The sequence below is a fragment of the Bipolaris victoriae genome (assembly GCF_000527765.1).
Source record: "Bipolaris victoriae FI3 unplaced genomic scaffold scaffold_17, whole genome shotgun sequence".
Classification (NCBI taxonomy): Eukaryota; Fungi; Ascomycota; class Dothideomycetes; order Pleosporales; family Pleosporaceae; genus Bipolaris; species Bipolaris victoriae.
Window position 1 is genome coordinate 192,942 of NW_014575375.1, and position 135,889 is coordinate 328,830.

The following is a 135,889-nucleotide window of genomic DNA, read 5'->3' on the forward strand; positions in this document are numbered from 1 at the left end:
TCTTTGAATGGGCAGATGGGAATCTTCAACAGTTTTGGGACAAATATTCATCCATTGAACCTACCCCTTCAAATGAGTTATGGGCAGCTCAGCAATGCCTTGGCCTAGCCCGAGCAGTCAGTCGTATTCACGGGCTTAGTTCGTGGCATGCGCGTAAGAGGAAAAGAAAGGGGTCAACCTCACTCGAATTTCAGAATGAAGACAAACATGAATGGGGAAGGCACGGAGACATAAAGCCCGAGAATATACTGTGGTTCGAAGAACACGGGGAACTCCGGAGACACCTCGTGATTTCCGACTTAGGGCTTGCGCGATATCATACCGAATTCTCAAAATCGCTGGTTCCTCGAGCACTGATTGACGGGATAACGTGGGGTTATCGGGCACCTGAGGTAGACTTCAGGGAACCGATATCCCAAAAATACGATATTTTCTCACTGGGTTGCGTATTCCTGGAGTTCTGCATTTGGTATTTGCGAGGGTTGCAGGATGTAGAAGACTTTGGTCTCGAGCGAGAGGATGAAGATGAGCCTGAGTTTGATGATGTAAGAAAAGATCAATTCTTTTGCGTGAAAGGCGACAGCAACACCGTCCAAGATGCATGTTTGAAGGAATGTGTACAAAAGGTATGATCTCTGTGCAAGACCAGATTCTTTCATCATACTGACAACGATGTAGCGATTGTCTCAACTGAAAAATGGAACAAATTTTACGAAGGCAATGGCTAGTGTGATTGAGGAAAGAATGCTCCGCTGCAATCCATTAGAACGATCGAAGATTGATCTCATTCGCGTCGATCTCCAACACCTTGTTGCAGCACTGAAAAGATCACCTATTGAGCAAAGTTCGCAGGACTGGCCGCAATTATCTCCCAGTCCAAATTTTTCTCCGCTGTCGGATACGAACAACACATTGCGGAGATACTCTTCGCATTTAACACTCGACAGCCGAGAAGAGACTTCATCAGTCGAAGGACGCGACACCAACGGGGCCCGATCATCCCGGTCCGAGCAAGCACAGCCCGAGAACTATGAGCATGACGATAGTCACAGCGACTACGATGATATATCGATTGAGCCTATAGCCACCGCTACAGAGCCAGCTATAAAAGGCAAGTTGCTACAGGCGGAGGCTCAGGAAGTATCGGTGACCCCATCATTACACTCCATTGCCGAACCGCAGGCCACACAAAAATATGCAGAAGCTCCGAATACACAAAAACAGTCGATGGATTTCGAAGGCAGCAAGACTGAACCAAACAGGCGATCAACCACGACGAGGTTCAGGCATGCTAGGACCAGGTCCAAGCAATGGGTCCGAGAAACTTGGAGCGATGTCAGGGGTGTTTGGAAGTGAAAGTGCTCTGGTTACTATTGCTTGGACTTGACCTGAACTATTACAAAGCATGCCTCTAGGCTTGAGTACGTCGCTTCCTGGATTGCGGCCTCAATTTTGATTCATGTCGTCGGGTTCTGAGAACAGAATCCTGGAGAGAAAAGCTCTCAATGGACATAGACTGAGTATGTAAATGATACGCTTCGGTTCGTTCGGTCAGCTGGCACGCTTATTTAGAAGCATGAAAGGCATCATTGCTGGGATGACGCAAACATATCTCAAGGCGAAGGCTTGAGTGGCGGACAGAGTACGAGGAAATCTATCCGTCGAGTGCGGTAATCGGATGCAACTTGGTTGGTTCATGATAACGCTATAGAACATGGTTCATCTATTTTGCAGAGCACAAAAGAACATTGATTCATCCTTGCTTACATCAACTTCAGTGCTCCTAAATGTACGATGCGTTCGGCTGTGTAAAGTTGTCCTTCTAGAAACTTTGTCCCTATTTTGATGCAACAGTCGATCAATTTTCGGTAGGACCAAAACTGAAAGGTCAAACATGGTGCGTTGGGACTTCAGCTTGGTTTGGTTCAAGCAAGTTCTTGTATACTAAGATGCATAACTTGGTCAGGAGCCCCATAAAGTTGAATATGTCCATCTTGGTGCCCTTTCGTGTCTTGACGTGATTTTGACTTCACCCATACCTCTGCAGATGTCATTATCATCGACTTTGACTGGAAGTCTCCCCGAGAGGACTAACTCATGCCAAAGCACCAGTACTGCGTTGAGGTATCTAAAAGCCGTTGCCTAGTCTGCATAGAACTTGAGGATAGCCTAAAACTGTTCGAGAAAGCTGCGTGCTCGGGATGACCAGGCATATCGCTCCAAGACTCCTGCACCCAATTCAGCTCCAACTTGGGAGATGAGCCGGAGACACCCAGCGGACTCGGTACCACTTTTGCTAGCGGGATCGTTATCACGCAAGTTTTCAAATACTGTTCCGGAAGGCGATTGCTCTTGAAGACGCAGACTTGTGCTCCAAATAGCCGCTGTACAAACTCCTAGATTTGTATGATCCCCTGCAGGCTCGTCCGCAATCGCTCGGTGGATCGTGTCGTGTTGATCATGATCGCCAGCACCGTTCAGGCGTTGGCGATATTCGTTCAGGTAATGAGCCACTGTGATACTTCTCGCTTCTTCCCGCTCGTGGCACACCAAATGTTGATCGTCATGTTGCGAGGCCATTCTCAGAGGCAACTCAAACGCGACCCGAAGATGAATTGCAGTTAACGTGGGCAGAGCATTCAAATCTCCATGAGCGCGACGATAAATCAGAACCGCTAGCACGCCAGTACATGCTGTTCGCCTTTCTGTAGGCTACAGAAGTTAAATATTTGCAGGTTATGCAGCCTAAGCTTCCAGTACGGAAGGAAGATTCTAGCCGCACAACTATGTAGAACGGATGTTCTATAGTATAACACTATTGTCTGGAATGAGATACAGCACGATATGGATCAATATCGATGGAGCGCAAACAGTAGTGTTCCCACCCGACAAATTAGTAGCAAGCTACTTTAGTGATTGTTCGCCATGTATGAATATAATTATCTCTAGAGTAACTGAGTGCAGCTAGCTAAACCTGGGTGGGATCGGATTGGTCCGAACTGAACCAGGTTTTGACAGCTGTCCTCAGTAGTACAGAAAAATAGTAGAGCGCTTGTCAAAGATGCAAAGAATGCGACACCAAAATTTTATTATGTATGAATGTAATTAGAATAGATATGCGTGAGCGAATGCAAAACAAGGTTCTCTCCAGCGGGGAACCCCAATTCCCCACGATTTTTCAATTGCTTAGCAAGCAGAGATACAGACCACTATATCCCTACGCCGTCCGCTACGAGATCCATCATTTTCTAAGTTATAGGCTGTATTAAACTGGAGCCAGAGTTCTGTTTTCGGTATATTAACCTTGTGATAGGAGCCAGTGTATCATTGTCCATATGTGTTGAGCCCCTTGGCATGTTGGTGGCGCCTAGCGCTTTAAAGCAGCATTGCAGCGTCTAACAATCAACGCTGATTAGCTTTGTGCTATAGCATTCCCACTTTCCGAGTTTATATGGACTGCACTGTCTTGATATGGACCAAGCGGTCCTAATAAAGGTTATTTGAAACAACCGGACGCGCAGATGCAATTCATCACCTTGCGTCCAAGTTTCGCGCCCATACCTGGCTGAGGGGTTGCACTCGTAGCCGGGAACTCCGAACCTGCTTTACTGAGTTTCACTGTAATGTGAAGTATTCCACCAGAAGAAGTGCGATCTCTTCGAAATGGACAGTACGATGGATGACTTTATAATCAGATACGATCCTGACTTCATGGTGGATGAAGTTGTAGCTCACAATGAACGCCATCTTCTTCTCTTCCAACCAGCAAGAGACATTGCAATCGCAAGAAAGCTAGATGATCAAGACGGACTATCGGTGTACAAATACCCTAAACTCCAATGTGCTCGGAATATTCGGCTACTGGGGTACTCAGCGATATTGAACTCCAACGAAGTAAGGTTTCACCTCAGCGAAACCTCGATCGAGGCTATACGTGGAAGATTCGTTGCCATATCGTACTGTTGGGGCGGTGAAATACCAACAGAGCACCTGCCAATTTCATCCAGAGCCTATCTCAAAGTTACCAGAACCGTCTATTCTATCCTACGCCATATCTCTGGAGTTGCAAGCGGCCTCCCAATCTGGCTAGACGCGATTTGCATCAACCAGGACGACTGCGAGGAGAAAGGCGTTCAAGTCAGTATGATGGGAGACATTTACGCAGCAGCTCGATGTGTCCTCGTTTGGCTAGGAAACGGGGATCTCACTCACGATGAAGAGTCAGTTCTTTGGTCATATTTAACGTCTCCTTACATTCACAACAATGCCACGCTTGACAACATCAGCAGGTTCGGAGGAGTCGGTGATCATCTATTTGGGCGGGTTTTGCAGTCTCCCTGGTTCGAGCGAGCTTGGATCGTTCAGGAATTATGCCTCGCGCGCAAGGTATTATTTCTCTCCGGAGCACTAGGAATGTCTCTGCCCTTCTTAAAAGATTATCTGGAGGTTAGGCGCAAGAACTACAACAGCCTTCCAGATTCATATTCGATTCCTTCCGACTGGGGCCGGACCAGTCTGCCAGTTTTCAAACAATTTCCGAAATTATGCGCTCACAGAGAATTGATCCAAAAGAATGACGGCAAGCCACGAGTTACGCTTACTGATGTTCTATTGGAATTCCAGTCCTTCAAGGCGACTGACCCACGGGATAAGGTTTTCGCTTTTCTCGGCCTCGCAGCCTATCATGGCCTGGAACCAGACTATACGGACGCTATCGGCAACGTGTTCACAAAAGCGATGGTGGCGTGTTCCCCTTCTCTTTATGATTATCGCATTCTGGGTTACGCCGGACTCGCTAATCCAAGAATCGATGGACCAACATTATTTGGCTCGGTCCCTACCTGGGTTCCGGACTTTTCATGCACCTTCTTCGCCCCGCCATTTACCCTACATAACGACTTCAAGGCTACTTCGCCAAGAGACATCCGAGAAGCAGCCTCGGAATCTAGAAAAAAGCAACAATTATTACACCGAGGGCCCCCAGGCGGTTTGAGCCTTCTTCTTGAGACGGCTTTCATAGATACCATTGAAGAGATGTCCAAGCCTGGACTCTGTTCTGTGGAGTCTACTTTTCTCGATGAGCAAGCAGTTGCAAAACGCCAATATGACATGATAAATGAAGGAATGGAGATGCTGAGACGGCAGAACCGTCACCCAGTCTTGAAAAAAGCCTCTGCGATATGCTTTGAAACCGTAATTGCGGGAGGTTTTAATAATTTCAATAACTTGTCTGATGAAATGAAAGCTGCTGCATTTGAGGCTTTCCAGGAATCGAAAGGCGCTTTACCTTTTTCTTCTCAAGAGGATAGCAATATCACGAGGTTCTATGCGCACATGCATAGGTCCGAAATTGGCCGTTCAAGAAGACTATTCACGACCCAAGAGGGCCGTCTTGGAATGGCAAACGGGAGCATCAGAAAAGGCGACCGAGTATGCCTCATCTCCGGGGCCCCAGTACCTTTCATTTTACGAGGTCCAATTGCTAATCACGGCCGGCACGCTATTTACCACCTCGTATGCGATGCATATGTGTACGGAGTTATGTATGGCGAGGCATCTGACGTCAACGACTATCCATTTGAGACCATCTTGCTGGAATAAGCGTTCCTTTCCACTGATACTAATCTCTATTTTGGAAATCGAGGCCCTGATCTATGCGCATGTGCGGGACTTAAGGATTGAACTGAAATTATCCCTTGTTGACTTTTGAACAGTGTACCCTAGAGGGCGGCTACTGAGCTTTTGTAGGCCATATTGCAAGCATCTTGCCACATCTTCAATCTGTACAAATAAGACGCTGATCCCAATTAGGGTGCATAGGTAGATATTACAATTAGTAGAAATTACAAGCTAGCTATGAGGATATGCGTAAATTGATGAGGATATCTAAGACGCCCACTTCTATTTCTGACTACATAGGTAGTAGAATATACAAACTAGGTGATATGGATACCATCTATGTGCAGACGAATGAGCAGTCGGTTCCTGAATGTAGGGCGAGCGCGGTTGGGGGTGGCGTACACGCGGCTCGGGGGCAAACGCCTATGTAGGTGGGGGTCAGCCACAAGCTGCCCTAGTGCTTAGGTAGCTCTGTATCATGACCAGTAGGGAGGAAACAGTTGAGTGTACGATCATAGATAAGGAAAGGTTCTGTCAAGGACTGGAGAAGCGGTCGAGCGAAAACAGTTAGTGTTCCGGATCTAGATCCGACAATATCAGTGCGTTGCTCTCGATTTAGGTATTTAAAGGAAGTTCAATTCAGGGACTTGTGAGTGCGCCCCGCCCAGTGTGGGAAATCCAAGCAATCATCTCCGGATCTACGATGCCGATAAAGCTCATCATAAGCACCTTTGCATGTAGTCACTTGCGATGATGTAGTCGCGATTGTTTAAATGGGAAACCTAAGGCGAACCTGAGCTGATCGACCTAAACACGCGACCGCTAGTCTTGATGGATGACGAGGGTGAATTTGTTTTCACTCCCCTCGTAGGTAAGCCGGGTTGCATCCTTCTGATGGCAAACAACGACTTGATACGCTCGATCTATGATCTGAGTAGTTCGAATGATCGCTCATTTGGCAGCATTATTATGGATTAGTGGTCACCCTGCAGGGTCTACGTACTTCTTCCGAACTGAGCTCTACTCCACTCAACGTTCGTTTTGCTACGCTGCACCACTTTGACTCAATTGTGCTCTTCAACAATATATTGTGATGCGTCGGAAATTACGCGCAGATCGAAGAGTGTATTGGAGTTGCTATTGTCGAGTTAAATGGTAGTATTCACGCAAATATACACGCAGTGGCTAAATACAATTATATGCCTTATGGGAGGTTCTTAGAATGTATGTTAAATAGAATTGTGAGGGGGGATTGGATAAGCTCGCGCGCCCAAAGAGCGTGCTACCACCTGAGAAGATAAACGTCTCTTTTAAGTCTCTGAGAAGTCTACTCCTATAGCACATAGCTCCTTTATTGCTTACGCTCGTAAAATCCAAGAACTCTACAAGACATGCCAGAGCGTTCGTGATAATGAGTTTGAAATGCCACCTCGTGATTCATCACCTTGCCAAGACTACTGCTACTACGCGTAAGAGACTTTAGTGCTAGGGCAACTAGCGAGTAACTATTTAGAATAGAATTATATTTATAGCTAGAGCTACGCGAGAGGGGTTACCCTAAAAAGCGGAAATTGCTGAGTAAGATGCTTTTGGCAAGGTTGTGAGGGAGATGAGACGGCACCTGACATGCCGCCCAGCAGCGAACACCTGCTACCGCACAGGCCTTAGTGCCAAGTTAAAAGGCACTAGTAACGCGTTTTGTGTACTGAGTGATGCCTCTTACCTAGTCGATATGACAAATATGCGATGTTTGGCGCGTTTGCGGGGTCAATCTACCATACGAATCGCATGAGTTGACGGAATCAACGTTGAGCTGAATAACGTCGAGCCTACTAGTAGTGAGTCTTGCTAGCTCAATAAAGCAACGAATGCTAAATTTGTAATCAATTATTTTTAGGTTATAGAGACGGGAGAGCAAGATGATATTACATGGAAAAGACGGCACTGTGTTAGAAGTCAAGCAGGCCAATCCTTGGTTGCATGATCCAAGAGACTGCGTGCATTGAGTGAGGTCATACTGCTGCCGCATCTCGCCTGGCTGCTTACAAGATCATCTAGCCAGAAATGTGCAGAGTCGGCCTATTTTTGTCACGATCCTGTTCATTTACCCCAGATTCTGACGAGGGAGCTGGGGTGTCTGCGACGCTAGTGGTACCGGCATTACCTTGACACATAAAACGACATATGTCTCGGCACGCTATCCCGCTCTTCGCAGTTTGCACGGCTACCAAAAGCGGGATAGCGTCGGAAAGTGTATTCTCTTGTGTGGAGGGGGCGCCGGTATATGACCGGTGGGGCTAGCGCACGCACTAAGTTAGTGACGATTGCCATTGCGAATCAGCCGACCTCATGTCCATAGCTCCTGCTCGGGTCGGTGGGGATAGCTGGCTCTATAGTGAACCGTGTATCAAATAAACTGTTTCATGTTTCCAATGAGGTTATAAACCGAATCTCTCTGCTATGCAGTAACCCGGCCTTATACGTCCGAATTCGCACTTGGCATAAAACGCCTAGAAAGTCGGGATTACACGCCTAGGAAACATGAATTAATCTGGAACCTTACATGTTTTGACGATTTCTTCGTATCGTCATGCCTTGGTTGTAGGTTCACTGGGCGAGATGTGATTTGTGTACAACCAGTAGGACATTCTTACACTTTAAATACTCCCACTTTTTCTTTCTTTTAACAGACACCAAACTGTTACCTTCATTGTCTCAGACAGGTTCTACTTTCGTTTTAACTTTCTTCTTCAAGAACACGAACCACTGTCATGTATTGCAAACCACACTTCCTTGCCTTGCTTTCAGCGCTTCGGCTCACCACAGCAAATCCTATCGCCTTGCCTCAAGGTGGAAGTGCTTCCTGCCCCTCGGAAGCATTGAACGAGGCGACATGGAAAAAACTAGATCTTGATGGTTTTCTCGCGGGTGCCGCTCCGAACCTTACTACAAACAATGTTCAGGGGTTCGCTTCATCGCTAGGAGCCCCCAACTTCTTTTGGTGAGTACTTGATATGTTTACTGCGATGCTAGGTAGAAGGAAAATGGACTAACAACTGTTCTTCTAGTGGGCTTGACCAGTTTTGCAACGCCGGCCAACCTTGTCTTCCGGTCTCTCTTCCTGCATGGTAAGCTTGCCCATGATCTATGTCAAAGATTTCACTATAATATAATTGTACTTTCGGACGTCCAGCTAAATAAGCAATGCAGGTATGCCTTGGTCGCAGTTCAAAACTATAACAGCTACATGAATTCGCTCAATACTGCCATCTCCTTTGCCGCTTCCATTATGTCCTTAGAGATACCTGCCGTTGTCGCCGACTTCTGGCCCGAACCTACAGACGATGTTACCCCTTTCAAAGACATGGTTTCTCTGGTCACCTCTGCCCTGAGCGCCGTTCCATTCACCGGCGCCCTGGCCACAGTGAACACTGTTTCTGGGGTGGTTGCCAACTTCCTTACCAACCAAATGAAGCCCCCGGAACAACCAAATCTCTTTATCAAATGGAGCGACATTGGCGTGAGCATCGCTACCGCAGTCAAAGACTACCAATCTACCGTTGCAAGTTCTCTCCGAACTACACTCGACGCTGAGATCAACAACCCAACGTCAGGTATCAATTCCATTTTGGCCGGCGGTAGCTTCTTGGGTGTCGCCCAAAACTTCACGGAAACAGATATGCAGAAAAAGGTTGCAGATAGTATGAAGCTTCGCTCTATTGCTCTCCTACTACAAGCACAAAAGGCCTATATCTACAGGGCCACCATCCCTGCCGACAGCTGCAAAAACGGAGATCAGCCTTCCAAGTTATGCACTTCGGCTACTGATCGCCCAAATTCCTTCGCACTACGAATAGGCGATGACAGTCCATTTGACATCCCGAATGTGATCATAACAAAGTATGGAATCTCCAAAGAAACATTCTTGCAAGGTCCCTCGGATTGCTTCGACGAACACGGTGTGCAGCTTTTCACCCCAGAGATCTTGCCGATTGACTCCACCGCCAAGTGCATCTTCAACCTTCCGGTGTGCACTTTTAATGCCGATACTTTCCCGGGACGCACTGTCCAGGAAAACTGCAGACTGCAAGGAATTGACGTATAAGTATATGTCTAGTTTTGGTGTTGGATTTCGTGTTGGTCTTGCACTGATGCATACTGTTGTTTACTGCTGTCCACTGTGGCGGATATCTTGTACTTAGCCCATATACCCACAGCTTCACTTCGATTATGAATATATTACGACTTTTTTGACCACCTATCTTTTCGACTACTATTTCAGCTTGGTTTTGGACTATAGCAGGCGCAATGGATTACTTAAACATCAAATCCGCGATCGAACTTGAGGCTATCCAACGAGGCACCATGGCTATTATCACAACACTCTTTATCGGAGATATGGCTAACACCATGATGGAGGCGCGAAACCGCCTGGACAAAATTCAGGCATATGTCTCCTTAGATCCTTCCATACAATGCTGTGAAGACACTCAATCCATACTGTAGCGGTTGTATCATCCGGCTAGTAGATGAGATGACAACAACAATTCCTTCGTGGCTGAGCCAAGAAAAGGTGGTTGGCATTGGCATAGCCTCCAATTGTAGCGTTGTGTGGTCATCTCTCTGGTTGGTCGCAGATATCATCGTGGCGTTTTATATTCCACAGATACAAAGGTGGGGGCGGATGTGTGGTGACAATTGCGGTAGCTGCCTTCCGAAGACTTTGTACGATTGGGCAATCCAGTCTCTATTCTTATCATGCATTCGGTGTATCTACTCCATTGGTAATCATTTATATCGTGTAATTTCCACAACGTATTCTTCTAGCATACAAAAAGCAGGTCACGTGTCACTGACACAACAGGCACGGAATTCTGTAGTAAAGCAAGTCATTCTTGAAATCGTGGAAGATGGCATGCTGCCCAAGAGCGAATTTTATAGTTTGTTTCATTGTCGAGCTCCAGAAAAAGAAAGTTGGAAAGGGGTCTCCGGAACCTATAATGAGTTCTCAAAAAATACTACAATGCCACAAGTTAAGTACAATCCCATTCTACCAGAATCCCTGTAACCATCTACCGCCAAGTCCAAACACGTGTACCACAACTCATTCACACATTTCCACCAAAGTTAACAACTGTCGGCATAAAACTCACCGTTCCTCGCCTTGCATAATGCTCCTATTGTCGAATTTGGACCTTTCTACAAATTCAAAAAGGCAAGCGACTGCACATTTACCATGCACGAACTGGATTTTGAAGCTGTATCACTTACAGACATTCTCAATAGCTATCGATGTATCTGCACGAAGGCCTCAAGCTACCTTGGATAACTGTGCCCTGGTCTTGTTTTAGTGGTGTGTACACTGTATTTGGGTGCTAAGTTTAATGGCAATGTACCGTCCAAACTGGTTCATCTGCGAGGGCGAGAGAGGTAAGAGAGGCAAGAGCGGTGAGAAATGCGAGCTTTATCTTTTGTTTTCTTCGTTTACTGGAAGGCTGGAATGAGTATTTTTTTTCTACGAATTAAGCGATAAGTTGATGCGGCTGATGGTAGCTTGAGGGTCATGTGAAAGCAGATGATGAAGAAGACAGCACGAGTTAAACATCCTTCAGAAAATATCTCATAATCTTGTTTTTGGTACGTAACTATTAACCTAAGAGTCATTCAATTCTGTCTTCGGAGCTTCTAGTGCGGTGGTGTTGCGAGTTTCATTTTGACTTTACGTATTAGGTAAAGTCTTAAAGGCTCCCATTGGTCGATGGCTCTGTGGACTACGTAACTGGTAATCTCACCAATTTGCCGTATTACAGCCTAGTTTCAAGCAGAGATCGGCAGGAATGACAAAACTTGGCTGTAGCTGTAGTGTACTATAGTTGCAAAGCATACGATCCATGATAGAACATGTGGTAGGTACAGTCCTAACTAGAGCTAACAACCATTTAGTAGTTCACCAATCTCCATCCCTAAGTTATGGGACGTGCCTTGCAACAAGCGATGCTCCACTTTACACTTCTGGGTTATTTCTTCCGCGATTTTGGAAATCTGTGGTTATTACGAACAAATCTATCAACTAAATTGCTTCATAGGGAGGTTCTCGGATGAAGACCTTCGTGATGTTGCTCATTTTTCGGACAATCTCTCTAAGACAATAATGTGCTATGTTGTTAAATTACCTTTGTCTATTCGCAAGATTGTATCTCTATCGGATATCCGGAAGTCCAGACGGGATGTGAAAGAATGAACATAGTCATCATGAAGGACATAACTGTACCAGAAGTTTTTGCCACGCTCCATTTGGTGGCTCCACATCGTTCCATGGGACGTACAACACGCGAATAACATTTTCTCATGAATATGACTGGTCAAGGGATGTGCCGCGACTGAGCGCCTTGATAGCAGTGTAAATTGACTAGCTAACGAATGCCCAGTTGAGAGATAGATCATCATATCACACAGCGATCAGACTTCAAAGTATCCTTTGCCTCATTTGGCGGGAAGTAAGCCACATTTAGGAAAAATTCAATCTCACCATAGTTTGTTGTTGGTACCAACTTTACCGTACTTCAGTGGCGATTTTAAGCACATTAGAAGTGAGCTGATCCATTTTTGTGTCTATTGCTGTAAACAGTAACTTTTGTCGCTCAATCTCATCAACCGCGGCCACGGAGAGACAGAGGCTCAATCAGAGCTTCGACCATCGTCACAATTTTTAGCAAAGAAAAATGACGACCCCAGAAACCGGATGCCGATAACGGTAATGACGACTGGGCGGTGTGGTGGATGACTTTGCGCAAGACCGAATAGCTAGCACTAGTCCGCAGAATGGTGAGAGTATCTCGGCCTTGGAAATAGTATTGGCATCGCCAAGATGCGGTAAAGATGATGTCTGAAGATCATTATCTAGCTCGTTTGGCGATGGCAGCGATACCCATAGCTAGAACGAGTAGTTACATTAATGTTGTCAACAGAATAAGAAATGATACTTTGCTTCTACATATCCTCGATTCATCAAGCAATCCTGCTGTTGCTGTATAGACGGAGGCAGCATCTTTGAGAATATACAGAGCTCATAGACACCGTCACCGTTTCTCGAGATCGACTGCAGCGTGCTGCGAAGGGCACATTATCTCGGGTAAGCTCACATTGAGAAAAGGAGGCTTAGTGATACAATCTATCTGATTCAATCGTATATCCTTCAAAAGGCGTATAGCACGTCCCAAAGTGAACCACGATTGCGCACAGCTCCGGCTGTTGATCTCAAAGTGGGTGAGGAGCAAAAGGGCACGAAGAAAATGCATGCACCAGCTGGGGTGGAAGCCTCCTTCGGCTTTACATTGGTCGAAATAGTACCTTTTAGGGATATAACAGGGTTGCTTGAGTGACGCTTGCACCTTTGGCATTTTTCTTGATACGCTCCTAGAGTTATGCTATGATGGCCGACTGAGTCACGCGTTGGTTGATGCGGTCACGATACGAGCATGCAAAGCCCAGACGTGTGTAACATCCACAAGTAGGAAAAACTCTGTTGCACTGGACTTTGCGATCTCGGCATGGGTCACATCTGTAAATTTCATCAACTTCTGTGGAAAGCAAAGCGAGAAATTTGGCGCAAGGGCAGAGGGTGACCGTACGTGAGTCGTGATTGATTGCTATTGCGGCCTTGGTTCGGAGGATTGCTTATTTGGGCAGACAGGTCGACAAAAGACCGATTTCATGCAAACAACACGCGCACTCATATGACACATCTGCTGGCGACGCTACGTGCTGAACCCAGTTCGTGTTCTACAGTGCCTATAGAAGCCTTCTGGACAAGAAGCCTTGAACCCGATCTTGGCTAGTGGATGTGTAATGTTTGGCGGGTGCTAGAACCGGCGTTAATGGCCCTTTGATGCCGGAAAAGGGTGTTTCCCCACTTCCACGACCCCTTGTTCATCCACGCGTGGGCATTTTCAGTTTTCTTTCACCCGCAACCACGACATCAACTTCGGCATTTCCTTCGTCATACTGCAATAAGATCGTTCGTTTGAACATTACTCTCTCATACAATCTCGTTTGCTACCATTTATTCAAATTTCGATACACACTTTTTTTCAGACCTCGTAATTCACGTATAGGTAAACAACCCCTCCACCTCGCCGCCTAGCTTTCTCCCTCGACCTTGTGTCTTACCATCCATACTACGAGCTCGATTGTTCCGAGCGTATGGATTTGCTCTCGACAAAATTGGGCCAACTATGGCTCGAACGCGTCCCGAGATTGTAATCCAAACGTGTTGCACCAGACCGGAACCAGTCGAGCCTCGCTGGTTGAGACCTTCATGGAATTTGATATCCGCGCAAGATGGTGTCTGGGGGTTTTGCCGCCCTACCTGCGATGATGTACGCGCAGTTTCTTTTGCCAAGATGGAGATGCTCGGAGTATCATACTGTACCGATTGATCTCTCGCAAAAGAATGTCCGCGTCTTGAACCATGGCAGCGGAACACTTCAAATCTGCTTTTCAATCAAGATCAAACAGAAGAGAAGATTTGCATTGCAGCTTATCTCATAGACCTTTTCAACTCCTAATAACGTTGCAGCTTTTGCATTCATCATAGACGCTACAATCATGACAAACATATCTGTCGTCTGATTCTACATGGGATGCCGCGGGCGTCGCCCAATGGGGACTAGACCTTCCACAGAGTGAGCCAATCAGCAAGCCCAGAGTCGCGGACATGTGCAGCCGACCAAAGTCCGCTGGATGTGAGCTCTCACCTCATCCTGCCTTAGCGTCTCTGTCAACCTCTTATGTTTGGATGCCCTTGTTCCTGGAGAGCGAGTGGTGGCACGCCTCAACCCCACTATTGGACAAGATAAAAAGCTGTCCATACCTGCATGCGCAGCCGTAAAAAGGCTACATTTACCCGCACTTCTGACACTCCCAGTGCCAAAGCCTGTCCTACTTTGCCGCATAATGGCAAAATCTATACATGTTGTGTCCAAGCTAGATAACGCCAAGCATGCCGTCTTTCACATTGATCAGGACCTTCCAAGCCTAGCGGCATCTTCAGTCCGTGTCCAGACATGGCTTGTTTCCCTCACTTACAACAACTTGACCTACGCCCGATCGGGAACCCTTCTGAAGTGGTGGGATACCTATCCCGTCCCTGAATCGAGTCCAACTCCCTTCAACAATCGGGAAGAATGGGGCATCGTGCCAGCCTGGGGCTATGGTCGCGTCCTCGAGAGCACAATTGATGCCATAGCGCCAGGGTCGCTACTGTGGGGCATGTGGCCTACTTCAGAGCACGCCGTCGACCTCCAACTCGAAGCAACCGAGCCATCGAGCCATTGGCCAGAGCGCAGCGCGCAGCGAAGTAAGCTCATGACTATGTACAACAGCTACGAGCAAGTTAGTGAAAGCGATGCGCAGACCATGCGCATGACCGCGCTCTGCAAACCCCTCTGGCAGGGCCCGCATCTGCTCAACACAAGCGTGTTTTCCACACGACGTATTCACCCTTTTGGCTTCGGTGCGCCATGGTCCCAGGAGGATGCCGACTTATCGTCGGCCATAGTCGTTAGTCTCTCCGCCTCAAGCAAGACTGGCCGAAGCTTTGGCTGGGAAATGGCCAGGAATCGAGATGTATCAAAACACGGTCCTCGTGCCTTGATACAAATGACATCAGTCCCCAACACATTACCCCGATACGAATCGCCCTTGCCAATGAAGGCAGCTACATACGACGACACAAGCACCATGGCCTGGGCGGAGCAATTCGACCCATCAAGAGTAGTGATTGTCGACTTCGGCGCATCCAACGCAGTCCTCGAGTCAGTCAGGGCCGCGGCATCAAAGCTTGCTCAAAAAGTCACCGTCGTTGCTGTGGGCTACGAAGCCAAAGTCTATACTCAAGAGGAGATTGCAGCCAGAATGGCGACTGCTAATACCAAGGTCCTGGTCAACACGAGCGGGCTGCGAGATCGTGTCATCGAATCTCAAGGCGCGTTGGAATTCTCCCAGCAGATAGACGGGACGTGGAATAGGTGTTTGAAAGGAGATGCTTTTGCCAGTCTACAGGTAAAGGTCTTGAATGCTGTTCGAGGGGAAGAAGGCATTGAGGGAGCTTGGAGTGCTTTGTGTGATCGCAAAGTTGCAGCAGATGTCGGTATGGTGGCTGAGTTTTCTAATATATAGACTTTGTAGACAATGTGATCTATACAGCTAAATCGATGTTTTTTTCTTTTTTTGTAGATGAAAGAACATCAATACAACGACAAATACTAGGTATCGATGCCTGCTGCACTTTTTAGTTGAATCTTTGCTCTCTGTATCTATGTCACTGTCTACTTTTTTGTCACTGTTTTGGCTAAACGAAGAGCGAATATTCAAGTGAGGGAGCGACCGAGTAGAACTTATTTTGATACGGCAGTGCCAAGCAAACGGAGCTCTGCGCTAGGTGGCACGGATGTTTTGAAGCAACTAAATAATAAGGTTGCTAGTTCCAGCTTCATTTAGGTGGTATTGAAGATCCGGGCTGGATAGAGGATGCCCTACGTGAGATCATTTGTACCAGGTGAGTTATTTGTTGTGTGTTTGAAGGGACGCGATGAGATTTCTTAAGCTCCAAGAAGATTTGATATTGTTTGTACGGGGTATGCTTTAACCTGGTGTATTCTTTTCAAGCTATTTTTGACAAGGTTCAGATTGCATAATATGTGACTGCATGTTTTTTCGGTTGGAATAGTAGGTAGCAAGGCTAGGATAATGGAGAAGGCAGTAGGTATGGTAAGGGGCACCTTGCAGTCACACTAGTTATGAGCTAATAGATACAACAGTGAGCAGTGGGTCGTCAAAACGGTAAATGGATACGGTGGCTAATTCCGAAGGCTATTATCAGTGACAGCACTAGGATGAAGGAGTAATGCGTAGCCAAGACTGCACCATTCATCGGCGCTGTTTATGATTCATTGACTTATCCTGTCCGATTCACCGAGTCAGTTACGGCAAAGCGCTAGAAACTTCTAGCTCCGTGACGCATTAATGCATCAGCATCTAGCGTTGTGTTAAGTATAGCCGTCAAAATACTAGACGAAAAACCAGACAAGCGGCTATTCGTATCAGTAAAATAGCTCGAAAAAAATGAGATTAGAAGTTGGAGCAGCAAATTTCCGAGACAAGAAATGATTGTCGAGTATATCGTATTGGCAATACCTACCAGATAAGTCAGAGGAATATACAAACCCAATACATTTGCCCATAAATACCCATTGTCCTCCATCACCGCTACGTTCTGAACCGCCTACTCTTCAACCTCCCTCATCTACCTTCTCTTTGGAAAAAAAAAATCGATACAGCCTATAACCGCAAAAATGCAGCCCAGCACCCTCTCTCTTACCCTCGTTTCCCTCCTCTCTCTGGCATGTCCCATCCAAGCCCAAGCCCGCACGAAAAACTGCCTAGACCAAACTTGGCCGAGCCTAGCTGCTTGCAGGAACTCCGGGGACTACGCGATCCGACAAGGTGGTGAGAACCCAGGCTACTGCTTCCAGAGTAGTCGGAATGTGTATCAAGTTTGCGTCAATGCTCAGGGGTGAAGTGTGGAAGATGTGTAAGTTTGGGTCTTTAATATTGGTTTGGAGGAGTGCTGACAGGTCAACATAGGAAATGGGATTGGCAATGTTGGATGTGGGAGGATGCGAAGGGTGGACGGGTGAAGAGGATAGAAAACGCGGATGGGCTTGATATATAGGGTAGCGAGGAATGGTATCATCTTGTCGTCGGAATACCGGATATGTGATTCTTCAAATTGGATTGAAACCTTCCTGATCGTAGCTGAAATGGTAATTCAGTTAATGCATGACTTAGCAATGCATACCGTGAACCTCATAGTTGATGTAAAAAATATGGAGTGGATTTTCTATCTACGGATGTAAGTGTTCAAAGTTCCTGAGCGATTATAGTTATACTACCGCGTTTCTATATCCCACGCTTCTGCTTTCGTATTATCGGGATGAGTATATACTATCAATGGTAAGATATATGATCGGATTTAGTTCAAACCCCTGCTTGAGCGTTATGATAGTCAGAGGCATCTTACACATCAGGGCCATATACAGTGAGCAGAGATGTGACCGGTATCTTAAATATGAGTCCACCGTGCTTTGATACGTATGAAGTGGCTTTTTGGCCTAGTGCAGGAATATTGGCTGCTAAAATAACATCTGGTTACCTGCGTATTTGAAGAAAAAACCGATAACGTTTGCCTCACGATGATTTATTCTTTGATTGCACAATACAGGGATATAGCATATAAACCTCCGGTAAAAGGTGAAGATAGCTTGTTAATGATGCCAAGTGCATGAGTGTTGGATGGGTGCACTAGAATATCGCCATTGAGAAGCGATCGTCAATGTACTACCTATGCAGGGTCTCATGTCGCTCCTGCGCAAGTAGCTGCACTTCCTGACTTGCAGGTCCAGAAACATCATCTCATATCGTCCATTGCGTTCATCTAGAAAACGAAGGTTGAGCGATGGAGAGTACTGAATCCTCTCCAGCGCTAGCGTAATCATGGCTATGCTTTCGCGACACTTGGCGTTCGAGGGATGCGCGCCGAGAACCGCCAATTACCAGGCAGTTTCACAGCCCCAACATCAACACCTCGGATCTGACACGGCAGATCTCCTTGCGATGGCTCTGCCTTACTTTTCCTGCTAACACATGAAAGCAGAAACCTCTTAGGAATGCTGGCATTGCCTTTTGTAACCACATACGCGTAAACAAACTGTCCTCAACGCATGGTTCTGTCTTACATCTCCCGCCAACCGCTCCCTATCGCGGATAAGCCCTCAAGATGGCTGTAAAACCAGACTCACCGAGAGAACCGTACGAGGAAGAGGAGGCCTTCCTACCGTCCATCGACGCCCCAGACGCGTTGCAGCCCACTACAGGAGACAAGCCATGGCTCCTCCTTGTAGGCCTCATCGTCGTCCTCGTCGCCTTCATCGACATAGGCGCATACCTTGCCGACCCGCCCATGACGCGTATCTTCGAAGCGAACCTGTGCTACAAATACTATCTGGAGCAAGACCCCTCGGTAATAGGAGAGGATGGAACGATACCGGAGGAGCTATGCAAGGTGGATATAGTGCAGCAGCGACTGGCTAGTATCTTTGGATGGCAAGAGATGTTCAACGCGCTCCCTGGACTTTTGTTGGCAGTTCCTTTTGGAACACTGGCTGATCGGATAGGCAGAAAATGGATCTTTGCCGCAAGTCTGGTCGGCATTGTGTTAAGTTATGCATGGACTCTGCTGATATGTAAGTGCACGCGTTAGAAAAGGAGGTCTGAACTTGTGTTGACGTGTGTGCAGGTTATCTCAAGACTCTGCCCCTGCAGCTAACGTGGTTCTCGAGCGCCTTCATGGTCATCGGTGGTGGTGCCTTTGTTGCCATGGCTATCGGGCTGACCATGATTTCCGATATCGCACCACCGGAAAAGCGTACAACGATTTTCTTATACTTGACCGCATGTATTCTGGTTGCAGAAATGGTGGCACCCATGATGGCCTCCCGGCTGATGGAATACGGAGACTGGCTGCCGCTTCTACTCGCTCTGGCGTTTCAGACTGTTGGCCTCATCGTGTCGCTCTTTATTCCAGAGACCCTGCATTTGCGCAACCTTGAGGAACCGAAAAATATCGAGACACAATCCATTGAGTTGCAGCCGATGTCGGGTCATTTCTCGGTTCGCTCGCAATTGCGTAACTTCCAGGCTACAGTCCAATTTCTACGCGGCGACTGGACTCTCGCTACGGTTGTCTTCACCTTTCTCGCAAACAGGCTGGGCAGACAGTCCATTGCCCTCTTGGTGCGCTATGCTTCTAAGCGCTATAGCTGGGAGATCAAAAAAGCAGCATATCTGCTATCATTCCGAGCAGCTGCTAACCTCGTTGCCATTAGCGTTGTCCTTCCACTCATCAACTTTGTGCTGTTGAAGAAACTGCATTTCCCAGTACCCCGCGCTGACATTTGGATCGCACGTGGATCCATTGCCCTTACCACGTTTTCCTTCTTCGCCATGGGCGTCTCTGCGTATCCTGCTCTATTGGTCTTTGGTCTTCTTGTATACAATATGGGCTCAGGCTACAATGCCGCTATGCGCTCTATCTCTATCCATGTTGTCGGCGGGCAGTCAAGCCCCGACATAGGTAAGCTGATGAGTACAATTGCCATGGCCGAGAGCTTTGGCTCCATGATTGGTGGGCCCTTGCTGAATGAACTGTTTCAGTTGGGCATAGGGTTCGGCGACGCATGGCTGGGACTGCCATTTCTGAGCTCTGCGATCATCTTCCTCTTGATGACATTTGTAACTTTCTCCATCAATGTAATGGACAAGAAGTCCGCTTATGTAGAGCTGATTGGCGAGGATGAAGACAGTTTCCATGATGAGGGGAGGGACTCCTTGTCAGTACGCCCGGGTGCAACTGAGCGCAGGGATTCTACGTGAGAGTTGCGTTTGGATTTACAATTGACTTCAAGCTCTGCTTTGTCTTGTACTTTTTATCGTGGTATTAGTAAAATGTTTTTAGAAGTGACCAACTTTGAAAGCGTAGGTGCGACCATGTCTCTGGAGAGAAGGATCTTTCTGTTTGCGCTACATGTTTGCTACTGTCTTAAACCCCACAAAATAGCAAGCACGGGGTAGTCACCACCAGACATGGGTTCAACGCACAATCATCTCACCGTGTCATTGACCTCAGCATTCCAAACCACGTACACCAACGGTGCTTCATTACCGCTCTTTACACTGCATGTTGACAACACGTCCTTATCACTGCTTCAATAGGTCGGATCACTCTCTTACCTCCTTCACTCAGCGATTGACAGATTTACTTCGTCATCACAATGCTTTCCTGTGCCAGCAGCGACATTGAAGCTCGTCTCCGCCGCTCCAAGTCCGCCTCAACCGTCCACAAGCGTCCCAACTCCATGGCTGAGCCCATAGATATGGAGGCTGTCAGGCAGCAAGCAGTGGCGGCTGCTACAGCGGCATATGTACGGGCACATACTCAAGATGCGACAGGACGTACCACCAGACCAAGCTCTGATCTAGCGAGGTCCAAGAGCAACGCCAGCCGCAAATCTTTCACGTCCCAAGGCAACCATTTCCCCCCTCGCGGATCCAGCTTTCGATCGATGCAAGCACCAAAAGTTGAACAGAGTAGAGGCAATCGGCTCCTGTCACAAGCGTTGATATCAACTACAGAGCAGACCAAGGAGCAGCCTTCAAGTTTGTATCCGGCGCCGATTATCGGTGGATCAACGTCGGTACCACGACAGTTGCCAGCGCAGACTCCAAGGACCTCTAGTGAGAAGGCCAGGCCTACCTCTCAGCAGAAAACGTTTCGGCCAAGCGCTGCGTCTTCGGTGACCTCGCAACAGATCAGAAAGGCACGCTCTATGTACTACGCAAGCATTGTCCAGACAGGATCGCCAATAGGAAGACCACCAGTGGAGTACTTGAACACACCAGTGCCGGTCAATGAAACTTCAGTGTCAGAGCCTCTATCTTTGCGTCCACAAGCTCGAACGCTTCGAAGTTCACCTTTGGGAGAGCCGCGCATACCGGTCACTGTCGCGCCTGGCGTGACACTTGACGAGGCGCGAGACGAATACCTACATGAATTTCAACAAAATTCAGTCAAACACAAGACATCTATACTCCTGGGACCATTCAAGAAGAGACAAGAGAAAGGCAACGACAGTGCGAAGAGTACATCAGAAACGCATCCTGCGTCACAGTCGGAGGAGCAGACGGCCGACAAACCAATGAATGACAACACCCTCAGTGGTTTCCTGCCATCGCAAGAGGCGAAAGAGAAACGTTCCTTTTCTGGCTCACTAAAACATAGAATCATGAAAGTTTTCCGACGGACTTCAGCTAAGCGGAATGACCTTCCTGTGCAACAGATCGAAGCCAGCCGCGACTACTTTGATGTCTCCCACTTCAGTCCTCCAAGCGCTGAGAATACAAATTCCATACCATGCCCAGATGAGGCAACACTACAGCGTGTGCGTGGTCGTACTTCCTCGCTTGACAGCGCTCGTCCTAATCAACTTCGGTCTGGGAATCGAAGCGACAGTACTGGCAGTGGGCGCAGTGCTCGTAGTCTTCACAGTGAAGTCAATGCTCCCCAGGTGCCATCATCCCGAGTGACGAGCTGGGGAACAACTTCAACTGGTGATACACCAGTGCAACGTACCATCAAACGCATGACGGTCATTCATGAGTCCAAGGATAGCGTTGGGAGTGAGGCAGAACGCGCCAATTCCTCGATGGAGTCAAGGAGGAAATCATTGCCTCTTCCACCGCTCTCGTCCTTTCGCGAGCCCATGCCTATGGAAACTCTTACCGAAGAGAAGACAACTCATATTGACCCAAAAAGGGTCTTTTCTGCTTTGATGAGAGAGATTGGTTCGACCAAGTTGTCTCATGAATCATCAATACCGATCAGGCAGATATCAGGTGCGGAGAGTGATGCACTCGAACTGAATACTGGGAAGAATCAATTCCAGATACGAAACCTGCATTCCTCTGGAAGCTGTAGTATCCGTCCAAGCACTGATGTCGATGGGCGACCGCAGTCCCGACGATCTACACTGGCTCACAGTGTCCGAAGCAAAACTAGCACGATCAGATCACTTGGAAGAGCAATGAGATCGACCATCCGTGCAGTGACACCTGTCGGAAACCATTCTTTACCCGGGGCTGAAGACATAAATCTTGAACAAAACGCGGAGGATGTCTACAAGAATAACGTCGCACTTCAATCGACCACTATTCCCGAATGCAAAGATAGCCAAGAGAGTGACAATGCCGCGGAATGGCCGCATGATATCAACACATTCATCCCATCTGCTTCACAAATCGAAAGGCGCGCGGAGAAAACTAGAGACCGCTGGAGAGCCCAGCTTGGAGAGGCTGGGAATTTTCAATTTCCACGTGAGACGGACAAGACGTACGATGTTGCAACGTCTGTTGCCCAACCTCAAAAGACCTCAAATACCAGCGCTGAGCAGACTGAGAAAGCTGAGGATTACAGCCACACAATCGTCAACCAAAGTCCTCGACAGCCACAAACAACACCAAAAGCCATCACCTCACCACAGCCGAAGCTAATAATGGCGCCAATGTCTCCTAGCATCTATTCTCGAAACACCGATGGTATTAGCATCAATCCGAACGACAGCATCATGTCTTTCGACGGCCCCGGCCAGCTGGGGCAGTCCCAAAACGCTGGCTCAGCTGTCATTTCTACGTCTCAGTCTGTGAGAAGCTACGTGGTAGGGACTCCATCACCACAACATCAAGCAGCAGCTCATACGAGTCGCGACTGGAGGGCTTGGCTGTCACATGAAATTTCGGGAATGGAGTTGGGCAGTCAGGAGGATCTCTCCATTACCGGACAATATAACAAATTATCGAAAGACGGATCTCCAGATCATACGCATACGCAAAACACCGATATGAACGACGCCGCATCTAATACAAACATGAATGATAGCGTGTCTCGTGAACTTGGATACCCGAACAAACCACTTCTAGACAGGGTGGGTGATGATACTGGCATGGACATTACAAATACTCAAGACTACAATGCTTTCGCAAAAACGTCGAATTTCGATGATTCTCGGAACATTTTTGACATGGGAATCACGATAAGCAGTCAAGTGGACCAAAAACCACTATCTCGACCAGCCTCTTTAGTAATCAAGTCGTACCCAGTTTCAACGTCTGAGAGTCATGCCTCATATCCTACAGAGTTTGACACGCCCAGGCAGTTTTCGAAAGATAGTCACCTAACTGTTATCAACACTTCTCGATGTTCCAATAGTGATAGCCTGGCCTCTCGACGCTCGAAGTCGCCGACTGACAGTATGACTGCACCCAATTCACCAAAGTCTCCAAAGTCTCCGCCTAGGCCCGCGTCTCGATCTACATTCCCTTCTCCATGTTCAGACGATACCCTTGAACCAATTTTGATAACACCACTCAAGATAAGACGCACACAACTAAGGGCAAAGGAAAACTTGACACCGCAGTCTGTTCGTAGCCAAAAAGAGCTCACCCCTCCACCTCGACCAAAAATGCAGCAACCACTAAGTTCAGCGATACTGTATCATAGCCTTTCAAGAGCTGACCAGCAAGACAAAATATCACCCGTATTCAGTCCCAATAAATCGCATCCGATTCCAACTTCACCACCACTACGTCCCCGCATCCGCGTCATCGCCCGACCCATCTCCCATGAGAAACTTGCTCGCCGGCCAAAAAGCGCATTTGACTTGCGATCAACAAACATCATCTCAAAGACTCCTGCTATACATATCACACCACCCCCCGCATCTCCCCCCAAACCCTCAACCCTCTTCGATGCCGAGTCCGCGAGAAGCGACACCCCAGGTCATCGCATGGCGGAAAACTTCCTTCGACAACGCAACAGCACAACCGCGCTTGGTGGCAGTGCCAGCACGCGTAGAGGAGGTATGGTGTTGGTACGGGAAGATACGCCCGCGTTCTTATGAAGAATATACATTCAACACTTTTTCTTTCATTATGGGAAATACATGATATGCGATGTTAGATGAGAAGGACACAGAGCATGTTTGTAAATCTGTATTGGATAGACGTAGTACACTTGGATGTTGGACAGGGCTGCTGGTCACGCCTGATGCTTGGGTATATTGGGAAGAGGTATAGCGTGTAGTGTAGCTTTGCAGGTTTAATGGAAAGATTGTATGGTTTCTTTGTTGCGATGCTTGAGGTGGTGAGTAGGGTTGTTGAGTTTGTCAAACTGAAATTTGGGGTTTCAATTTGATTGAGTGTAGAGTAAATTTCCAGTGTGAGTAGCGAATCTTGTATGAGTGTTTCGTGCATCCGAATATCACTTTTCATGTTTTGATTCATCTTGAGTGTTCTATTTTTTAATGCATCATTGATGTCATAGTGCACGATTTGCTGGATACACAATAGTTACCAAGTGCTGTTTCTTGTTGGTCGGGACTTTATTCAAAATTCAGGATTTTACTCTCTGGTTATGACAAATACTCTTTTTGAAATTTCATCTGAGCGGATAAAATTGCGGGTATCGACGAGGAAGAGGTGTGGGTATATTGAGCAAGCGCTGATCGAGTAATGAGAGTGACTTGTCATGCAGATGTTGAGAAGCTACTTGATTCGTCTTGCATATAGTATTGCAGAACCGTGCCCACTGTTGATGCGATGGAGATCACAATACGTGTTGTGTCCTCGCTTGATTTGACTTGCATAGAGAAAACCCCGAACCCACATCGAATGATCATTATGTCGTATCCGGACTCAAACCGGCAATCTATTAGTAACGCACGACTTTTCGATAGATGAAGCGATGATCAGTTTGAGTGGTATGATCGAAACAACAGTAAAGATAGGTAACGCATCCTAAGCGGGTCCTGTTTGCGAGATACGAATGGGTACAACCCGAATTTGTCGTTCAGCAGACGCCTCCATACACCAAACGTTTTGACACAGCGCCAGTAACCATGAAATTTCTACAGCCAAAGGTATTACCCGAAGCAGTGCGTCGTCATGTGTAACAAACGCTAGTCCTGTTCTGACCACATCCCCAATCCGTAGACCTCACCTCCGCGGCCCTGCACATCACCCGCTTGATTCGTACGCAATGTCATGTATCACGAAAATACACCAGCGTCGTGCAGCCCTTTCGCGTGACACAACAGGAGTCAATCGACACATCGTGCAGCAAGACCTGCAACACCAAAACAGCCTAGAACACGCAACACATTTCCTTGCTTCTGCTCTCGGGTACGTCGCGCCGAATTTAGCACCTGTCTCGTGCACACCTAACGACCAACATTCTTTTTTCCCCTTCCTCTACAATGATTCTGCACTTATCTTGCTTTTCTAGCTCGTGCGACATGGGATAAACGAAAGAAAGCGCGCAGCCCTGTGCAACCTGTCGCCGTGCGCCCACACACCACCACCTTCAACCTCACCGGTGCGTATCGCTCCAAACCCTCCACACCACCCTTTTTTTCCCAAAGAAAAAAAAAATAAACTCACTCAACCAAGCCGTGCAGAATCGAACCTAGCAGCCCAACCCTTTCCCACATTACTCGCAGAAGAAGATAGCAAAAGAAAAAGCAAAGCAAAAAAGTCAATGCCTAGGGCGAGTAATCATCCCTCATCACGTTCGGCAAACAAAAGCTAGTCAGCAAGTGTCTCCACCCTTATTCCCAACCCCTCAACCCACCCACCCACACTCCGACTCGCCCCCCTCCTCCACGGACCTCCGGTGTCCATAAAACAAACCCTTAAAAGTCGGTGGGGACATGAACACTTACTTCAAAAAAAGAAGAAGAAGAAGAGTCCCCCTTCTAACTAGCGTCATCACGTCGTCGCCTTTCGCTCCAAGCGAGGCCCACCCCAACCCACAACTTACTTTACACACGTGCGTTGCAAAACCCACCCACACATATCCCATGTTCCCTGCAACCTTTTACGCCCTGCGCCGCAGCCCTGCGCCCAACACCCGATTATAGAGCCAGGATACCCCTAGGTATCGCAAGTGTCGGGAACCTGGCTGCTGGGTTCGTTGGAGAAAGAAAAAAAACAAAGGAGGGTGCAAGCGAAAAGGATTGGCCTGTCCGGGTCGGGTGCGGCGCGGGCGTTTTGGGGGTTGTGGCTGCGGAGTTGGCGCTATGGGAGGAGTTGGTAGGGATGCAGGTTGCCTCTATGCGAATCACGTGATACTTTTTGTGTATGATGGGTGGTGGGAGTGTACTGTAGTTTTGTAAGCTTGGTGTGTATGAATTCTTTGTGTGTTTGATGAATAGATAGTGGATTTGTAAGTCAAGGTTGTGAATGGGTCACTTGACTGATTTGGGGTAATTGCATGGTATAGTCATGTTGGGTGGGATGGGAAAGTGATAAACTGGGTGGTTGAAGCCATGGGGAATGTTGTAAGGGTAAGTTTATATATTTTTGCAGTGAAAAAATAAGGAAAAATTTGTCGAATTGTTGAGATAAGCGGTAGGTATGCACACGGAGTGGGCACAATCTACTTTTTTGTTACCAGAAGCGACATTCTATTCATGTGGGTGTGTGTGTGTGTGGACTTGAAATCGTTGTCCAGGTGCAGCGTAGTTGGGAGTACCCATCTATGTTCAATCAAAAAATCTTCTAAGTGATTGCAAGTCTTGATTCGTGTAGCTCGTATGTTGTATAAATATTACCAATCGTTTGTGTCAAAATTGAATAATCGAGAGATATCCATCCGGGTTGATACCTGCCTACCCAGCCAGCCCACATGCGACTTGAAAGAGACAAATGAAAATATTTTTCCTCATAGCTATCATTACCTACATGCGACACACAGACTGACAAGATAAAGAAATCAAAAGAGTGTCCAATACATTACGTGTATTCGCCAATGTGAATGAAATAAGAAAACCGAAGAGATTACATATCAATCTTCCAAAATGCTCGTAAGCAATACCCATTTTTGAATTCCCTGCTATTTTTCCACGAGGGAGACAAAGGGAAAATGAAAAATATAGAAAAAAGGTCCTTATTTAGGACACTACACCAAGATCATCATCGGCATCCTCTCTCATACCCACCTCTTCATACAAGCTCTTAAACCAGCTACCCTGGCGCTCTAGTAGCTGATGTGGCCGTCCATACTCCACAAGCTGACCCTTGTTCATGACAACGACCTTGTCAAAGTCAAGTATGGTGTCAAGCTTGTGCGCCACGGAGATGAGAGTGTGATGAGGGAAAGTGGAGCGAAGGAGACGTTGAACATGAGCATCAGTCGTTGCATCAAGGCTGGAAAGTGGCTGTTAGTATCTGCTGAATGGGGAGGACGAAGAGGTGCAAAACTTACTTGCTAGTTGCTTCATCCATAATAACGACACTCGCCTTGTCTTTACGCAACATGGCTCGCGCCAAGCAGAAGAGCTGACGCTGGCCATGGGAGAAGTGGAGGTCGTCAACTTCGACGTCGAGTGGATGGGCGTACTTTTCCGCATCTCCCTTGGCCACAATGATATCCCAGAGCTGAACGTCCTTCATCGCAGCCATGATGGCTTTGTCGTTGGACTCACCCAAAGGATCAGCATTGAGGCGGATGGAGCCGGGGAGTAGGTAAGCGTCCTGTGGGAGACCGATGAGGCGACTACGGATAATTTGGCGCGGTATCTCCGTTATCGGAAGTGAGTCAATGGTAATGCTGCCGGAAGAAAGCTCAATCATGCGGAAAAGAGAAAGAACCAATGATGATTTACCGCTGCCAGTTCGGCCAACAATGGCAACCTTCTCACCAGGCTTGATTGTAAGAGAGAGGTCTGAGATTACAGGCTCGCCAGGACTGTGCTGGTTAGCTTAGATATGTGAAGTGCGACTGTGGAACTTACCGATGGCATGCTTCAATGTTCTTGAATTCGACTTGTCCAGAACTAGGCCAATGGGGTGGTGGAACACGGTCTTCGCCTTCCTTGTTTTCCGTAATGGGATCAGTAGTGAAGCTCTTGACTCTGGCCACACTGCCAATATGTGTTTCAAGTTGTGTCCAGAACGAGATCAACAACTTGATGTTTTGCGAGAAAAGCACGACATTGAGCAGGGCAACGCCTACATATCCGGCGCTGAGCTTTCCTCGCAGTGTTACCACTAGAATAATAAGAATCGTGGCTATTGCTGCCACCAACAGATCCAGCACAAGAGTTAACCAGCGTTGGATTGCGAAGAGTAGGTAGAAGGGCCGCTGACTACGATCAAGCAACGTCTTGGCCTTCTTCTCAACATACTCTTGCCAGCCAAATGCACGAATCGTTGGAAGTCCCTCTAGTATTTCGCTGAATTGGGTGTAGAGGGGAGATTTGGCTTCCAAGTCGAGGAAACGAAGCTGGCGTGACGTGCGGAGATAGAACTTCTGGATGAAGTAAACACTGAGGGCTACGATTGGGAAAGCAATGGCTGCGTAAGGAGCTGATACAGCGATGAGGGCCATCTGACCAACGCAAAGCACGAATGTAGCGAAAGTATTCAATGCAGCCAACGGCAGCTCCATGTCGATCAACATGAGATCTTGGCTGAAGCGGTTAAGAGTGACTCCAGAATCGGTTGTCGAGAAGAAGGACATGGGTGAGCTTTTCTTTGTTAGTCTGTGTGATTGAATCGACAGTGACTTTCTCCACTTACCCAAGCACTGTATCTAAGAGCTTCCTGTGAAATGCAACACCCGAGCGAGGAACCATAGTAATGATTAGCTGCCAACAACTCACAATCAGAAAGATCATTGCCAAGCCACCGAAAGTCGAGTAGATACCCAACCAATAACCGAGGCGCTCGTTTGGATGATCCTGATTATAATCTGCCCACATCTTCACCCAGACGGTAGGGAAAATAGTGCCGAAAATGAAGATCATGATTGAAAACATGAAGATCAAGGTGGGAATCCATCCTACTGAACCAATGTAATAAAGGTAGATGGCAGTGTCACCCATACGGCGGTTGGCTTCGGATTGACTCTCATCACCTATGAGCTTGCTGCTGTCCGTTTGACGCTCGGTGTACCTAGGGGGAGCCTCGTAAATATGTTTCTCTGGGCTGTAGTTCCAGTCGGGCTTTGGAAGATCGAATCCTGATACGTAGCCGCCCGACCTCTTCAACTTTTCAAAAGGCCCTTGTTCAGAAATCTTTCCATCTTGATTGAGAGAGACGATATGATCACAGTAAGGAACCCGCTTGGCTGCAGAGTGAAAGTTAGAAAGACTTGATGTTTAATAGAGAGAAATTGACACATACCGGATGATGAAGATATGAGAACAGTCGTCCTGCAACGCCTTAGTAATCCTCGCTTGCCAAATAGGCTGTGCCAGATTCGGTTCTCTGTCTGGCCGTCAAGACCGCTGAGACAATCGTCGAGGATTATTATGTCTTTTTGTGCGTAAACTGCTCTTGCAAGGGCCTGCAGGGTGTATACGTTAGTATTGGCTAAAGTGTAGAAGCGGGGAGGATAGGCGGGGTTGTCTCACAAGTCGTTGGCTTTGGCCCCCACTCAACGCAATACCATTGCTGCCGATCTCTGTTTGGTCACCTTGGGGCAGCTGTGCGAGGTCGTCATCCAAGGCGCAGGCTCGAACAACAGACGAATACCAACGTTGATCAAAATTCGATACGCCGATGATGCTTTCCTGGACAGTTCCGTTTGTGTGCCATGGGCTTTGGTCACAAAAGGCGATGCGCAGGGATGACATTTGCAGGGTACCACCCATGACCGGCAGTTCTCCTAGCACAGCCTTAAGCAGGGTTGATTTGCCACAACCTACTGGTCCCACGACCATGGTAATTTTGCCTCGTGGAACAATCATGTCGATCTGCTGCAGGGTGCCTTCCGGCTGCTTTTCTGGATCCCACCCAAAGTAGCCGTCTTCGATGACGATTGCTTGGGATGTGTTGGACTCTTTGACCTCGGTGGAAGAGCGGCTCTTTTGAGAAGCGACGGATCCCTTCTCAAATAGACTGCCTGCCTCTGAAAGCCATGTAGCACTGGATGTATGGGGAGGTGTGTATGCACGGCGGTCAGCGCGTGGGGCTTGTGAGATGAACTCCTGAATTCGCTGGAATGATCCAACACCACCCATGAGGGACGAAAGAGCCATGATGAGCGAACCGAGAGGCTCCGTGAGAAGGGTGAACAGAGACAGAGATGTGAAGACAGTGGCAGTATCAAGTGTGCTTTTGCCTCCACTATTCTGTGCGATCACTGAAAAGACTGCGAACGCAAGAATGGGAGATGCAATGGGGGAGATGTATGCTGCTCATGGTTAGTAGATGATGCATATGTCGAATCAGATGATGGCTTACTGAAACCCATGGTCCAGATAAGTAGCTTTCGAAATTTCTTGGAGATATTGAGCTCATCAATTCGCAGCTTGTGCAAATCTTCCCTAAGGACTTCGGTGAGACCGCCCATCTTTACTCCCTTCATGGAGCTGAGCATAGCACTTGTGGCAGCGATGCGCCTCTCGATGCCCTCAAGCCAAAGTGCCTGTCTCTGCATGACCATGCTAGTCGCAGCAATGGATCCGAGCAGTGACAAAACCGCGATGCCAATGGGTATAGCGCATGCTGCGCCCAGTTGTCGCTCCAGCAAGTACATGGCCAGTCCAATTTCCAATGTGTTGGACCAGATCTGCAAAGAGATTGAGAGTTAGTTTACTCGCTCGGTTCTGAGTGATGCATCATGTTTGCTTACCTCGTGTCCAGTTTCCATTCCAGTGACAATGCGTTCCACATCAGCGCTCATCAGTGTGATCGAAGAGGCCGTGTCAACATCGTTCAAAGCAACCTCGGTAGCTTTGCTGTACAACATTGAGACGAGGCCACCACGCATCTGTGTGATGAAGCGAAATGTCAAATGCATGTATTGTCCTGTGGAGACCTAGAGGTAATGTTCGCATTAGCATCTGAATTTCTAATCTGAGAAGAGCACATACAGCGATGCCGACGAAAACGATGATGTAAGCGCCAATGAGTCCATATCCAATGTTTCTTTGTTGAACGTTTGAGGTTTCCTGGGAGAACTTGACTGCTCTGTTGATGAGGAATGGCTGACAGAAGTTGAAGCCAATCAGACAGAGCCGAGGCGGGACAACTGCCAAGATCGACCACTTCAACCTTCCCACGGTTGTGGTAAATAGAGCATTTGCGCTGGCACTTTCCACTTCAAGGGAGAAGAAAAGATCAGTAAACTGCTTAGCGAGAGTAAATTTAGATATGTACTTACATCGCGCCCATGCTGAACCCAGTACATTGTGCATGTAGTCTGCACGTAGATATTTATCCAAGTGGAAGAGATCATCCACAGTCAAAGCATTGGAGTAACCCTTCTTGAATAACTCGTTTAGCCACCAGAACGAGGCACGTTTGTAAATACCACTTGTAGCCTCTGGGGGGCAGTTGGCATGTTCTGGAAGGAGGTGTCTTCGTTTATCTTTACACTCCGCTACAGCCAGAAATAGCTTCACTGCAAGCCGTGTAGCGAACACAGTAGCCACAAGACTTAATTCAGGCATCAATGCATAGCTGCGGGAACGCTCGATGTCGAACAAGAATGTGAAGAAAAGGTACAGGTTAAGCAGGAGTGACGGCCTGATAGAGCGCATATGTTCCACATATGAGAAGAGGCCTAGCAATAAGGCCCCAGCAAAGCTGACAGTAGCGGAGGCTAGCCCAACAGGCCTTACATGAGCTTTGCGACTTGCCCATATTACCAGAAGGGCCAGCTCGAAGCCGGCGAAGAGGGCCCATCCTATCTGTTACACATATGTTAGTCGCAGTCATTACATCGTGGAGTATATCTTACCAGCTTTGTGTGCAATAGCGTTGACTTTTTGACTTTTGTCTGCCTTCGCCACAGGTAGAAAGACCTGAACGGAACGACAGCTAAGAGTATAGATAGAGGTACAATTGAAAGAAAAACCTCAGAGAAGAGGAGGGTGAAATCGAACCCCCCTCGACAGTAAGGCCCGGCATAAGGACCGAAGGTGTTATCCACCAAGGTGCAGTTCACATTCGGAGTCGATGTCTTGGAGAGCATGACTGTGACTGGTGGGAGCTACTCAGGAATTAGAGAGAAACATTAAGGAAAGTAAGAAAGTATGGGATGTGGGCATTGATAATCCGACGTCTCCTTATGCTTCAAAGGAGTTTCTGCCGATACGAAGGCTGAGTGGGCCGGTGGCAGAATGCTGCTTTCCTTATTTACCTGCCTCATCGGCGTCCATGTGTCTGCACACCAGTACGAAAGGCTTGGACTCGGCGGTAGTGTGTGCATGTGGACCTACAGGCCCAATGCTCTGCAATGCCACAACATCGATGTTCCACTGGCGCACAGACACTCCTGTTCGCCATTATGAGACTGCCGATAAATTTTACGTGGCCCTAGTACGCTGAGTTTTTCTCTAAATTCCCGCGTAGATGGTGTAAGATCGGCATACCTCGCTGTGATCGACTTCGTAAAGCACAAATGTGGATATCATGCACGCCGACGCAGGCATCACACATAGTTGCTATGCTCTGCTTGGTAGTCGTAGGCGTTGAAGCATGTCCCGAAACCTGGTCCAGGGCCAGTGCATGCTTGCTCAATACGTTGGTAAGACATACAAGATGACAAGGGACGTGCATATTCATTTGGTTTAGTTGCATTCCTCATCCGAATTTGTAGCAAGGATCTACGCTACCCCATCGCCCCGTGTTCCAACACTAGTTGATGGCGGTCCGGGAAAGGAATCCTCAACCCTAATTGCACAACCACGCTGTCGCCTTGGCACGGCTCAGATGGGAGCTTACGATTTATGGCTGCCGGACTACTGCCGTCAGAATGACGATCGCGCTTAATTTGCCCTGACATCTGGAAAAGACGGCAGGCTTACCAATTTCCGTTGGCGTGTACATCTATCGCCATCGTTCACGGGAGGCTAGAGCCAAACGATCTATCCGTGGCTCCCGTCTGCCACCAGGACTAATTTGAGTAATTCTGCCGTAATGCGAAGAAAAAAACAATCAAAACAGTGTTTGCAACGTTTTCTGAACCTCGAGGCTTATAGGTATGTGTGAGGAACATGGTTTTGTCACATCAAACTGTAACTCGCCGACGAAAATAGGCCTCCAATTTTGGGTTGGATTGTTGGCGGAAGAGAGGAGCCGCCTCGCTTCACCTGGTCTCTGCATGCTGTTCCTGCTGTGCAGTGATGGCTGTTCTGAGTAATGTTGCGGCCTAGATCCTACAAATTTGGCCACCTGTGCTGTGACAGAGATTGCAAATTTCTCTTGGGTTCGTTGGATAGTCCATCGGGATCTGCAATCCCATGCATCCAAGAAGGGCTGAGCTTGTGGATCGACGGTCCCATGAGACGACAATAAAGGTTAGCGTACGTTTGATACCGGGATTAAGACGACTCCATTTAGCAAACAGGCTAATTCTGCCACAGCCGCTGGCTGTTGTCGGGTTCGTATGTAGATGGTTGGAGGGGGAACCTGAAACCTCACCACCGTCGGTATGCCAGTTCAAACAGTGGCTGGAGAAAAGCAATGGTTCTGTTCAAGTTTTCCTTCTAGAAGTTCATGTTGTTTGAGAATTGAAGAGATGTTTCGTGTGACCTGACAGATCGGCCACTCAGCAGACAATGATATGGGGCGCGGGCGATACGCGCTCGCATCAGTCCCCAGCAGAATGGCCATGGCTGTGAAAGGGGCATGTGGACCGGTGGGCACTGAGACCCGCAAAATGATGCTCAACGAGTCTCACGCAAGATTCCTAGTGCGAGGTAACGCAGTCGTAAAGATCGTTCACTGGCTTGCAATGTGACTTCATGTGTAACGGTGATTGATGCAGTGAAGATCTTGCCGCCTTGAATTGCCCGAGGCAGGCCTTAATGGCAATTTCGAAGAGATGCTCCACGATGACTCGAGCAATCCGGTGCTGTTTTCATACTAGGTGGAATGGATGTGGCTTGCGCAGAAAGTATGTAAGTTAATATCCAGAGACTGGGCCTTGTGTAGGCGAATGTTCGGATTCTTGGAAGGGCCGACTAATCCAAATCATGTTCAGATTCGGCGACCAGGTTTTTTCAAATTTGACCGCACTTGAGTCAAGACGCTTGGCTACCAGGGCGAAGGATGGGGGTCATGGACAGGGCGAGGCGATGGAATCCGGCATGGAACCTGAGGAGAAAGGTGTGATACGTCAGCGTTCCCAGGCATGACATGACATGGATGGTTTGGAGTGCACCGCATATGGATTTTGCTGGGCGCTGGTGTGACCTGTGCTGACCGTGGCAGGTAGACGAGCGGTTGGGCAATGGACGGGGTAGAGAGTGTAGGTAGACAGGCGACCGGATCTCTGGGATGCAGCGGCTGAAGCCGGCAGATGGCCAGTGATCAGCGAAGACAGGGGAACGATGCCCCAGACCGTGTCTCGGACCAGTGAGAAGCGGCAGCTGAGGGTGCGTTAGCCGTTATGTGGACACCACTACAGCGATAGTAGCGGCACACCCCGCCGGACGGGCAAGCCGGTCCCTGTACAAGCAACTAGACGGCGCCTGTCGCAGACGTTGGTAGAGGCGCCATCTGCAGCCATAAGTGCAAATGAACGAGGTGGCGTGCGAAGACGCAACGGAGAGGGCGTCTCCGACGGCGGAACCGGCGGCGGAAATGGCTGCGGGATGTCAAGCGGGGTATGTCAGTACGAGTGCGAGGATGGCGACACGGCTGGGTGACGGTGGAAGCTGGCGGCTGGCCCCCGGAGGGATTCAAGATGGCCCCCAAAGGAAGCCTCGTCTCGGCGTACTACAGACTTGGTATGCAGTGTCAAGTCCACAGTCGAGTGGCCAGAAGCAATACGACGCCGCTCCAGGCCCAACCAGACGCTGGGCAGCGGGGACGTCGATCTCCCCGGCATCCTGGCAAAGCCTCCGTCCTTCCGTCTATTGTGGGAACTGACTTACATAAGCGGGTCGTGGCTTTGCTTCTTGCAGCTGAGCGCTAGTCTCAATCCGACTAGCCGCCCACACTTCCAAACCTCACCTTTTCCCATCCGTGTTCTTCTTCCCCACCGCGAACACGAGCTGCTGCGTCCACCACGTTGCAATACATCAACGCCACAATATGGATGAACTCGGCCGTCGTAGGATTCCCGTCATATCACCGCTGCCGGCGTAGTGCCGACGTCACTCCTTTGCACCTGCCTACTCAACTGCCAGCGCCCGCCCCGGCCCCCCTTGGCTGTCGACTTGACAGCAGACTTTTTGCTTTTCCATGTTGGGAGATTTGCCCCCGGGCCGCTCTACATCCGGTGCACCATGTTTCCCCAGAAGAAACACACCTCCCTTCGAGTCTATCCAACGATGGCCACTTGGCTGCAAGTCACGTTGCCGATCGCTTCATCCCTACATGTCCATGACCACTCGACGGTCCTTGCATCTAGCGCTTCTCCCTGCTCGACGACCATGCGTGCCTTTCTGTCTGCAAGCACCGGCTGTTCGCCTTCGCATTGTGTGCTACTCAAGTGTGTGTGTGGCTTGCAATAGACCAAAATACCCAGTAGTCACTTCACCCCAGCCCTGCAGACTGGGATGGGGCGGTTCAGGAGTCGCAAGCCCCGCGGCTGTCGCACCACTCGTTTGACTCAATTCAGAGGCAATAGCAATTCCTAAAAGAACCGGCCGAACTGGGCGTTCTGCCTGAGGCTGCTGCATATTTTCCGTCATTGACCTTTCGACGTGAATGCTTTGAATATCCATTGATTGCTTCCAAGCCTGCCTTGCTCGCCATTTCTCGCCATACTTGCGCTTTACATACCCCTCCTCTGACCCCTCTCCCCATCTCCCATAGTAAGAAATTCTAATCCCAGTGTTTTGCTAACTCGCAGTGTTGTCGAATACAGTACCACAGGCCTTGGTAGGTTCATCCTCCTTCGCATTTATCCCTGTTGCTGTATCCTACCAAACGTGAAGCATACAAGGCATTACCTTGTTCGCTTCTGGCGTGATGTCAACTGCTTCCATGACCTGTCCAGTTTCTATGCACTGTACTCATTGTCTTTCAGGTATTCCATAATCACAACCAGCAATGGCGTCTCATGCGAACAATCAGATGGAGCAATGTCTCCAATCAATTTGGGCCCACGTCCTCAACATATCTAATGTCCCCCTCGACCAGTCCTTCCTATCCTTAGGCGGAGACTCTATTTCTGCAATGCAGGTCGTTGGTCAGTGCCGCAAGGACGGTTTGAGTCTTGGCGTCCAAGATGTTCTACGAAGTCGATCCATCACCCAGCTGGCGACTGCGGTCAAAGAGGTTGAAAGCTCTTCATACGACCACGAGGAGTACTTCGACGAAGACTTCGACCTTTCACCGATCCAGTCTCTCTACTTCCAACGGCCAAATACAGACGGCCACTTTAACCAATCATTCTATCTTCGGGTCGCACGAATAACCAGTGCAAATGAATTTCACGCTGCAGTTAGACAGCTTGTCACTCGTCATTCGATGCTACGCGCACGTTTCTCCCATTCAGCTGAACACGGATGGCAACAGCGTCTCACCAGTATGTCACCCCACGTGACCCTGCTTTGTTCCATCTCCTTGCTCAGTTCGAGCCTTCATACATATAATTGACTTGAATCTACTATTCCCGCAGCTAATGGTTACCTTAGATGACATTGAAGGGTCTTATCGCTTCCGCCATTCTACTGTTACCTCCCAAGCCACGATAGACGCCTCCATTGAGGATACGCAGCAATGCCTTGATCATGCCGCTGGGCCACTGTTCGCCGCCGAGTTCTTTGATTACGGAACTCAGCAATTTGCGTTTCTCACTGGCCATCATCTCGTTGTTGATCTAGTCACGTGGCGACTGCTGTTGGAAGAGCTCGAAGAAATTTTGAAAGGTGGGCAGCTCTTGGCGCCAGCACTTCCATTCCAGAAATGGGCGGAACTGCAACAGGAGCATGCAGAGTCTCTGGAGCTCAATGAAATTCTTCCCGAAGTCGATGTCCCACACATGGACTTCTCATATTGGGGCATCCAGCACCAGGATAACACCTACGGCAATGCAAGCCATGCCAGCTTTGAGCTTGACAACGAGCTCAGCTCGGCATTTCTCACGACTTGCCACAATGCCTATAAGACGGAGCCGGTTGAAGTCTTGCTTGCGTCTCTGATTCAATCTTGGTCTCTAGTTTTCACTGACCGACCAATTCCCGCGATATTCAATGAAGGCCATGGCCGCGAGCCATGGGACTCCAGTATCGATATCACTCGTACGGTGGGATGGTTCACTGCTTTGTCACCCATCCTCGTGACGCCATCCGAGAAACTCACAGATACAGTCCGTAAGATAAAAGATTTCAAACGCCGGATTCCTGGCAACGGTCGGCCATACTTTGCACGTCGATGCCTCACCGAGGATGGCCGCGAACACTTCAAGTCCCACTGGCCAATGGAGATCTTGTTCAATTATCTTGGCCAATATCAGGTATGTCGAAAGTCTCATTCATTGTCGCTATTCCACTAACATGGTTGTTAGCAACTTGAAAGAGCAGACGCTCTTCTTCAGCCAGTGGGCAAGATGGCTGGTGAGACTGGTAAAGCTGGCGGTACTTCTGACTTTGGCCATAGTACTTGCAGATGGGGACTTTTCGAAATCTCCGCCTTTGTCTTCAAAGGCCGTCTCAAGGTTGCATTTACTTTCAACCGGGATATGCTCCATCAGGCACATGTTCTGAGATGGGTTTCAGAGTGCGAAGCAACCATTTCAAACATGATCCGCGGACTCAATGTGTTGGAGCCAAAGCCAACGCTTAGCGATTTTCCGCTTTTGTCTCTGACCGAAGAAAGCTTCAACTCCATTCTTGATAGACTTTCGACCATGGGAATTCCTGACACCGAAGTAGAAGACATATATCCCTGCTCCAGCATGCAGGAAGGTCTATTACTATCACAGACTAAAGATGCTGGGTACTATGCTGCTGCTACACTTCATGAAGTTTTAGCGCCAGAGTCCCAGATGTCTTGGAAGACTGTTGCCGAGGCTTGGCAACAGGTTGTCAAGCGTCATCCAGCGTTGCGAACTGTTTTCGCCGAGAATGTGGGTGTTAAGGGTCTCTACAACCAGATTGTCCTCAAGAACATTGAGGCCAACATTGTCTGCCTTGAGGCTGCAGATGAACATGATGCTATCAGAATCATTGAGCAGCAGCGATCCATATCTTACAATGACGGTCAATGCCCAAACCATCGCCTAACAATATGTGAAACGGCCGACGGAAGGATATTTTGCTCCCTGGATATTAGCCATGCGATCATGGATGGGCATTCTATGAGCTTACTTATTAGTGAGTTGAGGACAGCATGTCAGGGACAACTTACACTGCACTGTACTCCGCTCAGCGCATACATTGCGTGGCTTACCCGGCAGCCAGCAGAAGCCAGCCTGGACTTCTGGAAGTCCTACTTACATGGTAGTGAGATCTCTTCATTTCCCGTTCTTGACGATGGACAAGGCCAGGTCCTGGAAAAGAAGCTCGTCACGATTCGTATGGATCTGTCTAGCATCAGCTTGCCCGACTTCCAATCCTTCTGCAACGCCAACGGTATCACGCTGTCAAATGTCTTTCACACTGCATGGGCGCTTACGCTTAGTTGCTATATTGGTAGCGATGATGTCACGTTTGGATACCTGACATCTGCAAGAGATTCGGAAGAAATTGAAAACGTGGAGAGCATCGTCGGTCCATTGATCAATACTCTGGTCTGTAGGGTAAACTTTTCCGATGGATCCCGATGTCTGCTCGATGTGTTACAAGACGTTCAAAGAGACTACATGGAGGCTCTCCCACATCGTCACACCGCACTTGCTGATGTTCAACATGCCCTCCAATTGTCAGGCGCGAACTTGTTCAACACCGCGCTGTCGTACCGTCGCTTGCATCAGGAACAGGCTGTCGATCTTTCCGGAGTCCGCTTACAGGAAGTTCGCCCAATCTATGACCCGACTGAGTAAGTTACAGATTGAAGATCTAAGTCTCAAACAAACAACTCCGCCATTCCTTTACTAACATTATGCCTAGGTATCCGGTCAGTATTAATATTGAAGTTGGTGAGGACAGCGCAGCAATCGATCTCGATTATTGGACGGATCACCTCACTGCGGTTCAAGCTACAAACGTCGCTGACACTTTTGTTCGAGCTTTGGAAAATATTGTTTTCCATGCGAAGCGACGCATTTCAACTCTGGAACATATCAGCCCAAAACATCTTCAGCGAATCCACGACTGGAACATCATGCCAGCAACCATCAATGAATGTGTACACGACAGATTTTCTCAATGGGCTACCCGCCAGCCCGACGCTCAGGCAATATGTGCACATGACGGAGAGTATACGTACGCTGAGTTGGACGTCGTTACCGATCGATTAGCACATCATCTCGTCCAGCTAGGCGTCGCGCCCGAGACATTTGTACCAACATGTTTTGATAAAAGCATGTTTGCTATCATCGCGATGCTATCCGTTATCAAGGCAGGTGGCGCTGCTATTCCTCTTGACGCTACGCATCCTGCGAACGCCTTGCAGACACGTCTTGAGGACGCTGACTCGAAGATTGTTCTGACGACAGCTGTCCGCGCCGAAAAATTTGAAGGACTCATAGACAAGGTGATTGTTGTAGATGACTCGCTATTACAAAGTCTTCCAGCAGTTCGAGGCCCAATCTACACCGGTGTACAGCCGCATCATCCAGTCTTCGTCATCTTCACCAGTGGTAGCACTGGAAGACCCAAGGGAGTGGTCCTCGAGCATTCTGCTATCGTCACCAGTGCTGAAGCACACGGAACAAAGATTGGTCTGGACCATAACTCGCGCATGCTGCAGTTCGCCTCTTACACATTCGATAACTCACTCGAAGAGATGTTTACTACCCTCCAGAGGGGAGGTTGCGTGTGTGTCCCTTCTGAGGCTGACCGGGTCAATGATCTCGCTGGAGTTGTAACCAGGCTTAATGTCAACATAATGGACCTCACGCCCACAGTGGCTTCTTTGCTTTCTCCAGAAGAGGTTCCAACGTTGAAGCGATTGTGTCTTGGAGCGGAGCCGTTGACCAAGGCATTGATCGAGCTTTGGAGCCAACATGTATCGGTTGTCGGCCAGTATGGACCCAGCGAAGCGTCAATCAACTCGGCATTCAAGGACTTTAGTGATGGTCGTGGTGAAGCAACTAATATCGGCAAAGCTATCGGCTGCGTCGCGTGGGTTGTCGATCCTGAAAACCGCAATCGCTTGATGCCAATAGGATGTAAAGGAGAGCTTCTTCTTGAAGGGCCTATTCTCAGCCGTGGCTATCTGAATGACGCTGAAAAAACGCAGGCTGCTTTCATCACCGATCCCGAGTGGGCTAGCGTTACAGGAACGACCGGGCGCCGCTTCTATTGCACCGGAGACCTTGTTCAGTATACTTCAGACGGTGAAATGATGTATCTGGGTAGGAAAGACTCGCAAGTCAAGCTTCACGGGCAGCGCATTGAGTTGGGTGAGATTGAGCACCACCTCAAGCTCAACCTAGCGACCGGCGCCAAATCGGCCGTCGAACTGGTCAAGTTCAACGACAGCAATTCTACTAAAGCTCTGGTAGCATTTTTGTGCTTTTCTGAAAGGGAAGAAACAGTGGGCATCAGCGAAATGACCGAATCGTTGCGAGCTGTGGCGAAACAGGCCGAAATGGCTCTTGCCAATGCGCTACCAGTTTATTATGTTCCTTCGGTTTTTATGCCAGTCACGCGCATGCCCATGACGACTTCAGGCAAGCTGGACCGAAAAGTGCTACGAGCCTTAGCAGCGGCAGTTTCAGATTCGCAACTCGCATCATACCGCCTAGCAGGAAAGAGTGGCCGCGCACCCGAGGGGCATACGGAAGTCTCTTTGGCGCACGTATGGGCTTCTGTGCTGAATCTCAGCGGTGGAGCAAGCGGAATTGGCGCAGAAGATTCCTTCTTTCGCCTCGGCGGTGATTCAATCAGTGCCATGAGACTGGTGACTGCGGCTAGGAAAGAGGGCATTCTTCTCAACGTGGCCAATGTCTTCTCACATCCAAAGTTAATTGACCTCGCCGCCACTGCCATTGTTTCGTCCGAAGAAATATCGCTTGTCACGGACGTGAAACCCTTTGAGATGCTCCCAGCAGTCAACCGCCATGCTGTTCTGGCGCTCGCAGCCTCAGAATGCGGGGTTTCCCCAGATTCGATTGAAGACATCTATCCATGCAGCAAGCTTCAGGAGGGCCTCATAATGCTGACCAACAAAGACCCGGGTACCTATGTAGTGCAGCCTGTCTACAAATTGCCTTCAGATATCAACATCCCACGCTTCAAAGCCGCTTGGAAAGCAGTAGTCGCTGCCGAACCCGTCCTTCGTACACGTATCGTTTACTCTGAAAGCTATGGCTTTCTTCAAGTTGTTCTGCAGGAGGAGCTTCCATGGCACTCCCTTTCCCAAATACAGCACATCGACGAAAGTACCAGAAGGCTTCCTGCCAAAAACGGGGCGCCTCTTACCACTCTTACTCTCGTGGGAGAGAGCACCACCACCCAAGTGTTCGTCTGGACAGTTCATCATGCGATTTACGACGGTTGGAGCTGGACAAACTTGTTTCGCAAAGTGGAAATGCACTACCGTAACGATATGCAAGACATGCCTGCTACGGTTCCTTACTCACGCTTTGTCAAGTATCTTTGCTCCTTGGATCAGAAGGAGTCCGATGCGTTCTGGGTGTCACACCTTGACAACGTGACAGCAACTCAATTTTGCCAATTGCCTTCTCCTGATTATCATGTTGAGACCAACGGCCAGCTGGTCCATCGTATCCAGCTGAAGCGAAATACGGAACTGGAAGTAACGGTACCCTCGATAATTCGAGCTGCATGGGGCCTTCTTCTTGCGACATATTCAGGTTCAGATGATGTGGTATGGATGGAAACGAACAGCGGCCGGGAGGCCGTCGTTCCTGGCATTGAGGCTATAATTGGCCCCACCATCACAACCGCACCTGCTCGGTTACAACTTGACCGTGGGTTGACAGTTCACGAATATCTGAAAGAAACACAGAAACAATCATCTTTGTCTCTGCCTTACCAGTTCGCCGGTCTACAACATATCCGCAGACTCAACTCAGAGACGGCAGCAGCCTGCGAGGCCCAGAGCTTCTTAGGTATCGAGGCAGCTGATGATATTGATTCCCACAGCTCGCTTTGGCGGATGGAGAGTAGTAACACCGTTGGTACCAACTTCCTGAACTACGCCTTTATCTTCAATTGCAAAGTGGACTCAACTGGCGTCCGCGTGGAAACATTGTTCGATGATCGTGTTGTCGAAAGGTGGCTCGTCGAGCGTATCACTCAGCAATTTGAGTTCCTGCTCTGTCAACTGAATGACAACATCAATATGGACAAGAAGCTGGACGATGTCGAATTGCTAAATCCCGCTGACCGAGACATGATAAGTGCATGGAACAGCCAGCCTGTACCGATCATCCCCAGATGCATTCACGACGTCATTCAGGAAGACCAGTCCGCGCGAAGGCCCGCAGCACCTGCTATCGACGCTTGGGACACTGGTGTCATGAGTTACCAGGAGCTTGATGAACGCGCTACAGCACTTGCATACCGTCTGACAGCCTTAGGCGTGAAGCCTAGACAATTCGTGCCGCTTTGTTTTGACAAGTCGGGCTGGACGATCGTTGCTATACTTGCTGTTCTCAAGACAGGTGCTGCTTTCGTCCCTCTGGACTTCGAGGCTCCTGTCCTCCGGCTTCGTGAGATAGTGGGTGATGTAGGAGCAGAGTTACTTCTTTGCGCGCCGCAATATGAAGAGCTGTGTGAATCGATTCCCTGCAGAGCCCAGGTGGTGGATCGAGAGTCAACCGTCTACAACAAGCCACATCTTCCATACCTTCCTTCGGTTGATTTCAATGACCCAGCGTATGCATTCTACACTTCTGGGTCGACTGGAAAACCAAAAGGGGCTGTGGTCAATCATGTGCATTGGGTCACTAGCTCCACGGCCTTCGCTCCAGGCTGGAAGATTTCCGAGACTTCCAGGATTCTCCAATTCGCTTCCTACACATTCGATGCCTGCTTGATTGAAATCTTCACTACTCTCATGAATGGCGGTACCGTATGCGTTCCAGACCAGGCCGCTCGGACGAACGATCTTGTGGGAGCTATCAACCAGTTCAATGTGAACTGGGCTGCCCTAACACCTTCAGTCGTCCGTACAATGACCCCATCGCAAGTTCCGCTTCTCAAAACATTGTTCTTGGTTGGAGAAGCCATGTCTCAGCAGGATCTCACGACATGGGCGGACAAGGTCACACTCGGCAACGGCTATGGTCCAACTGAATGCGCTTGTGTAGCTACTTGTAATATTATGACGCCCCGCACACGACCAAACAATCTGGGCGATGTTGTCACAGCCAGAGGTTGGATTGTTTCGCGTAACAATCCCCACATGCTTGCACCTGTCGGAGCTGTTGGCGAGTTGCTGCTAGAGGGTGGTGCAGTGGGTGCGGGATACCTCAACAACCCGGAAAAGACAGCAGAGGCATTCCTCACAGCTATACGATGGTCAACGGATTTGCTTGGCATGTACGACAGCAAACCCCTACGCATTTACAAGACTGGAGACTTGGTGAAGTACAATGAAGACGGTACAATGCTGTACCTTGGTCGCAAGGACTTTCAAGCTAAGGTTCGGGGCCAGCGATTGGAATTATCCGAAGTCGAACATAAGCTCCTTGACGACCATATGGTACAGAGCGCTCTCGCCTCTGTTCCTGCTAAGGGCCCCTGTGCCAAACGGCTAGTCGCAATACTTTCACTACAGAACATGCCGGCCACCGCATTGGGCACTGCAAGCCCACTGCAGATCATATCTCAAGAGATTGCTTCACCGAATATCGCCAATATCAGGGACAGCCTTTGTGAACGCTTACCAACTTACATGATCCCATCTTTGTGGGTTGCTATCAATCGCTTCCCTTTGATGCCATCTGGAAAGCTAGATCGAAGACGCGCGGCGCAATGGTTGGAGCAAATGGACCAAGCTACTTATCGATTGATTTCGACAATGGGTGCAGAAGTTCCTAATACGAACAGTGGATCTTCTATCGAACACAAGCTACAAGAGATATTCGCCAAAGCATTGAACCTTCCTGCTAGCGATATTCGGCTCAACCAGTCCTTCTTACATCTTGGCGGCGATTCGATTGCAGCTATGCAAGTTTCATCACAATGTCGCGCACAGGGCCTCCCAATCAGCGTAAAAGACATTATTCGTGCAAAGTCAATCACAGCTTTAGCTTCTACAGTCGACCTCTCTCAAAACTCCGAGCCTGCCCCTGAAGCCACAGAATACTCTCTGTCTTTTGGTCTTTCACCGATTCAAAGGGTGTTCTTCGAAACCGTTGGCGACTCATACAATCACTTCAACCAGGCTGAGACATTGCGTCTTTCTCGAAACATCGAGGAGAGTGAACTTCGAACTGCACTTGTGGCCCTGGTCAAAATTCATCCCATGCTCCGAGGACGCTTTACCAGGAATGAAGTGGGAATCTGGAAGCAGCGCGTCGAACAAGATATCGAAAATTCTTTCAGGCTACAGCGCCACCGCGTCCAGAAAACGAGCGATCCAAAACTACAGCGCGCGTTTGACAATAGCCAGACGAGCTTGAACATCACCAGTGGTCCAACTTTCGCCGTTGATCTATTCGAAATCGAGGATGACTTCTCCCAAGTGTTAACACTGGTTGCTCATCACCTTGTCATTGACATTGTTTCGTGGGGTGTTCTTCTCGAAGATCTCCAGGCGTTGTTAAATGGAGTGCAGCCTTCTCCTCAGAGTCTGCCCTATCATGCATGGCTACAACAACAGTTCCTACAAATCAAACAAGAGAATCCTGGGAACTGCTTCCCCACCGTGGAAGTTGCGCCTGCCAATTTTGATTACTGGGGTATGGAAGGACGACCTAATCTCAATGGTGATTTGATTAGTGAAGACGTAGGGTTGTCCACTCGTGACACAATGCTGCTTCTTGGCGCCCAAGATGCTTTAGCAACGGAGATTGTCGATATCCTGGTTGCCGGACTTCTCGAATCTTTCCGTAAAACATTTCCAGATCGGTCTCCCGTTGCGATACATAACGAAGGTCATGGCAGAGAGACATTCAATTCTCGTCAGGATCTATCTCGGACAATTGGTTGGTTTTCCACCGCGACTCCGATTTACCTCCCTATTTCTGCAGATGAGAAGACGGATATCATCAGCACCATCCAGTGGGTCAGGGATTTCAGGCTCAGAACTCCAGACAAAGGAAGACCGTATTTTGCCTACAGAAATCTGACTGAAGAAGGCCGGAAACGATTTGATAGTCACTGGCCAGCTGAGGTTTTGTTTAACTATGTTGGAAGGCTTCAACACCAAGATCGTAAAGATGGCATATTTACTGCTCTTACCGGCCTGAAATCTAAAGAGATTGGAGACGAGGTTCCTCGTCTTGCTCTTTTCGAAGTCACTGCTGCAATTTCCAAAGGAGCCATCAACATATCCTTTGATTGGAACCGCAACATGTAAGTCCGCTTGTAAAATTTAAATATCCTTTTCTTCTCATCAAGATTACTTGAGTTATTCATTTAAACGTACTGACAATGTTGGTTTCTACTAGGAATCGGCAGCAAGAGATCCGCGAATGGGTTGGACAATGCCGTCAGACGCTTGTTAATGCTATCGATGAACTGTTACAAGCTCAACAAGAGCAGAGCCTCAAGAACTTTCGAAGTTTGCCGCTGCTCTATAATGGCCTCGATAGGATCAAAAATGCCCTTCCTGCGGGCTTGAATCTTGACGACATTGAGGACATCTACCCTGCTTCTCCTATGCAACAAGGACTGCTCTTCACGCAATCTCGAAATCCTGACTTATACACATATCAGACAATATGCCAGGTCAAATCAACCGACAACAGTCCGGTCGACCCTCATCGAATTGCCGAAGCATGGCAGGTGGTGGTTCATCGCCACCAAGCCTTACGAACCATCTTCATCGATGGCCTTGCCAAAGACGGGTCCAAAGACCAAATTGTGGTCAAAAACAAGGCCGGAAGAGTCCAATTGTTTGCGGACTGCGACGACCGTCGCATCAAAGAAATGCTACGTGGCCTAGGTTCAATTGATTGTCGAGAATTCACCCCTCCGCACAGAATGACTATCGCAAAAACAAAGTCCAGCGAAGTGTGGATGAAGCTTGAGATCAGTCACGTGATCAACGACGGTACTTCTGTCTCAAACATGCTTATTGATCTCGCTCGTGCGTACGCGAGGAAGCTATCGCTAGCAGACATTGGACCTCTTTACTCCGATTACATTGAGCACGTTCTCTCGATGCCGAGAGATGGTGATCTGGCTTACTGGAAGACGTACCTTTCGGGAATTGAGCCTTGCTTCTTCCCGACTCTCAACGACGGGAAGCCGCTTGCGCGTGAGCCTGCTTCAGTCGTTATTGATATAAGCAACATCGATCCAATTCAAGCATTCTGCAAGCAAAATGGGGTCACTCTTTCTAACCTGCTTCAACTTACTTGGGCTTTGACTCTACACTGTGAGTACACTTACGGTCCAGTATCAACTTTCTGTTCTTCGCTAACTATTGTCTTCTTACAGACTATGTCGGCGCCTTTGATGTGTCCTTTGGCCTGGTAGCATCCGGTCGGGACATACCTGTCACCAATATTGAGTCTGCTGTAGGCTGCTTCATTACCATGCTTTGTGGTCGTCTAGTATTCTCAGACAACACAACGATTGCCGAACTTCTCGAATCTCTTCAAACGAGTTCCACAGATGCGCTGTCTCACCAAAATTGCTCGCTTGCCGATGTTCAGCATGAGATGCAATTACCCGCACTCTTCAATACAGCTTTCACATTCCAGCGCCGCAGTCTCTCACGCGACCCTGATCAGATAGCACTTGTTTACGAGGACATGGAGGCGGACGATTCCGGGGAGTATATCGTCACTGTCAATGCGGATGTCATGGACGACAGTATCACTATCGATTTTGGGTATTCACGAGACAAGATCATTCCTACCCAGGCTCAGAATATGGCGGATACATACGAGAAGATCTTGGATATCATTGTAGGTAACGTGGCCAGCGAACTCACGGTTGGGAGTGTGGATGCATCTACCGAAAGCAGCCTTCGCCAGATTCTGGGTTGGAATGCAGAACTCCCTCCACCCATCAACCGTTGTGTACACAAGGTCATCCATGATCAAGCTCTAACGAGGCCGCGCATGACGAAGGCTGTTGAGGGATGGGATGGTTCGTTCACCTACCAGGAGTTTGACAGGGTCACTGATCAGTTGGCGGCTCATCTTCAGTCTATTGGCATCAAGACCGAGACTTTTGTTCCCATATTGTTCGAGAAGTCATCATGGGCAATTGTCAGCATGATAGCTATCATGAAAGCAGGGGGCGCGTATGTTCCTCTTGATCCCAAACACCCGCAGACGCGTCTTCGCGAACTCATAGAGGACGTCGGGGCCGAGGTTGTCTTATGCTCCCGCAAGTATCAAGCAACCGCATCGGAGGTGGCCAAGAGACCCTTCATAGTTGACCAGCGCTCGATCCGGAAGCTAGCAACGCCTGCTTCTAGCGCACTTCTTGCAGCAGCAACTCCTGAGAACGCAGCGTACTGCCTGTTTACGTCTGGTACCACTGGAAAGCCGAAGGGGACAATCATCTCTCACAGAGCATTTTGCACAAGTGCAGCTGCCTTCACGCGTCGCATGAACATTAATGCTACGTCGCGCACTTTCCAGTTCGCATCGTACACATTTGACGCCAGCTGCATAGAAATCTTGTCCGCATTGACAGTGGGTGCGACAGTTTGTGTACCCTCGGAAGATGACAGGATGAACAACTTGGCTGGTGCGATCCGCAAGTTGAAGGCCAATTGGTCGCTGTTGACCCCTTCTGTTCTTGGTACTGTTGAGCCAGAGCGCGTTCCCTGCTTGAAGACTCTCGTTTCCGGAGGCGAAGCACTCCCTGGGCATATCCTGAAGAAATGGGGCACCAGCACATGCTTTATCAATGGTAAGTGTTCCAATTGTCTCCGTTGAGATTTATTAGCTAACAGAAAATGTAGCATATGGACCAACGGAATGTGCTGTTGTAGCAGCTACTGCATACAAGTCCACGCTCGATCACAAACTCATCGCATCCGAACCTGGTACCATTGGTACTGGAAGCGGATGTCGTTTGTGGATTGTTCACCCACGAAATCACGACAAGCTTATGCCGGTAGGCACCGTGGGTGAATTGGTCATTGAGGGACCGACTGTTGCTCGTGGGTACTTGAACGAGGAAGAAAAGACAAGAAACGCCTTCATCACTAATCCTTTGTGGGCTGCGACGATCGCTGCGCGAGATGGCGCATTCGAGACTGTTCGCATGTACAAGACTGGCGACTTAGCTCGCTACAATAGTGATGGTTCTGTGAGTTATGTCGGACGCAAAGACACGCAAATCAAGCTCAATGGACAGCGTGTTGAGCTGGGTGAAATTGAGTACCACGTGAGCCAGAACCTGCCAGAGAACGTGCAATCAGCCGTCGAACTGATTGCACCGTCGACCCGAAGCTCAGCAAAAGCTCTCGCAGTATTCTTCTCACTTGTACACCCTTGTCTTGTAGAAAAAGAACAAGATGTACAGCATGCGACGGCTGGTGATACAGGTTCTGATGAACTACTTCTTCCTCTGGACGACCAACTGCGAGACATCTGCAAGAATGCAGAAAACGGTCTCGCAGGCTCGCTACCGACATACATGATCCCTTCTATCTTCATACCGGTCAAGAAGATGCCATGGACATCGGCTGGAAAATTGGATCGAAACCGTCTACGAGTGTCTGTACAAGATCTTAGCCGTGAAGCGTTAGCCATGTACCGACTCAGCAGTATGGCAAACAAGAAGCAGCCTACCACAGATGCGGAGAAGAAGATTCACAGTGCTGTTTGCGCAGTGCTGAATCTACCTTCTTCCTCAGTCAGTATTGATGACAGCTTTATCCGTCTCGGTGGCGACTCAATCTCATCCATGCGCCTCATTGCGAAGGTGCAGACTGAACAACTGGAGCTATCCTTCATCGATATCTTCAAATCACCCAAGCTCGCTGATCTGGCCAAGATTGCCTCCCGCACTAGTAGTGCTAGCCAACATGAGAAATCGTTAAAGCCATTTGATCTTCTTCGAGAACCTCTCAAGACATCCGATGTCCTTGACCATGTTACGGAGCAATGCCGGATATTCAGCGCAGATGTTCAGGACATCTATCCAACTAGTCCACTTCAAGATGCACTTGTCACTCTCACCATCAAGCAGCCGGGAGCATATGTCGCGCAGCATGTTCTTGCGCTTCCACAATCTGTGGATATGGCCAAGTTTAGATCAGCCTGGGAAAAGGCTGTGGGGGAGATCGATATTCTACGCACTCGAATCATCCAACTTGCATCTGGTACATTTATGCAGGTTGTGCTTAAGGAGGACCGGATTGTGTGGAACGAAGCAAGCTCGCTTCGAGATGTTCAAGCAGAAGTGCTAAGAATCCCCTCAAACCTTGGTGGCGAACTTGCTGCTTACACGATTGTCACTACCAAGTCTAATCAGCGGTACTTTGTGTGGACATTACACCATGCTCTCTACGATGGCTGGAGTATCTACTTGATGCTGCAGCGCGTCCAGCAAATCTACATGAAAGGTGTATCGACCATGTTGCAGACCCCTTACGCTCGATTTATCCAATACTTATCCAACAGAGATGATAATATCTCGAAGGAATACTGGAAAACAAGTCTGAACGGAACTGACGCATATCAGTTTCCCAGATCTTCGCAGGTCAACGCCAAAGACAAGCCAAATGGCCAAACACTTCATCATCAGATGAAACTTGCGCCGCACAAGCATGTCGATGTTACGCCCGCAAATGTTATTCGAGCGGCTTGGGCTATAGTACTTGCGGCCTACACAAACAGTAATGACGTAGTCTTTGGAGAGACCCTCACTGGACGCGACATCTCCGTCAGTGGCATCATGGACGCATGTGGGCCTGTCCTGACGACTATTCCGACAAGAGTAAAGATCGACAGTGGAGCGACCATTCGTGAACTTCTTCAAGCAATAGCATCCACTGTTACCGAGCGCATACCACACCAGCACTATGGTATACCTGCGATTAAAGCGATCGGGAACGAGGCAGCAGCTGCCTGCGATTTCCAGAATCTTATGGTAGTTCAAACAGACAACGAGGCACTGAACAACTCCATGTGGTCAACCCACGACAACGGCAACCAAGGCAATTTCTTCACGTACCCCTTGGTCGTGGAATGTAACATTGCATCTTCCAGCACTAATGTCCTCATGCATTTTGATGCAGACGTCATCTCCCCGTGGCATGTTCAGCGTCTTGCTTATCAGTTTGAGTCTGTACTGAACCAAGTCCAAAGCGCGACTCGCATCAGCCAAGTTAGTGTCTTCAGTGACCAGGACAGGCAGCTCATCCGTACATGGAACACTCGAGAGCCCCTATTGGTTGAAGATACTATACCGGCTGTATTCCAAAAGAACGTGATTGCTCAACCCAACGCAGTCGCAGTTGCAGCGTTCGATGGTGAACTCACGTACGCTGAACTTTTCAAGTACGCGACAAACCTGGCACATGAACTCCTCAATCTCGGAGCTGGTCCTGAAACGCTCGTCCTAATATGCCTGGATAAATCTCTCTGGACGATTGTTGCGATGATGGGCATTATTCTGGCTGGTGCTGCCTACGTACCATTGTCGCCAGAACACCCTCCTTCCCGACATGAACAGATTATCGAGACATGCAAATCTTCCATCATTCTATGCTCACCGTCATACAAGTCTCGGTTCGAAGCACTGGTAAAACACGTTTGGATTGTTACAGGGGACTCTATACGGAAACTTCCCGCGCCCGAAGCGCCACTGCCCCAGAAGATCAGGAGCAATAATACTTGCTATGTCATCTTTACCTCTGGAAGTACTGGAGTCCCTAAAGGCGCCGTAATAGAGCATAGGAATGTCACGTCAAACGCCATCGCCATCGGTGAAGGATCCTATGTAACTCCTACTTCGCGAGTGATCCAGTTCAGTACCTTGGTTTTCGACGCTTCTGTACTCGAAATCTTCGTAACTCTTCTCCTTGGAGCCACTGTTTGTGTACCATCTGAAGAGCAACGTACTGCCGATCTGGCTTCGGCCATGACTTCCTTGAAGGCTGATTGGGCTTTCATGACCCCATCAGTCGCCAGTACGCTTGAAGGGCCCCAGTCTGTTCCTACCCTGAAAACACTCTGTGTCGGAGGCGAAACAATGACCACTGAGGTGATCAACAAGTGGGCATCTGGAGTCAGGTTACTGAATGTGTACGGACCGACAGAGTGCTGCATCTTCGCGCTCACAAATGATAAGGTTCGGGAGCAACGCTCTCTTTCCAATATCGGAAATGTGCTTAAAGCAGGGCGTGGTTGGCTCACCAATCCCAACGACCCCCATAAGCTTGCTCCTGTTGGATCGACGGCCGAGCTATGTTTGGAAGGATCAAATGTTGGACGAGAATACTTGAACGATCCTAAACGAAGCGCAGAGGCTTTTGTCGAAAACCCAGCTTTTCTCAAAGACTTCTCTAGTTCTGCTAGGAACCGCATCTATCGTACTGGAGATCTTGTCTCCTATGATCCTGATGGTTCAATCAAGTATATGGGACGAAAAGACAACCAGATCAAGCTTGCTGGGCAACGTATGGAGCTTGGTGAAGTCGAACATAACCTTCAAAGAGACAACAGCATTCGTCAACTAGTCGTGCAACTGCCCAAGACTGGTCCATGCGCCAAGAAACTTACTGTTGTTGTCAGCTTCTCTGCCGGTATGGAGGCACATGCGAATACTGAATGGAACACGCCTCTTTCCGATGCACAATCTCTATCGCTGTTGAATTGCTCGCGAGAGAGGCTGATGGAACGAGTTCCTCCATACATGGTCCCCATCGTCTGGATAGCAGTTCCTCGCATTCCGTCTCTTGTTTCTACTAAATTCGACAAAAAGCAGGTTGGTGCCTGGTTGGAGGGTCTCGATGATTCTACGTATCAGAAGATCATGCAGACTGACTCCACTGGGGATACGGGAGAGGAGATGAGCGATGCTGTTGCCATGCTTCGCGAAATATGGGCGAAGGCGCTGAACATTCCGACTGAGAGGGTCAAGCCTAGCCGATCCTGGCTTTGTAAGTACTCTGGACCTGAAGATCATATGCCATTCATCACTAACTGAGACTAGCACTGGGTGGTGATTCTATAGCCGCCATGAAAATGCTTGCCAGGTGCAGGAGTGAAGGCATCCATCTCACTCTGAACCAGGTGCTACGTGCTAAGTCGCTTGCCCATCTGGCCGATGGCGTGAAGTTTACAGCTACAGTGGCTCACGGCGAAGAGCGACTTGACGAGCCTTTCCAGCTGGGACCTATCCAGCGCTTTTATTTCCAAAGTGAAGGCACAGAACAGAACACGCACTTCAATCAGTCGTCGACATTGCGCATCACTTCGCGCGTGGAGCCCGCTGCTGTGAAACGCGCCCTTGATGCCATAGTTGCATGCCACGGCATGCTTCGAGCTCGTTACTCGAAGAACACAGCAGGAGAATGGCAACAGCTCATCAAGCCCGCAGCAAACTCTTACGTATTTGAGGCACATGCCATCTCAGCTGTGGCATCGGCTATCCCTATCGTAGCCAATACGCAGAAGAGTCTTGACATTCGACAAGGCCCTGTCTTCTCCGCGAATCTTTTCGACATCAAGGGTGAACAGATCATTTTCATGGCAGCGCATCACCTTGTTGTCGATCTTGTGAGTTGGGGCATGATCATACAAGACCTAGAAGATCTTTTGGGATCTGCTAGCTCAACCCCAACGCTACAAAAAGGTCTATCATTCCAGGCCTGGTGTGAGAAACAGAGCGTACACGCATTGGACACGCTCCAGCAATCATCAATCCAAAGGCAGCCTCTTGTCGTACAACCAGCGAATCTCTCCTTCTGGGGTATGGACGCAAGATCCAACCTTTACGGGGATGTCGAAAGAGACGATTTTACCATCACCAAGGAGATCACGGCTATGGCAACAGGCCATCATCATGTGTACAAAACAGACCTCGTCGATATATTCCTTGCAGCTGTTATACATTCCTTCTCACGCGTCTTCATCAATCGCAAGGCCCCAACGGTTTTCAACGAGTCCCATGGTCGCCAAGTGTGGGAATCAAGCAACATAGACCTTTCCCGGACCGTGGGATGGTTTACAACGATGTATCCAGTAACTGTTCCTATTGGTGATGATGAGGATGAAGTTCTTCATACTCTTCGACAAGTCAAGGATACGCGCGGAAAGATCCCGGATAGTGGAAGACCTTACTTCGCACATCGTTTCCTTACGGAGCATGGCAAGCAACAATTTGCAGGCCATGCGCCAATGGAAGTCCTTTTCAACTATCTTGGTTACCAAGGAAGTGCTGGCGCTGGGAAATCTTTGCTACAACCTACAAACATTGATAGCGATGATGGAGAAGAGACTGCCGACGTTGGCAAGAAAACCTCCCGCATGGCATTATTTGAAATATCTGCAATTGTGGCTGATGATCAGATCCAGTTCAACTTCATGTACAACCGCCATTCGAAGAATCAGAAGGGTATTCGCAGGTGGATCGCCGAATGCCAACGGACCCTGGAGGAGATTGCTTCTGAGCTAGCCAAGCTGAACAAGCCTCAACCTACAATGGCAGATCTTCCTCTTTTGCCCTTGGATTCTTACAGCCGCCTTGATCGGGTACTCAAGACACTACCCGATGTTGGCATATCGTCATTTGATCTTGTGGAGAACATATATCCTTGTTCACCAATCCAAGACGGAATGATTCTCAGTCAAATTAGAGCTCCTGAGTCATACTGGTCTTCAACAGTCTTTGAAGTCAAGGCGCGACGTGGACCAGTCGATACCAAGAAAATCGTTGACGGATGGAGACAAGTTGTCGCTCGCCATCCAGCTTTGCGCACTGTTTTCATCGATAGCGTTTGCAAGGGTGGGGTGTTCGATCAGATTGTACTCAAGAATCCAGACTCTGGAGTTGTCACTTGTACGTGCAGTGACGCAGAGTTGCCCGCGATGCTGCAGTCCATTAAACACAGTTCTCTCAACGGCAAGAAGAAACCGGTCCTCCCGCACCAAGCTGCTGTCATCCAGACCACATCAGGAAGAGTCGTTGTCAAACTCATCGTCAATCATTCGGTGATTGACGGAGGGTCTCTTGCAGTCATCGAAAACGACCTTCAGGAAGCGTACGAAGGGCGCCTGACCGGCGAAGGTCCACTCTACAGCGACTACATCAAGTACCTTCGTGAACTGTCTACAGATGATGCCATCGGATATTGGAAAGCAAAACTTCGTGGTGTTAGTCCCTGCTATTTCCCCACTGCAACTCGAGACACAAGTAAACCACGACAACTCAAATCGTTCGATATGCGTTTCAGCCGCTTTGGAGAACTCCATGGCCTTGCTGAGACTAGTAACGTCACGTTTGCCAATCTATTCTTGACAGCCTGGGCACTAGTCCTTCGTTCTTATACCAACTCCTCCGACGTTTGTTACGGCTACCTCACTTCTGGAAGGGATGTACCCGTTCCAAATGTAGAGAGCGCTGTCGGAGCATTCCTGAACATGTTGGTATCGCGCGTTGAAATCAACCAGTCTTCTCAATTTCTTCAAGTCACGCAAAAGGTGCAGTCAGATTTCATTGACTCGACTCCGCACCAGCATTGCTCCCTTGCGCAGTTTCAACACGATTTGGGGCTATCTGGAAAGGCTCTTTTCAACACTGCCATCTCGATCCAAAAGCGCAGTGGCCTAGATGAGGAAACGACAAATACAGGCATTGAGTTCGAGCAGCTAGACGGCCATGATCCTAGCGAATTTGCCATCACGGTGAACATCGACGCAACGCGACATGACGAAGGCGTACGCTTCACTTACTGGAACGATGCTGTTACGGATGCTGAGGTGAAGAATGTGTCCTCTCTAATGTCAACAATCTTGGTGCAAGCTCTACGTGACTCCAAGCAAACAATCGGAGAGCTGGACGCTGTGTTAAATGGAAAGCCGGCACATGCAAGCATAGCACATTTTGCATCACCATCGTTACATTCATCAATTTCCCGATCTGGGACGAACAATTCCAGCACGTCAGCGACCTCTCCACCACAAACACCTCAAATTGTCTTCCCAGATATCGCTGCAGCGGTTCCTGCAACAACAGGAACACCGGATTGGACGAATCTCATTCGGTCCATTGTCAGCGAGATGGTTCCTCAGATCGTCAATCAAATCGTGGCTCAAAACAAGTTGCCGGCAGAAACTACGTCGTCAACTATCGATCAAATGACCACTCAGATGACGGGCATGCTTAGTAGGAAAGCATCTGCATCACACCGTGTTCGCGCGAGCCTCGACGGTCCTATAGTTCCCACAGGTTCTACACGAGCCGAATCTGTCCGTTCGCGTCGTCTGAGTCTCGTCAGCAACGCTGAGAGCAGAATACAGACGGCCGCTGACATGGTGGCTACCCTGGGCGCCTATGCTACAGAGGCTTCGCCCAAGGTGGCCCCTGATTTTGTGGAGAAGAAGCTTCTCAACTTGTGGAGTGAGTTGTTAGAAATGGTTGAAGAGTCGATCGAACAAGACGCCAGCTTTTTCCAACTAGGAGGGGATAGCATCATTGCTATGCGTTTGGTTGGTGCCGCAAGAGAAGAGGGACTGTCAATGACTGTCGCAGATGTATTCAAGAACCCTACTTTTGCGGATATGGCCCGCGTGGTACGTGTTGCGGGTGAAGTCATTGACGAAGTCATGTCACGAGCGGGTGGAGAATCAGTGGTTGGTGATGGGGATGTTGGAGATCAATCCAAGCATCGACGTCACGGATCCCGTGGGCGGGCAGCGTCTATCTGGAGTGACATTAATTCCATCGCCTCCGAGCTCAGGAGTGACATGCAAGGATTAACCCTCAATGAGCAGGCAGTTCTTGATGAGCCGGAGGTTACGAAGAACGACACAATGTTCAACAGATGGCAAGGCTTCTCAGCCCCCACTCAAGAACGACCGTCTACGCCACGCAAAGTCACGTACAAGACGTCGCCAATACCACAAACCGTTCATGAAGGGGTAGAGAGCTCGAATATTAAATCTGTCTCTCTCCTTGGCGACCCGAACGTCGATAACGTCATCTCAAAGGTGCAGGTTTTCAAGGGTGGTATCTCGGACATATTTCCTGTGACAGATTTCCAAGCTCTTGCTATTACTGGATCAATCATGGAGTCCAAGTGGATGCTCAATTATTTCTATCTCGATGGACGAGGAACACTGGACCTCCGCAAGCTCAAACAAGCTGCATACCGCATGGTACAAGCCTTTGACATCTTACGCACCGTGTTCGTTCCTTACGGCGATCGCTTCCTCCAAGTCGTTCTTCGTAAACTTCAACCAGAATTTATGTATGAGCAGACGGACGATGATCTTGACACCTTCACCAGAGGCTTGCAGCAAAGGGATCGTGAGATGGGCCCCCGTGTAGGCGAAGCCTTTATTCAGTTTGTGGTTGCGAAGCAAAAGCAAACTGGATCTCACCGTATATTCATGCGGTTGTCGCATGCCCAGTACGATGGCGTATGCATGTCAAAAATCCTTCTTGCACTTCAGGATGGTTACAACGGCCTTCCTGTCTCATCTGCTCCAAGTTTCGGCAACTTTGTTCGAGAGACAGCAAAGACTGTGAGTGGAGCTCACGAACACTGGAGAGAAGTACTCCGTGGATCCAAGATGACTGAGATTGTCAACCGCTTCGGTCCCAATTACCAACGCGCGGCTGGTCGCTCAATCACTCTAGAAAGGAGGGTCGACTCACCCTCGCTCAAGCGTTTCGACATTACCAGTGCCACTATTGCCAAGGCAGCTTGGGCATCGACTCTTGCACGTATCGCCAGCAAGTCCGATATCGTGTTCGGGCACGTCATCTCTGGTCGCAATGGAAGCGTTCAAAACATCGAGAACATCATCGGGCCTTGCTTGAACATGGTTCCTGTTCGTGTCATATACCGACCTGACTGGACTGTCCTCGACCTACTTCAAAACATACAAGACCAGCAGATATCTAACATGCCTTACGAGGCACTTGGTTTCCGCGAGATCACTCGCAACTGCACGGAGTGGCCAGATTGGACCAACTTTTCAAGCATTCTGCAACACGACCAAGGTGCCCAGGTCACTCACCAAACCATGCAACTAGGAGGAGTAGAGTACACTGTCGGCGCCCTCGGATCCCAAGAAGACTTTGCAGATCTTTCTATACACACGATTTCGCGCGCTAACAATGAGATGGAAGTCCGCCTAACATACGCTCCCAACAGCACTATCACCGCGGATTTCGCACAACATGTATTTGAGATGCTTTGCGCCAACGTTATCGCATTCTCCCACAGCCCTCGCGATTTGCTACCATCGCCTTCAGAATTCAGCTCTCAGGGCCCAACAACCATCGATCCGGAGAAGATGCGCAAGAGGTCTGCAGAGAAGCAGCCCATCTCTCTTCCAGCAGACACTGGTCTCAACCTCCAAGAGACAAACAAGGTCGCCGAAATCCTGCGCGCTGCATGGGAACAAATCCTCCACGACGAGAACGGCCTACCCGCCCCCGTCGAGTTAAACTCTGACTTCTTCCAGCTCGGCGGCGACATCATGGGCCTAGCGCAAGTCGCATCTATCCTCGACCAAGACGGCCTCAAGGTGCGCGTCGAGGATCTGATCGACAATTCCGTCTTCTTCGATCAAGTAGGCATCGTTGCTGCAGAGCGTAAGAAGGAAATTGATCGTGATGCACAGAACCCTTGGGGAGACAAGGGTAGGTTGAGAGTTGAGGAGAGGCCTAAGGAACGCAGGGGTAGTGCGTTGGGGACGCTGGCTAAGAGGTTTGGATTCAGTAGGAAGGAGAGTCCTAAGGAACTTCCTAAGGCGCCGTGAGCGGGCTTGATGTGGAGTCGGTTATGTTTCTGTTGGTTTTCATGAGTTGTTCGTCTATTGTAGTTGGTTGGGTAATTAGTGTTGATCAGTTTCTGCTTTGATGTTTACATCGCTTTTCATTTTTTTCTCTTAGGGTTTGGATCGGACTAGCGTTTATCTGTTTTGGGTTGGGGTAAAGGATTGGAGTTCGGGCTGCTTTTTTCCTGTTTTTGTTATAGTATCAATGCAACTGTTCGAGACAAATTCGTGCCTCCGTCCGCTGAAAATACAGTCACGATCCAAAAGTTCGCGACTCCTCGGTGTTCCCTCCCCAAACCCACACATCCCACTTCAAACTTCAGGAAAGAAATGTTTTACAAAAGATTTCGCATTCTTACTTGAAACTATTATTTCCTTACTCTTCTCTCTCCACTATTTACTAATTACAGGGAACCCTTCATGAAAGCCCAACGTTGGGGTGTTAGATTCTAGCAGGCCTGCTAGGATATGATGTTTAGTCGACCTTAAGCTTTTGGGGCTTGCGCCTATCGGCCATGAGCTTCCGTGGCTCGCGCCTATTGGCCTTCAGTTTCTGAGGTTCACGCTTATCGACCTTAAGTTTTTGGGGCTCCGCATCACGGCCCATGATACCCTCAAGACCCTCAACTGGCGCGGGAGCATTGCGGGCTGTTTTCTTGTTTTAGAATGGGCTGATTTTTCTTCCAGGGTTCTCTGCTCAAAACTATGGCTTACCTGCTCTAACAGGGTAGGAGGCGGCTGAAGTGGCCATGAGGGCCGCGGTCACGACGTCGAAAAATCTCATTGTTGTGGTGGTCGATATTCGTGGCTCAGACTGATGTTTGTCGCTGAATGTAAGATTGGCTTTTGTTGCTGAATGCAAGGCCGCGAACCCAATGATGGTGATGATGATATCTTTCAAATGTCTGGGTGGTGATGCCTCATATACCTCGCTGGCACTTCCATGGCCGTCAAGATACCATGAGCCTGCTAAATGTGTTGATGGCACGACGTTGTCATGCAGGCAGCATACGGCGGAGTTGTGCGCCAGGCCGTGTGCGAAATGCGGAGGAGGAGGCTGCTGTTGTCGGAATGCGAACACGTTGGTACTAGAGTGGCCTCCGAAAGTTTGACCAGGCCAGGATGTCTCCTCCGATCTTGGCAATTTTGTTCGGTGCCGTAGTAGTAAACACCGGCCATGACCAACCCTGACTACCATTGTCGGCCATCTGCCGTCAGTATGAGCTTACCTTTGACGACGCAAGTAACGATGACAATGTTCTCACTTAAAAGACATATCGGACGAACTTAGCCATGGTAAAAAGAAACGACGACACAAGTTTGCGCCAATGCAAGGAAGCTTTCCTCGACAGTCCTTGTCCGTCGACATGACACAAGTAGACACGGAAATGCAGGCGGGCAGCTCAAGAAGCAGCACCACGTTCGGGTGCTCTGAAGACCGCATGCCATCCATCAGCATGCGGAGACTGCTTGCCCTGACACTGCCTAACTTTGGGTGAGCAAATACCCCCTTTTGTAAGCAACCGACACAGCTGACACAGATGGCCAGCATCCAAGTGCTATGGTTCATCATTATGTCATATGGTACACCATACATGACTGGCCTGGGCATACCCAATTCCATCACAACGCTCGTATGGGTCTCAGGGCCGCTCAGTGGTGCACTGATCCAGCCACTGTTCGCAGCCATGTCCGACAGCACTCAGAATCCATGGGGAAAGCGCAAACCATATATTGCTGGAGGTGCCAGCTTCGTTGCCCTCTCACTGTTGGGCTTAGCGTATGCTGAAGATATGTCGAACTGGCTTACGAGCACCTCGTCCTCACACAAGCACATGTCCGCCCCGGGCCCGCCAAAGGCTAGCGCTCTGACGAAGCTGATGGTGACCTTTTGGATATTTGCGTTGAACATGGCCATCCAGCCGCTACAAAACGGAGTGCACGCCCTCGCTGTTGACAACTGCCCCGCTCACCAGCAAGTCACTGCAGCAGCGTGGACTGCCCGTTTCAATGGTCTGGGCGCCGTGGCCATCTCAGCTTCTGCCTTTGCCGATGTCGAGGCGTGGGCGCCGATACTGGGTGAAACCAAATTAAAGGCGCTGTGCATGCTAGCAGTGCTGGCACTGGGCGCCGCCATTACACCAGCATGCGTTTTGATACGCGACGAACCCAGTAAGGACATTGGCATGCACCGCGGAGCAGTGAGCATATTCGCACGGCTTTGGACGCTGGCTGGAAATCTGCCACCAGTTACAAGGCAGGTCTGCAAGGTGCAGTTCTGCGCCTTCACAGCTTGGTTCTCGGTGCTTTACTACTCGACCACCTACGTGTACCAGGTCTTCGTCATCGACCAGCACGTCCACCTCGACCCTGAGATTTTCGGTAGTGCAGACTCCCGCCTTGTGGACATAGGAAAGCAAGCCGGAACTCGTGCCTCGTTTGTTTTTGCCAGCATCACCTTTGCCTCGTCCCTGCTTCTACCGCTCATCGCCCGCTACTCCGCACGCCAACCCGCTTCCGGCCGTTCCATACCGACGGTTACAATATTCTCCCTGTCGCTTGGCCATGTTTGGTATCTTGCACATTGCTTGTTCGCCACTCTGATGTTTCTGACTTGCTTCGTCTACACCGTGCCTGCTGCCACTACCGTTGTCGGTATGCTTGGCATTGCCTGGTCCGTCGCCTCATGGGCTCCATACGCCCTCATCAGCACCGAAATTGCCACTATCAAGGCCCAGAGTGAGGGATTACATATGTCAACCGAGAAGAACACGGGAGCCACAGGGGCATGGGCGGATGAGACTACAGCAGGTATCATAGCCATTCATAACATGGCCATTTCCCTACCTCAGATTGGCGCCGCCTTGGGCTGCACTTTACTCTTCAAACTCGTGGAGATGTCGAAAAGGGACGACTCGGCTGCGTTTGCTTTCAAGTTTGCTGGTATCATGGCGGTGGTAGCAGCTTGGATCGGCAGGACTTTGAGATAGCTCTTGAATCACCCCTGTATATAATTGCCAGATACGAACTACTCACCCATACTCTTGCCCACTTGACATCACATATAAATGAATTCTTTGAAATAGCTAATCTATCCTACAACTGTTGTTTAAACCCTTCTGAATAATAACGAGAAAAGCGTAGCTGCAGGGAAATGCGGAGTGGACAGAAACGATCTTCCAACGTAAGCTAGTGCCACATGGGTTCGATGACTTTCATCCTGCAGGTTTTGCTATAATATATTCTGGTTGCTTGTTTTCTTCAATACATAATTTTACAGTCTTCATCCCGCAAAATGCCTGCACACGCCACAAATTATTCACTTACTCTGACACTTGGCGTACCAGACCTATCAAACGGAGAACAGTCACATCTAAAACGCCTTCTTACTTCACGCGAAGGACCTCACTAAATTATCTGTCCGTCATAGAAACATGCGCGGAGTATCCAAAAGCATTTAACTAATAAACATACATGGGCGAGTGGTCACCTTACGCATTACACAACCCATGACATCAACACGCAGGATACAAAATCTCAACCCTCGTTATCACCTCATTCAACGGCACCGACGTATTCGCCAAAGTATCCAAGCAATGCTCCGTATGATGATACGTCACCAACGAACTCTCCATCTTCCATCCTCGCTCAATCGCACGATGCATCATCTTCCAACCGTAAATGCAATGGTAAATGTGGAAGCGGCGATCCGTTCACATGAATTCTGTAGTGTGACTAATGGCTTATAAAGAAGGAATCTGTACTCTTTCCTCCGAAGCGGCTCGAGTCGCGTCGAGTTGCTGAGATAGAAGTTCCAGGAGCCTTCTTCCATGGATTTGGTGGTGAGTCCGCCGTCGTAGCACTCGAGTGGCAGCCACGATACCGTCATCATATTGAAGACGCAGCCTGCGGCCGCGGCCTCGGCAAGAGATCTGCCGCAAAGCTGAGCGGTACCGGCTTTGTAGCCGGAGGGCGCTTGTAGGGCTTCTGAGTGCTCCGCAGATGATGGTGCTGATGATGCGTCGCATGAGAGGCGAAGGTTTGGGAGTATGCGAGGTAATATCAGGATGAGGAGTAAAGAGAGAGAAAGTAAGAGGACGAGGGTGATGCTAAAGGCAACTGGGCCCAGGGACGTGGCTCTGAAGGCATATCTGATTTTATCTATTATCCGAGATCTTGGTCGCTATTTGATGCCGTTATAGCTTTCGTTGCCGTGGAGTTGGGAGTACTTTGGTAAGCATGGAATGCTTGATATTGCATGGAAAAATGATTGACTTTGAGGAAAATAGCAGGAAAGTGTCCCTCGACGCGCATTCACGCATCGATTAAAGAAACATCACGCATATGGCATGTTTGATACTGGTTAGGAACTGGTGATGACCGGCTTTCTTCCAATTTTCGGAGGGACCGTCAGACGGACGTGAGGTGGCTTGATGTAGATCGAGACTTTACGCGAAGTCGGTGGCATTACCAATAAATCACGGAGACTTTTGTCGGCCCACTACTTCTGGTCATCGGGATTTTGACGGAGTCTAGCTTACTTGGTGCGTACTCAGCAGATCAACGCCGGTACTTGTACTACTAGTATGCCCCGTGCCCCTCATTGCCCGGGTTCGTCTTACTGAGGCCCCGCCGAACACCAACGCCCGTCTCAACACTGCAACTTTGGCGATCCAATTGGAGCTTTACACAAACTAGCCATAAAGTCCCTGGATCTCAATCCTGTTGTTGATTCAACCATAGCTGGAACCGATCGATTATAACACCATAAGCCAAAACTACGGCGCTACATTCACGTGAATTAATTTCGTCTCTGGTTCCGAACCAGGGCTCCGCTCCGGAAAAGTGCTGGTAGTCATACGCCACGCCTAAACTCGGAATCACCCTGTTAACAAACGCGGTTATCTCCGGCGACGACATGAAGTCGTTCTCAGGCGCGAGGATCTGAACTGGCGCACCCACTTGCTCTACTTCCGTCTCTTCCAACAATGACGGGTGTGCGGTTGAGATGCAGTTCACGAAGCCGTTGTTGCTCCTTGCGCCGAGGTTGAACACTGCCCATCCGCCCCAGCAGAACCTTATGGCGCCGACGCTGTTGTACTGGGATCGTAGTTGTGTTGCAAACCTGACAAGCTCAGGTTCTCGGGTTTCTTTTGAGTTGCGGCTGATGCACGTGGGCATGTCGATTTTGTACAGTTGCGACATATCCATTAGGATTTCCGTCGGAAGCACCTCGCCACCATTAATGCAACGCGTTGGCACGATTCGCGCTGTAGTCGATTTCAGAAAAGTATCGTGAAATGAATTTACAAGTCTGGTATGTACACTGTAGCATTTGCTTCTTTCGCATACTGGTCAGCGAGAAGCCTGGCGTTCCGAAAACTCCGGCCGAATGCGTCATGTACTATTAAAATGAGAAGTTTAACTAATCGTATTTAGAAGCTCAAAAAGGGTGCTTGATTGCGACCTTCTCAAAGCCGATCCTCCCCTCGCCTGAAGCCTTAATCGCTTCGATTCCCTCCTTGAACCCTTCGATCACTCTCAGATTTGGAATTTGAAAGCGTTCACCGTAGTTTTCAGCTGCCCAAGAGACGACTTCAACCAAGCGTGACTCCCATTCCTGGTTTGCGGTGATGGGGCCTATGGGTGGAGGCAGGTTCATGTCCCAGGCTCGAGCGGCCAAACACCACATCCACTTATTTCTGTCACTGCGTACCGGCAAAGTCCCGGTGAAAATAGCATCCGGCGCAGTGTTTATTGTATCGAACCTTGACGTCGAGGATGCTAGTCCCTTTGTACATACTGAGTCGAAGATGAACTTTAACGGTTGACCGGATTGATCAATAGCACTCTGGATCTTTGCGACCACATCATCATCCCGGTAATCGAAGCAGTGTGTTGCACCCAATCCCTTCAGTGCTTGATGGCGAGAAGAAGATGCTGTAATGATGATAGGGCTGACACCTGCAGCTTTGGCAAGCTGTATTGCTGCCCAGCCTACTGCACTACCGCCTCCCCAAATCAGAATGCCGCTCTTAGTTGGCATTCCTGATGCCTTGATCTCGGCAAAAGGTATTCCTAAGACATTAAACAAGGCATCGGCGGCAGTCCTCACCACGATTGACATCACCGCCGCAGCCTGTTTTGGAAGTGTGGATGGCCGTTTAGCAATCAACGAATTTCCCTCAGCAAGCAGCCAATCTTGATGCGCTCCGAATTTCGAACCTAAGTCTATCTTCTTTGAGCCAAAGATCTCATCTCCGACTACGTAAGGAAATCCGGTTCCAGCCTTGACAACTTTTCCACTGAACTCGTAACCACAAACGTGGTCATTCATCTTGAAGTCGATCCCATGCTTCAGATCAGCAGGATTGATGCCAGAATAATGCACCTGGATCAGGCCTTGGTTATCAGCAGGCTCATAGAGATCGTCGTATTCCGTAGAAAATAACTCGTTTTTTGGTCCAATGTATATCGCTTTGTTGGGGGAGGTCATTGTTAAAATGGTTTTGATGCAAACAAGAAACAGAAAAAAGGTATTGAGCCTGGTTTTCACGAACAAAGGGCGATATATAAGCTATTATGGCCACCGGTAGCGCTGATCTTGAGCAAGAAACCGGGTAGCTGGGTACATGTGATTACATTTTGGATGATTATGTAATCCTCCGCCGGCAACAAGATGCTGGCCCCGAGCGGGGGGTCCCGGCGGGGGTGACTATGGTCCTAATCCATGAAGCCGACCGTGCATTGAAATATTGCATCATGCAATTAGCTTCAATCATCCCAGATACACAGTATTGTGAATTGGGTTTTCGACTTAATCTTCAGCATTGACGCATCCCCCATCATTGTCTGAAAAAGATTACATTGACTACACGAAAAAAGATATGCCGTTACAATCTACCACCGAAGGCGTCAAGTCTGGAGATATAGGTGCAGAGTGCAACGTTATCATTGCGGGAGCAGGTCCTGTTGGCTTACTGCTCGCTCTCCTCCTTGCTCGAAAAGGCATACGTTCCAAGGTGTTTGAGAAGAGTGCGGAGCTGGATACCTCTCCTCGAGCGGCTCTATACTACCCGCTTGTTCTCGAAGTCTTCAAGGACGCCGGAATCTACGATATTGTTCTCCAACTTGGTAGTTATTCAGGTGGCCCTATGTGGCGTAAACGCGTCATCGACGATGGTAACGGCGGGAAAGCCTTGGGACCGGCGATAGCAGAACTGGAGATGTCCAAACGGGGAGATGACGGATGTTTCGAAGAGGGAAAATTCGCCGTTATCCTTGTGCAAGGGCTCTTGGTCCAGGTGCTGTTGGAAGAAGCCACCAAAACAAATCTTGTCGAAGTTCACTTTAATACGCCTATCGAGGGATTTGAGCAAGATCAATGTGGCGTCACCGTCAAAGTTGAAGCTTTTGGAGAGCCTCAAACATTCAGGTCGCAGTATCTGGTAGGCTGCGATGGCGCCAGATCGACGATCCGCAAATTACTGGGGGTTGGCTTCAGTGGGCATTCGTGGCCTGAGAGACTCATTGCTACAGATGTGCGGCGCACTATACCCAAGCTCGAAAGACTTCCAGCTCACTTCGTGGTCGACAAAGTCCATTGGGGGGTAGTCCTACCACTTGAAGAGATCGTGCCCGGGAAACCTGGGCTGTGGCGCTACGCGATGGCCGTTCCTGACGAAACATTGACCAATGAGGAGATAGAGGATCCTAAATACGTACATAAACTTCTCCTCAAGTATCTGGATGGTCCACAGCCTGCCGAGTATACCTTAGTCCGCTATCGTGCTTATCGACTGCACCAGCTCCTGGCAAGTACCATGCATCGAAACAGAGTCCTTCTTGCTGGCGATGCTGCGCATGTTAACAATCCTGTTGGTGGACTTGGGTTATGCACCGGTTTGCTGGATGTTGACCTTCTCTATCAGGCATTTGATCTGATAATCAACCACAATTATCATGATCCTCAAGACTTGCTGGCAGAGTACTCGGCAGCTCGACGGTGTGTATTCCAGACGCTTGTGAGCCCAATAAGCAGTGCGAACAAACTCCGACTGCACGAAAGTGATCCAGACGATGCCGCCCGTGAGGATTGGTTTCTTCGGATCTTACGGAGAGGCATCCCACAGGAGATAGGCAAGGCGCACTCGCCGCTCCAGCAGGCCTGGAGGACTGACATTCGTTCAATCACCAAGGAGCCAGTTACCACTCAAGCTTGATTTGTCAATAGTGGCGGACTACTGGTTAGGAGATTGCAGGCCCTCTTGTAACACATATGGAGAAGCCAAAAGTGAATGGTTTTGAGATGCGCAGGGGGTACAGGGCATACTTGAGATATAACTGCTTCTTTACTACATGTATATCGTTGTACATGTGTATATAGGAACAAGGAGCATTTTCCACTCTCTAAAACCCAGCGAGCAACATTCGGTAAATAAAACTGCCAGACTTCACTATGTAGGGGCCGTGAGATTGAAGAGCACTGTGAAATCATAGCGGAGCCCACCGGTCCACGCCTTGCAAGGGCATTGTAGGGTCTCGGACTGCTGAAGCCGGATTTGGGCATAGTTGTGATTTGGATACACCCGAGTGGGGGATAATACAGCTAGCTAACACTAACGACAAGTGGCCATGCTATACGCATTCCGAGACCGCTGCCGGATGACGCGGATGGGGGGGGGGGACTTGGGACCCGCCGCCTCGCAGAATGAGGCGAATAGATAGCTCCGTAGATGTCACTCGAGAGAAAATCTTGCTTCGCACTGGAGTGGGCGGTTGGGACTAGATGCTCCCGGCGAGGGAGGACTGTCGGCACCCCCACATGAACTCGGGATTTCCACATAATGATATATTGCAGTGAAGTGGCATTTAATAGAGAATATATATACGAACAATCCATTGGCTCCTATACCTTTTTTTCTACTATACATCAAATACACAAGCGGTGATGCTACCAACGACTGCGGGCGAGCCTACCATCCGGCAGCTCTTCGAGCATGCCCAGATTCTGACACTGCGTAATGCCTTGATCATCGCACCAATCCTCTACGCAGCGTTCTATCTAATACACACCCTATTCATCTCCCACCAGCGCAAGATCCCCGGACCATTCCTCGCACGAATAACAGGATTATGGGAGCTAAAAAAGGTGGTAGATGGAGATCTCCACAAAACAATGGTCAAGCTGCACGAGCAATACGGTAAAATCCCTTACCCACAACCCTAGGACATGGTGCACCGTTTAGAAAGCCCCCCGTTCAGCGAAAATTAATGGTATTGAGCATGCTAGGTCCCATCGTACGCGTTGCGCCGAATCGCTACGACTTCAACACGCTAGAAGCAACAAGAACCATATACCGGATTGGCAACGCGTTTCCAAAGTCAAAATACTATGTCCCGTTCGGCTCGCAAGATGGCCCGAATCTGCTGAATGAGCTCGAAAATGGGCCGCATGGTGCGATGAAGAGACAGCTCGCGTCGCTGTATTCCATGTCGACGTTGCTATCTTATGAAGCCACCGTGGACAACCAGACGGCCATCATGAGGCAGAAGCTGGAGAATTTTGCTGCGACGGGCGAGTTGGTGGATATACCCCAATTCTTTCAGTACTACGCTTTCGATGTGATTGGCATGATTACTGTGAGTTGCGCGACACCCCCTCTTTTGTTACACAAGGTTGTTACTATTGGGTAATCATCGCACTGACGCTAATCCGTATTTCTGTCTATCTAGCTTGGAAGTTCCATGGGCATGATGGAGGCGAATACAGATGTCAACGGCATCTGTGCCGCGCTTGATGCCGCCTTTCACTACACATCTGTGACGGGGCTCTTTCCAAGCCTCCATCCATGGCTGATTTCTCTGACGCGAGTGCTTTGCTTGCCGATTCCTACGTCTCGAGTAGACGATTTCGTTACGGAGAAGATGGCGCTGCACTTGGACGAGGCTGCGCAAGTCGATGGGTCCAAGAAGGGGGCAACATTCCTGTCAAAGATGCTTGCGTTGCGGAATCAAGGCAAAGTTACCGACAGAGATGTTCACGTCTGTATAAGCATGAACATTGCAGCAGGCTCTGACACAACAGCCATTAGTTTGAGCTCCATCGTATACTACTTATATACTAATCCCAAGGTACTGGAGAGCCTTCGATATGAGCTGGATGCTCAATCGAAAGCCGGAAGACTGTCGGATATGGCGACTTACCAAGAAGCTCAGGAAATACCGTATCTTCTAGCTGTTATCAAGGAGGCTCTGCGGCTTCACTCCGCTGTTGGCACACAACTGACACGCGTGGTACCCAAGGGCGGTTGCATCATAGAAGGACATCATTTTCCTGAGGGGGTAAGTAGCATGATGATACTCAAAAGCTCTGCATCTGCACGTCATATTAGAATCGCTCGCTGATTTTGCTCTGAGTTTTTAGGCCGAGGTTGGAGTTAATAGTTGGGCACTTCATTACAACAAAGAGATGTTTGGCGAGGACGTCTATGCATTCAGGCCTGAACGTTGGCTTGAAGGCGATAAGACGAACATTGGGTTACCGGAATCCTTTGCAGTAAGTCAAGGCTCGCTATCTTATGATTCCTACGACCTTTTCTCTGTACTGATTTACTTCATAGTTCGGTCAAGGTTCCCGTTCCTGCATCGGCAAAAACATCAGCATCCTGGAAATGTCTAAAGCTATCCCACAGGTAGTGCAGAACTTCGATATCGATATTTCCACTACGAGCACCCAAGCTTGGTCAACCAAATGTCGTTGGTTCGTGAAGCCAGAGTATAAAGCCCTGCTGAGACGTCGAGCAAAATGAGGGGAAATGATTTGAACTTTGAGAAGGTATGAACTTTGGGGGTAGAAAGTCTACGTTTACTCCTCAAAAGCACAATGCAGCCAATTGTTTGCTGCGCAACCCATATAAATGCTCTCTTTTTCCTCACCCATGATTTAAAGTAATATTCCTTGGACTCCATGCTCTAAAATTGCCGACGTTGCACCAACTCTGTAGCTTGGCCGAGCTTCCCAATAAGACGCATCAGGTTGCCGACTAAGTTGGGACAATCTTGATAATCAGTCCAATACTTCTCAGATAATAAATCCTGGAAAATAGCCATAATCTCAGGCTGACGTATGACTTCAATAGTCGTATTCTCCACGCCGTTCGTTCCTTGACGACCATGCGTAATGCAGGGCTTTCCAAACCCCGACACTAAAAATTGTTGCACAACTGGAGTATGATCGCCGTCTAATACTACCTCTGTCTCCTTAGACAATGCCTCTTGGGATCTATGCTTCAGCTGTGAACTGCAATCTGTAGGGTTATCCGATAGTTGTGCCTTAGAAATTATTGAGTATGACCACAAAATCAGGCTAGCGTGATAGATTGCAAGAACTGTGGACACTCTTAAGGTGGGATCGCCATTGCGACGTGCTTCTCGCAAGATCTGACCAGCATGCCACATGGCTTGTCGGCAAGATCGACTTTCAGCCCACTCTTTGAGTCGTGGGAAGACACGGCGTGCTTCGCGCTCACCATCCTTTCCGCCAAGCAATTGCAGATCTTCGAGAAAGACATGAAGGTACATAAGCTGCCGCTCGTGTAGAACGACAAGGGAAGGGTCCATCGGACCAAGCCACTGCATGTGTATGGTCGCAAAGGACTCTAAGGATTCTTTCGCTTCTTGATAGAGTGCTTGGGTGCTGAATGTATGCTTGTTTTGCGTGGCACCTGGTGTTATGCCACGGGCCTTCAGGCGCTCCTTGTACTGCCATGTATTCGACCACAGACCACAGAGTACCACTAGAGCTGTGTATCTAGTGTCCACAGAGTTTCCAAGGGAAGACAGATTGTTGAGGTCTTCGATACAAGTGCGAATTGACAACTGTGGTGGGGGACCAAGGCTGAGCCAGGCTGCCCGCCACGCCTCAGCTGAGGGCGCATTCCAAATTGCTTGCGCTACTGGCAAGCCAGTGTGCATCTCAGTGTTTGTTAGTGGGGGTGGTGCCAGGAATGTCATGGAGTACTGGGTGCTGAGTATGAGCAGATGTAAAACAAGTCTATGTCGAATTTTAACGTCCGTAGGTGGTTAAGGCAAAGCTGATAGCGCTCAAAGATGGAAGATTGGGCTAAGTTTCTTTGCTTACCTTTTTTTAGATTCATAGTCAACCCAGGCATGCCATTTCTCTTTCAGATCAAGATCGTTGTCGTACGACTGTGGCGATATGCCTTCGGGATACGGAAATCGTAGATAATCCCCCCTCCTTAACATCTGTATTACTATGTTATCAACAGAATTCCCTAGGTCTGCCTGAAATCTTACAATAAATGGCATATTGAAGAGGCTCTCACTGATTTCGATTCGCCGACTATCCCCACTCCACAGCCCGGCTTGAATCAAAAGCACATAGGACTGGAAAGGGTCAAGCAATCGAGCATTGCGGACATCACCACGAAACTGTCGCGAAATAAGGTTAATGTTCGTTAACATTATGGCTAGATAAATTGTTTTCAGAGGTTACGTACCAAACGAGCGATCAGCTCTCGATGAAGCTCGTGTAAAGCAAGAGCAAATTTCAGAAACACAACGTTGACGGACCGGAAAGCACCGGCAACGATAAGGCCAATGACTAATTCCGTGGATGCAGTGTTCGGGTCAAAGCTTGGAACATGAAGCCATGAGTCTGCTTCCTGGCTGTGTTCCGCAAGTTCCATGGACAGCAGGTGTTCCAGGACTCTGATAGATGGAAAAGATGAAAGAAGGCGGTGGTGATTTGCAGAGTCTGCAAGAGGCAACATTGAGCTGAGGATGCGATATCGCGTAGACTGCTCGAGGTGCACAAGAATATGCTGTTGAAAATCATTAGACACACAAGCGGACATCATTTCGTCTAAAGCGGGAAAGAGATCTGCGGTTTTAGTGAACCAATCTTCGCCTTCTTTCGGCGTCCAGAGCAGGAACGATTGCATGTATGCGCTCTCGCCCATGGAAAGATTGTGGTCAGCTTCTGAAATGTCGTCTCTCTCTAGTGGCGCTACGGATGAAGCCTGGGTTTCCAAGGCGCCAAAATCGAGGATATCCAGATGGAACGCATCCCACGACCATCCTAGCTCATTCGCAGGAATGTCTGGCAAGCTTGAACAGCCAATTTGGGAGGAGAAACCAGTGGAGGAAGGTTGCTGAAGTTCAATATTGTTTGGGCCGAGTATGCTGTTTTCTTGTCCGATTGTGAAACCTGTGCCGCTGGTCAGTATATCTACCGGTGAATCGAAAGTGACACAGTCAAGTGTCAACCAATGACGGAAATCCGACGGCAGGGAAAAAGAAAAGCGAAATTAGCAAGCTAACGGTCAAATCAATGAGATGGGATGAAGATGCTGCCTTGCCTTTGCCAAAAGATATTGGAGTGATGGCTCGGTTTGCTGGGCTATCCTGTAGTTCTTGGAACATCTGTCCAGAAACTACTTGCATTTCGGTAGGATTTACAGTGTCGACCAGACCCGAAATTGAGTGATTATCATTATCCATACAATTTACAGGCGGGGTGGACGTTGACTGAAGTTCGCGATTGGTTGAACCTGAAAACACAACTATTTCAGAGGGTGGTGTGGTAGGCTGCGACTTGTCGATTGAACATGGTGACTTCTGACGCGTGCTCTGTTCTGGGCGGGATTTTTGAGGGAAACGGCAGGGCAAACCTCGTTCGACACATCGCCTGCACGGTTTTCCTCCTTCACAACGTAGTTTCGATTCAGCACACGAAAAGCAGGCTTTCGCAGCCCGCTGGCGGTGACTTCCTGGCACTGTACCACCGGCAGGTGAGCCAACAAATTTATGGATATTCATGTGTCGTTTGAGAGTATCACTAAGTCACCTCATGAGTCAAATGGCACAGTTACTGGGAGCCCTAACATAGGGGCACAAGTGGAAGTGAGCAAGGTACCAACTCACGGTCTTGAAAACGATTTAGGGCATAGCGGACAGCTGATCGATCTTTGCTCGGTATCTACGATTTAGAAATAGTGTTAGCGTTTGTAAAGTAGCCAATACTAGGGTGGTTTCGTACGTCTCCGGAAATGGCGAGCTAGATGATCGATTCGAGAATAGCGGCTCTTGCAGATATCGCAGACAAAGGGATTCGATTTGGCTGTGCTGGGCACTGCTTGTTGCGCAGAACCGGCCACATGTTCCTCTGATGCTTGATAACTTGCGTCAACGGTATTACCAGAGGCCGCTGAATCGGCTGAGCCGGTGCTCATAGTAAATGTGGTCTTTTCGATATGTTGCGCAGGAGATTGTTGGTGCCCAGTCGTCCAAATGTTTCTTGGTAGCAGGATGTATAAGAAGAAACTTCATGCCGAAGACGTGTTTGTAGTAGCCACTATGAGAGTATTGGACGGGGAAGGGATCCGCGGGAAGCGTTAAATGCGGGGTACATAGCATCTTGTGCGTGGGGCTACAGCTTGGCGCCGAATCGAGATTGGATAAAAAGTTCCGTCTCCTCTCTGGGGCAAGCAGATGGAGTACGCATACGTATGCGTAGCAGCAAAATAGAGTCCGGCTCATCAGAGTAGGTATTGAGTCCGTACGAGTAAGTCTCTCTCCAGAGAACCAATGAAACCTTCCAAGCCGGTGTCCAAGACCGCTATGAAGCTTGTCATTTCAGAATGGGGAACAAAGGACCTATTTTGTGACATGACCAGTCTATACTGTGGCAGTCGGTAAGCTCGGACGACCAAGCTAACAAGATGCGGGCCTCGTTTGCTTTAATTCTCTGTGATCAGGCAGGACCGGCCCGCCTAAAGCTTTGTGATTATGATAGCAGGTATTAGGCATGATTCAGCTACTATGACGTCTCGCACAGAGTCTGCTATCAAGTCAAAAGTCAAAAGGGAAGGTAGTTTCGAAGTCATCCAGATGTTGCGCGACATACTTACCGGAGGCCGAATCTTCCAATGGTCCGGACAGTGCCGCCCGAGCATCGGCCTGATGAGGCTGCCTTGCACGTGCCGGCGCCCCCGTCGGGCCATTCATTCTGCCCGTGATTTCATTCATTTTCCGGGTCGCGATTTGGCTAGTTTCGCTAGTCTAGCCAATCTGGCTGCCCTGGTAGAGGTTCTGCCGTGGTTCTGCCGTCCGTTACGGCAGAGCTGTTTTCTTTGTTTCTTGATTCATCTGCAAGATTGATTTCTTTTAACCTCAGGAAACCGACCACGTACCTGATGCCTCTCGCAACTCTTGCATAGGGCTAACTTTTAATTTCCTCTTATAGTCAGCTCTGTAGCCAGTTCTATTGCTGGTCAGGTTAATAGAGATTTTAAGGTTTGCTACGTGACAAGGCGCTTTCCCGATATAGCAATCCCGAAAATATTGGCACTGCTAATGCCTATAGACATCCTCCGAGCCAATTAGATTGCATTTTCTTTCTGCTCGAACCCCCGGGGACGGATTGTGATATGCAGCTATACAGCTGCGATAAGCAGTAGACGAAGCCTGTTTTAGTACTCAAACTCTATTTATTGGTAACGCTGTTTTGCGGCCCCAAGACCTACGTTTTTCCAAACATGACGCTGCTTCTGTTATCATTATCTACACGAGCCTATATTGTTAATACATCAGATGTAGCAGTCATACAACGGATTTCTACCGAATGAGCTCTTATTCCGAGCTGACTGTAAAACATATCTATCATACCTGGTTGACATCCATGTATGATCTTTTAGGGTGACAGGCTGTAGCATGTTTCACCTACAGCAGGATCAACCGCGGGAGCGATTGCGGCAATTCGGCCCAATCGCACAGCTTCTCAAGTCTAACAAGTCAATCCTGCCATTTCTAACGGTTCCGTCGATTGCATGGGTTCTTAAGCTGAGCTTCGGTGAATTACCTGCATTTTCCAGGGCAGCTCCTTGTGTCACGCAATCAGATCAAACAATGACAGCGATATAATCCCGTTAGTGAGTTCTACTCTGTTCTCACCGCCTACACAACCGCTGTATCTATATCATTTGTATGCAAGCTGCCGCTTATCGTTTCCTCTCCCTTCTAGAATATTTAAGAACACTCTAAAAAGTATTTTCGATACGCAAAAGCACGATAAAGTTCATTTCTTTTTTGCAAACGTTCTTTTTCCTGTCGATGCAATGCAGATAGGAAAGACTGGTCGCAGCAGGATGAATTCGAAAGCATGTGATCAATGCTATAGATGTAAGGTTAAGTGCACGATGGAGCTCAGCGGCTGCGGGCGCTGTCGACTGACGGGTGGCGCATGTACGTACAGCCTGGGCAAATGGATGGGCCGGCCAAAGAAGTCGAGCCAGCAAATCTCGAAAGCCCAAGCAAGAGGGACGAGAGATGCCGGAAATGCCTCTCTAGAGCACAATAGAAACCTTTCGGGTAAGTCTCGTCTATCATCATACAAAATAGAAATATCTGTTAATTCTATCAGATCATATCATACACATGCCAGATACACAACAAGGGTGGGAGATGCTCTCATCCGCTATGGACGAGTCTGACATGAGCATTTTGAATCATGAAACAATATCACTATTCTCGATGGGCGATAACACCCCGGCCAAAGTCGAAGACTGCTACACCAGCCCCGATGAATGCCAGAGTATCAATACTTCAGATAAGAAGACGAGTCCAAGTTCCTTTTCTCCCACTTGGACTAAAGCCAGAGAGACGCCAACAAGTGGCATGGAGACCAGTAGCACCCCATCGGTATGTTTTAGTCGCGTACTTAAAACGAAAAGTAAAATTATAGACCTAACCAGCGCTGTAGCCACAGGAGTGCCAACAAGGCAATTATCATAAGCATCGAGCCAGCGCATACTCATATCTGCCAACTCCACAGAGCCCCGGTTGTCCTCACGACTTCAACTTTGGAATAACGGGCACGGATTTTACAGCTTCGCCATCAGCTTCCTTGGGAGGCAACATCGAAACGTAAGCTATATGAACACTTCATCATCTCTCAAGAAGACCGTACACTAAAACAAGTCACAGAAATTCTGCTAGACATACCGAAGACATGGACTACGGACAAACACGTGCAGTAATGCAAGAGAGACCTACTTCTCCTAACGAGCAAGCGTGCAACTGCAAATGCTCTCAAGTCGCGCTAGCCTGCCTAGACAAAATCTCCGTCGTGCCTTCTGAAGCCCGTTACATGGACCGTCTCCACATCATCCAGTCCGCTCTCATGACCGCAGAGCGGCTAGTTCTCTGCACAGACTGCCCACCAAACATGACCATTGCAAGATGTTGCTTCATCTTGGGAAACACGCATGAGCTGGTGAGTGATGTGAGTGCCCACGCAGGAGACGCATCCAGCCCTCCCACCACCATGCTCTCCCGCCAATCGATAGAATACATGAGGCGCATCAAGCGCCGCGCTAGCATGCTTCTTGCGGGGTTGAAAGCGTTGCAAGAATTTGGGTCCGGGGATCGGCGTCTTTCAAATATGCAGTCTGAGTTTCTATCAGTGCTTGCAAGTTCTTGGCTTGTGCTACTACCAGATTATCGAGATTGAAAAACAATATTACAAATTTAAAATCTCAAACCACTGGAATTCAAATAAATATGTTACATTATGATTTTTTTTCTCTTCTCATGGAATGGGTTTGGGCTGCCGAATAAGGATGGTGGTTGTGTAAGGCTTTGACCATCCATATTGCGGGCGCTCCTGTTGCACCAATTTGACCACTTGGAAGCCGTGGTCTTGGTAAAGCTTGACACCTGGGGTTTTGGCAACAACAATCGTCTTAAGACTGTTTCTGTCCGCGTATGCCAGGCCTTCAGCGAGCAACATGGAGCCGATGCCACGTCTCTGGTGCTCCGGATGTGTAGCCAGATAATCCAATGCTTCGAGGTAATTAGTCCAAGTAAAATGTCCAAGATTATGTTGGAAAGTTCACCGAGAAACTCATCCCCAGTGGACAGCGCTTCGGCTTCTGCTTTCTCTATTGCCTCGCTCAGCTCGTCCACCATCTGATGGTCAATGCCACGGATTGTCCCGTCTTCAGTTACGTTCTGGAACGATTGTTCATATGCTTGACGTTTTTCCAAATCATCCTCGAGCACTATGCCATTGGCCCACGTATCAGCATGTCCATCGGGGATAATCCAACGCGCATAACCAACAGCATTCCCGGTAGCTTCGTCTACAACCTTGCGGTGACGCTTAGTGGATGTTACTTTGACAAGGTTCCATGGCAAACGCCTTGCGCAATCATAGATGATGTTTTCCAGCATTATTCTCTTCCATAGAGACGCCCAATGTGCATCTTGGTAAAATGCGCGCATCATGGTGTCAGCCAGACCTGTTGAGTCGGTGGGCTTCACTGGATGGATCGTGTAGATCTGGAGGCAAAAGATTAGCAAGAGATGACAGCAGAGACTAGTACTTGCAACCTGCCATTTTTGTAAAGATGTGCAGATTATGTTCGCCGATGAGTAAAACTTTGCTGAGTGGAACAACTGGGTGGGCGTCACAGGTCAGGGGTGTAGGAAAGGTCTAGCAGGTGGTGTCGTTGAGCGCCAAACTTTCTCGCTTTCCAAATCCATATGTACTTAACAGTCCTCCTGCATGCTACTCTTCATCCTTCAAGTGTTCCTGCATAATTCTTTGCATAACCACCCCTCGTTTGGGTCGTTGGCTAAACTATCATTCAGGAGGATGACTCCTGCTTTTCATTCAAGGTTTTTGCGGTTACTTGAGTTGCATCGCGTGGATTTTCCGGCCCGAACCATGCATGGGCCGATCTTCACGCCGGAGGGGGAATGTCAAACAACAACTTCGGAGCCGAAAATGAACCTCCGAAAACTTCAAGGCTCCGCAACAACTATGGAGCGGCGTGTGTTCGCTTCCAGAGAGCACGCGCTCAGCGCCACACAATCGCGTTACTCAGTGATTTAGAATATGATGATAGTGATCTTGCATTGTATATAACATGTGACACAGCCACTACTACTAAAGAAAGAGTATCATCCAAACCGCTATATGCGCCCACTCACATCTAACCAACCTTATTCCTCGCTCAAACATTGACGAATTAAGTAACCGACATGTTACCCACAATCATAAGCAAGATATCTCGCTGTAAGTTTTGAAAGCCGCCCTTCTTCCCCCCCTGCACCCCCAAAACCCAATTTCCAACTTGAGAAGCAGTAAGCTTACCCTCCTCAAAGACACAAATTTATCCAATCCAGAACATCAAAACCCGCCATACAGCGCTAGCAACGAAGACAAGCCTTTCCTCCCAACCGCACATGAGAGAGAAGATTATACCTCTCCAGCCGCCAGCCGGCCCCGCTCACGCCTCTGCTCCGCCAAGCACTCGGCTGCACCTGGGACCTCATGAGCTACGGCTGGGTGCACCCGCGCTGCGTCAAGCCCGACGAGTCGCAAATGTGGATCCAGAAGCACGGGCCCTGGAAGTGGTACTACGACGGGAATGCTACGCAGGAGATTCCTCTAGAGGACCTGCCGATGACAGTGCGCGCCCATACCGAGTAAGGTTACCATGTTATACATTGTTTGTATACGCTCAAACTGATGCATTTGGCGGGTATGAGTGGCCATCTTGTTACCGATGAGGCGATTGCCCTGGCGCATACGCAGCATTGTGTGGGTGTGATTGCGTCATCCGAGAATACGGATTCTAAGCAGATTAATACGGCTGTGGATATGCTGTTTGCGCGGTGTGTGACGCTTAATTAGATTGACGGTTTCACTCGTGTTTGAACTGGAGGGGAAAAAAAGAACATGAGATTCTGTCAGTAGTAGTGAAGTTGCAGTTACCAAGGTCGAACTTTTATCTTGGAATTATATGAGCGCATCAATATCGAGTTGATAATCACACCATCCTTAGGTGTGAACTTGATCAACATTGAGTATGTATTGATAATTAAACAGAAACAGTGAGAATCGTATCTAAACCTCACTTCCACCATCTTGCTGCTCCTCATCACCCGGCTTATGGCCATGCCCTTCAATGTCCTCCATATCCTCATCCATACCGGGCCAGAGCACTCTCTTCTGCAGCACACCCTTCACATTAAGCACTGCCACCCAAAACCATAGTATAACAAGTACAATAGTCATAGCACTACATACCCCCTTGATTCCGGGGCTGTCCAGGGCTTTCGCAATCCAAATAAGCGCAATCGTCATTCCGGCGTTGGGGAAAATGAAACCCCAATGGTTGAGTGTAAAGTGCGAATCTTTGGCGCTAATGATGATGCTGACAGTAGCAATTGCACTGAACCAGAAGGAAATGAGCCAGAAGAAGATGCCTACTATGACGCCGAATGCTTTAATTGCGTCGCCAACAGGGAAGGATGTGATGGCGAGGAAGTTGGGGGGTAGATGTCTTGGAGCCTCAATGCCGAGCGCGACGCATGCATTGGCAGTGTAAGCTGCTGGACCGACAGCAACGTACATGCCAGGTCGCTTCGGGACCTCGGGAAGATTGCTGTTGACGAGGCGAGTGAAGTAGAGGGTGAGCATCAGAAATGCAATCGTCCAGCCAAGCCCCTGAAACGCGATGCTGCCAATGAATATCTTATAACCTGCATCAGGAGGCTGGCTCTTCAACAAAGTACTGCCCAGAACACCCAAGATAAGGAAGGGGTAAATTGGTAAGATCCACGAGGGCATGGCGTCGGCGACGGGAAGTTCTCTTCGGTCAAAGATGACGTGGTACTGAAAGACGGCGACAAGGATGACAATGGCAGCGTAGAGCCAGTAGAGTATCTCCAGTGCCTTGACTAGCCATGGCCCGCTCGAGGGAACACCATAAAGCTCCATACAGTAGATGATCAACGCAATACTGACAAAGTATGCGCCGAAGAAGAAGCTTTCGTAAGGGTGATGTAAGCTGAGTTTCAGCGATCCACGGTTGTGTATGAAGCGGTAGGAGATGCACGCGGTGAATATGAGGAATAAGACGATATCTAGTATGTAAAATATCTTCCCTATTGTCTTCAAGCCAGAGAAGCTGTACGGTTGTTGGCCAAGTAGCGTGGCAAGCGCACCGGTTGACATTGTGCATTCGAACCAAGACCAGCTAAAGTGATCAAGACGCTTTTTCCATGGTAGATGTGTGGGGTTGTAGTCTTCTCGTTGTGCTGGCCGGGTACGCCGTTTGATAGGGCGAGGAAGTGAGTGTGAAGGCATGCTGGTGGTCGTGTCACTAAGGGCACTGTTGACAGTGAGGTTGTAACAACAATCCAGTCGCAGACTGGCAAAGCAATTGATCCAAACTCAACAAAGTGCAGCGACGAGACAGACTTGTGTTATGTTAATTGCCAAGGATTCCGCTACTGCTGGGCGAAGCAAATGCCATGATTTCTTGACGTCAAATTGGCATTCCATCGTTCGAAGCCAAGAAAATGTTTAAGATAAAGGCGTCATAATCTTAGGGAGGTCGACCTGGAACCCTGAAGAAGTATGGCTTTCGTAGATCGCGGTGAAGGTCGAGCGAATTAAGCAGTGTCACCCCTGCATCATCGAGCCTCATAGATCTTCGTGCAACGTGATGACAACCTCCTGCGTATTTCTTGAAATCCATGTCCTAGGGGTTATTCACAGGCTGGGCTGCGATAGGCTCAGCTGCGACGATCGTAGTTATAGTGCTGCCGCGGCAGGTGATGTGTCAATGACGTAACGCTCGCGACAGCGAAACACCATCCTTCATCGTCTTCTTGTGAGGTTTCCTTGAAGGAATTAATATGGGGAGATTGCTTATTTTCTCTGCGTGTGGGTACTTCCGATGATGCTTAATTTGCTTGCCCGCCACAACATCCTCCAGCCGTGAGAATGCGCAATGTCTGCATGAATGATGTTGTCATGTGACATTCTTTAGAGTACGCCTATTGCTATAGAAATTGGTAATGGATACCTTAGATTTCCTTGAGAAGTTTGATAGTATCCAGAAAGCCATCGTAATCTGATACATGGGCGATAATATCGTCTTTGGCTGGACTAAGGCCATTTGAACCATTAGACTTTTACAGCAACCCTACGAGAACGCTCAACCGACACTGAGAGTTTCCATTCATTCTTTTGGAATATTCATTTTTTTTGGAATGGTACTCAGTTCAAAATTATCGATGGAAATAGCTACAAACCTGATCGCGAAAGTTTGACTGAATGTTGAGATCACGGTCCGCCTTGGCGAATGGCAGTGAGTTAGTAGAAGGAGAAAATCCCGTTGTCGTTGTACAAAATTGTGAGAAGAAAGTCTGAACTTTTCTGGAAGATAATGGTACTTTCCAACGTTGCGACAGTCTCATGTGGGTAAGTTAATGTTATCAGCTCCGCGCCAGTTACCGGCCTACTCGACATCTAACAAGAATGGGAAAGGCGTATCATTCTAGAGGCAGATACAAAGTCACCTTATGCAATGAGTCATATTCGCTACATCTGTGTGGGTTTTGGGAAGTCTATCTTTTCACATACTCAGTATGGAATCTTGTTACTAGAACGGTTGATAACGCCTACGCGCAAAGCCGCTGCTAATCTTCTTGAATGCGTGGATGGTGATTGATATAGCGCTGCATTCATTTCCTTTATGAAATTCGCATTTCACAAATCCCAAGACTCGAGGTTGTTACGCAAGTTCCTGGACGATCCCACATTAGTGTTAGTAAGACCAAAATTCCCTGGGCATCTTAGTTGTTCTACTAGACCCCCAGGGCCGAGGAGCAAAACTAGGATTCCGCGGAATTTTCCTTGTTGGTGACGCGATGCCCATGGCATGAACCACAAAGTGTGTTTTAAGATGTTTTTGCACGTCATCCCGACTATCCTCGGAAGCAATAGGGTTTCTCGTTACCATGATGTTTGCGATACATTCCGCAGCTGAGAAACTCTCTCGTATGCGCCACCCAGGCTTCAAAGCTAACCTTGATGTATTGGCAAAGGAAGATTGGACTCCATGTGACCAAGGTAGCACTGCAATGTGTTGAGCACGGCCATGTAACATATAACTCGGTCCCTTAAGAACATCGTGACATGTCAAGTTACACAAACAAAGTGCCTGACAGCAAACCTCGTATGCGCGACCGTTTGACCCAAAAAGCCCATGAGACAGCATATACGATTTGACTATGAGTCCAAGAACCCGGTCCCGGGATTCATCAATTTCTATAAATAATCTAAAATCGATGCGTTGGCAAACCAACCACCCAATAGCTTTTTCATCGTAAAATTTATCATTTATCTGGGCAATTTTCCCGTACATATGCACCACTGACACCCCAAATCGCGTCTAAGCTAGCCACATCATTTATCAGCCAACGCAAGCCCCTCAGAAACAATGGAACTTTTGATCTGGCGAATCACAACCGCAACTCAAGCGAGCTGCGATACGAAAAGAATCGCGTGCCAGTTCATTATCCCCAAGCCCGAAGAAAAGCGGAATCAGACGACACAGGACCTTCGTATTATGTATGGTACATATCGTTTCTTCCAGGGCCACCCACACACTTTAATATCGATGATAACCGCATTCGCTGTTAACGCCCAGGGGTGTGTGTGTGGCTGGAAAGTACCGTTTATGCAGGGTAATATATAGTTATACGCATGTAACCCTCACATATCAGGCTGTTTTTCATTCTTATTTGCTTGATTGCGCAGGCGCAACGGTTCGTGCGTGGTGCAACGTCTGATGGGCCCATACTCACGGCGATAGCGATAGCGAGTTGGGTAGCCAAGTCAAGGCGAGAGAGAGACACTGTAGGTATATCAGAGAGCAAATATAAGAGATAAAAATAAAAATAAGCTTTCGACAACTCGTTAAATTTCGATAGTAACAATAAATGTCTTTCGCAACAAGTGGCTTGCGTCTCTTTTTTTCAGCTTTGCACTTGACCCCGCGTTTTGGGCCCGTGTGTTGGCTCCCCTTCCCCGCGCCACTGTTCTTTTCCTTGCATTGAGAGCCCCGTCCAGCGAGAAAATAAACTCTTGTGTGAATACCCAGAGCCAAAGTATCGTTGTCTTAGGAACTAGCTAGGTACCAAGATACCAAATCACAGCCCCCTCCAATGTGGAAAAAAGAGGATGACATTCAGCGGTACCGAAACGCGGGATGCGCGACTAGGTGCCCGGCACACGCACGCGATACTACCAGCTAACACGTATTAGCTGGAGTGCCTTAAAAAAAAACTCATAAGCTAACAAGTTAATACGCTAGCCGGGGCCGGCCGTGTGCGACCTTACCCCTTTGCGATCCGGTCTTTGTTCTCCCCCCTTCTTCCATAGGATGAGAATGGAAATGGAGTGCGGTTGGTTATGGGGGAGGAGTCGTGGCGCGGAAAAGTGGTTTGTGAGCGTGGTGTTAGTGGAGGGGCTTGTGTGGCTTGTATAGAATGTTTGTATGACGGGGGCATTTGTGTGGTGTGATGCGGTTTTTGGGACACGAGCGAAAGGGGATGGATGGGCTGAGTGGCATGGGTTGTTTTTTGGTTATATAAGAAGGGGACGGAAGGGAGGGTGGTGGGATATTTCAAGTTCAATATTTCAACGGGTAGAAGAAAGAAGTCAAAGGATACTATACTTACTACGGGCAATATGTTTCTACCTTCGTTGACTCTTCTCGCTACTCTCTCCTCCATTTTCCTGCCTCATGTCCAAGCCGTCGGTCGCGCAATCGTTAGCAATCAATGTCCGGAGGCTATTTACCTCTGGTCCGTAGGCGGAAGCATCGGTCCACAGCAGAAGATCGAGCCGTCGACATCCTACAGCGAGACATTCAGACGCGACCCTCAGTCCGGGGGCATCGCGCTTAAGATTTCGCCAATTGCAAATGGCATCTTTCAGCCGAATGTCAGCCAGACTATTTTCGCGTACAATCTTGATGGCCAGCAGGTCTGGTACGATATGAGTGATATCTTTGGCGATGGATTTGCCGGACGCACAATGTCGCTCAAGCCGAGCGACACCACCTGCCAGAGTATTGTTTGGGGATATGGAAAGCAGCCCGCTGGAAGTTCGATCAAGGTGTGCGGGTCCGGCACTGACTTGACTCTATCGTTTTGCACGGGTGGTTGCTTGCCGAGTTGGTGTAAGTCTCATATCTTTCTTTGAGTTTGTGGTGATTGTGGCGTTTGGGTTGCTAACGTGACGTTTAGATCCTTGCGGAAATGCTGCACCGGGAAGTAACAAGGTTTGCTGCACGCATTGTATTGGAAGTCATCACTGCGTTGCGCCGCCGTCATGATTGAAATGAAGATAACAATTGGAAATGTGCTGATGATTGCGAATTGGGGACGACGGCTTTATGGTCCAGACGTCAATTTCCTGTACGCATGTTCGGAGCGAGATTTGGCTAGAGAGTGGAGTGTGGGAGTTCTTCGCACACCTACTATCCTTAGTAATGATAATTTGTTTACTGATGATCTTTCTTAAAGTCTCATGAAATAGTTCTGACCTAGCTAGTTCCTTCAGATGCTTGTCTAAGAAATGCAACATATTAGAATACTCCGAATGCACCTATCCGACCTATCCAAAAGCAAGAACGTTCTACATAATGTGGTCGCGAGACCTGTGCGCAAGCGCGTAATCTCCTATTGCATTCTATAATACTGTTGAACGAGATGAGCATCCCTAGCGACACCAAAACCCCGTTGGATACCCTGCATGCTTTCATCTTGGTACATGTGTTGCCCTTCTCCGACTAAAATTATATCCATATGCATACCACTTTACTCCGAAAGCCTGAACTCATCCCTGATTCGATTCGACCAATTTCCCCGCTTTATCCTCACAGCCTGCTACTTCATGTGTAAACAATCATTTGCTCGCTCGTTTCTGATGGTTTGAAGAAACTCATCCAGTCAATGGTTACCCAACTCGCAATGTTGAACGTGGATGTTTCAGAGGTATGTAGTTCAGGGGCGAGGATCCTACAGCCAGATCCTATCTCGAGCTCAATCATGTTGTTTTCCAGGGTCTTGACCTCGCTGATGTTTGGTTCCATGTATCTTGTCCTGCGACCTCTCTTTGTGCGACTCGCGTCGTCCTTTCCAACATTGTTGTTCTTCTTCGAGCTTCCATTGTCTTCAATAGGCTGTGAGCGGCTGTCGGTTGAGATGGGTAACACAAAACCCTGGAACACAGCTTCTTTGGGCATAGATGAAAAGCTCTGGACTTTGTTGAAGTTAAACTGGAAGCTATCCAGATCTAGAATCATTAGCGCAAGTAATGCAGGACTCTCAATAAACTTGCTGAGTAAATCAGGCAGCCGTCGCCTTATTTTCTGCTTTTCACGGTTTCTAATGTGGCAGCTATTGTCCACCTTCTCGTCAGCTTTGGGCTTTTGGTCGCGCGTTGAGTTGCTTTTTCTAGCTGGCTCCGTCCCACGAAAGAATGCGCTTTGCGCCCACGACTCAGGGTTGAATGTCGCGCTGTTGAAGAGTCGCGAATGGCTGTTCGCATGACGTAAGAAAAGGCGACTGCCAATCATCGATGACTGGCGTATCCTACTAGCGTACGGGTTCAGATCTGAGAATGGCCTGCGGAAATTAGAGTATCTCCAAACTTCGTAAGGCGTTAAGAAGCTCAGGGCCTCCAACTCGCGACGCATATCGACTCGCGTTTCTTTAACCCCACAAAAGAACTGGATATTGATATTCTTGCGTTCAAGGTCCATTAGTAGATCCAGATAACTGAAGCCGCCCTCGTCTGTGGCGTCGCAATTAATGATTGCTTCGTGGGATTCGCTGGGGAAAAAGAGTTCGATGTATCTCAACTGCATGTCTTTGGGAGCCGTCTCATTGATCATTTTCAGGAAGGCAAATGTGAATTTATTGCAAGATCGCAAATGTAGGTGTGTGAGTGTAGGAGGCAAAACCTTCAACCGCGCCTCTTCCAATGTCTGTAATCTCCCGTCTTTCAGTACGAGGTTGCGTGTTGGTGTATCATTCTTATTGGGTGTAGCTTGACTGTTCTCGCTCGAAAAGACAACGTTTTGTGGACAACCGAGAGCATCCATGGGGACATCAAGACGCTTCAGGCTAGAAAATCCGGCTAATGTGATGGTGTGTTTTCCCATATTTCGCCATTGGAGATCGCGAAACTGGAGAGTCTCGAGAGTCGCCGGCCCCTTCCACCTAGTATCTTCAGCAATGGTGAGGGATTGGAGTGTGTGACGCAGTATCTGGAGAGCGATTCCGTCGAATGGGGTAACTGGAAGTAGTTCTGGATTTAACGAAGGAAATATATGGGGCGCTGAGTGGTTCGGTCTGGGTGGCTGACCAGCTTGGAAACGTCTGGCTCCCGGGAGCTCGATCGTTATTGATCTCATGTTCGAGCACAACGCTACCAGTGTGTTCAAGAAGAAGGCTTGGTCCTCACGCCATACTGGACCCAAGAAGTTCTTGGTTTTCCGGATGTGGCTCCAGGTTACCTCGCCCTGGGTGTTGGCAGTGATGATTCTGCCGATCATCTCCTTGACGTCACCATCGAGGTTGGGAACGTCTCGGCAATGACAATCTTGGTGATGGGAACAATCAAAATCACCGAGGTCGACGTTTGTGACTTTCTGGATAAGTTCAGGGTGATGCCCAAGCATCTCAAGGAAACCTCTGATATTTGGCTGACGAAGCACTGGCTTTCGAACCATAGTTTCTTGCACAATACCGCTGAGCCGCTTGTTTACAAGCGCAAAGTTGAATATAGACTTGTCTGTGCGGAGCTTGGAGGCTATCAAGTCAATCAACTCGGATGGTAGGTCAAGAAGACATATCCTGGCGCGCTTGTACGCTTCATCGTAGTCCAAAGCAGTGTTTGATTGGTGATCGGAGTATTGCTGCTCATGACTGGGGGCAGTCTCTCGTCTCGTAGTCTCGCGTGGGAGGTTTGGGATGGCAGGCGCAATACCAGGGCTTCCCACCCGTCTCTTTCTCATCCTCGAGCTGGACGGTGTTGATGGCGCCATTGTGAATTTGTGGGCTTGCCTGAGGTGAAGTGATTATCGGACGCTTGAGTTGCGCCGTCTTCTTGCTTGTTTCTATATGCTCATGCGCTGGGTAGAAATCGATGTGGGCATTTTAGTCCCGTGAGTTAGTCACACCTGCGGCAACCGCGCTATATGCAGCTGATAAACACGAGGTGACGCCAGAAGGGGAGCGGGGGGATGAATAGATTGTTTTCTGTTGCTGCAGGCTTGAGAGATGGCCTACGATAGTATCTGAAAGATTTGGAAAGTTCTGCCTGTTTCAGGGACTGTCTTTCTGTCGCACTCGTTCACTGTAGTGGGAGGAGTGACACGTTCACGCCAAGACGCTAACGTTCGATTGGGTGATTCGTCATTGCTGCCTGATACACACACGTGATTGATAGATGATGCATTCGGCATGGAAAAATCCCGTTCGAGGCAGGAGTGCATAGATAAAGCATCGAGTGTGCACTTCCTTGTTTTGTACATGTGTGGGGTAGAGGTACAGATGGCGGCTCCATAAGACAGGTCACGCGATTGGAGAAATGGACATATTTGACGAATCGCTTCTTTTGATAACATTACCCACTATACTAAAATATGGACACCCAAACTAGGTTTCCTCCTCTCTTCGAGAATATGAGCTCCATGGCCCTGATTCACAGAGAAAACGATCAATTGGATCTGATTCGACAAGACCCCGCCGTTCAGAGGTATACATTTCAATCCCAACAAACGTCCACTGGTGATTTTCCGCTCCATAGAAGCCTCTCCTTCCTATATCTGTAGTATCGCAATGCCTTCCATGTACTTCATTGCTCCCGGAACCCCCAACGCCTAGCAAGTCATACATCATCCTGCTAGACTTCGCGTCTCCCATCTCTTTGGATAAAAACGTGTGGTCAAGCAGAAGAGCTCTCTGCGGGTATGATTGTGATACTGGTTTTTGTGATGAAGCTGCGGGGCGATAACGAGGATGTTCAACAATGACACCGTCGGAGCGTTCGACCGCGCGATACTTCTTGGGTCGTCGCTTGGAGGTGCTTTGAGTCTTCTTCGTTGTTTCGTAGAGGGTGTGGAGAGAGATGTTTGCATTCTGACGAATGTCGCAGCTGGGCTTCTTGAGTGGGCTCTCTACAAGGACCCGCATTTCGAAGTAGATGAAATGTAAGTAGCTTCGGCTAAGCAGTTGATAGCCCAGTGTTTTCTGTATGTTTGATGCTCTTCTCTATATCAGTGCTTCATGCTCGCTTTTGTACTTACAATCCAATCTATACTGATACTATTAGCGTGCGAGCTCTTACGAAGTACGAGGGCTTCACAGAATCCAGAACTTTTCCATCGAGATCTCAAACTCTCCACAGCGTTCATTTGCCCTTCTCCTGTGCGACCAGCTCGTTGCGAAACAGTTGCCTTACGAACGAAGACCGGGGATCGTCCTAAAACCACCCCACAAAGATATCATATCTGCAGGTATCGGTCCCAGCCTTCAAAATCTAGACCGCAAGGGCCTCTCAGAATCAACCGTAGTCCTAAGGTGGGTAAGCTGCCGCGGCTACAACATGCTATCCCCATGTCTGCAACGTCTTTTGAGGGTGGAATAACGTCATAAGAAGGTGATGGTGAGGTGTTCTAGACTTGCAGGTTGGGTGTGGCGCCTGAGCATCTCGACTCCATGACCTGGTGTTGTGCAGCCGAGATGCACAGCCCCCCGCCCTGCGTAGCGAACATGATGTCATGCGCAAGGCCGACAATGTTTTTTGCGGATGTCAAGTATCAGCCAGAGATTCCGGACAGCGCAGCTGCAAACTAGTCAAAGGGCTAGACTTCTGAGTTGTAGTAGTGTAGAAAGTAGGGAGTTTAAGAAAGAAGATTGCTGGGAGAGGAGCGTGGGGGTGGGATGATGTCATGATACGCTAGTCAAAGACCCTGACAGGAACAGGAAACGCAAAGCAAAAGTGACCAAGGGTCTTGTAGCAGTACAAGCTAGACATGGGAAATCTGAGAATCGTTCTGAAACTTATCTACCGTTCCACTTTTATGCCTGACTAGAGAAAATCATGTGCCGTGTTCAATCGCACGGTCACATGGTGAAAGGCGGCCAGTCGTACAGCAGAGGCACATTCTGTGCATGTAACAAGCGAGAACGATAAACCGTCTCCAACCCTACGTCTTCTTCATCCGTCTCGGTCATAAAAATGAGATTGTTTCAATGTAACTAGTACCGATTCAACCTATTATACAATAAAGGGGAATACGAAGTGGAATGTAGAGGTAAAGGAACATTATCCAACACTGCTTGAACAGTGGATAAGCGGTTTTGACAGAATAGAGGTGCATCAATCAGGTACTTGCCCTGTAGCAGACACTTGGTCAAGAATCAATCACGACTTGTAGTGCTATGAACGGCAATTGAGTCATTAAGTCTACTGGAGACGCTTACCATACATTGAACGCCGCAGCACCAGCAAGCACCAGCAGCGCAGAGCCCTCTATGCCGAACCTGGCAGCGGCACCAGTGCTCTCAGGTACACTTGCGGACGACTGGCTCGATGTTGGCGAGGGCGCAATACTAGGAGTAGAAACGGTGCTCATGGTTGCGCTGGGCGACGCGCTGGACGACGCGCTGGCCGTCTCGCTGACCGACTCGACCGTCATCTGTCCTGTACTCGCACTCTTTGTCAAAGTTGCAACAGAGGTAGATTGAGCGCTCGTCTTGGTAGTTGTCGCACTAGCGCTTGGTGCTGTGCTTGTTTCGGTCCTCAGCAAGCTATTTCCTGCAACAACGTCGACGGTTAAAAACTTGACATCGTCGTTGGAGAAAACCGCAGTGACGGGTTCACCACCAGTGTCGTCGTTGCCACCCTTCTGCTTTACTGTGCATGTCATCTCGACGTCTTTCTTGTTGTAGTCGCAGCCCAAGCTCATGGAGACACCGCCAGCGTCCATAGTGGCCTGGTAGCGTGTTTGCGAAAGGATAGTCGCGTCAAGGCCCGGGCCCCAACCGCACTCTGAGCTGTCTATGCCAGTAGGGCACGCCATGCGGAATTCGGTCATTGTTGGGTTGACAGTGTTGATTGTCGCGACAGGATCCGCGCCCTCATAGCCTGTTGCGAATATGTTGTTAGAGCGGCTTCGTGAGGACAGGAGGATGACAAGAAAATTGTGGGTGACGAACCACCGGGGAAGTAAAAGCTGACGATATCAGCAGCGCAGACGGTGCTGGCAAGAATGGAAAGAAGGGCGGTTGATTGGCGCATGGTATCTCTGTTGTTGTAGGCTCGATAGTGGGTCTGTCAGAATACGAGTGTAAGAATTAAAGTTTAGAAGTATGTTGATAGGCGGGTAGGTATTGTGGCTTTGTTGCAGGGTAAAAGGAGCGACTATGGTATGTGTGGCGTTAAGGAACGTGAGCTTTGCGACTGCAAAACGAGTGGGCAGACACGGCAAGGCAAAAGGCGAAGCGGACGGGTGTGCGCGCCGACTCTAGTAGATATAAGTACGAAGCGCCATTTACCTGTATCTTTGTTCCCCCTGAGCTTCAGAGCAAGGCTTGTCTTGCTAGCCGCGGCTAGATGTGTGCAATTAGCGGCGATCTGCATGAGATGCACAGCCCGACTTGAACTGTAGCAAAATTGACTCCAGGCCAGCAAAATTGACACCAAGCCTTGCAAAATTGCCGTGTGGGTCAATGTCGGGGATCAAGGAGATTGGCCATTAGTTGGCACGAGTCAGGTTAGCAGCGCTGGTAGGGCCGGGACGAGTGGAGCCGCACGGTAGTAAGTAGGTGAACGACGGCCTTTGCATGTGTTGTCAGGCACACATGGGCTTGAAACGCTTGCCTAGTCGACCAAGACGTGCGTGACACGTGGATTGGGAACAGTGGGGGCTGCGAGTGCCGAGATCCGACATGTTATCGCAATCGCAGCCGTGTTTAGAAGCCGGGCCGTTCTCTGAGGGTCTTGTAATATCACCGTGGATATGGATGCGGATGCGGGTGTGGGTGTGGGATGCAAATAAAAGATGGAGGTAGAGAAGGGCAGAAGGGATGGAGGCTGTGGAGAGCATGGGGATGAGTACTTACCTGTGTACCTGCCTACCATGCACAACCCCACTTTCCTACCTTCCTACACCTGGTTCCAGTGCTATCATCACCACCACCACCACCACCATCATCACCAACACCACCACAGCACTGCATGTATATAGTGTACATCTCCAAAAACTAGCTTGCCGACGATGAGGGCAACCCTTCACCTCACAAAACGCCCCGCATAGTCCGACTGCTCGTCTTTCTCTGTTCCCGGCCATAGCCGCTGCCTTATCAACGAGCGCCCTGTCTGTGAAGTCAAGCTGATCCCTGCACCTAATCACCCTATCTACGCTACAAGCTAGCACTACCAGGCTCATCAGTGATGGAAGCACAGGGTCTGCTTGTCATATGGGCATCTGTTGACCCTACAACAGTAGACGAAGGCGCTCTGAACGACTGGTGGACCAACGAGCATCTCCCTGAGCGCCTGCGCCTCCCAGGATTCCAGCGAGCGCGTCGTTACCGCGCGCTCAACCCTGAAAATGGACACAACGAATATCTTGCCGTGTACCACCTGTCGAATGTGCAGGACCTGGCATCGGTAGAGTATCTGCACGCGCTCAACCATCCCACACAAAAGACGATGCAGTTTATGCCCTCGCTGGCTAAGATGAGTCGGTTTGCTTGCGAGATCGTTTCGTCCGAAGGTTCATCTGTTTTGACATCTGACCAGCCGGCTGAAACACACAACATGCTGTATATGGTAGTTTACAAAGTTGATGCTGCACAGCAAGACCACGACCCATTGTTGTCAATCCAGGAGCATATTGGCCGGGCACGAGACGCTGCATCGGCAAATACAATGCATGTTCACTTGGCTAAAGGCAATCAAAGGCTTTCCGAGATTGGTAGTGCCAGCAGGTCTTACGAAGGCGTGCATTTCAAATCCTCTCAAGCCGTTGGCGAGACTGAAACACTGGCGGCTGACACGGTTATTGCTTTGTACGAACTCAGCCACAATCCGACTGACAGCTCGATAGCCGAGGGCGACACCGTCAGCACACACCTTGGCGACACTTCAAGTCTACCGGGGGTTCGTATCAGGCATACCAATATCTATCATCGCATCGCGTCCCTTGATAGATCTTCCCTTGCGCGTTGACGTGACCTAGACGCTTCTGCCTACGCCTATGCTGGCCGCCTTACCACGACGAAACACATTCGGCAACGCGTGCCCCCCATTTTTAGGCACCACGGCCAATCGAATAAGTCTGGCAACAAAACCCATACAAGCCACATTATGGGCACATACCAAAAATGGGTGCGGGTCGCCAGGGGTCGCCCATGAGGCGTAACCGGTCAACAGGCTAATAGAGCCATAAAGCTTGCCTTTTATCACGCGTTGTGCAGCCATCGTCACAGTCGTCCTCGAGCCATCAACAGAAGAATCGGCTCTCCCAGTAATTCATTGACGCCAGAATCAACATGCCTGCCATGAGGATGCCCATCACGTTTGCACCCAGCGCAAATGTGTCTCCTCGCCTCCGCATCCTACAACACGCCCAGCTAGCCATTGCATTCCTTGCATTCTTCGCCTTTCTCGTCACCTTTCTCATCCCGTTTCGCCACAAACTCTTCACGCTCAGCCTTCTCTACACCCCGCTCCTCACCTCCATAACCACCATCTTCTTCGTCGTCCGTGAGCAAAAGAACGCAGAAGCTGGAACTCTTTCCAAGCAGAAATATGTCAAGTATCAGGTGCTCAAGATGGTGGCTGCTATCGGCATGTCGTTCATAGGATTCATTGGATATCTAGCTAGCGCGCCTGCTGAGGCAGACCAAGATGTACATCATCCTGGCACACAAGGAATGTGGTTGAACGGAGTCAAGATTGGAAGATGGCAAGGCCTATTGCTTTGGCTCAACTTCTTCAACTGGTACGTAGCCTTTTGATCTGCAGTAAACGCTGTTGGCTGCGTGGGCGCTAACACATGCTTGATAGGGTCTTCCTCTGGGCTAGCTTGTTCTACTCGTGCTGCATGACGAGCAAGAAGCAGGGTGCTATTGCCCTTGCCGGTGACGAGGCCAACATTGGTATCGATGATGATACTGCTAACGACGAAGCGATTGCCCGCGATCTTCAGGCTCGGGACCCCAACTGGCAGGCCTAGACCTGAGACGACGGGCGGGATTTGCGACCTCAATTCCGTATTGGACATAGTCGAGAGTTACATCTCGAAAGCAAAGTTTATGGGCTATAATGGGAAAGCGATGGGTTTGTTTAATGTTGTGCAAGAAAGTGGTACAACGGGGATGAAGTAAAAAAATCATCAATTGATGGTTGTCCAGAGTTTATTGGATTATCAAGATGTTTCTACGCCCTTTCTCTTCTGCCCGCATGCCTTGAACATGTCACACTTTTATAACCTCACCTCGCAGATCCAAGGCGATTCGTAATAATAAACACGATCCATAAATCATAAGAACTAGACATACATGGCCATTGTTACAAGATCAGTTTCAGCATTCATACTCCCTCTTTCTCACGAAAAGGCGGGGCTTCTGTATCCAGCACGCCAACACACTGCGGCCTATCTTCAGCGTCGAGCACATGCCGCAGATCTTCAGTGCACGTGATATTATCCACACTATCGCCCGTAATAGGCATATCATTCTTGCTAGACCGCGGCTCCAGAGACTGCAAATCCACATCCGGCGCGCCTGCAGATTGCGTAGAGTCATATCGGGACCGCCTACGACGTGCATCTTTCTGTAACATGCCGTGTTGATTGCGGCTGAAGAGGCCTCGGATGAGCATGCGGCGTGGCATGGGGACTTCGGCGAAGATGTCCGTGGTGAAGGGGCTTGTTTGGATTGAAGATTTAGAAGCTGTGAAGGACATGCGGTTTTGGTTGTGTGGGGTGGCTAGGGCAATGGTTCGGATGAGGTGGGCCATTGACATTTCGATGTTGAGTTTGGCTAGGTATGCCAGTGGATGAAATATGGCGTAGCTGCTCGATGTTAGTTTGATGTGAAGATTGGGAAGTTTGGTGTTGACCTACACGAACCCGTTGGGGATGCTCATTGCTGCAATGATCATGACGTCGAATAAGAGTGAGACTATGATGATGCGCTTGTTGAAGCGGACTAGGCGGTTGTACTTGCTCAGGCCATTCCTTACGAGCTCGGATTGGACGGTCTTGATGAAGTACCAGTTTAGGTACGCGTCCAAGAGCAGGAAAAGGACTTTCTCAATTCGATCCCAAATAGAGTTGACGCGGACCCATCTGAGGTTTGATCAGTTGAAATATCAAAAGATCACGTGCAGCGAATACCTTTGACTGATCTGAAGACGTGCGGGCATCCACACGCAAAAGACGCTAATGTTAATCAAAGTGACAACGACTGCAGTTCCTATGGCTAGGTGTCTTCCTCGTTGTCGATCTGGTAAAACTACACGAATTCGATTGACGATGATTTGCGGCAATACTTGAATCTGAACCACCCAACAAACCACTAGACACTGTTAGTCACCTTCTACTCAACAGCTGTGCCATACTTGCAGATGCCCATGTACATGTAAAAACTGGGCCGTATGATCCTTAGTAAGAACAGCAGGCACACTACGGAAAGGACCACAGAAGCAGCCAATTCAAGCCATATCATCCAGATATATGCATTTCTCCACGGCTGCCGGGACGCTCTCGTCTGCCTGAAACCAATGAAAGCCGCGGAGAGTCCAAAGATGTTGGCAATACCGAACGCCGCACTCGCTAAAATAATATCCGACCGGCTTACTGGATGTATAACGTAGTCGTCGGGTATGAATGGACCCCAAGCCTTATAGCCTGGAGGCAAAGCATTATTGTTGCTCATGAGCTTGACTTAGATAGCATGTAAGCCAGCCCAGGCGTGATTCATGGTCGACGTTGAGGCGATATCAGGATATGCTGCAGAGAGAATTTGTGAACAAAAACTTGGTGTTGTGGCTTTCAATAGCTTCCGTTAGTAGTCGACAGCTGCGGGGCCGAACGCGCTATATTATGAACAGTGGGAAAAGCTCCTGGCATGAACAAACGTCCGTGTGCCTGTGTTGGGTGTAAACCAACGTGCGAATTCGGGTGGTTACTATGGTGCCCAACACGGGTCATTTAGAAAATATGTTGCCAGTGAAGGAGGAAGCGGGCAAGGTGTTCGGCGGGAGCTGTTGAGCTGACATCGACGATCGCTGATCGTGTCAATCGTTCAGGAATGCCTTAGCATCCGACTTGACTGATTGGACGCCGCACAAAAAGAACGGCGTGGCTTCGGTGTCGTCGCCACTGCGCAGAAACCATAACACTCCCACGATCCCATCATCAGAATAACTGGGAATTTTATTTCCACGGATAGATGGATTCGTAAGATTGTGCCTCGTCTAATGCAGGAACGCAGTGTCGCAAGTTGCAAGTGGCAGTCGTGAAGTGTCAACGACAGCCACTGGCATCACGAAGGAACTTGAGAAGCTATGTTGATCATCATACCGCTGCTTTGATATCCATTTATTTGCGGTAGGCTGAAAAAAAACGACACGTACATGTCTGCACACTGTGAGAGTGGCAGAGTGTTGACGTAGGCCAAGATCAAATATGTTCCGTTCCGTTAGCGCCAAAGTTTCCGGTACGCGACACACTTGCCAATACCACCGTGAGCTTGCGTATACTGAATCATATCGGATCTACAAAATATCCTACATTGATATATAGAATTAGATAGAGTACCTGGCTTTTGTCGTTGTGGACTACAAATCCCGTTCAAGTCAGGTGATTAGACATAGTGACAGACTTGTTCCTATTCAGATGCTGTCCTCACAATTCCCTACAACTACGTTTAAAGACCTCCGACACGTCAACTATTCCCCGATCCTACAAGACCCCAGTATATTGTGTGATGTGTCTGGGGTAAAGTGGGGCTGCACCCCACTGACAAGCTCTAGGGTCTCGCCAAAGTACACCTACATTACTCCGATGTCGCATGGATACATCCATGTCTATATGCGGATAAGCATCACACATGTTTGAAGACTTCACTCTCACCTGCACTTGACGCGCTTGCTCTGATTACTATTCACATGCCAGGTAACAAATACCCACAAAATCCGATATGGAATGCGAAGACCGAATTCCAATAAGGCGTGTTTGGTGACCAGTGTAAACGGCTGCATGGCACGAAATGTGGATCCGGATGACTTGGCTGCATCCTCGAAAGCATCGCTATGCACCTGATGTTTTGTGGCGTAGAGACGTCCCTGATAACACTTCAAATGTCATTCCTGTACCAGGTTCTTTGACACGTGGAGCATTAACAAAATCAGTACGACGCAACATACTACCAGAGACTGGCCATTGTGAATCATCTATCACTTTCATTGCCGCTCCTGTAGAGTGAAGGTCTATTAACTTTAGAATTCTATCTAACAGAACCTTTGCTATGAGGAGAAAAAGAAACTTGCCGTCTCCTGGCCACTCGACCAACAGCCGTCAAAGTTACGAACCCTCCAATCTATATACACATGCCGCTAACAACTTTCTTTGGCCATCGAAGAAATCAGCAACTTGATTCAACTCTCCTGAACCTTGTACTGAGTCTCAATCCTGGAACGGAGTTTTTGGGCTCAGTCATCCGGTTAAAAAAGGTTTGGGCATTGTAAGAGTAGTCATATCCCACCTCACATGTAGCCAAGACATGACTTGAGCTCTAAATATCACTAAGAGCGTCTTTCAGTACATGTAGCGGGCTGACCAAAAGGAAAACTTTGCTATCCGACATCAAGAAGTCACATGAATTAATGTAAGCATAGACACTTCCCAGAGGGCCTTTTATCTCGCCAAATAAAGTTCCTGGATGATCGATCTTCATTGGGATCTCGATGATTCTAACCATTGCAAAGCTTACTTTCTCCCCGGATATAGCGTCAACATGCAACGGATGTCCAATCAAAAAGACTCCTCGATTCCCCGTAACAGAAAGTGCCACTAGAAACACCCATATTTGCAGCTTGGGAGACTATTTCAGCCTGCAGCTCGGCAAGTAAGATATCACGGTCATCGCCAAAAGAGCTGCCGGAGGACCCTTGTTTAGTAGACTAAAGCCGAAAGAGGGAACAAGTATCAAAAGACTACTAAACGGTGAAATACACCCCGGCACCCACTACTCCACGACCTCCGAGGCCCCTTCCAACCAATTGGTCCCACCCAGTAGTCCAACGGCCGGAGAACTCGATCGGTGCCCTAATGCACGACATGCCATCCTACTACCGCTTTCGACATAGCGTACTGCAATCTACGCACCACACAGCTTTCCAGTGACAAAACCAACGCGGGACTACGACCTGGATTTTCCAGCCTTACCCCAGTCTGCAGACCTCACGACACAACATGAGCATTTGCCCAACGATCTGTTTGGCCCAAACCGCTCAAATTCCGATCTTGAGATGACTGTTCCGCGGCCCCACTGTACCCACGCGTTGAGATAAGCAGCTGGTTCAAGCTTCAAGGAAAGATGTAAGCGGGGGGAAGTCGCCACGGGTGGTTCTGGAATATCTTCCCAGGATGTCCAAACTCTACTCCCCATTACTTTATTTCCTCAAAAGCCCACAGCCGTGTACTCTTCCTAGAGCCCCCTGCTCGAATTCTCCCCCTCGCAGATTGAAGCTCTGATGGCGCCACAGACCTCCATCCCGCTGGCAGCAAACGTACTGGGTACCCTAGGCACGGTATTCTGGTGCGTACAGCTTGTACCGCAGATATGGCGCAATTACCGGACGAAGAGCACGGTTGGGCTACCGGAGTCGATGATGCTGCTTTGGTCGATTAGCAGTGTGCCTTTTGGGGCGTATGCTATAGCTCAGCAGTTCAACATTCCGCTTATTGTTCAGCCGCAGTGTTTTGGTGTGCTTTGTGGGGTTAGTTGGGCGCAGTGTTTGATATATGGCCGGTATGTTGAGAGTACGCTATCGAGTCTTTGGATCAGTGTATTGATGGATCGCTAGGAAATGGAGAACGTGGACTGCATCTCTTTTGTTGTGCATCCTCCTGGTCATCTTTGCTGGAGTAGAAGTTGGCCTTGTGTTTGCGATTCGGCCGCCGTACTCGAGAGGAGTAGAGTGGCCGGTGTTACTAATCGGTATCATTGCATTCCTGACACTCATCTCCGGTTACCTGCCTATTCCTTTTGAGCTACTAAAACGACGTGGAAGGGTTGTTGGGATTGACTTCATTTTCTTGGCCATCGATTGGAATGGCGCATTTTTCTCGCTCATGGCTTTGGTAGCTCAGAATGAGTTTGATGCGCTGTTCGGCACTATGTATGCTTTGTGGTGAGTCGCGTACAAAGTTTTCAGATACTCTATGGGCACTGACCGATGACAGTTGCGCGATCGAGATGAGTATGGTCGTCTCGCATCTGGTGTGGCTTTTTCGGACTCGCGGTATTCGGAGACGTGCCAAAGAAGCCGGTAAGACGTTTGATGGATACGAGGAGGGAATCGAGTGGCAATCAAAGGGCATTGATGTTGAGAGGCTGCTCAAGGGCATGTTCGCTGGGAAAAATGAAGGCAAGGAAGAAGGAAGAAGTGCTATTGTTGATGATATCGAGGCAGCTGCTACACCGGAAGAAGTGATGCCAAAGACTGTTTCAAATGCTACCAGATAAATGTTAAGTCTAGGGGAGTAAAATATACGAACAGCACTCCTATCAGTTCGATTGCACTCCTAATCAACAACGATATTGCAAGTCACCAGAAAATCATCACCAGGATCTCTTTCAAGAACATGTTCGGGTATCATTGTTACATTGTTCATAAAACAGTGGAGCTACTCTCTACAAAGCTTGCTGTCAAAAATCAAGGAGTGCTACCATTCGCACTCCGCTTGCGCTGCATTTTCATGCGCTGAGCTTCCGCATACTTGTTCTCTGCCTCCGGAACACCACGTATGACACTGCCTCTGCGTGAGGTTGGCATTGAACCGCCTTGTTGTGCAAATGAGTTTGCTCTACTTCCATAAAGTCCTGGTAAACTGCTAACACGGCGGCCGCCAGTCTCGTCACGAGCAGCATTCAGCTGCTGGGCAAACGGACTGCGCTTGCGGAGCTCAGGACCCTTCCAGTAGATGACGTAGACGGAAACTACCAGAAGCAACGAGATGCCGAAAAGAATTGTTGAAGCGTATGCAAGGTGTAAGTCGCCACCGATGTTCTGGAAGAAAGGCGTTGCGGGAATGGTGAGAACACCAGCGAGGAAGTCACGGGCCCAGCCATTACCACCGGTCGCAGAGGCGGAGTAGGGTCCATAGGCGCAGATCATGTAATCGATAGTGGCCATGTAGATGGCGTAGTTGGCGATACCAATGATTGCGGAACCAATGAGAGAACCGATCCAGTGGATTGGTGGCCCGGTGGAAGTCCAGGCGAAGATGATGAGACCGATAGGTAGGCAGGGTGCGGTGTAAAGCAACCACCAAAGTCTCGCCTCGTATTGAGCACGCTCATCTTCAGGCTTCTCCTCACGAAGGCGCTTATTGCGCTTGATAGCTGGGAAGAAAGAGAACCAGGCGAGGAAGTAGCCGATACCAATGGCGATGAAAGTCAGTCCGATAGCGAAGGGTGCAAAGTTCCATTGCTCGTACACAAGGGCGTACGACTGAAGGAACATGAAAATGATGGCATCAGAGAAACCGGACAGTAGCGAAAGGACAAGTACAATAGGCTCAGTGACGAACATGCGGAATGGGCGCATCCAGGTAATGAGGATCTCGCGTATGCTGAAGCGTTCCTTGAAGGTCTTGAGTTCATTCGGTCCCCAGATGTTGTTCGGTTTGCCATTCTTCTCGCCCTCTTGGCGACGCTTCTTAGCAATGCGGTCCATGAGCACTGTGGTGCGAGTTTCGGGAACAAGGAGAGCATGGGCAATTTGAACTGCACCGCCAAAGATTAACTGGATCCAGATGTTCCACCTCCAGGCGAGGAATTGCTCGACGAAACCTCCGACAATAGGACCGAGAACTGAACCACCAACGGACGAGAAGACAATGAACGCAACAGCATATTGCTGATTATCACTGTGCATGTTAGTTGCATTCATAGTGCAGAAAGAGAAGGTACTCACGGTTCCCACATATCAGCCACCATGGCCAAAGTGACAGAGCCACCAGCAGTAGAAAGACCACCAAGAGCACGAAAGCCAATGATAGTCCCAAAATTGGGTGCGATACCAACAGGAATCTGCCAGATATTGACCAGGAACAAACTGAGCTGGAGGATAGGCCATCGCCCGAGCTCTTCACTCCAGGGCGCCCAAAGCTCGCAACCAAAGGCGTATGTGAGTAGGAAAACGGCTGCACCAACACGCGCTGCCTGTGCACTGACGCCAAACTCTTCGGAAATACCGCTGACGGCATTGCTGTATAGCGATGTGTTGAAGTTCATGCTGACTTGCACCATGAAGATGACGCTAAGGATAGTCCATTTCTTCCACTCGGGGAAAGAAAACCCAAGCTCATCGTAGCAATCTTCTTCAGTGATTTCATAGCGATCGTAGGTGCCGTACTTTTCGTAGTGTTCTTTATCAGCCGCAGAGATGGCATGGTCAGCTGGGTTTTCTGTGTGAGAGTGGTCGCCATCAGAAGCAGCTTTCTTTTCGAGATCGCCAGCCTCGTTCTTGTTGACTGTCTCGGCGTCGTGAATGTCTGGTCTTATTTCCGCGGCGGACGCCATGCTGCCGGAAGCTAAGCGCTTAGGCAGTCAATAATTATTAAGATATTTGGGCAATAGTAAGCGCGCCTTCGAGGCCCCAGAAGTATGGGCTCCGAGGGTTGGGTGGATAGAAAGATTAACTATTAAACCGAGATTTTCGCGTCATAATTACACTGGGGTGAATGGACTCTTATAACTTGGCAGTGAAAAGTGAAAGCGGTGATGGCATAGGCGCGGCGAACCAGGCAGCACACTGCATTCTGTGCGCATCACAAGGCACACGGTCAATGCTGAGGACGTCATACTACATTATCCGCACCGACAGAGTTGTGGAGCTACGGCGCGTTCAAATTAGGGGCCGTTTGGTCCTTCAGGCCTACTACCCCACAGCCTCTCAGACCAAGCGATGCAGCAGTAAATATGGGGCAAATGCAAATCGCATGTCGGCCGAAGCGAAGACGGTCTATTGAAGAGGTCTATCGTCGTCATACCAAAGATTACATTGCTTTGTTACCCAAAAGTATGTAACATATGCATATGAGTGCGCAAGTTACAACGAAGCAAGTAGGCTTCTGGCCGTACCTTCATACACCATGCCAGGGTCTTCCATCACCCTAGCTGCGCTCCAAGCTTTATACACAAGACCTCACTTGCCATCCAAGCATCACAAGTAAACCGCCCAAGCAGTGGCGATCAGTACCGCCTAGCCGCGCCACCAGCCTTAGCCTCGAAATTCGATAATCCAAGGTGACATTGATGACGTCACATTATCCCACTCCCCATGGCACGAATCAACGACTTATCGGGGTCTCCATTGCACTCCACTTTATTGTAACAGTTCTTTTCGCTCCGTCTCCGAATTTTGCCCCAGCCTTGACACCACGAGGCACATGCTGGTTGCTGCCACGCGATGTCGCGGTAATTGCGAAGTGATCGGTTTGCCTTTTTGCGGAAGGTCCGGCAACTAAAGGGCATCTACACCTATGTACATAGGTTGAGACACGCTGTGGACAGTCTAAGATCAGACTGAACCTAAAACTTTCAAAATTTCATGAAAGTTATTTGACAGCAGGCGGGAATAATGTTGAGAGTTTTTCTATCACCGATCCAATCATCATGTCTTCTAAACGTGCTTGGCCCGTGCAGTTGCATTTGCAAGAAAAAAGATTCATTGTTGAAACACTCCATTGTGAATACTAGGGTAGGTCACCACTAAATGTGGAGTAGATGTTAGGTGCTGTATTACCCATTATAGGAAGCTTTCCGTTCACATGCCCTGCCAATCCGACCTCCGACTTTTCAGCCTCATCTGCCTCCAGGACCTATCTACCGGTCTCCACCACGGACCGCAACGTACGCTACCACCCCTTCTAGAACAGCCTAGTTTATGGGAGTATACTCCTAGACCGCTTTATCCTTTCCGGTTCTCTCCGTCTTCGGTTTCCATCCTCGAGTCACTGGAGCGATACTTCTCCATCCTCGCTTTATTCAGTCTTCCCTTCAACTTATCTCATGATATCCAACACGTTGGACTCTCACAATCGACACCTTTCACAGTCACTTCAGCATCGTTTGTACTATAACCAGATGATCTGCAGGCTGGTCCGCGGATCAACGAAATAAGCCCCTGCCAATCAGAACTTGCATCTTCACACGAACACTCTCTCCCACTCTACCTCTCCCTCCTCTTTCCAATAATCAATCCCGTCCCTCTTCACGAAACCCATCTTTTCCAAGACCCTTGCACTCCTCGCGTTCTCTTTTTCCGTCTCAGCAATAAACCGCTTCACACCTCTTTCTCTGCTAGCCCACTGCATAACGGCTTCTGCGGCTTCGCGGGCCATACCCTTACCCCAGCACGCTGGCGCAACACCATACCTAAGTTCAATCATTTCTTGCCAGTGCGGTAATGGGGGGTCTGCATCAGTGCGCAGCGGCATAGATGTTGTAGTTGCATCGCGCACACCCGCATATCCTACCCATTCCACGTTACTCAATGCTTGAGATATCGTTTCTGTTTCGTGCTCTTCGATGATATGTACTTGGTCATTGGTTCCAGTAATGGGTCGTGTAGTCAGTTGGTCGATTTGTGCTGTTGATCGTAGGCCCACTGCAAGGTCGCCCAAATGCCTCTCTTGCCAGCATCGAGCAATATCTCGTGTTAAGATGATTTCCCGTGTTTCTTCTTCTGTCCAATTTCTTGCTGGGAAAGACGCCCCAAATCCCATCTCGCAAAAAGCCGCGTCGGCATGTAGACTGGCGTAGAGATTTACATAAGATTTGATGTTGACGGCGAGGGGTGTGGGGATGAGAACTAGCCGAGGTGTAAGGAGGATGAAAGAAGACGACGCCATTATTGAAGAGTTTTCGCTGGTCATTGGATATATTCTTGATAGGCGTATTGAGGTATTGGTTTGTTAAACTTGAGAAAAGAGAGTTGAAAGATGACTTTAGGCTTCCAAGCCAGTCATACTTGCAGTGTACTAGGTAAGAAACAGCCTAGCGCAGGATGCTCAAGAAATGTGGTATCAATCCAAGATGAAGTAACAAAAGTAGATTTGATTGAATAATCGCGCAATAAGACGACAGAATCGATCACAGAGTACTGAGTTCTAGGGATCTTTTGCTAATGCATGTAAAACCCTGCCGAAGATTGAAGTGGGGGTATCGAATTTTAAAGTTTCTACAACAATGCCTTTATGCTAACAAATGAAGGAAAGGAAAAAAAACATAGAACAACATCTCTATGCCTGTAGTTACAATGATGGAGAGGCAGGAGAGATATAAACAGAAGTGGGAACCTTCGTATCGCCACCGGAAGCTGACGAAGCAAGCAACGCCTCAGCCTCATCAGCCAGAAAAGCTGGGTTACTCTCGAATCGCGGGTCAAGCCACAAAGCATTTGGATCCTTATCAGCAATCATCTTCTTAATAGTCTTCGGTTTCTTATGGCCTCCCGCGTAGAATATGGCAGCGCGTATAGCTCCAAAGACGGAGACGAGGGAATACAACTGTTTGTAGAGGGGATATGTCATAGCGGCCCAAAATCGTGGTTGGAGATCAGGTCGATGGCGCGCGTTGAAGTACTTAAATGCGAGAATGGGAAGAGTGGCAGCGAGCATGAGGGGGAGGCCCAGGCGCCAGAAGTTCGTGTTGGATCCCATTGTGACGAACACGGGTACGCGGACCCAGTCGACGACAATGGTGGCGATGGAGTAGAGGTGGATGAACTTTTGAGTGAAGATGCCCCAGGGTGTTGTTTGGCCGTTGAGTGAAAGGAGCATGCGGTCGGCAAAGGCGATGAGACGGCCATGTCGACCCATTTCCCATGAGCGATAACGTTGGTTCCACCAGTTGAGACCAGGGCCGAGAACTGTCGTAGGTACTTCAGTCTCAAGCACGCACGTCGCATCGAATGCGATGCGCTTCTTCATACGCTGCATAGAGAGACCGGTGTTGACGTCTTCGGCGATGAAGTCTATAGAGTGGTAGTTGCTGATGAGGTCGATCAAGGTCTCTCTTTCACAGAACCATCCTGCACCATGCGGGTATAGCACACCGCATATAGAGGACTCAGCGAGCTTGGTGAGACCAGACATCTTGTATTCGCAGTCCTGCCATGCAACGAGACACATTGGTACATCTCCATTTGCATCGACTGCCTTAAGGGGGAATGCGCAGCCTTTGGTGACGTCGTCCATCTTGTCAATTGGAGCACGGAAGTTGGCTGGTATGGATACATCATCGTCAACTGTCATGATCCAGTCGTGGTCTTTAGCAGCCATTGCTCCGACAAGTTGTGCCGCGTTCTTGCTGCCAATGGGCGACCAGATATAGTTTATGTCGGGGTGTTCGCTATGAATGAACTTGCGGAACTCGGGCGACGGAGGATGTCTCGAACGACCATTGTCAACAACAAATATGTCTTGTGGCCGAAAGTGGACAAAAGCGCTCTTGAGGACTTTGCTTGTAGCTTCGTGGTCGCTGTTGTGGCATGGGATGACCAATGCTGTGCGGTTGTTCGAGTTCGATGATGTAACCTCTACGCTGCTGGTCACTTTCTCAATGTCGATCTCGACATTTGAGGTAGACTTCTCATCAGATGGGCTGACGGTCGGGTCGAGGGGTGGGACGCGTGCGACGAGAAGAATGATGGTGATCATAATTGGCTCGAGACCAAGCACAATGATAAGGACCGGCAGCATGTTGCTCCTAGTAATCTCCATTGACTTCTTGAGCCAACCGAAATAATGATCAGAAATAGCAATACCGACGGCCAGTGCAGCGACCAGGAAGAGTACAATGTACTTCTTCCAGGTGAATGGCCAAAACACCTCCCGTATATCAATCATCTGCCAAATCGTCCTAGGATGGACATGGTTGAAGACTTTCTGTTTGGCAGCAGAGAGCAAACGAAGGACTGCTCCTCTTCGGTCTCGTTTCTGGGCGCCTTGTCGAAGTGGTAGCGACTCGCTGCTTGAAAAAGCTGAGTTTGTTGCTGAAGAGCAAGGTGTACCAAATGGGTACTGTGAAGGTTGTTCATTGAAACTTGTGATGGAATTCGAAGAGTCGTATGAGATAAATGCAGGTCTTGGCGGGGATAATTCTTCTTGTGCAGGGGTGAGAGCTCCCGATGAATGTGTTTCAGGACGCGCGTCTTGACTGGGTTTGTCAGAATCGAATGCCAGAGTGGGACGAATTAGTGATATTTCGTCCACATCCTCTCTGCGTATGAAGGATATTCCAGTCATTTTGCGGTTAACGAAAGAGAGATGATAGTAGAAGCGAGTGTAGTACCTTGCATGAGGGTACATGAAATCGTAATGAATACAGTCTCTCGTACTTTTGAAGACTGTAGGCTTATTCTTCCTCGATCTAGAACACGATTACAAACTATCGATTTTTGAATTGCTATACTAGCACGTCAGAAACTCGAGGTTTTTCGAATTCAGCTTTAAGCCACAAGTCATGCTCTAGATTTCCGCAGACTCCAATACAAAGTCCCAGTGTCACTCGATACATCCGTTTCGAGAGTTCGGTTCCTTTTTTAGTCTCATCGTCGACCGGTGTGATTACCGCTGCTCAGCTAGATGTCTTTCGTGGCTGCCTGTTGTCGATCAACACAGCAAGCCGTGGCCGAGACCATGGCTGCATCGTCTAGACATCCACCAATTCTCCCGCTTACCAATCTTGATTGCTGTTCTGCACCAACACAGTAAAGTACCAGTTACCTAAAAGCATGTTCCTCAACGATTTGCGACTTTCGCCTTCTCGGAACTGCCGAAAGGAATACAAGCCCCCCTGCATCTGCACGGTTCCTGGCCCGCATCACCTATCTGGCTTACAGTCGGTCACTAAGCGAGAGGCAAGGCTGAAAAGGTAAAAGCTTGTTCTCTTTTTTGTTGCGTAATCGGAACATCCACGTTCCTGGTACATCAATATGTGATGTGGCTTTGCTATGAAGGTTAATCTTCAGTGTAACCTGTTTCGTAAGGCGTTTAACGTGACAGAACATCTGTATCTGGCAACTTCTAGGCACTCCATATGCGGAGATTCAGATGTCTCAAATGCTGTAAGAGACTTGTACATCCCAAATTCAGGCTTCAATCAATGGGTTAGTGAGCATCGAGCTAGATTGCTCCAATCTTCACCACGAATGAGCGATGAAACGGCTCGGTAGGATTTAAAATAATTTCGCGCAGACAGCCGAAAAGCTTCTCCGCGGTTCATGCTCCTGTGAGTACGAGAGGTTTGGTTCGTTATAGACTATACCAAGCATGGAAAGGCATACAATGATGTATTGGCGGCACATTATGCTCCCGCCGACTCAACAATCGCCTTTTCTAGTACAGATCTAGATCGTCTATGGACATCTCTCAGCTGGCATGGCGCCTCAATTAGGGAATTTGTGATCTGGAAGAGTAACTCGACAGTCCCCGAGCGGATGTGACATCTAGCATTCGTATCTCGAAGGCAGACAGGCTACCCGATGCGCAAGCCATTGCAGAGAAACTGTGTGCTCAAGCTGAAACTAGCTGATGTTCGACATACTCAGCAAGCCATGTAAGAATTGGATGCATCGAGAGCATCTATAGAGCTCGAGGTTGTGAATACTTAAAGCAAGCAAGATTCTACACTCAGGATCAGCAAGCAACATTTTTCCAAACTTCAAAATGTCTTACTTTGAGACAGGCTCTTACGCTTCTTCTGATAACTCCACACCATGCTCACCAGCATTCAGTATATCTTCAGTGTACAGCACTCCCACCTCTGAGATCGATGAACTGCAGTACCCCGGCTTGACAGCAGTTAGTCTTCGTCGATCGAGACATATCCTAGTTGTTGGCGGGCTTGGTTATATCGGCAGTCATACATCGTTGGAACTTCTTCGAGCAGGTTTCAGCGTTGTGATCATAGACAATCTCGACAACTCATACATGACGACACTGGACCGGATCAAAGCACTAAGAGACGACTACTACTCAGCAAGCTTGTTGAGCCCCTCGCTTATGTTCCACGAAGCCGACTATCGGGATGTGGACGCCATGTCTGCTATTCTTCACCAGTATGGAGCTGGATCACCCAGCTCGGTGATCGAAGGTGTCATCCACTTCGCTGCGTACAAGGCTGTACCCGAAAGCATTCAGCAGCCACTCAAGTACTATTCCAATAACGTGTCTGGAATGGTCACTTTCTGCTCGCTATTGGACAGTCTTGACATCAAAACGCTGATCTTTTCCTCTTCAGCAGCCGTTTATGGAGAAGTGACGTCCGAAACTGGACTGCACATAAGCGAGAATCATTGTGTCCATGAAACTCGTGAGTGGACCCGTATGGACGGGAAGACCCAAGTCACACATGGTGGCTGTACAGCAATCTCCAATCCCTACGGCCGGACCAAGTGGATGTGCGAAGCTATTTTGAACGACTTGGCGATATCCGATCCATCTTGGCATATTGTGGCTTTGCGATACTTCAACCCAATTGGCTGTGATGCGTCTGGGAAGCTGGGGGAGGATCCAAAGACGGAACCGAGCAACCTAATGCCTAGCTTACTGCGGGCCATGGATGGTAGGATGTCACATCTCAAGATATTTGGTACGGACTGGGATACCAGGGACGGGACTGCGATGCGAGATTTCATTCATGTCAGCGATCTGGCATTGGGCCACGTTGCAGCCCTCAAAGCGGTCAGTGAGTCGCGACTGCGATGTGGGTCGCTCAATACGTTCAACCTGGGCACGGGAGACGGCAATTCGGTCAAGGAGATTGTGTCAGCTATGCAAACATGTTCAGGAAGTACCGTCCCCATAGTGGAGGTAGGGCGGCGCGCTGGTGATGTGGCGGTGGTTGTGGCGGACCCCACGAGGGCAGCGGAAGAACTGCAGTGGAAGACGGAACGGTCGATCGATGATTGTTGCAGGGATCTTTGCAGATATCTGCATATCGATGATTGTACAGCAAAGCCACAGCGTAGTTGATGTTCTAGGTTTGGAGCGATTTGTTGCTAGCGGATATTGGGGAAGAAACTAGTGCCTTGTTTCATACTTATTGCCAAGGCGGAATCTGGATGCCGCGCGTGGATGTCATTGGCTTTCCTTGATGCAGCGCTACTACCATGCCACCAGTTTCTCTAGTACCATTTCTTCCTCTGCTGTCGTGATGAGCTGTGAAAGATCTAGAAACGCCACACTGCTGAGCCACTGTACAACCAACAGAAGTCCCCCGGGTCGAGTCCGAGTGTTTAAACGCCTTGTTCATTTTCAATACTAATGCCAGGGATCTACCCAAATAACATCAGATCCATCGGTTTAGCGACAAAATTTGTAGCTGATACCCATCCTGAGCTCTTCCAGCTGCTAAAAGCTGGAAATTTTATCCATGCAGTAGCCCCGGTTGTCAAACCCTCCAACCAAACTTTTGCCATGTTTCCCACAGCCACACTTCTGTTGGTTTTCGCCATACCTGATTTCCTCACCAAGGTAGCCGCAGAAGATTGTACTGTGTTCTCCACCAATGGCTCAACTGCAGCGACGTACGATTTCTATCGGTTCTACGACTTCCGAAATCTGAGTGAGAGCCTTCTTGGCAATGCGGATACAGTACCCGACAGTGGCGAAAAGCAATCGATAACAGTAACATCTAATGGACAATCGAAGATCATTGCCGCTTCTCCTTGGAGTGCTGGTTGGGATGCTCGGCATTGGCTGAGGCCAGGAGCGAGAGAAGACACCATCGATATGCACTATACACCATCCAGTGTATCAATAAGTAGGTTATCGAACGTGGGGTCTGGTTTATATTAACGAGTGATAGGCAAGAACAACGATGGGTCGAAAGATTCGTCTACCTACCTTACTCTTCACACCACACGGCTGCCCAACGGTACGCAATTAGCATCTGAGCTAGACTTTATCGAGCACAATGCTACATATGCCTCGATACGTATGTTGGCGCGCATACGTGGTGCAAGTGGTGCAATTGCCGGCTTCTTCACATACCACAACGACACCACCGAGTCGGACATAGAAATTCCAACCGGGGGCGGTAGCAACGAAATACATTGCTCAAATCAGCCGACCACAGATCCAGATACAGCAGTACCAATACAAGACGCAACGTTCAATGTCTCTATGGAAGATCGTAAACCTACTTCTGGCTGGAACAACTATCGGTTGGACTGGATACGTGGGAGAAGCGCATGGTACGTCGATGGTAAACAGACCGCCGACACTAGTGTGAATGTGCCGGGTGCCGAGAGTACGATCATACTGAACCTTTGGAGCAATGGCGGAAACTTCTCAGGACGAATGGATATTGGGAATGAAGCTTGGTTCGATATTCAGTGGGTTGAGCTGCTTTTCAATACCACTTCTACCACTGTTGCAAAGTCCAGTAGGACTGTATGCTCTGTGGAGTCTTCTCTAGGATCTCCAGTCCCAAGCACTTCCTATTCTATACATGAAAGGGCTTCGGAACACCTTTGGTGGGTTGTCGTGCTGGTCTCGATTGTAATATTTGTACAGTCTATGTGATTTATGGGGGCGCTGGCAGTAAATCTATTTGGAGTTCAATTTTACAGAAAACAAAAAGACAAGATGTTCAAACCCAAGGAGAGAGACATGAATATTTAGGGCAAGATCGCTGTCAGCCAAGCTGCCCCGCAAACGCCATTGTAACGCGATAGTACTGGACAAACAGTTGTTGAAGAAGAGCTTCACTGTGGATATTAGGGAAAAAACAATTAACTTGAGCCTTCACTTGCTGGGTGATGTAGTGGATTTGATGTGTGTTTGATTTCTTGAACAGATGACTGTTACAACGAACCAAAAGGAGTTCTCAGTGAATTTCCAAAACACCTGTGAGTACTCCACTAACTCTTTTCTTTCAGTATCCTAAGTAAATTTTGTTACTGAATTCATTCCAAGTAGTATCACAAAGCTCGTTCTTGCTTTCAATCTCATTCCCTTATGATTGGTGGACCATGGTCCCTTCCTGTCGGCCTAGTGCCTTGGCACTAGGCGTGAAGATGAGGTAGCCTTGCGGCGTTTTCACAACAAAAACCTTCCCCGCATTCTAACAGAACACACGTTGTATCTCTGAAGCCACATCAGCTATTAAGTATTCTTACATACCTCACACGCCTCACACAGCTTGAGCTTTGGTGGTGCGTTACTCGTGGCTAGCCAGTCTTGCACTCTTTCTTGACTTCCCGCGATGGCGAAGATAATGCAATCATCTGTTCTAGCAGCAGTCGCAAGGCAATTACCTTCTTTTAAAGTTATGAAGTGCTTGGCTAATACACAAATAGATGCTTGGATTCAGGAGAATATTCGGATCTCACCATCAAATGTGGAAATGACGTACACAAAGTACACAAAATGATACTTTGCACCCAGTCTGACTTCTTTGCAGGTGCTGTGAGATTTCCGGGCAAAGTGCGTTGCTTTCAGAATGTACTGGGCTCTACTAAAATGTACAGGAATCTGAACAATCAAACATCGATCTCCCTGAGGACGAACCGGCAATCATAAAGTTGATAATGGGATATTTTTACACTGGCGATTATAAATGTGACCCACAAGATCTGCCCGACTTTCCGAGTTCTTTTGTCGCCTTTTGTAAGAAGACTTTTCGCAACAAAGAAGATGAATTCTACACGTATGACTTTCCACACTCGTGTGTAAATTGTACACGGGAGCAAGGGGGTACTCCGCTCTGTCCTCATCACCATTGCTCACCTGAACGTAATAGTTGCGGTTTCAGATGCGACAAATTTGTATGCAGTTCCTGTGAGGAGCAGTATGGTGACGAAATCGAAGAAATCAGGTTCAAATTGCAAGCTGAAGATCTTCTGGTTCATGCGAAGGTGTATGAAGTTGCCCATAAGTACAACATCGCGGGTTTGAAGGAACTGTCGAAAGAGAAATTCAAGGATGGGTGTGAGAAACATTGGGATGCCGATGGATTCTCAGCTGCTGCAGATTACGCATTCTCGACAGAGAGGGAAGAAGACAAAGGGCTAAGAGATATCGTTATTGACACCATCGCTATGCATATCAAGCTCATGAAAAAGCCAGAAGTTCAAGTGCTTATGGGAGAGTTTGGCAGCTTGTCTCTCGGAGTCTTGTTGAAGAAGGCAGATGACCATCGCTGGTTCTAGGAAAAGAACAATTGCGATCACTCTGCTCGGGGAATTGGGGTGTTACTACAACACCCTCCATCCGCCAATGGAGACGCTACAAGAATCACTGTGGATACAAACACGTAAAATCGCTCAGCTCTTCTCCACCTTTCAATTGTCCATATAATCTCACCAGCAAGGAAAGTTTAAACTTCAATCTGCCTGAGTACAGCGTCTTGGCGTAAGCCTCCATAGATACCCCACACGACCAGAACAATCAACTTTTGTTTTGTATATTTCATTTTACATTTCTACATTCCTAGTAACTCCCCCAGTCGTACTCCCAGTCATTAATATGGCGTCAGAGGCCGAAACCCAGATTCTGGGCTCAATCAAAAGGTAACTAACATTCACGATCAAATCATTCCACACCGGCAAACAACGGAACCTAACCTAACCAACCACCACCAAGCTCTCTAATATCAGATCTCTACTCCGACCTCCAAATAACCTGCGGCCCAGATACCCACGCCGTCCACAAACTCATCGTCTGCCCACGCGCCGAATCCTTCGCCCGAGCACTCAAATTCGGCGGTCAAGTCTGTAGTTATACCCACATCATCATCATCCAAAAAAAGATTTATATCACGTGAAATCCCAACACAGCAAACTAACCCAGCTTAAAGGAAATTTCAACAAGCGAAATCAACCTCCCAGAAGACGACCCAGCGATAATAAAACTCCTCTTACAATACCTACACGAGGGTGACTACCACATTCCCCCTTCCCCTTATTCTTCTCCTCCTCACCACCACTCTACACCAGCGCACCAACCGATGACCTCCTCACACACCCACCTCTACACTTTATCAGAAAAATACCTTGTTGCCAGCTTGAAACCCCTCATTAGTACTAAAAACAATTCTCGAGCGCCTATGGGGCGTTTGGGGAAAAGGGATTTTTGTAACCAAGGCGAGGTGCCGTGGTTGAGAGGACGCCGGGTTGGCTCGCCAGAAGGAATGCCCGTCGCCGATATACAAGGTATAGAATTCAGGAGACAGCCCAGTAGATGTTTGTTTGTTTTTTTTTTCTTCTTCAGAAATCAAGAGAGTTGGATTGGGCAATGGAAAGGGGGGGGTGAAGTTCAAGAGTGTTGGGTTACTGTGCTTTTTTTTAAAAAATATGTTGTAGAAGGGGGTATATAGAGTAGAGGACTGAATCACTGTTATTTTGCGAGATGATCGAAAGATAGATTGACTTGAAATAGTTGATATTTGAAAAAAAAACGCCGAAAACCCTTCTTTCTTTTTTTAACATATCGAAGTTGGTTCAATTGGACAAACGGGATAGATTTCCGTTGCAAGAGAAACTCCACACAAAAAAAAACGACAAGAGCGATCTAGAATAATGATAGTGTCTATTATTCGTGTAGTATATGAGTAGATTACGGACCAACATTGTTTAAATCGGTGTTTGCTTGTTTAGCACATTAGAATTATTTTTAAATGAGAACAAAAAATGCAAGTTTTTTCCAACACTCATGACATGGCTCAAAAATGAAGAAAAAAACAAATGTCATGATATGCTATGAAAATGCATTCAAATAGATAAAAGCTATCCCGCCCTCATATTCTCGTCAATCACCAATTCCCTGTTCCTCAAACGAACCAAGTAACGCATTCCCCATCACATCATCCATCGTACCCCATACCTCACAATCCAACCTTCCTTTTCTTCATGCAACAACAACATCTACAACCTAACCTCACCCTGCCTCTTAATCCCAAACTTGCTGAGCCGAATCCTAGGCACCACACCAACCAAGACAAGCACACTCGCCGTAATCACCGCCCAATGCTGCATATGCCCCACATAGATATTATACGTAGTCCACGTAGCCGCACAAATAGTAGCTAGACCCAGCACAGCGATAAAGTAACCAGACAGTCTATGGTATTTGTAGATGCTCTTAGCATTCTCAACACTACCATACAGCTGGGGCACGTAGTACTGGGTGAAGCCAACAAGCGCCTGGAGGTACACGAGAACGTAAAAGGCGAGACCGAGACGGGCGTGTGCAGAGGCAAAGTGCTCGTGGCCGGGACCTTGCTTGTTGATTTCGATGATGATGAGGCCGGCGGTTAGGGCGGATGCGCCGACGACGTGGAAGAGGAAGTGGGCGAGTGTGCCGGCGCGCTTTTGGTCGGGCGTGTGCGTGGGTTGCAGGATAAGGGTTGCTTGGATGGCGAGGAGGAAGCCGGCCTATGGAGAAGGTATCAATGATACGGTTGTCGCGAAGGGGTTACTAGGGTGGTGCCGGGGTTGCTTACAGAGTTGAGAAGCTGTTTGGCGGGCGGCGGTTAGCTGGTTTGCTGGAACAAGACGTTAAGTTGAGGGGTGCTTACCGGATGCGCGGAGAAGAAGATGAGTTTGTTGGAGAAGATGGCGCCCCAGACTATGGCGGCGAGAATCCAGATACCGGCCTGGGCAATGGGGGCAGTACCTGTGTATTTGGTTAACAGCTGTCGCCCTTCGCAAGCCTAGTCAGTAGCTTCACATACCAATCCACAAGTTGTGATACAGCGGCTGGCCCTGCATCTGGCTTGCATCGCCTCTTCTGCCGAGGAGCGGCTCTTCTTCGCTCTGGCCGCGCGCGGCAGCGGAATTAGGCGGGATTCCGGTCGCAGAAGCCATTTTGAGGCACGTAGAATGAAGAACAGGTTGACTGCAATCCTAGCGTACGACAGCGGGAGAGAAGATAGGAAGAATCAATGTCAGCGCGCGACGGGAACCCAAGGGAAGCGTCGGACTTTAGAGCATCTTAGCACCTCATGCCGAACAATGACGACACCAGCATCCCTGCAAAAATCCACCAATCAACGTGGGCTGGTTGTAAGGTAGTTGACTGCCACAGCCAATAGGGGTAAAGATGATAGCCTGTAGCACAAGTGGTGATGTTTGCATCGCTGGTTTGGGGGGAGGACGAGGCCGTCTTTGGATGCGGCATGCCTGTCTAGCCCCGTCACATAATGGTCGCGTGAAACTGATGCATGCATACACATACCGCTGGCATGCATTCCCCGGTACGCCCAATCGCCATCACAAAGCTTGATACGCTGAAGAAATATCAAGTTGGTATTGTCAATTCCTAAGTATACATCTTTTCCCTTCCCCGTCCATGACTCTGTGTCCTATATTGTACAAGTGTGCGCCCTCTGCGTAGCGCGGCATTGTATCGTAAACGTCTCGTCCGCACCCTAGTGTTGGTCCTACCCTTTGCCCCAGGCACCCATTATGCCAATAGCAAGCAATCACTCTCCACTTCCCTTCATCTTTCCAAATATCCATACGCCATCAAATGCCCATTGCATTCATATCGAAAAAAAAAATGTACATTCCTTCCCAAAACAAAAAAATCCTTTTACCCCAATCCAACGTAACGGAATGCATCTTGACGCGGTAAATATGCAAGGGTAATACGCGTCTAATGCACCCATAACAAAAAATCGTCAATAATTCTTGCCTGTCCGCCAGAACCATCTACTCGATTTCCAATTGCGCCGTTCGCTCATGCTAGTAGGAGCAGTGCTGAGGCTCATGCCCCAATAATGTATACGTGTGAGTCTGTGTGCGTCGAAATTAAAAAAAAAAAGTAAAAATGTAGTTGCTCTCACTTCTTCTTCATAAGAGCAGGCGGTTTCGAAGGGTCCGCTGGATCCAAGAACTTGGTCATGGCAATAGAAAGCTCCTTGAACTCGACCGGTTTCGTCACGTACGAGTTGAATCCCGCTTCTGCGCACTTTGCATACACATCCCCAAGGACGTTTGCCGATAGCGCTATAATCGGGTGCCGACGGTACCCATGTTTCTTTTCCCAACGTCGGATCTCTTTGCAAGCCTGGTAGCCGTCTTTGTTGGGCATATGCAGATCACACTGGGGTCTTGTTAGCGCAGCCCGCACTCACGACATGTGTATTTGCTTACAAGGACAATTGAATAGTAACCCGGCGGCTTGGAGAAGATGGCTTCTGTCGCCTGAACTCCGTCGAGCACAGTTTCGGTCGCAATGTCGATTCTAGCCAGGAATTTCAGGATGACCTACATTAGTCAGTATCAGTCAACACAATGCACTGCTTATATCTACTCACAGTCTGGTTGATCTTGTTGTCCTCAACCAACAACACTTTGTGGTTCTTGCCGCCAACCCTTCGTTTAAGCTCTTCAAACACAAGCTTCTGACTAACAACAACCTGCTGCGCGCTGTCCTGGTTTCGATCGGTACTTGACTCGCGTTGCTTCTGCGGATCGAATATGATGGCGAATTTCGATGGCTTAAGAGGTCGATACACAAATTCCAGGCGGCGGTCATTGTGGAGTTGCTCATAATCATAGACCGGTGCCTCCTTCATGAGCTCCTTCTTCTGCGAAGGATCAGACACTATGACGACCGACGTGTTGCTGTAAGCCGTGGAGCTGAAGATCTGATCAACAATGGCATGCACTTCGGCCGTGTCGTGCAATACAAGCACAACGTGGGTGAACAAGACAGGGTTCTCGCCACCCATCATCTTCTGTGCACCAATGATACTCGGCTGCCCAGTGACTTGGTGAGGGATTCCCTGAGGTAGCGTGTTCTTGATATGCCTTATCGTGGCTTCTCTGCTGTGTTCAAGAGGACACACCACCAAGATTGAGTACATGGGAGGCTGTAGGGAGCTGCCCAATGGAGAAAGACTGCGGTGTGGCGAGCCTGGACGCACAGTCTCATTCGAGTCAACAGAAGTGCTGGATTCATCTGGTCGTGTTTCTTGGTCGCTGTTAGCTCGCTTTGGAGGCAAGGCCAAATTCATGTTCGTGTTCGAGGCCGTACTGGTTTCGTGCATGTAGGATGACGCTGATGACCTTTCTGATCGCAGGCTCGACTGCCCAGTCAGTGCAGAGCTTGTCAAAGAATGATCCGAACTCCCAGAGGAGAGCGCAGGAGAGTCCCGTGAGCGTTCAGAGGTGGTCACGCTAGGCACAGGCGACTTGGCCGACTCACTCTTCTCCGACGACACGCTCGAGACGCGCTTCAGAGGCACATAGCCAGGATTTTGTGATTGCACAAACTTCTGTAGAGCCGATGGCTGGAGCTGCTGCAAGTTGGCTGGTGGGGGAGCGATCGGTGGCTCGAAGGCAGGCGTTCCCGGTGTTGATACAAGCGGCTTGGGATAGTCGTCTGCAGTAGGAAGGCCAAATTTGATCGTGAAAAAGAAGGTTGAACCCTTGCCTGGCGCGCTTCGAGCATCCATTCTGCCACCATGGAGTTCGACAAATTGCATAGAAATGGCCAGTCCAAGTCCAGTGCCGCCATGTTGTCTCGTACTGCTCGCGTCAATCTGACTGAATCGCTTGAAGAGATACTTGGCCTCGGCGTCTGTGAAACCCTGTCCAGTGTCCACCACTTCAAATCGGATCATCGTCTCGTTCTCCTTTAGTGGCCGAGATCGATCGGACTGCTGCAGTTTACAGCGAATGAAAATCTCTCCATGCTCTGTGAATTTGATCGCATTGCCAACCACGTTAAGCAGGACCTGCCTAATGCGGAACTTGTCACCCTTGACTTCTGCTGGTACCCCTTCGTCTACCAGGTAATTGAGCTCAAGGCCTTTTTGAATGGCAAGACCCATGTTGAGGTCGTTGACTTCCTCGAGCAGAGACGGCAAATGAAGCCACTCCATGGAGAGCTTGATCATTCCGGCTTCAACCTTGGACAGATCAAGAATATCGTTGATGAGATTGAGCAAACTGTCAGTACTGGCTTTGATGATGTTGACGTGCTCCAGTTGCTCGGTATTGAGGACACTATCCAGAAGGAAGTTGACCATTCCTGAAATACCATTAAGTGGCGTTCGGATCTCATGCGACATGTTGCTCAAGAACTTGGATTTTGCGTCCATGGTCTCCTTGAGTGTTTGCTCGAGCAGCTTGTGGTCGTTGATGTCTGTGGCTGTTCCATACCAAGTCTCCTCGTCACTGGTTTCTGCAAGCGATTTCTCCAGTAAGATTCTCACAAGGTGCCACCTGTAATCACCATCTTTATTGCGGAGTCTGACCTCAGTCGAGTAAGATGCCCGCCCGTGAGCATCTTTAACGACCCTCAATATGCCAGTGCTTGCTAGCTTGGATAGCTTGGCTTGAGGCAAGTCCATCCTATCTGGGGATGAGCCACTGGGACTGGTGATGGTTCTTTCCGTTTCTGATGAAGCATCAGAAGCATTAGAGTCTTGTTGTCCCTGCTCAGGTGGCAAAGACGTAGGAACATTAGCAACACCATGCTCATCTAGCTCTGGAAGCTTGCACTTAATGACGTCATCAGGATGTACGTGCTCGAGGAAGCCATTACCAAGGGCCTGACTTTCGCTTTGGCCAGAAAATGAAATCCACTGCGAGTTGCAAAAGGTCAGACCCCTACGGTCTGACACGACGAATACAATCTGAGGACTCGAGTTGGCTAATGCGCGATACTTGGCTTCTGAAGCAGCCGTCTCCTGCTGGCGAGCAGAGTTCTGTTCTGCAATGTGCTGTTCGTGAAAGTCCATGTTGGTGCCGATCCAGTGCACAATTTGCTGACGCTTGTTCCTCAGTGGTGCCACTCGAACATAAAACCATCGATAGCACTCGTCGAAGCGCTGTAATCTGACCTTCATCTGGAGCTGCTGGCCAGTTCGCAGGGATCTACTCCATTCGTCCAAATATGCATCGCGGTCTTCAGGGTGAATTGAATCCCACGGGTTTTGCAGCACTTGGCGTGAGGTTTGACCACGATAAATGAGGAATTTGGAGTTGACCCAGCTGATTGCTCCAGTGTTGGGTGCGGCAGTAAATATCTGAACTGGCAAAGAATCGATAATAGTCCGAAGCAAACTCTCTGAAGGAGGCGGCATCTCAGAAGATTCAGTGGTAGACATTGTCCTTATACTGCCTTGGGGCACTTGCGGTCGCCCTCCTGGCGTGGTCGCGGCCGGCAGCGATTGAAATGACGAGCTAAAATCTGCACCATACGAGTGTAGGAATGAGTGACCACGTTTAGTAGTATCTTGTGCTTGTGCACGGCGGGGGCTCGACACTTCATCCTTCTTTTCCTCACGTGGCTTTGAAGCATCTTCCTTGACGTTTTCAGCCACCGGATTCACAGTCACTCGTTTCCCAGGGCGTTTGTCGGTTTTTCTTGAACTCTGATCTTGTGAATTCGAGGCAGCATTGTTGTTGGTCTTATTAGCTTGTCTCCTAGCGTCAAAGTAGCTTTCCACGGCCTCGCTGCCAGCAAGATGACCAGGCGTGCCACTATGCGAGTGCCTACTGGAGAATCCTAGCGAGGTGTCCCAGCCAGGCGTTCCGGCAATTGACCCTCCCGGACTGTATCTAGAGCGACTGGAGTAGTCAGACGGGCTAGTGACGCTACCTGCTGCAGAGTTGGTGATGTCTCCTAGGTCAAGATGAAGCAAATCTTCAAGACTGTCAGAGTCTGAAGACATGGTCATCCCTCCTGCACCACCGGTAGCAGCTCTTCGTTGTCGAATAGAAGCAACCTGAGTCTGAGCATTGGTGAAATGCCATGCATTCGAAAATGAGGTAGCTAGGTGAGGGCCCAGGTGTTTGAGAGAGTTTGTCAAGTTTCGTGGATATGGCACGATAGGCGAAAGCAGTGAAAGAATGGCAATGGGTGCTTTCCGCACAAAATCGCCCTGATGGAATGAGGTGCCCACAGACTGCTCAGACTGTCTTCGTGACATTGCAGGTGTTTGTGATGGTGTGTTCGTATCTGTTGGTGCCATTGTTTGTGACAATGTTGGATGTATTAGTGGTATGTGCGTAACAGTGCTAGCTTTGTCGACGCCAATGGCTTCAACCATGCCATACTGCGTGTAGTCTGGTGGAGAGCGGGATGGATTGAATGTCTCTTCGTCGACATTACCAGTAGTAAAGAAAGGGTTAGCATCGGCATCATTCTGGATAGCCGGTGAGGGGGCAGGCGACTGTGCCCAAGGCGAAGCTGGATATTGCTCATACTCTTCGTAGCGCGGAGGCAATCTAGGATCACTGGATCCAAGACCGACTCGCCCACGGGCAGCAGCTAACTTGAGGGCTTCCTGCGCGGCAGCACTGCCCTGAACTGCAGACGGTTTGACCGGATCCGTCCTGTCTTTTTCTAAGTTTTCTTTGGAAGTTGAAAAGGACGTTGAATAGTCTCTTGTCAAGGTTACTAAGCGACCTCTCTCCAAAACGCGATTGACTCCCGAGTTGTCTATCAATGCGTCCGGCTCGTGGTCGAGAGCACGCAGGATATGGTACACGGCACTGGGCGGTGAGGGCTCTCCAATACTAGAGAATTCTGGGTCACTAAAAGTCGGGCCTCCCGTCGGAGTCGACTCCGCAAACGTGGAAGACATGCCATCAAAAGAAGCTTGCGAGACCTGTCGCAGCGGGTGATCTGGCCTTGAGCCCATATGGGGTGCATGGCTTGCAGATCGCAGTGGGCCTCTTGGGCGAATTGGTTGTGCAGGCATCGGGGTGTCCGGTGACATGGTTGGCTTTTGCCTTTCGTGGCCCGCAAAAGAATGATGTGAGAATAGCTTCGGTCGCCTTTCCGGAATGGCTGTGGTAGGTGGAGTATCCACAGATTCCCCTTCCTGGGGATTTGATGTATTTTCGGATTGGAGGTTGCTGCTCTGACCTGTAGATTCTTGGTAGGTTGTGGCATATGCGCTAGTGTCGTTGGCAGATGCTGTAAAAGTGGCTTTCTGACCCCATGGTACGTTTTCAATATCCGAGGCGTCAGCTGGTACTGCAAGTGCAACCCGTTCTGCTCCATAGTGGTCGCGCATTATCGACGTCACAGTCGTCCACCATGCAGCCAGCCCAGGCTCGGCACCCAAACGCAGGACAACATCATAGAGATTGGGACTAGGGAATCGTGGATCTTCAATGGCCGGGCTGGAATGCTGTCGACCTCCAGGTGCAAAAGGTGTGTTGCATGCAGCGGGGGTGCTGCTCTCCGAGGCGATGCGTTCCCTAGCTACCATATACTCTCGCGATTGGCCGGCAGAAACAGTAGGTGAGAGGTTAGTAAAGGGCATATGAAAAGCTGAAGCCCATCTCGGCGTGTTGGGGATCGTAGGAAAGGGATAGGATGGGGTCCGGAGAGGATGTGCGGCAGGCGTAGGTGGCATGCTTCCGCGGATGGTCCTTGCAGATTCGGTAGATTCGGTCGATGCAGTCGAGGCAGTCACGGTTGTGGGCAGCGGGTTTGGACTAGGAGTAGGGCTGCTAAAGGCTCCCTCGAGCGTGGGCGAAATTCCCGGCATGGGCTCTTCCTTGATGGGGGATATGCGACGAGGACCTGGCGTGTGTGCATTGGGGCTGTTGGCCGAGGCTCGCAGGCGTGCACGCTGTTGCTGTTGCTGCTGCTGCAGAACCTTCAACTGCAGACGACGCAGTCTCTCGACCTCGAGTTCATCGGGAGAGACGTTGCCCTGTGGCGGGTGGGCGGTGGTCTCTGTTGGAGTTTCGTCGGCCTGAGAGTCGGCGGCGGGTTGGTCGTCGCAATGACGGCTGTCAGTGTCGCTCATGTCCATATCGGCGGCTTCATCGTCGCGGTGGTTTGGGGGTTGCTGGGTCCGGGGCGAAGTTTGCGAAGTTTGGGATGGGTAGGACTTCGCGTCGCTGGCGGCCAATCTCTGCAGTGGCGGGCGCGGAGTGGGTGGCGTAGCAGTCGTAGATGTGGCTCTCTTGGAATCAGGAGAGGGTGTCGGGGCCTTTGACATTATGGCATTCCCCAGCGTGCCGCGTAGAGCGCAAGTGGCGTGGTGATGGGGTCGGGGTCGGGATAATATGGTGCATAGATGGGACGGGTGGGCTATGACGTCGCGGAGAGAGTTCCTGGCAGCACGGGACGGTGAAGCGGCAGCAACAGCAGCACCACGGAGAGGGCGACGGGGCGGATCAGCTGGGGCTGAGGCTGGTGCTGTAGCCACAAAGCGAGTGGGCGCGGGGAGTCAGAGGGAAGCAGCGGAGAGGTGGTTGGTGAGAAAGAATTGGGTCGTGTCGTGGGTGGGCGTGAGGCCGGGATCAGGAGCAGGAAGAGCCTTGGTCGCAGCTTCTTCTAGACGGCTTCTGGAGCCAGGCCAGGCCTGCACCGAGTGACGGCAGACAGGACGGCAAGCGTGCGGGCAGGTAAGTAGTGCGGAAATGGGCTGGGCAGGCAGGCGGTTGATGGCGTGCAAAAGCGTGCGGGCGCCGAAAAGCGTCCTCCTACGGGCTCATTGCAGCATCCCGCGCGAGCGAAATTGACTGTTGGCGGACGGGCGTGCTCTGCCCATGGTTGTGCTTGGCGGCGACGTCATTCAGGGACTCGCGTAGATGCCTAAGTAAGCCGAGAGGTTGTCGCAGTAAGGAGTGTACGCCCACCCTATTCACTAACACGCACTGCTTACAGCCAGCTCAACTCCATCCCCATCCCCTGCTGCCGCCCAACCGTGGCCACGATGCCCATGCCAGCCGTTGTCTCTGCTCATTGAGCTGTGGCTGTGGCTGTGGCTGCGTCTGCAGTCACGTTCTCGTTGTGCTCCACCGCTTTCGTTTTTTTGCAACCTTGTCTGCCCGCAACGGCTGCATCTGTCCTGGCTGGAGCCGAAATGGTATGCCCCGCGCGTGTGATTGGCCAGCTCGCCATGTTCCATTTTGCCATGCCCCCCATATCGGGCTTAGCGCCCTCCCTTCGTCCATCGCAATCGCAACCTCGATGCTGCTGGCTCACACCGGCCATTGACTAGCCCACTGCTAGACGATTCACCAGAGCCTCACTGGCGACGCCCTCCGCCCGTATGTGATTGACGTGTCGACTGCGCTATCCCGCTACCAGACGCCCATGGCACCATTAGTGGTGCCATACTGCTGGCGACTGTAGCCCCCCCCTGGTCCCGCATCTGCAAGCTTTGCTCCAACCTGCAACCACCTTGTGCGGCTTGCGCGCTTGTGCGTCCAATTCCTGCTGCATCCGTGGCAAGCATGCCTTGTACGCTCGCCTCGCATCTGCTGCTTATTGCAATTGCGGCTGTGCGCATGCTGGAGCGCCCACGCGAAATCAAAACCCGCTCGATCCCTCACCCATTCTCTAGTCGTCAGGAGTGGATACCCCCCTCACGTGCCTTGTCCACTTGCACCAAGCAACCCCCACCTGTCGTCCTCTCTCCCCGACAAAGTTTCGGTACGTGCAATCTGCCAGACGCCTCACATGCGCAACACGAATATGTTCTGCATACATGTCATACGATATTTGCGACTCGCCATGTCTAGTCTGAAATCCCGGGAACACGATCCGCGCCAATTGCGGGTACCTTGCATTGCCCACCACGGACATACACGGGATCTACACACAACCGATCACATACGCGCCACAGCCGAAACTCAATCACTGCAACTTGTCTCTTTACTACCACTGCACCATCATATCCAATGTTTTAAACCCAGCGTCATGCACTCCTCGCGTTATTTTGTACCGGTGCGTCGTCAATAACAGGGCTGCGCAATCATACTGCGAATATCTCGTGCTATCCCTGTTCCCTGTCATGACATAGGCAGCACAGCGGCCCAAGCCGGCCCTGATTCAGTGACAGATCGCGATGCACTGGTTGCTGTATTCGAGCAAAACTACTGGCCAATCACATCAATCCGAACATGAACGTTATTCCTCACACATGGCTGCCACGATCCACCTTAACCGTCGTCCGAGTCAGCCCCACTCGACTTACCTCCAGATCCTAGCTTCGCCTTGTGCGCTGTCTGTGCAAACATGCAGCATCATGCCTGAAGATATGTCTTATCTATAGACGCACGTATCTATGTCCAGTCCTTGGCATACGGCGTCCCACTGACTGTGGGGAGAAGCCACAAATCTGTTTTTCACATTATAGCCACATCCCCAGTTTGATCTTGTTTGCATGAACAGCCACACAGCTAAATAAATTTCATGACTATTTTGGGGCAGTGGTGAAACATACGAAACTCTCTTGTGTGTGTGCGACTTGAGAGCACATGAAAACTACTGGAACGTCGCAGGGTCATGTATACTCTTTGACGCCATTGACCAATGTCTCTCACTAGCTTTTCATGCTTGTACAGTTACATTATCTGGTCTATTGTAAACAATTTTTATAGCTCATGGGTCCTGTCTTCTTTTCTCTTTGCAGCTATGCTTAGTTGAAAACTACACGTGTGGCTCGCCATATCTCCATGGTAACATTTCTGCGTATGGAACCCTGCATAGGTATGCAGTTAGTCTTGCATATGTCATAAGCACGTAGATGCTAAAGACACCACCCCTTTACAGTTAATGATAAAGGCGCGTGAAACCACAGCAAAAGGCGTCCCTCATCGGCGTTGCGACACAAGGAAAACATCTCCGTGACTTCCCTGGCTCAGCCACTGTCGTCCAATCAGCTTTCAACACCCAAACCCTCTTCTCCGCATTCCGGTCCCTCGGTTTTCCTCCACATTCCGCGCCCGGCCCAATTCCGCCATGCCGCTCACATGCCGATGGAACCCATACTAAACCATTGCCCGAGGATGCTGCCATACTGAACCACATATCTCCAGGAATTCTGCGTTCCTTTTCCACAACAACTCGAGGGGGCACCTCTGGCAAAAAAAAATTGCTTCTTGGACAGTAGCTTTTCTTCGGTGTTCGCACACGCAGTCGAACAAGATGCCTTCAATATCCCACACTCTCCGCACTGCGCGCACCTTTTCGCGAAGTACAACAAAGGTTATTATCACCTGCCCATCAATTGGCTGTGCACGTATTCCAGGGCAGCGATTGACTCTAATAGACATATCTCAACCTCTCGCGCTCCTTTTCTTCGTCTCTCCGCCGCAATGAGATCAACAAAGTCTATCCTAGCGCTGCAGCCGCCATCGAGGACATGCAGCCCAACAGCACACTGCTCTGTGGTGGATTCGGTCTCTCTGGTGTGCCAGACACACTGATTGAGCAAGTCAAGAACACGCCTAGAATCACCGGACTGACTGCCGTCTCCAACAACGCCGGTGTCGTTGGCGGTGGTCTCGGCCTGCTCCTCGAAAGCAAGCAAGTCAAGAAGATGATTGCCAGTTACGTAGGCGAGAACAAGGTCCTCGAGCAAATGTACCTCACCGGCGAACTCGAGCTAGAACTCACACCGCAAGGCACTCTGGCCGAAAGATGTCGAGCAGGCGGCGCCGGCATCCCAGCCTTCTACACGCCCGCCGCCTTTGGCACCGTCGTCCAAACCGGTGAACTCGCTCTGCGTCACAACAACGACGGCAGCGTAGCCCAGTACTCGACTCCCCGCGATGTCAAAGTCTTCTCGGGCAAGTCGTACGTCATGGAAGAAAGCATAAAAGGCGACTACGCCTTCATCAAAGCCTACAAAGCCGACCGCCTGGGCAACGTCCAATTCCGCTTCTCCGCCCAAAACTTCAACGGCGCAATGGCCCGCAACGCCACCACCACAATCGTCGAAGCCGAACACATTGTCGAAGTCGGCGAAATCGCCCCAAACGCCGTCCACGTCCCCGGCATCTACATCGACCGCGTCATCCAATCGACAGCAGAAAAGAAAATCGAAAAAGTAGTAAACGCCAAAGACCCATCCGAGGCAGTAGCCAGTCTGGGTAAACGCGACCGCATCGTCCGCCGCGCAGCCAAAGAATTCAAAAACGGAATGTACGCCAACCTCGGCATCGGCATGCCCATGCTCGCCCCTTCCTTTGTCGACGCCAGCGTAGAAGTTCAACTCCAGTCTGAAAACGGCATCCTAGGCCTAGGACCTTACCCGCAAAAGGGCCAAGAAGACCCCGACCTCATCAATGCTGGCAAGGAAACCGTTACCCTGGCCCCCGGCGCTTCATGTTTCGGCTCAGAAGAATCCTTCGGAATGATTCGTGCGGGCAAGATTGATCTTACAATCTTGGGAGCCATGCAAGTTTCGGCGAGAGGAGACCTCGCGAATTGGATGTTGCCCGGCAAAGTTAAAGGGTTTGGAGGCGCCATGGATTTAGTGTCGAATCCCGAGAAGACAAAGGTGGTGGTTACGATGGAGCATACGGATAAGAAGGGTCGCCCCAAGATTTTGAAGCAGTGTGAATTTCCGCTCACGGGTAAGGCGTGTGTTAGTAGGATTATTACCGAGTTGGTGAGTTTTTTTTAGTTATTTTTTGGCTGCTTTCCCCCCCCTTGTTATCCCTTCTTCTTCTTTGCTTTGTAGATATGTGGCATGGTTACTGACGATGCAAACAGTGCGTATTCGACGTCGATTTCACAGAAGGCCTTACCCTAGTTGAACTCGCAGATGGCGTTACCGTCGATGAGATTCGACAAAAGACTGGTGCCGAGTTTAAGGAGGCGGCGGAGATTAAACCAATGTTGTAGTTTTTTTCTCTCCCATCTATATCCTAACCCCCCCCCCCCCCAAAAAAAAAGATGCAAGTGAAGAAACGAAGAAAAAAAAAGACTAGTAATGAACAAATTCTATCAAAAATAAAAAGATATTTATACCAGGTGATTTTTATATACTTTCCCCCACCCCCCAACCTTTTATACACCTTACCATCCCTCTATCCACAGAAAGAACAAACAAAAAAAAGACTACAACAAACGAAGAATGAAACTGATTGATGAAAACTCCCACTCTTTTACCTACGAAAAAAAAAATACGAAATACCGAGAGTTCCACTTCCCACACCCCTATACAGCGTCGTCTCCTGAAACTAGACAAACACATCAAACACCCACTAATACCCTCAATCCGTCCTCGTCTTGGCACTACCACTGGCCCCATGAATCTCCGGATCATACTCCTCACCCCTCACCCTCGCAGCCCTAACCCGTGCCTCCTTAGCCTCCTCATCAGCACTCTCCACCTCATCAATGCCGACCTCCCTCCTACGCTGCCTCTCCCAATCCTCACCTTCCTCTTCGCTATCGCTCTCTTCCTCCTCACGCACAACGCCATACCGCGCATCCTCGCCGGCAGACGCTTCGGGATCCTTGATGAAATTATCGATGATCCAGTACTGCAGGGCGTTCATGATGAGGGGGAAGACGAACATGACAAAGGCGATTTGCAGGGCTGTGTTGCCTTCGGTCCAGCGGAGGGCCCAGTCGCCGATCCACGCAATCCAGGGGAGGAGGGCGAAGAGGACGAGGACGCAGAGTTTCATGCCAATGAGGCCTAGGAAGTAGATGATGGATTGTTTGAGCCACCAGGTGGCGCGCGGCGGGTGGCCGTAGTTTCCTGAGCGGATGGATTCCGGGGGGTTGGCGAGCGGGGTCATGGAGAAGGCGCGGTGGAGGAGGCGGAGGAGAAGGACGAGGATGGGGATGCCGATTGTAGTCTTGGATTGGTTAGTCTGTGATGAAGGGAAGAGATGGGAGGGAACTTACGTCAATGGCGAGGTTCAAGAGATAGAAGGAACATGGGTTTGGCTGGTCACCCTCGCTGTCTTTGCTGACTAGATGCGTAGTAGTGGCTGGTGAGACGGTGGCTACGTCGAATTTGCCAGAGGAAAGCATGGACATGAGAATGTTTGCGAGATGAAGGAGTACTGAGCCAAAAACCTGCTTGGAAACATCGAAGAACCAAATCTTAAGCGGTCGGCGAGGATGTTCGCGCATTCGCTTGACGGCGAGCGACGAGACAGCAAGAAGTCCTAGAGCTGCTTGTACCAGCAAGGCAAAGTCTCCAAGGAGATTGCACTCGCCATTTCCAGATTCGCCGTCCATGGGGTTGCCTTGTGCAGCAGCCTGTTTTTCAGGTTCTCCCGTCGCCAGAGGCTTCGTGTCTGGCGCAGCAGACGTGGGCTTGTGTACGTTCTCGGGCGCAGCTTCTTCGTTGTTCGCGTTCGCGTCGTCGTCTGTAACCGCAGCACTGGTGGTCGCTGGTGCAGGATCGGTGGGCTTAGCAGGTTGCTCTGTCTTCACAGGTTCTGCCTCGACGCCATCGATGCCCATAAGCTCGGTCTCGAACACTGTGATCACACCTTGGTTAGCTCATCGTTCTAGCGAATGAGGCCAAAAAGAAATATCTCAGCCACACAAAACGTACCGAGTGTCGATCCGGCTGGAATGACATCGATGGCATGGTTCCCATATGCCAGCTCCGGCGGTATCGTCAACTTCCTGCCCTCTCCAATACACATATCCAGCAGCCCCTGATCCCAGCCCTTGATCACCTGGCCCCTTCCAATAGTAAACCTAAACGGTCTCCCAGAATCATAGCTCGAGTCGAACTTGGTGCCGTCGACCAGCGTGCCCTTGTACATCATGGAAACCTTGTCTCCATTTTTTGTTTTGCGCGTGCATTCCACTGGTCGTGTGACTTCGATTTGGAGATCTGCCGCCAGTGCGAGCGAGGGCAGCAGCGCCAGTGGGAGCGCGAGAAGCGCACCGAGGGGCCGCATGACAGCGGCGGGAGAGAGAGAGGAAGGTAGGGGGGGGGGAGAAAGGGTGGGTGCCCGCGCAGTTCGCAAAGTTACAAGGCGGTCGCTGATGTTTTCCCGTGACAAGAAAAAAGCCACCCCAAAGCCGCAAGTTATTCGTCGGCGGCAAAGACAAGGTATGGGTAAGCAGAGACGTTTGTGCACTCTAAGCCACGGTTCAATGCTGATTAAGGTCGGTCCTTTGGGTGAACGTGTCAAGGGTGAAACGCCGTCCGTATGGCGCGCTGCCAATTTGGATGCAGCAGCTGCAATAGCAACAAGAGATAAGGAATCGTGCAACAGGAGGGGGAGGTGACTGGCGCTCAACACCAGACTTGGTTGTGGTGGGTGTGCTGGCTCCTGACGTGCATGACACCTCGTGAGGTGTAGGTCATGTTAGGGTCCAATGGGCAAGGGTGCGCCTAGAGCCCGTGGCGGCTCAAGTGGCGATCATTACGATGGTGTGCATGCCGGACTGATTGGCTGCTAGAGCAAGGGCCCAATGAGTACACATGGAGGCACGACATGGGGCACTAGGGATCTATCGGAATGGGATTTGCATTTTTAGCTAGTATGTAGATTGGTTATGAAATACCGCCGAGGTATTTACATATACAGCACTCACGTGCACAACATGCGAAGACGATATGCTGATGATACAAAGCGAATGTCGTCGCCTCCTCCCAACCCACCAAATTACTTGCAAAACGCCACTGATGCTACAAAGAAAAAATGACGCAGACGCAGGTCAAAAGGGACAAATTAGGAAATCCCCTCAGCATGATGCTGAAGGGCTTGGCAGTGTTTGCTAAATGCATGCCTACTACTCGTGGTCCTCTGGCCGCTTCAATGGACTTGTCCTTGCTGGACTGTCCACTAACGCGGCCCCATTCACACCAGGCGCAAGCTGAAGACTGGTGCGCACTATGCTTTGCCCTGGCCGTACCACCACGCTGCCTCTTCTGTCACGTTCCATAGGGTCCACTGTATTCACGGCCGCATACTCGCTCTGGTTCTGCAGATGGGCATTCATAAGCGCCTCCTCCCTCATCTTCTTAAACTTCATGTAGTTGTATGCGGCGATGCTGCCAATAGTAACGACAAGCCCAGTCAGGTTGATGGGCGTAAGCGGGTCCTTGAAAACGAGATTTGCGGTTCCGATGGTAACCACCTCCTTGAAAATGCCACAAATGCTAAGGGTGACGACCGAAGTCCGCTTCAGCAGAGCAAACTCGGATGAGGTCATGAGAAAGGCCAGAACTCCCGGGAATAAAAGAATGCCAATGCCGAGAGCAGTGCCCTTTGTTTCGAATAGGTGTGAAAGGCCCTCCAAAAGCGCGGGGAAGCCTTCCACGGGTATCGCGAGAATGAATATGCTGAGGAACATGACAGGCGCAAGGAAGAAGATGGAGGAAAATGGGTTCGCCGTGGCGGGGTTGCGCAAGAGCAGAATCTGGGTCAGGGACCAGCGGAAGCCGGACGAGCACGCTGATACCATGACGAGAATAAAGCCGAGTGTGTGAAAGGCAGCTTCACCAGCTACCATCATCACGACACCGGCAGTCATGATGAGAATGATGAAGACCAGTCTCCATGACGGTTGTTCGAGACGGAAGAGGAATGCGAAGACGAGTACAAAGCCTAGTGCAGATGACTTGCACATTGCTGTTCGTGTTAGCCGTCTTTTTTTCCCTAAACAGTGGCATGCGAGCACTTACTGAAAAAGGTTAATGAGATGAACTTCAAGCTCGTGTTACCCAAGCCAATGTCCATGCCAGTGGCTGCACCACAGGGTCCAAGCCTACTAAAGTAGAACCACTTGGTCATGAGCGGCTTCTTTGGGTCGAGCGGCTCGGCACGCCCTCTGGCGCCATGCGGGTTAAGGGAGTCATGCCTTGGTCGAAAGGAAGGTATGAGAAACAAGACGAGCGATGCGAGGGTAAACTGCACAATCATGTGCAGACATGTGGTGAACAAAGGAAATGGGAAAATGTTCTTGGTCTCGCCGTCATCCTTGGCCTCCTTGAACATCCACTTGTTGTAGACGGAAATGGATATGGAGAAGAAGTACCTGGGTCAGGGTCAGTTTGACAGCCAGTCTTGTGGATCTGCTGCAGTCGCGTGCTTACCATAGACTAATGAGGACGCCATTGATGAGCATGGATTTTAGGAGGTTCTGGTCGGCAATCTTCTTTTCCTCCTTAGTGTACGTGTCGTCAGGAGCAATACGCTGGTCGAGCAAGGTGTTCCTCCTCTTTCTTCTCCGGCGCCTGCGCCTGTCTCTCTTGGTGAGGCCCGTCTCCTCGTCGTCCTCGAGTCCATCTGCGCTCATGTCGTCGCTGTCGTGTTCGTCGCTGTCACTCGGGGAGTCTGAATCTGAGCGGTCTGCGCCCGACGACTCTGGGCCTTCTTCGGCAATGTGGTCTGAAGGGCGGCGGCGGTGCTTCTTGGAGTCTGTTCTGGTGGGTAGGGTGGCGCCGGCGAGGGAGGAGGAGCGTCGTCGAGCAGAGACGTGGTCATCCGTCATGGTAGGGACCGGTGGGTGGATAAACGTGGCGATTTGGGTGCGTTGGGGGACCCTGGGGCCTTCATCCGAATCGATGTCGGAGAGGGAGCTGTTGGAAGGAAGAGAGGGCAGGGTCCTCAGCGGGAACTCGTTCCCCGGACTAAGCAGCGGGCCTTGTGGTGCAACCGAGTCTTGTAGCTGCAGCCAGCGAGTGATGCGGGTCTGCTCTGAAGTCATGCTGCGAGGCGGCGCTGTGCTGATTCGCCTTAGCCCTTCACCGCCAAGGACAGGAGAGGCTCTAGTTTCCAGCTCGGGGGCCACGGGCTAGCATCAGGGGCTGGTGCGGGGCGGTGCGTCAAGGAGATGCTTCAGAGCAACAGAAACAATGCAGGTACGCGAGTTGGATATACCACGCAAGTACACATTTATCCGTCCACGCGTACCGTTGTGTACGATATTCGGCCGTCTGCTACAAGTACCACCGCCTCCCTGTTGGTGCAGCGCCGCAAATTGCTGCCCACAGACACCGGCCCAGGCGTGGTGCGGCAGAATGACGGCCAATCATCACCACGTGTCATCCTACACCCGATGACTGCATTGGCGGGGAAGCACGCGGGAGACGATCAACTGCGTCATGTGACGATATCTGCCGTCTGCATGGAGCCTAGATTTCTACACTTCGCTGCGGATCCGACCTGGGCGCCGGGCTACTGCACGCGACCATTTCTCACGCGTAATACATGTCGGCCCCAAAAAAGACCTGCCCCTGCCACTATAGTTTTGAACAGAGACATAAAAAACTTGTTTGAAACAAGCGCGTCTCCATCTAAAGCATTACAGTCGTCAGTTTCCCGTCCAAAAATAAACAACATGTAGTAAGCAACACACGACATACACACACACAAGTGCTGAGCAAGCATGTCTTAATGTTTCCATTTTTTTTTCTTCAAATATTCCGTCTTGCATGCATGGCAGTGCCTACAGGCCAAGCGTGCACCAATCATGCTGTGCATACCATGAAATACATGCCCAAAGGATATCCAAACTCAAACGCCATCGTATGCAAAACATAACAACAAGTAAACATTAGTGTCCGCTGCACTCCCATGACTATATGGCTGCAGGTGGCACAACGGGCGCTGGCGGCAGCTGCTCAATCTGACGGATCAAGAAGCTCTTCTCGTCGATAAACTGCTCGTCTTCTGTTCGGTCTTCCAGGAAGGAAGGAAGGAAGCGCAGCAGCTTGTCCCGGTTGCTAATCAAGATGCGCTGCACTGCGACTGACTTGTTGGGATTGGCAACAAAAACCTATCATTGTAAGCGTTGGATCCACGCAGCTACAACCCTGACACTGCTCACCTTGAAGACATGGAAACCCTCGTAGTTGATCATTTTCCTGTCGTCTCGCAATAGCTTCATGATGATCTTGAGATGCTCGCCAGAGTCGACGTATTGTGTCATGACATTGTAATTGGCCCGGTCCAGTAGAATCTCGCCCAGCAGCTTGATGGACTGACGCTTCGTCACATAGCTCTCCGACTGAACCAACATCGTGTTGTACTTTGAGAAAAAAGCATCAAAATTGGTCTGCAGGAACGTCGCTACCAATGGCTTGTGTTTGGTCAGGATTTCCTGTCAATGTGTCAGTCACTTGTCCAAGGGTTCTCATACCAGCTAGTCTTACCCTGAACGTATTGAATGCGTCTGCGCTGACTTCAAATGCACCCTTGTCTATCCATCCAAAAAACTTCCAGAACACGCCGTTGCCAGATGATGGTAGATCGGGGTTGACACTGCCCAGATCAAGCGTCTTTCCGTCCTCCATTGGCTCGTCGTAGAGAAGTAGCGCAGCAATTGCGTCATATTTGAGTGCCTCGCGCAGAATTCCGCCACATGGCATGGCGCTCTCTCGCCTGTCGTAGCCCCGGCATAGCGCTATTATGATATCCGGCCTGTATGCGACAACATGCTCCAAGACTTGCGGGGTTGGCTGACCGGCGGGCTTGTAGCGGAATGCGGTCGAGAAGATGACTTGTGCGTCCTTTCGCGATTCGAAAGGGAGCTTGTGAATGTTGATAGCCAGGGCGTAGAGCAGGTCTTCGTTGAGTATGTTTGTGAGGAGCTGGAAGACGGCCTCTGGGTTGACTTCGGTATCTGTTCCATGTGTCAGCGCTGTATAGACTGTGCACATTGCACAACCACAGAAAGGCGAACCATACCAGGCGTGCCCTGAAGCCGAACTTTCATCTGCTGCAGGTCGAGCGCAAGTCCCTCCTCCAGCTGTCACGTGTTAGCCATGTTTTGCAGGCACCTCGACGCCGCCACATGGTCGCACCTTGGGATTGGGCTTGTCCTCCTGCCCAAGCCGCAGTGTGAGCTCCTTGATTGACCTTGTCAACTCAAGGTTGTTCTTCTGTTTGTTCCGGAAGAGGAAAGCCATGTTGAGTGGTCTGCCAGGCTTGCCAGGGCGAGGGTCGATGTGGGATAGCGGCGACGACGTGTGGGGTTGCAACTTGGGGCCAGGGCCGAGAAGGTTCTATCTTGACGGCGACGACATACAGGCGGGAGCGGGTGAAGTTTGTCCTGACACAGCGGGGGGTTTGATGTAAGCAGGGGACGCCAGCACGTTTTGTTGTTCTGCCAGTGTTTTGCTGTACTGACGCTGTTGGCGGTTGCTTGTGAATGGTCCGAGGGTCAGCCCTGCAGTCAGTGCTAGCGCCCGCCTGCCGGGCTTTCTTCCACGTCCGTACTTCCACTCGCCCACCCATTTCGCTGCCCTTTAATCGAACCCAGCATAATACGGCGCGCGGCTGCAGAGGGGCACTGATTGCATCGCCTGAAACTTTTGACTATTTCTATGTAATGACGTATGACCTCGTCTTAGCACCGAAGCTGCGGTAAATGCCTCGCACGCGCGGAATTCCCCCGCACAACTCCCACCCATTATATCATGTGTATGCCTTGTGCACCTCACAGAGGCGCTTTCACTGCGCAAAATATGCATGCTCGAGAACCTGGGTCCAGAATTAGCTTTGATCGCATGACTGATCTACCAGACGTACCTTTGATGCGCCCATCCTTGTGCCACTCTCGTACCTGACCAGGCTGCCTACCAGATCGCGTTCTGCTTCAGATAGGTCAGGTAACAACTGAGACCACTCTTGTGCTGGATATTCGTAGAATTGCACCTTGCCCCAGTCACGGAAATCTGCTGCTTCCTGTTGGAGTCAGCAAAGTCTTCACAGTCGCAATCATGTGTGGACTAACCGGCCAAACATCCAAGTTTGGTGTTCCCAGCTTCTTAAACACACTTTGGATCAATGCCAAGTCACTTCCCAGCTCTCCGGAATCGAACAGAGTCTCGTGGCCAGGAGTGAGTGCTTCCGCCACCGTGCAGCCAGCAGCCCATAGGTCCAGACTGCAATTGTACTTTTGATTACCGAACAAAAGTTCTGGGGGTCGGTAGCAGGTGGTGCCAACGTCAGTGATCTTCGAGTCTGCCGGCTCTGAGCCCGGCACTGCAGGCGCCCAGGCAATGCCAAAATCAGACAGATATGCAGGGCCGTCCAGAGACTTGAGAAGAATGTTAGAAGGTTTGACGTCGCGATGAATAATGCCTTTGCTGTGAATGAAGGCTAGACCAGTAAAGAGGTCCTTGAGGCATGACTTGATTTGACTTTTTGACAGCTTCTTGTCACATAGCAGATCACTAAAGTCGTAGCGCATGAATGGAAAGACTAGCACAAACTGACTTCCGTTCTCACGGAAAGTGTCCAGTAGCGGGATGATGCGGTCTGAGGCTGCAAGGCTGAGGATGTTGGCTTCACGTTTCGAGTCGTGGGGTGGCTCCATAACTGAAGGCGTCGTGATTTTGAGCGCAACCAGTCTGCTCTTTGCAGGCGAGTCTACTGGAAAGAAGCCATCATTACCCAGTGCGGGTGCTTTGTAGACGACAGAGAATAGACCTTCACGGTGGTAGACGGCATTGTGATATTTCCCAATGGGCTTGCCGCCCGGAGTTGGGACATAGTCTTCATCCTGTCATAAGAGTTAGTGCATGTTGGGATGATTGTGATGTGCGATGCAACAACCTCTGGTGTGGGAAACTCAAGTGATGGCCGCGGAAGGCACATCACCTTGTCATTGCACTGCCGGTCATAGTCGTCCTGGAAAAGCATTAGAAATTCCACGTCAAGATGCAAAAGGTGTGGTTCCTACCAAGGAGTGCGCTGCATCATAAAAAGCTGCCTCGTCTCTAGTCGCTTCCTTACGGGCATCGGCTGCGGATAGCGATGGGTTGGACGATTGGTAGGCAGATGTTCTAGCACGGGATTAGCTACGGCGACAAGAAAAGATCGGACTTTGGCGTGTGGCAGGCAAGCAAAGGCATGCAATTTCTCAGCAAATAGCAGGAGAGGGAGTGCATCCAAGCATCGAGACATGGATCAGGGTCAGGCCCTGCCGAGCAATAGCTCAGGTGTCCCAGCAGGATTGCCTAGCGCGACAATGGAGACATTTTACCTGCATTTTAGTGACAGCCAACAAGCGCGTCGAAAAGCCGAGGCGCGATCGCCAGTCGGACGAAGCCATGTGTTGGGAAGGGATGTGAAGGGAGATGGGTATCACGCAGAAGCAGAAGGGAGATGGTGGTAGTATCAAGTAGTAGTAGTAGTGGTAGTAGTAGTAGTAGTGGTAGTAGTAGTAGTAGTGGTAGTAGCAGTGGTAGTAGTAGTGGTAGCAGTAGGAATTATAGGAGTAATAGTACAGTATTAGTAGTATTGGTGGCAGGCACGAGATGGGCCGAACAAGGGCATCAATGGTACCCAACTGTGTGCTGCTGGGACCCGCAGAGACAGAGCGGTGTAGACAGCGCAGCCTTGATTGCAAGTAAATGTCCAGCCATGGCGCCGCAAATGAGTGTCAGGACGAATACAAGGCGTCTCGTCTTGCGGCCTGCGGAAGGGCCGGCCGTGCTGGAGCTGGGGTGTGTGTGCATGTGTGCGCGTGGGTGAATGAATCGTTTCCAAGGTTACGTCAGAGCCCCGGCGCAACCGCGGCCTTGGGCGACTAGGCCCAAAGCGCAGAGTCCCAAGCCACCACGGCCAGCGCAGTCGTAGCCGCATCCGCTCTCACGACACTTTGACAAGCTGCGACGGCTTGGAGTACATGTAAACTCGGCTGCTCCGCTGCTTCCCGGCTGCGCGCCTGTGCCCCCTCCTCGACGCCATGGAGCTCCAACGCAAAGAATACCCAGCATTGCTGGTAAGAGCACTCCCCCCAAGGTCCGTCAGGCCCTCAGCATCCGCTCACTCGATCCCCAGACATCGCTCTCTCCCGCGCAAGCCGTGGCGGTACTCGACAGTCGCATCAAGCATGTAGGCCAATTGAACACGCACATTGCCGACTGGCTGCAGGTGGGTTGGCCCTCGGGTACCCGCACACCACTCACAACTCACCACAAGCCCAGGAACGCCGTCGCGTGGAAGAGCAGTATGTCCAAGGCCTGCGCAAGCTCGCAAACAGACACCCTCCCGACGAATCGTCAGACCTCGGGTACGCTTCCCTCTACAATCCGTACCTCTGCGCATGAATTGACCGCCAGGCAGCATCTTTGCGACCCCATGGGAGAAGATCGTCATCGCGACCGAGAATGTCGCCCACTCCCACGCCCACCTCGCCGCCAAGATCGAGGCTGACGTCGAGCGACCCCTCCGCGACTTCACCAGCACCAACCGCGAAATCCAGGCCATGGCCAACATCCAGGGCAACCTCGCCGCCATCGCCAAGGACATTGACTCGGCCCAGAAGAAGCAGGCTAAACTTCGTGATAAGGGATCAAAGGCCAAAGCGTCTGCCGTTGCCGACGCCGTGCAGGACATTGAAAAGGCCGAGTTGCAGTGGGACTCGCAGGCGCCCTACGTTTTCGAGCAGCTACAGGCCATTGACGAAACCCGGCTGAACCACCTCCGCGATGTTCTTACCCAGTTCCAGACGCACGAGGTGGACCAGGTCGAGCGCAGCAGGTCTTCGGCTGAGGAGACGCTGAACGCCATGCTCAATATTGAAACTGCAGACGAGATTCAAATGTGGGCGCTGAGGATGCGCAGTGGCGATGCCCGTCCCCCTT

At 49.6% G+C, this 135,889-nt stretch overlaps 43 protein-coding genes across 43 annotated transcripts in view; 22 read left to right on the top strand and 21 right to left on the bottom strand.

Moving 5' to 3' along the window:
- COCVIDRAFT_13491 (hypothetical protein) overlaps positions 1-1,356 on the top strand; it is a gene marked incomplete at both ends in the record, with an annotated part of 2,517 nt that extends 1,161 nt beyond the window's left edge. The window contains 2 exons of the mRNA XM_014704102.1: positions 1-626; positions 679-1,356. The exon at positions 1-626 is cut by the window's left edge and continues 166 nt beyond it. Coding sequence (XP_014559588.1) covers positions 1-626; positions 679-1,356 — 1,304 coding nt within the window. The remainder of the gene's footprint in view (positions 627-678) is intronic.
- A 2,586-nt stretch (positions 1,357-3,942) lies between these two features.
- COCVIDRAFT_79259 (hypothetical protein) lies at positions 3,943-4,386 on the top strand (the record flags this gene model as incomplete). Its single annotated transcript, XM_014704181.1, has 1 exon — positions 3,943-4,386. A coding segment is annotated over one exon (444 nt), but the record flags the coding sequence as incomplete, so codon positions are not given.
- A 4,522-nt stretch (positions 4,387-8,908) lies between these two features.
- COCVIDRAFT_24104 (hypothetical protein) lies at positions 8,909-9,724 on the top strand (the record flags this gene model as incomplete). Its single annotated transcript, XM_014704126.1, has 1 exon — positions 8,909-9,724. One exon carries the CDS (start codon positions 8,909-8,911, stop codon positions 9,722-9,724), a length of 816 nt encoding a protein of 271 aa, XP_014559612.1.
- A 4,850-nt stretch (positions 9,725-14,574) lies between these two features.
- Positions 14,575-15,798, top strand: COCVIDRAFT_13494 (hypothetical protein; the record flags this gene model as incomplete). The annotated part of the gene is made up of 1 exon (XM_014704103.1): positions 14,575-15,798. One exon carries the CDS (start codon positions 14,575-14,577, stop codon positions 15,796-15,798), a length of 1,224 nt encoding a protein of 407 aa, XP_014559589.1.
- Positions 15,799-17,547: 1,749 nt separating this feature from the next.
- On the top strand, positions 17,548-17,769 carry COCVIDRAFT_91419 (hypothetical protein; the record flags this gene model as incomplete). The annotated part of the gene is made up of 1 exon (XM_014704182.1): positions 17,548-17,769. A coding segment is annotated over one exon (222 nt), but the record flags the coding sequence as incomplete, so codon positions are not given.
- A 688-nt stretch (positions 17,770-18,457) lies between these two features.
- On the top strand, positions 18,458-20,112 carry COCVIDRAFT_91249 (hypothetical protein; the record flags this gene model as incomplete). The annotated part of the gene is made up of 2 exons (XM_014704183.1): positions 18,458-18,923; positions 18,977-20,112. The coding sequence occupies 2 exons, from the start codon at positions 18,458-18,460 to the stop codon at positions 20,110-20,112; spliced, it is 1,602 nt and encodes a 533-aa protein (XP_014559669.1).
- A 398-nt stretch (positions 20,113-20,510) lies between these two features.
- COCVIDRAFT_91290 (hypothetical protein) lies at positions 20,511-24,191 on the top strand (the record flags this gene model as incomplete). The annotated part of the gene is made up of 1 exon (XM_014704184.1): positions 20,511-24,191. The coding sequence occupies one exon, from the start codon at positions 20,511-20,513 to the stop codon at positions 24,189-24,191; it is 3,681 nt and encodes a 1,226-aa protein (XP_014559670.1).
- A 3,048-nt stretch (positions 24,192-27,239) lies between these two features.
- On the bottom strand, positions 27,240-32,272 carry COCVIDRAFT_35196 (hypothetical protein; the record flags this gene model as incomplete). Its single annotated transcript, XM_014704185.1, has 11 exons — positions 27,240-27,495; positions 27,554-28,036; positions 28,083-28,817; positions 28,870-29,419; positions 29,476-29,638; positions 29,706-30,487; positions 30,538-30,865; positions 30,929-31,114; positions 31,170-31,396; positions 31,460-31,988; positions 32,039-32,272. The coding sequence occupies 11 exons, from the start codon at positions 32,270-32,272 to the stop codon at positions 27,240-27,242; spliced, it is 4,473 nt and encodes a 1,490-aa protein (XP_014559671.1).
- A 1,635-nt stretch (positions 32,273-33,907) lies between these two features.
- COCVIDRAFT_13498 (hypothetical protein) lies at positions 33,908-35,221 on the top strand (the record flags this gene model as incomplete). Its single annotated transcript, XM_014704104.1, has 6 exons — positions 33,908-33,994; positions 34,172-34,202; positions 34,237-34,410; positions 34,516-34,543; positions 34,712-34,910; positions 35,042-35,221. The coding sequence occupies 6 exons, from the start codon at positions 33,908-33,910 to the stop codon at positions 35,219-35,221; spliced, it is 699 nt and encodes a 232-aa protein (XP_014559590.1).
- Positions 35,222-36,303: 1,082 nt separating this feature from the next.
- Positions 36,304-58,408, top strand: COCVIDRAFT_24109 (hypothetical protein; the record flags this gene model as incomplete). The annotated part of the gene is made up of 8 exons (XM_014704127.1): positions 36,304-36,781; positions 36,891-37,711; positions 37,763-39,234; positions 39,306-45,851; positions 45,947-46,878; positions 46,941-48,371; positions 48,424-52,575; positions 52,629-58,408. The coding sequence occupies 8 exons, from the start codon at positions 36,304-36,306 to the stop codon at positions 58,406-58,408; spliced, it is 21,612 nt and encodes a 7,203-aa protein (XP_014559613.1).
- A 493-nt stretch (positions 58,409-58,901) lies between these two features.
- Positions 58,902-59,210, bottom strand: COCVIDRAFT_24110 (hypothetical protein; the record flags this gene model as incomplete). The annotated part of the gene is made up of 2 exons (XM_014704128.1): positions 58,902-59,074; positions 59,141-59,210. The coding sequence occupies 2 exons, from the start codon at positions 59,208-59,210 to the stop codon at positions 58,902-58,904; spliced, it is 243 nt and encodes an 80-aa protein (XP_014559614.1).
- A 583-nt stretch (positions 59,211-59,793) lies between these two features.
- Positions 59,794-61,416, top strand: COCVIDRAFT_24111 (hypothetical protein; the record flags this gene model as incomplete). The annotated part of the gene is made up of 2 exons (XM_014704129.1): positions 59,794-59,921; positions 59,976-61,416. The coding sequence occupies 2 exons, from the start codon at positions 59,794-59,796 to the stop codon at positions 61,414-61,416; spliced, it is 1,569 nt and encodes a 522-aa protein (XP_014559615.1).
- A 753-nt stretch (positions 61,417-62,169) lies between these two features.
- COCVIDRAFT_91413 (hypothetical protein) lies at positions 62,170-62,454 on the bottom strand (the record flags this gene model as incomplete). Its single annotated transcript, XM_014704186.1, has 1 exon — positions 62,170-62,454. One exon carries the CDS (start codon positions 62,452-62,454, stop codon positions 62,170-62,172), a length of 285 nt encoding a protein of 94 aa, XP_014559672.1.
- Positions 62,455-63,142: 688 nt separating this feature from the next.
- COCVIDRAFT_24112 (hypothetical protein) lies at positions 63,143-63,631 on the bottom strand (the record flags this gene model as incomplete). The annotated part of the gene is made up of 1 exon (XM_014704130.1): positions 63,143-63,631. One exon carries the CDS (start codon positions 63,629-63,631, stop codon positions 63,143-63,145), a length of 489 nt encoding a protein of 162 aa, XP_014559616.1.
- Positions 63,632-63,869: 238 nt separating this feature from the next.
- COCVIDRAFT_35199 (hypothetical protein) lies at positions 63,870-64,922 on the bottom strand (the record flags this gene model as incomplete). The annotated part of the gene is made up of 1 exon (XM_014704187.1): positions 63,870-64,922. The coding sequence occupies one exon, from the start codon at positions 64,920-64,922 to the stop codon at positions 63,870-63,872; it is 1,053 nt and encodes a 350-aa protein (XP_014559673.1).
- A 391-nt stretch (positions 64,923-65,313) lies between these two features.
- Positions 65,314-66,648, top strand: COCVIDRAFT_13503 (hypothetical protein; the record flags this gene model as incomplete). Its single annotated transcript, XM_014704105.1, has 1 exon — positions 65,314-66,648. One exon carries the CDS (start codon positions 65,314-65,316, stop codon positions 66,646-66,648), a length of 1,335 nt encoding a protein of 444 aa, XP_014559591.1.
- A 728-nt stretch (positions 66,649-67,376) lies between these two features.
- COCVIDRAFT_91205 (hypothetical protein) lies at positions 67,377-69,237 on the top strand (the record flags this gene model as incomplete). The annotated part of the gene is made up of 5 exons (XM_014704188.1): positions 67,377-67,629; positions 67,719-68,068; positions 68,162-68,770; positions 68,853-68,984; positions 69,049-69,237. The coding sequence occupies 5 exons, from the start codon at positions 67,377-67,379 to the stop codon at positions 69,235-69,237; spliced, it is 1,533 nt and encodes a 510-aa protein (XP_014559674.1).
- Positions 69,238-69,400: 163 nt separating this feature from the next.
- On the bottom strand, positions 69,401-72,268 carry COCVIDRAFT_35201 (hypothetical protein; the record flags this gene model as incomplete). Its single annotated transcript, XM_014704189.1, has 5 exons — positions 69,401-70,481; positions 70,569-70,693; positions 70,745-70,879; positions 70,948-71,665; positions 71,871-72,268. The coding sequence occupies 5 exons, from the start codon at positions 72,266-72,268 to the stop codon at positions 69,401-69,403; spliced, it is 2,457 nt and encodes an 818-aa protein (XP_014559675.1).
- Positions 72,269-73,300: 1,032 nt separating this feature from the next.
- Positions 73,301-73,456, bottom strand: COCVIDRAFT_91231 (hypothetical protein; the record flags this gene model as incomplete). Its single annotated transcript, XM_014704190.1, has 1 exon — positions 73,301-73,456. The coding sequence occupies one exon, from the start codon at positions 73,454-73,456 to the stop codon at positions 73,301-73,303; it is 156 nt and encodes a 51-aa protein (XP_014559676.1).
- A 1,109-nt stretch (positions 73,457-74,565) lies between these two features.
- On the top strand, positions 74,566-75,959 carry COCVIDRAFT_91394 (hypothetical protein; the record flags this gene model as incomplete). The annotated part of the gene is made up of 4 exons (XM_014704191.1): positions 74,566-74,818; positions 74,892-75,148; positions 75,210-75,373; positions 75,434-75,959. 4 exons carry the CDS (start codon positions 74,566-74,568, stop codon positions 75,957-75,959), a joined length of 1,200 nt encoding a protein of 399 aa, XP_014559677.1.
- A 78-nt stretch (positions 75,960-76,037) lies between these two features.
- On the bottom strand, positions 76,038-76,993 carry COCVIDRAFT_35203 (hypothetical protein; the record flags this gene model as incomplete). The annotated part of the gene is made up of 3 exons (XM_014704192.1): positions 76,038-76,291; positions 76,345-76,789; positions 76,973-76,993. The coding sequence occupies 3 exons, from the start codon at positions 76,991-76,993 to the stop codon at positions 76,038-76,040; spliced, it is 720 nt and encodes a 239-aa protein (XP_014559678.1).
- Positions 76,994-78,362: 1,369 nt separating this feature from the next.
- COCVIDRAFT_13508 (hypothetical protein) lies at positions 78,363-79,607 on the bottom strand (the record flags this gene model as incomplete). The annotated part of the gene is made up of 1 exon (XM_014704106.1): positions 78,363-79,607. One exon carries the CDS (start codon positions 79,605-79,607, stop codon positions 78,363-78,365), a length of 1,245 nt encoding a protein of 414 aa, XP_014559592.1.
- Positions 79,608-83,003: 3,396 nt separating this feature from the next.
- Positions 83,004-83,652, top strand: COCVIDRAFT_35205 (hypothetical protein; the record flags this gene model as incomplete). The annotated part of the gene is made up of 2 exons (XM_014704193.1): positions 83,004-83,496; positions 83,564-83,652. The coding sequence occupies 2 exons, from the start codon at positions 83,004-83,006 to the stop codon at positions 83,650-83,652; spliced, it is 582 nt and encodes a 193-aa protein (XP_014559679.1).
- Positions 83,653-84,210: 558 nt separating this feature from the next.
- COCVIDRAFT_35206 (hypothetical protein) lies at positions 84,211-86,370 on the bottom strand (the record flags this gene model as incomplete). Its single annotated transcript, XM_014704194.1, has 2 exons — positions 84,211-84,614; positions 84,660-86,370. 2 exons carry the CDS (start codon positions 86,368-86,370, stop codon positions 84,211-84,213), a joined length of 2,115 nt encoding a protein of 704 aa, XP_014559680.1.
- Positions 86,371-86,983: 613 nt separating this feature from the next.
- On the bottom strand, positions 86,984-87,741 carry COCVIDRAFT_35207 (hypothetical protein; the record flags this gene model as incomplete). Its single annotated transcript, XM_014704195.1, has 2 exons — positions 86,984-87,577; positions 87,634-87,741. 2 exons carry the CDS (start codon positions 87,739-87,741, stop codon positions 86,984-86,986), a joined length of 702 nt encoding a protein of 233 aa, XP_014559681.1.
- A 1,068-nt stretch (positions 87,742-88,809) lies between these two features.
- On the bottom strand, positions 88,810-89,630 carry COCVIDRAFT_91331 (hypothetical protein; the record flags this gene model as incomplete). The annotated part of the gene is made up of 2 exons (XM_014704196.1): positions 88,810-89,477; positions 89,549-89,630. The coding sequence occupies 2 exons, from the start codon at positions 89,628-89,630 to the stop codon at positions 88,810-88,812; spliced, it is 750 nt and encodes a 249-aa protein (XP_014559682.1).
- Positions 89,631-90,785: 1,155 nt separating this feature from the next.
- On the top strand, positions 90,786-91,565 carry COCVIDRAFT_35209 (hypothetical protein; the record flags this gene model as incomplete). The annotated part of the gene is made up of 1 exon (XM_014704197.1): positions 90,786-91,565. The coding sequence occupies one exon, from the start codon at positions 90,786-90,788 to the stop codon at positions 91,563-91,565; it is 780 nt and encodes a 259-aa protein (XP_014559683.1).
- A 323-nt stretch (positions 91,566-91,888) lies between these two features.
- COCVIDRAFT_91352 (hypothetical protein) lies at positions 91,889-92,574 on the top strand (the record flags this gene model as incomplete). Its single annotated transcript, XM_014704198.1, has 2 exons — positions 91,889-92,340; positions 92,406-92,574. The coding sequence occupies 2 exons, from the start codon at positions 91,889-91,891 to the stop codon at positions 92,572-92,574; spliced, it is 621 nt and encodes a 206-aa protein (XP_014559684.1).
- Positions 92,575-92,930: 356 nt separating this feature from the next.
- Positions 92,931-94,279, bottom strand: COCVIDRAFT_91424 (hypothetical protein; the record flags this gene model as incomplete). Its single annotated transcript, XM_014704199.1, has 4 exons — positions 92,931-93,414; positions 93,466-93,690; positions 93,739-93,926; positions 93,950-94,279. 4 exons carry the CDS (start codon positions 94,277-94,279, stop codon positions 92,931-92,933), a joined length of 1,227 nt encoding a protein of 408 aa, XP_014559685.1.
- A 2,821-nt stretch (positions 94,280-97,100) lies between these two features.
- On the top strand, positions 97,101-98,095 carry COCVIDRAFT_24126 (hypothetical protein; the record flags this gene model as incomplete). Its single annotated transcript, XM_014704131.1, has 3 exons — positions 97,101-97,378; positions 97,434-97,760; positions 97,813-98,095. The coding sequence occupies 3 exons, from the start codon at positions 97,101-97,103 to the stop codon at positions 98,093-98,095; spliced, it is 888 nt and encodes a 295-aa protein (XP_014559617.1).
- Positions 98,096-98,285: 190 nt separating this feature from the next.
- COCVIDRAFT_91329 (hypothetical protein) lies at positions 98,286-100,156 on the bottom strand (the record flags this gene model as incomplete). Its single annotated transcript, XM_014704200.1, has 2 exons — positions 98,286-99,501; positions 99,549-100,156. 2 exons carry the CDS (start codon positions 100,154-100,156, stop codon positions 98,286-98,288), a joined length of 1,824 nt encoding a protein of 607 aa, XP_014559686.1.
- Positions 100,157-101,784: 1,628 nt separating this feature from the next.
- On the bottom strand, positions 101,785-102,489 carry COCVIDRAFT_13517 (hypothetical protein; the record flags this gene model as incomplete). The annotated part of the gene is made up of 1 exon (XM_014704107.1): positions 101,785-102,489. One exon carries the CDS (start codon positions 102,487-102,489, stop codon positions 101,785-101,787), a length of 705 nt encoding a protein of 234 aa, XP_014559593.1.
- Positions 102,490-102,891: 402 nt separating this feature from the next.
- Positions 102,892-104,298, bottom strand: COCVIDRAFT_91437 (glycosyltransferase family 2 protein; the record flags this gene model as incomplete). The annotated part of the gene is made up of 1 exon (XM_014704201.1): positions 102,892-104,298. The coding sequence occupies one exon, from the start codon at positions 104,296-104,298 to the stop codon at positions 102,892-102,894; it is 1,407 nt and encodes a 468-aa protein (XP_014559687.1).
- Positions 104,299-106,308: 2,010 nt separating this feature from the next.
- Positions 106,309-107,616, top strand: COCVIDRAFT_13519 (hypothetical protein; the record flags this gene model as incomplete). The annotated part of the gene is made up of 1 exon (XM_014704108.1): positions 106,309-107,616. The coding sequence occupies one exon, from the start codon at positions 106,309-106,311 to the stop codon at positions 107,614-107,616; it is 1,308 nt and encodes a 435-aa protein (XP_014559594.1).
- A 444-nt stretch (positions 107,617-108,060) lies between these two features.
- Positions 108,061-109,170, top strand: COCVIDRAFT_91392 (glycoside hydrolase family 16 protein; the record flags this gene model as incomplete). Its single annotated transcript, XM_014704202.1, has 2 exons — positions 108,061-108,406; positions 108,452-109,170. 2 exons carry the CDS (start codon positions 108,061-108,063, stop codon positions 109,168-109,170), a joined length of 1,065 nt encoding a protein of 354 aa, XP_014559688.1.
- Positions 109,171-109,944: 774 nt separating this feature from the next.
- Positions 109,945-111,565, top strand: COCVIDRAFT_63635 (hypothetical protein; the record flags this gene model as incomplete). The annotated part of the gene is made up of 4 exons (XM_014704203.1): positions 109,945-110,073; positions 110,118-110,791; positions 111,232-111,358; positions 111,446-111,565. Coding segments are annotated over 4 exons (1,050 nt in total), but the record flags the coding sequence as incomplete, so codon positions are not given.
- Positions 111,566-112,511: 946 nt separating this feature from the next.
- COCVIDRAFT_35219 (hypothetical protein) lies at positions 112,512-113,453 on the bottom strand (the record flags this gene model as incomplete). The annotated part of the gene is made up of 3 exons (XM_014704204.1): positions 112,512-113,021; positions 113,165-113,262; positions 113,321-113,453. The coding sequence occupies 3 exons, from the start codon at positions 113,451-113,453 to the stop codon at positions 112,512-112,514; spliced, it is 741 nt and encodes a 246-aa protein (XP_014559690.1).
- A 976-nt stretch (positions 113,454-114,429) lies between these two features.
- COCVIDRAFT_91325 (hypothetical protein) lies at positions 114,430-120,565 on the bottom strand (the record flags this gene model as incomplete). Its single annotated transcript, XM_014704205.1, has 3 exons — positions 114,430-114,693; positions 114,744-114,857; positions 114,908-120,565. 3 exons carry the CDS (start codon positions 120,563-120,565, stop codon positions 114,430-114,432), a joined length of 6,036 nt encoding a protein of 2,011 aa, XP_014559691.1.
- Positions 120,566-123,504: 2,939 nt separating this feature from the next.
- Positions 123,505-125,208, top strand: COCVIDRAFT_13524 (hypothetical protein; the record flags this gene model as incomplete). The annotated part of the gene is made up of 3 exons (XM_014704109.1): positions 123,505-123,564; positions 123,629-124,972; positions 125,077-125,208. 3 exons carry the CDS (start codon positions 123,505-123,507, stop codon positions 125,206-125,208), a joined length of 1,536 nt encoding a protein of 511 aa, XP_014559595.1.
- A 371-nt stretch (positions 125,209-125,579) lies between these two features.
- Positions 125,580-127,238, bottom strand: COCVIDRAFT_91307 (hypothetical protein; the record flags this gene model as incomplete). The annotated part of the gene is made up of 3 exons (XM_014704206.1): positions 125,580-126,173; positions 126,223-126,806; positions 126,884-127,238. The coding sequence occupies 3 exons, from the start codon at positions 127,236-127,238 to the stop codon at positions 125,580-125,582; spliced, it is 1,533 nt and encodes a 510-aa protein (XP_014559692.1).
- Positions 127,239-128,079: 841 nt separating this feature from the next.
- COCVIDRAFT_35223 (hypothetical protein) lies at positions 128,080-129,999 on the bottom strand (the record flags this gene model as incomplete). Its single annotated transcript, XM_014704207.1, has 3 exons — positions 128,080-128,921; positions 128,975-129,327; positions 129,386-129,999. The coding sequence occupies 3 exons, from the start codon at positions 129,997-129,999 to the stop codon at positions 128,080-128,082; spliced, it is 1,809 nt and encodes a 602-aa protein (XP_014559693.1).
- An 873-nt stretch (positions 130,000-130,872) lies between these two features.
- Positions 130,873-133,614, bottom strand: COCVIDRAFT_35224 (hypothetical protein; the record flags this gene model as incomplete). The annotated part of the gene is made up of 7 exons (XM_014704208.1): positions 130,873-131,070; positions 131,122-131,373; positions 131,447-131,916; positions 131,982-132,042; positions 132,098-132,274; positions 132,876-132,980; positions 133,030-133,614. 7 exons carry the CDS (start codon positions 133,612-133,614, stop codon positions 130,873-130,875), a joined length of 1,848 nt encoding a protein of 615 aa, XP_014559694.1.
- A 1,374-nt stretch (positions 133,615-134,988) lies between these two features.
- Positions 134,989-135,889, top strand: part of COCVIDRAFT_24138 (hypothetical protein) — a gene marked incomplete at both ends in the record, with an annotated part of 2,924 nt that continues 2,023 nt past the window's right edge. Inside the window, 4 exons of the mRNA XM_014704132.1 lie at positions 134,989-135,024; positions 135,084-135,176; positions 135,230-135,315; positions 135,369-135,889. The exon at positions 135,369-135,889 is cut by the window's right edge and continues 634 nt beyond it. Coding sequence (XP_014559618.1) covers positions 134,989-135,024; positions 135,084-135,176; positions 135,230-135,315; positions 135,369-135,889 — 736 coding nt within the window. The remainder of the gene's footprint in view (positions 135,025-135,083; positions 135,177-135,229; positions 135,316-135,368) is intronic.